Below are 144,179 nucleotides of genomic sequence, written 5' to 3' on the forward strand. Positions count from 1 at the left end.
CAGTGAGTAGTCGCAGAGGATGTTGACGATCATCAGTGTTGGATAAATATCCTTGTCAACCAATAAACTAGTCTTTAACTATGACCAGGAGCTGTACACACATGAAGTCCAAGGTAGCAAGCAAATTTTATATAGAAGTTCCATACATGCACACTAGGCAGATGTACAACCATTGATACATTGAAAGTACAAAGCATTTTCACTCAATTTTTACAAGTAAACTTTAAACATTTTGTCATTGTCTCCACTTGTCTAAGTTTTGTATATCTACGCATCCATTGAAGTAGATAGGGTTCGTGGCGCCTGGGGGCAAGATGAGAGGATGGTGCCATGTCACCAACTTTAACCACCCCCCCCCCCAATAAACCTTAGAACAAAAAAATAAACACAACAAACTATGTGGCACATTTCCTCACCCCTTGCCCCCACCCCCTAGCTACATCAGTGTCTGCATGTAACACATGTTAAGGAAAGGCAAACATGACAACGTTCCAGTCATATGAATCATGTGACATGATTTTTTGCTGGTACCCTTAATTTGGTAAGCATAATTTCATTGTTCTAAGTACTTTTGCATGCTGAAGGCAGATCAATGAAATTTGAACAATTTGGAAAAAATAAAAAAGGTTAAAACACTTCAAAATTTAATATCTACTATTACTTTTCTTTTCTCCAGTAGGATGCTGATTAAGCAAAACATCTGATGCTAGAACAAAATATCTAGCAACAGTACTTAAACAGGTTAGAATTCCAAAGTGTGTTCAAGCTAATTTTGTTTGCTCGTTTCTATTTTCACTTTTTTTTAAAGAGGGCACTCTTCCCTACAGTTTAAATGGAAATAGTTGTGACAATTTACAATCAAATCATCTCAGCATTCAAGTTCACCACTTGCTTATAACATTGGATTTTGACCCACATTCTTTGACTCAGCCATCAGAACTTGAATCAGAGAATGTGGGTCAAGATCCATAGTCATAGTTAAGCATGTGGTGAATTTTAATGCTTCAAAGAATTAATTTAAAACGGTCAAGTTTTCTTGGCTCAAATTCTAATGGCTAAATTGTAGAATGCGGGTTGAGATCCATAGTCATAGTTAAGCCTGTGGTGAACTTTAATCTTAATAGAAGCGTTAATTGTAAATGATGTGAATCTTGACCCACATTCTAAGATTCGGCCATCAGAACTTGAGCCAAGATGACCATTTACGCTTCTATTAACATTAAAGTTTACCACAGGCTTAACTATGACTATGGATCTTGACCAACGTTCTATGATTCCACCATCAGAACTTGAGCCAAGATAACTTGACCATTTACAATCAACCCTTCTAGGCATTAAAGTTCACTACAGTCTTAACTATGACTATGGATCTTGACCCACATTCTATGACCCACATTCAGCCATTAGAATCTGTGAGCTAAGATAACTTGTTTATTTACAATCAGCACTTCTAAACATCAAAGTTCACCACAGGCTTAACCTTTCTATATCTGAATCTGCAATCAGAACTTGAGCCTGCATGGATAACTTAGACATGTAAAATGAAGATTATCTACAATTAAAACTTTCAAGACAGGAAGTTGCACTCCAACCTCCTCAACCAACCTTATCCATCTCAAAATCTAAAAAATTACTGATAAAAACTACGGAAACACCACTTGCCAAACTTCATAAAGCTGCTTAAGCATTAAAATACTGATTAACACATTTATAGGAAGGGCAACAATGACAGCATACCAGTGACATGGTCAAAGTGACATGCATGTAACGGCTACTGACCTTAGTCTGGTAAGCACCATTTCATTGTGCTTAGCTACTTGAGAACAAAATGCCGCTAAACATTATCTATTTTGTATTTTTCTATGACCAACACACCAGTCAGAGATGGTTCATGTGATATGTTTGCGTACTGACAGCAGATCAATTAAATTCGAACAGTTTAAAAAGTTACAAAGTTAAAAACGTTAAAAAGGTTAACAATATTTAAAAAGTTAAAATTTACTACTCCAGTAGGATGCTAATTAAAAAAGCAAAATATCTGATGCTAGAACAAAAGAAACAGTGTGTGTTCAGGCTAATGTGTGTTCCGCTAAATTATGTTTGCTTGTTTTACTTTTTTCTAGATCTGTATAGTTTAGCATTTTGAGAACTTGATTGTAAATGGTCAAGTTTTTTTGCCTCAAATTCTGATGGCTGAATCGTAGAATGCAGGTCAAGATCCAAAGTCATAGTCAAGCCTGTGATGAACTTTAATGTTGATATAGAAGCGTTCATTGTAAATGTTGTGAATCTTGACCCACATTCTAAGATTCGGCCATCAGAACTTGAGCCAAGATGACCATTTACAATCAACGCTTCTATTAACATTAACGTTCACCACAGGTCTAACTATGACTATGGATCTTGACCAACGTTCTATGATTCAGCCATCAGAATTTGAGGCAAGAAAACTTCACCGTTAACAATCAACACTTCTAAGCATTAAAGATTACCACAGGTTTAATTTTCACTAGGGATCTTGACCCACATTCTCTCTAGGAGTTGCACAAGTTGTAGCACACATGGTTTCAAAAGTTAAAAAGTGGTTGCTCATTATTGCTCTTGTACATATTACAGTCCTCCCTCAGTATCAAACATGACATCATGAAATAAACAAATGATGCTGGTGTCATTTATGCAATTCTTGCGTCTATACTTGAGTCTGGAGTCTCCACTTATACATGTATCCCTTAACTATTTCACCATCAACACTTATTATTATCTTGGTTGCTCGTTATTGCTCTTGAGCTACATTAGATATGACAGTCCTCCATCAGTATCAAACATGACATACAGACCACTCTGTGACTGAACTTCATGAAATAAACAATTGATGTCGGTGTCATTTATGCAGTTCTTGCATCTATACTTCAGTCTGGAGTCTCCACTATACATGTTTCCCTTAACTATTTCACCCCCAACACTTATTGTTATTTTGGTTGCTCATTATTGCTCTTGAGCTACAATAGATATTACAGTCCTCCATCAGTATCAAACATGACATACAGACCACTCTGTGACTGGACTTCATGAAATACTAACAATCGACACTGGTGGCAAATATGCAGTTCTTGAATCTATAATTTTCCTTGACTATTTCACCATCAACACTAATTGGTATCCTTGTTGCTCTGAAACTACATTAGATATGACAGTCCTCCATCAGTATCAAACATGACATACAGACCACTCTGTGACTGGACTTCATGAAATAAACAATCGACAATGGTGGCAAATATGCAGTTCTTGCATCTAAACTTCAGTCTGGAGTCCCTTGACCATTTCACCATTAACTTTTATTGTTATCCTGGTTGCTCATTGTTGCTCTTGAACTACATTAGATATGACAGTCCTCCATCAGTATCAAACATGACATACAGACCACTCTGTGACTGGACTTCATGAAATAAACAATCGACAATGGTGGCAAATATGCAGTTCTTGCATCTATAACTTTCCTTGACTATTTCACCATCAACATTGGTATCCTTGTGGCTCTTAAACCACAGTAGATATGACAGTCCTCCATCAGTATCAAACATGACATACAATCCACTCTGTGACTGGACTTCATGAAATAAACAACCAATGTTGGTATCAATTATGAAGTTCTTGCTTCTATGCTCGAGTCTGGAGTCTCAAACTACTTGTGTTTCCAATGGTTATTTCACCATCAACATTTACTGGTTGCTCCTTGCTGTTCTTATTAGATATGACAGTCCTCCATCAATATCAAACATGACATACAATCCACTCTGTGACTGGACTTCATGAAATAAACAACCGATGTTGGTGGCAATTTTGTGCAGTTCTTGCATCTACTTCCATCTGGAGTCTCCACTTATTGGATGCATTGTGATTAGCATCCTGTCATACCAAAGATACAACTTTTGAGAACAGATAACTTCTGGAATGTCTTCACATGATATGAAGTAGCTTCAAACAAATGCCCTCTACTGATGATGGCAGCATCTTCTGGCTATCTATGATTAAGATGTAGATACTGATGCCTCAGTAGTTCAAGCAGGTTTGATTACAATGAAGATGAGACAGTTCCCAGGGTATGATAGACTGTGTTTGAAATCTGATTGCTTTCATCTGGCTGAGATTCCTGATGTAACATACAATGAGGGCAAAAGCTCGCATGCCATTTTGTTACATTTCCTTGAATGTTTCTCAGGTTATAAACACTTTCATCAGTCCTTGTCTTGCAGAGATATCTTCCATTTACCTGAACATCCTGAAGAAGATGGAGAAGATGTCCAGATGCCTTGTCTGACATAAAATGGTCTTATTGACGGTTAAATGCAGCAAAAGATATTGCAGTATCAAGATATGCAGATTTCTTAAACATTTTCATTAACATAACATGGAATAGCACCGTTAACTTTGTTAAGCAGAAAAAGTGTCATGCTTAACTAACACCATAGATCTGGACCCATATTCTATGACTCTGCCATCAGAAATTGGGCCAAGATATTTATTAGCCATTTACAATGAAAATTGTCTACAATTAAAACTTTTAAGACAGGAAGTTTAATTATTCATGTAACAATCTTTAAAATTTCTGATAAAAACTACAAAAACACAAATGGAAGTTCAGCTTACCAGTCACATGGTCCACGTGACATGAATGTTTTTGCTGGCACCCTTATACTGGTAAGCATAATTGAATTGTGCTGAAGTACTTTTGCGTGCTAAAGGCAGATCAATGAAATTTGAACACACGTTTAAAAATAAAAAATGAAAATTAACATGCGTTAAAAAATTTAAAATTTAAAAAAGTTAAAAGCGTTTAAAAATTTAAAAAAGTTAAAAACATTTAAACATTTAAAATAAACTACTATTTCTCTTTTCTCCAGTGAGATGCTGATTAAGCAAAATATCTGATGCAAGAACAAAATATCTAGAAAGTACCTGTACTTAAAAAAGTTGGAAATTCCCAAATTGTGTTCAGGCTAATTTTGTTTGTTTGTTTTCACTGCTTCCAACTTTTTGTAAATAGTTTAAACTTTAAACTTGTTTGTAATAGTGTGAGGTCCTTTGCAAACCTTTCTCCGTTAATGCAATCCCGTAAGACATTGCATCACACACGCGCATCTGAGGCACACCCAACGATTAGCTATACTTCCAGCTCTAAAGCTGGAAGATAATTTGAAAACTTACAATCAACGTTTCTAAGCATTCAAGTTTACCTATCGCTTATAACATTGGATTTTTACTCACATTCTATGACTTCAGCCATCAGAACTTGAGCCAGAGAATGTGGGTCAAGATCCATAGTCACAGTTAAGCATTGGGTGAACTTTAAGAATAGAAGCATTGATTGTAAATGGTCAAGGTTTCTTGGATAAAGTTCTGATGGTTGAATCATATCATGCGGGTCAAGATCCAAAGTCATTGTTAAGCCTGTGTTAAACATAATTCTTAACAGAAGCGTTCATTGTAAATGGTTTGAATCTTGACCCACATTCTAAGATTCGGCCATCAGAACTTGAGCCAAGATGACCATTTACAATCAACGCTTCTATTAACATTAAAGTTCACCACAGGCATAACTATAACTATGGATATTGACCCACACTCTACGACTCTACCATCAGAAATTGTGTTGAGATAACTTGACCCTTTGCAATTAACGCTTCTAAGCATTAAAGTTCACCACAGGCTAAACTTTGACTATGGATCTTGACCCACATGCACTATAGTCTATGCACTACAGCACGCTAACTTTTTGAAAGAGCTGCAGGATTTCAATTTCATAAAAATTCTTAAGAAGAAAAGTGTGCTTTTGGCACAAATTAGTAGGAAACCAGTCAAAAACAGTACATGAGGAATGGTACTTTGGCTGGTTACTCTAGTATATAAATAGTTTTTGCTAAGCTGCTTTTTGTTTAAGCTGCTCTTTGTTTAAAAGCATTTCATTAAATCATTGGTTGCTGCAGAAACACGCTGTGAAATCTGTTTTGTTCATTTCAATATTTGACAACTGAAGTTCTGTCAAATGACACGTTTGTTTGCAAAGTTATGGTCTCAAAAACACATTTCCATAAACCAATGTCTCACATTCCCTCCATTACTTTGCAACGTAACAAGCACAATAATTAAATAAAAATGTGTCGCTGAACAATTTCACCAAATGCTAAACAAAAGGTATCAGTCGCTACTCATCAAAAATCATCATTTGATACCCAATAACAGTTTTTAGATGAAATCGCTCCCTGATATTAGTTTCACATTACCTTTGGTAATATTGTTAAAGATTCCCCCTTGGTGATCCCATCGTTTTGCATAAAATTAAAAATCTGTGAACAATTGTTTCTGATGTTTAATACTATAAATCCATAGCTCGTTACCAAGTAAGTTTTGATATTAACAATTAATTTAAGTAATAACCAATAGTTTCCAATGACTTTAAGGAGTCAAATTTTAAAGTCTGATAATTTATGTTTTTTTTAAATATTGATACAGCACCCAGTATATTATGTACAAAGTATTCAGTTCTCCAAATAAACAAAGTCAACATTTGCTACATGCCATTCACACAGTCACATTGTTTCCCTCTTCCTTTGGTTTAGTCCAATAAATATTGAAAGTAATCACAATGTAAAAAAAGCATTGCGATTGTTAAAATGATGCCTGCTACACACATGGTAAAATGCTGTTATTTGCCAGACCCGTTGGTCCAGCACGCGATGTCCATATTGAGGGCAAATCTCAAACCAATTCACGCTGGTTTTGGTCGGAGACATGGTCTGACCAATGGCAGTGAAAGTGGGTCCTTATAATAATATGATATCCTGACCCCAGGAGTCATTACATACTTGACTAATGCCGACCTATACGCAAAGGGTTACATGGGAAACGTTTCCTGCAGCGCAATTTGTAACCGTAGCATGTTTCGATTCATGAGCGCATTCATTACGCGAAGCTGCTGCTGCCCGATGCAAAAGTGGTTTAAAGACATCAAAGATTTTCAAGTGTGGGTATAGGGAACACATCCAAATCAAGATACACTGTAAACATTTGTTTAGCAAAGTCAAAAGTTAAAAACCACTACAATTGTTTACTCAGGAATGAATCTTAATTTCCCTAGAGTCAAACCTCATCGAGTAAAGTCTCAATGAGTTTTGCGAGTAGTGCCTCGATGCCTAATTGAGTAATTACTCAATAATTGAGATTGATATGATAGTACAGCCGTCACAAGAAGTCATATTCGGGTATACAAATTACACATTTGCAAAGGGGAACAAAAAATGTTAACAAAAATGTTTAGAAACAAATTGTTCTGTACCTTCACAGAAGAAACTGTGCTTTACTCTTCAGCAATCACTTGAGGTGTCCTGCTCAGTCTTGTTCTTGAAAATGTCCGCCAGTGGCAGGATCCAGGTCCAGGGGGAGCTGTGGTCACTAAGCCCCAACCAGCATCCAAAATCAATCCAAAGTGACACTTTCAAAACTCCTTCTGATTTTCTTCTGCATCATCAACATCAGTGGTTGAAGGCTACTGCCCGTTGATGTAACAACCGTCTCCTTCTCCTGGTTTGTGTGGCTAGTGCAGGGGTGATTTTGTGCTCCAGTGGGGTCACCACAGTTAGTTCAGTGATCCAGCTGAGTTTTCATCTTCCAACACCACGGTGTCCATGTGGGGTTCCATCAAGCACTGCTGCTGCAACTCTATAGAAATAAAAAGCTTTAAAAATCAGATACACAATAATAGTGATTTGTTTTCAAAACAGGTTTAAAAGCAAAAGCAGGCACCATGAAGCCAATGATAGCACAGTTGGTTTCTGTTACTCCAGCAACGTTAACAGTAAATATACATTAGCATGTTTTCTTCATTCAGTTGTAAAAAGGTGAAATGTCACTGAAATTTAGAAAAGTGATTGTAAAATGTGAAAATAGATTTAGCTTTTGGAAACTTTCTCACAGCTAAAGGGATTGGTATAGTGACTGCTTCTGTTGTATATATGTGTTGTGTTGTGTTGTGTTGTCATTAAGCCTTTGAAATATTTCTTTGGAGAACTGGAACTGGAACAGAAAGGTGAGCCTTTGGACTTATACTACTTTGTTTTGGGATAATTACTAATTATGAAAATGGCTTTTTTGTCAAAAGAATGATAAACTTTCACAATGATTTTTTTTAGCTGATAAAAGAAAATAAATACAGTTGTTGGGCCACTATAGGTTTCTAATAAATTGAGCAACATTGGAGGAATTTCATGATTATGAATATTAACTTCCACAAGGATTTTAATCATCAAATTTGCCATGTTTTTTTTTTTTTTAATCTAATAGTTACCTCAAATGTCACTCATATTTTTAATGACATAATTACAGTTATTTGCTAGGTTGGTAAGCTGGCAATGCTCAAAAGGTGCAACCAAAAGAATGGTTAGCACGCAAGTGATAACATTGTTCAATCAACGTTAAAATTTATTTCTAGAAAAGTCTACCCCTGAACATGCAAACATGTATTTTTTATTCCAGAGCAGAAATGAAATGATACATCCACAACTCTGAAAACTTTGTCCTTCAACAACCTAGCTATTTTCTCTAACTTGTTTGCATAAGTTTTGTTAACAAAAGTCTGAAATGGAAGTACACTGTGTTTGTCTTTATGCCTTTGTACAACTTTTTGATTTGGATTCAATAAATTGAATTTTGTTGAAAGCTTTGTACTTCAGGAACCTAGCTATGCATATTTAATACCTTAGAACATTTATAGACAAATTGGGTGGGACTCGAACCCACAACAGTCTGCATGGTTGTGCAGATGTCATACCTTAGACCACCAAGATTGCCTATCAATGCTGAAAGGTATTGCAGTAGCGTTACATAGGGAAGTCGCTGAAGCACAAAATATAAACAACAGAAAAACAATAATGGTTTTTTGACCAAGTCAAAGTATATAGGAAACTTTGGCGTCAGTTGAACCCAGAACCATCTGAGTGTGATCACTGGAAGTACACAATGCAAACAAGTTGCTGGTTTACAAATCTTGCTTTCGTTAAAATACTTTGGCATGACATTTCAATCATTTTAATGTGTTTAAGAAATTTTGTCTATGTGATTTGAGGCATTGCATGGCAAGGTATAGATATATATTTGGTTTGTGGTAACACCATGTGTGTGTGTGTCTACTTGCCAGGTAGATTTTGATCTTTCTCTTTATTCTACTGCCACGGAGTAGATTTTCAGGAGACTTCTCTGTTTGAAAAGAACTGTCTTGCTTTCTAACTAGGCTGATGGTAGAAAATCGGCTGGGACTACTACTTTAGCTTATAGGATCGTTATTAACTTCACTACCATGAAGGGAGTTCTTAACTGGTCTCAATCTTTCGACTATAGCTTGCTATAGCAATCATCAGGAGACTGAAGAGATATGAGAGAAGTTGGCCAATTAAGACCGGTTCAGAGGTTTCAGTTAGTCACTGCTCTGATTGGTTCTATGGGGAGCATAAATTGAACCCAGAATCATCTAGAGTGCATTCAATGGAAGTACATACTGTATATAAGTTGCTGGTGAACAAATTAAGGCTTTTGTGAAAATACTTGGCATGGCATTTCAATTATATTTTTGTTATGTTGTAAATTTTGAACTTCAGCAATCTAGCTCTATGCATATTTAATGCCTTCAAGCACCTATAGGCAAATTGGGTGGGACTCGAACCCACAACAGTCTGCATGGTAGTGCAGATGTCATACCTTACACCAACAAGATTGCATATAAATGCTCAAAGGTATATGCATCTACTTTGCTGAAGCAAAAAACATAAAAACTTCAAAAACATTGTTTTGTTATTATTCAGATTTTTTCAGTAAACATGGGAAACTAAGTCAGAAATTGAACCCAGAACCATCTTATAAGTTGAACCCAGAATGGAAGCACATGTACAAGGCTGGTTTACAAATAGAGCTGTTGTGAAAAAACTTGGTGTGGCGTTCATATAATGTTTAAATGCTTTGATGATTTTGTACTCACTCAACCTAGGGCTATGCCTTAGAGCCATTACATGGCCATTTCCAAGGGTTACGAACGAACAAGGCATGCTGGGTAACAAGTGCGGCTAGATTGATCAGACCTGGGAAGGAGATTGGGGTGGGACTTGAACCCACTACAATCTAAATGGTAGTGCAGATATCTTACATTAGCTTACCAAGATTGTCTGTCAATGATTAAATGAAAAGAGCTTTAAATGTGGGTTGCTGATGCAAAAAGAAAAAGAAAAAAATTGCTGAGAATTTCCCTTCAATTCAATTTATGAAACTATGAGAAGAGTTGAACCCAGAACCATCTCATAAGTTGAACCCGGAATGGTTGCTGATGCACAAAATGTAAAAACTGAAGAACACTTATGTTTTTAAAAGATATTGAGAGTTTTTCCCTTCAATTCAATTTAGGAAACTGTGAGAGGAGTTGAACCTAAAACCAGTCTCATGAACCCAGAATGGAAGCACCACATGTACAAGGCTGGTTTACAAATAGAGCTGTTGTGAAAATACTTGGTGTGGCGTTCAAATATTTGTCAATGCTCTGATGATGTTATACTCACTCAACCTAGCCATATGCCTTCAACAAGTAGGGCTAGATTGATCAGACCTAGGAAGGAGAGGGGTGGGACTTGAACCCACCACAGTCTGAATGGTAGTGCAGATGTCTTACATTAGCTTACTAAGATTGTCTGTCAATGATTAGCTGAATAAAGGCTTCATATGAAGGTTGCTGATGCACAAAAAACAAAAACAAAAGATATTGAGAGTTTTTCCCTTCAATTCAATTTAGGAAACTATGAGACGAGTTGAACCCAGAACAATCACAATGCGCTCAATTTTTTCTTGTACACGTTGCAGGTGTACCAATTAGGGTTTTGTGAAAATATTTGGCGTGGTCGCACAAAATAAATAAATTTGCAAAAACAACAAGCAACTGCCTCTAATTTTTAGACATACACAATATTTACAAGTTGGACAGGGGCTGTCAAGGTTAAAACAAAAGTTAGTATAAAAACTGTAAAAAGATGTGTAAAACCAGACCCCTGCCAACGATATAATATATATATATAATATATACAATATAAAAAATATAAAAAATATATATATATATACAATATAAAAAATATAAAAAATATAAATATATATACAATATAAAAAAGAGATTGCACTGAAACATTTAAAAATCAAACAAAGGAAACATTAAAACACAAGGAAATCCAGCTGGAAGCCCTTGATAAATCTGTAAAATACCCTCAGAAACTTGTCAGAAACAGATTGACACTAGCATAAGTCTGATTTATTTTCCTAAAAATGTCCAGACTCTCTCACACTGGACATTCACACATTCAATTTATCATATCTCACCACTTTTACAAAATTGTAAACTCAAAAGTTGTAGCCATACACTCTAGAATACAACTTGTTAAAACACCTTCTTTTAAGGACAAAAGAAGTTTGTTTCATCAGGTAAATAATATTGTATGTCTGTGAACCTCTTTTCAGTGAAACACTAAACTTAAGTCTTGACATCAAAATAACTTGTTTGAGCATACGTTTTGGGCAAACAATGCCAAATGTGCTAACTTTAGATTTTGTTTTTGTCTCACTTAGGTACTGTACACAACTTGAATATGACAAAAATGTAGATGGTAGATGGAACATGCAGGTGAAGTGAAAGATGGGAGGGGTTGTTACTACAGGCCCGTAGCTTGGGGGACACTATTATTGTTAGAGCTGACTAATGGCTAGTAAGGTTCGAAAATCCCTGCTGGGCCTAAAAAGTGAACCACTGGTGACAGCCTACTCTATTGTGCTACAAAGTGATTGGTGACTTAATTTGAGCAGGCTATGGCAAGCCCCCCCCCCCCTTCTCTGGGACAGGTTGTAACGGGCTACAGATTACCGTTAGCGATGCAAGCTGATATAAGCACCTGACCTGACAAAGTGTGATGAGAAAATGGGCTATAAGTGATTGGTTTTTGATGGAGAGAATTGAGAAGAACAAATATTTTGCAAAACAATTTGTTCTTCCTTTTTCACATTTTTATTAAGAAATTTCCTGAAGAGAGTATAAAGGGGACAGGGGGTGGCCCCCGGGCCCAAGGGCCACCACCTGGATCAACCGCTAAAGATAGTATGTGCCTCATCCCCAGGAAAGTACTCAAACAAATGAGTAAATTATAAGATATCATGTGAATTGAAATGTGAACCAAGATTTTCTTGGGATGTAATTGTAGGAGTAGTGTCGCTACGGGCCTGTTGGACCCAATTTCAAGCTGAAGCTCTAGACTGATCAACCATTGAAATTAACTGTAGAAATGATTGCTTTGTAAGTACAAAGTATGTACAAGACATGTAAAAGTAGACCCAAGTGTCATATGCATCTGACACTTTGGTCTTTTATCTACAAATAAAGCACTGCCACAACCAATGAAATGCATTCATAGGTTCTGTTAACTGTTTTGATATACACATTTTTGCTTCCAATGTGGATTTTTGATTAGTTCTAACTTGCAAAGCACAAGCAGGAACCATTTAGTCAAGTGGATGGACTGTTTATAAATAGTTCCACAGTGTTTTCTTGCTCTGCAAATTATTTTGAAAGAAATTAAAATCAATCTGCTTCACAGCTGTATGAAATTGGGCCCTGCTGTTAGCTTTTGAAGAAACCAGTCCTCACCACCATGATGTTTGGATGGTGGCAACTTTGCTACAATGGGGTGATGTTTTTGTAGCAGGGTGAGGAGGGCCCTCTCTGTGGCAGGTTGTAACGGGCTACAGGTTTACCGTTAGCAGATGCCAGCTAAAATAAGCACCTGACCTGACCTATATGATGTAATGGTGTGCCTTATGCAATAGGAAGTAGCTATATGCCCTACAAATGTAGCCTTAGTATTTCTGGCTAAACATTCGACACCTCAATGCCATCACAATCCCACCACCCCCTCCATAAACTCGTACTCATTACGTTGTACATCTTGTCCTTCGTTTCTGTAAATTTATTGTTTCCGAGTAGACATACCCATGTCCTTAAAAAATGTATTTCAAAATATGACATAATGATCAAAAGCCATTTGAAAAGTATGTATCAGTTTACCAAAAATCTATCCAAAATAAATGTTTCTTTTTTACCAAACAAAAGCCTTGAAGACCACTTTTAAGCAGTAAACTCCAAGAGCTCCAAAATATGCATCAGTAATTTGATGAAACCCATAAGTTGCACTAATGATCGTATAGTCCTGAGCAGATGAAATAATATTTCCAAACAATTAGACCCTGATGAGTATTCAATGAAATGTGCATTCTTGTTCTATTCCATTCCATAATGAGTAAAGCATTGATTGCAAATGGAGGGGTGGTTGAGATTGTTTACCAATAAACACACAAATTGACCAAACTGACTGAAGTCACAGGGCAACCACCATCATAGCTACTTCCTTTTAGAGTACCCACATCACCAGCAATCCTTAACACAGACCAGGAGCATAAATGGCTGCACTACACGCTGCTGCATCACATGCGGTAAATGTCTATGTTTAAACTTATGCACAAAGACATCAGTCATGCCATGAACCATTTAGCCATTTCCAAAGAATTGTTTTAAAGGTTGTTGTTCTTTATTTTGCTCATTCGAAAGAGGTACAAATTTCAATTAGTCTTTAGATTGGCTGGTTCAGGGCTAAACTGATGGCTTATGATGATGTCAATGTATTAAGAAACTTGCCCAGTATTTTCTTCAAGATACTTATTACCCTTAAATGATCCAAAACATTTTTGGTCAACCCAACTTCCTAACACTAACACTTGTCTGCACTTTTTAATGACAAACCCATATTGCTAGGTTGTCATTAAAATTTTGGTTTATAAACAATTCTGTGAACAAGTTTTGATATTTGTTTTTTTAAGCAGCACAAGTTGGTGTCTGCAACAGGTAATCTACATCCCCTGCAACTGGTCATGAAATTTTATCAAAATAAGACGAAACACAAATGTTTTCAAGGAGAATTGCAGCCATTTAGTTGCATGGAAGATTGTTCATTTCAAAAATACTCTTTTTAGCACACAAAAAAGAAGATATGTGAATAATTTTTTAATTTTTTAATTTAGTTCCTCCCAAAGCCAACTTGTGTTTGTATTTCTCTCTCTTGATTTTACAGTAGACCCCAAGGGATTTGCAACAAAAGCATTGGGGTCAAGTATTCACACAGCTAAACAGGCTGAATCAAGTTTCTTAGACACATGACATAAGTGGTCAGCTGCAAGTGTGTTGATGCGCAGGGGTTTTAAGTGTGCAGCACGCATGCAATATGACTATGCACTACTGTGTTATAAGGATTGGTGGTGACAATGCATTATATAGGAGGACAGGTGGTTTGACATCACTAGTTATTTCACTAAGGGGGGAGAGAGAAGTGGTAATGTCAAGGACTTACCCCCCTATTGATGGAATCTTGATGCCTGGGCTCCTGATCAAGACACCAAGGCCCTAGTCAGAGACTTGACCTTCTTGGTGCCCACCTGTACAAGCTGTGAGGTGTGATCATCAGGCATTTCATTGGCACCTGTGAATAATGAACAGAGCAGAAGCCACTGGAATGGCCGAAGTTCCAAGCCCCGTCTGCATGCCATGCCAACCTTGCAGCATCAAGTTAGGCAACTGATAGATAAGAGCTACGGTGATCGTCTGTGCAGCAGCCGGCTCTCTGGCCTCCAGAAAATGTGTTCCTCTGAATGTGTGCTTATCGATGGTTCAGTGGGAAGAATGTATGTAACTAATAATGCCTGTAAGACTGCAATGAACTTCATTACCGGGGCTCCAACGAGCAAGATGTGAGCCTACAGAGTTGAGCTTGGCATCTCCCGAGATCCACACAAGTTTCGCCCAGCTCCCTCGTACTAATTTAACCCATCTAGGTACCATTGACGGATTAAATCAGTAGTTATCATCACCGGACTAACTTGTGCTGGCGCCATGGACCCCGTTCAATGCCAGCCTCAAGTCTGGACTACATATGCACCTTACAAGTCTACACCCTGTAATGAAGCGCCTTACATTCACGATTAGCCACATACATCCTCCTCATAGAACTATCGACAACCACCCAACCAGATTAACACAGATTCAAGAAGCACTTACGAAGACCCGTCTGACAACAGAGGCAACCACAATAACCCCTATTCCATCAGCTGCTATCCTTAACGGTGCAACGTTGGCATACCATACAGCCAGGACCTGATACCCCAGCAAACATCCCAGCGAACTCCCACCCTGCCATTACCCACAGGAACCGCCGAAATGCCCAACAACCACAGGTCACAGCTTGAGGAGGACATCAGGAAAAGCAAGTGTCTGCCCAGGGTCTCAGATCTTGATCAAAAGTCCAAACACCAAGATACCACCAACCAGAAAGCTCCTCCTTGCCAAAACCACTATGTTCTCTCTCGGAAACTCCCTGAAATAACTAGGTGTCTATATGTCCTCATATACAATTGGGGTACCCTAGCTGATGGTGCACACCAAGGACCCCTGGTTTCTTCAAAAGTCTTCCACCTTCACCTGCACCATCTCATGTTTTATGGTAGGCTTGGGCAATTTCTATTGGCCTTGGAATTACCAACATTTAATTGTTATTGCACCCAAGCCTACCTTCCAAGCTACAGTACTTTTAGTGAGACAAAAAAGGCTACAGGTTTTATGTTAATGCACACACACACACATCTCTTCACACATCAGTCTCTCATCAAGTAATACCACACTCTGTTTCTGACATTAGGTTCTGTTGATTACCCACCAATGATCATGATTGTGGTTGTAGTGTTTACACACACCCTCATCAGGTTCATGGTTAGATATTGTCCAGTGTTTTTTTTTACTGCTATCTTTTAAACACAATGCTCCTTTTAGTTATCAAATGTAGGTAACAAATGTACAATTAGAATTTAACTTTGAAGTAAATTTCTTTCAAACAATGGTAGCACCTATATTCATGCATGGTTTAATTTTAAGTATCTACAGAAGATGGCCTCTAGAAAACCACCCCTTGCCTCCACCATGCACTAATAAAGGAAACTGCCTCTACAAAGTGTCACCATTGAAGTTTATGAGAAGTTTGACAGAGATGAGGATAATTGGAATCTACTCTCACTGGTCCAGTCAGCAGGTGAAATTGAAACCTTAATGTTTGGGCCAACTTTAGTGACTTCATTCCCCCGATGAAAAAGGGTGTGACATGGACTGAGATTCTGTCATAAAATTGTAACCATGAGTAACGTACGACCCAACTTCAGAGGGAGAGAATAGGAAGAATTATCAAAAGTCAGTATAAAAAAAGACACTTCTCATGGGGTCTCATTTAGGTTGGAAAGATGAGACCAAACGTACGACCCAACTTCAGAGAGAGAATAACAATAAGTTAATCAAAAATCAATTTTGAAAGTAGGTACAGCTGATGCTCATTGTCCACAAGTGCTACTGTAGACCATAGGCATGCTGCGACCATCTTGGTCATGTTCATCGTACCGAGTAAAATTCATCTGCACCGTGATAAAGGTCTATATCTCAGAGCTACTTGCTTCTCCTCATTGAACGCAAGTCTGGACACTGCTGGGGTTACAACTATTTTTCTTCAGCTGCGCCACAAATGTGGAACTCTCTACCACTTAATCTTAGATCTTGCCTTGCACTAAATCAAATCTCTTCATAAAACTTATCTTATGTCACAAGTTTTCAAGGATTAATTTTGTTGCATCAGTTTTCTTTCTTTTGTTTTTGGTTTTACTGCGCCTAACAAGTCTTTATTATATTATTATTATTATTATTATTATTATTACAGCAAGGGGACTTCGGATTAACTTCACTTCCACCAAGTGAGTTCTAAAAATGGTCTCACTGTTTCGACTAGCTTGCTCTAGTCATCATCAGGAACCGATAACCACTAAAAAGGTTTTTGCCTGTGAATACCTTGCTCAGACTGTTCTTCCACCATGACTTCTTGGATAGCATCCATGATGTTCTCACTTGGGCACGTCATGATTGCACGGTAGGCTGCAATGCGAAGCTCACTGTCAAAGTGCTGGTTCTTGTACATGGCCAATGCATAGGTTTGCTGAAATATTAACAACATTTATAGAGTTTGAAGAACAATGTAAAGCTCACTGTCAAAGTGCTGGTTCTTGTACATGGCCAATGCATAGGTTTGCTGAAATATTAACAACATTTATAGAGTTTGAAGAACAATGTAAAAACAAAGTAAATTTTCTTGCACTTACATGCACTGGACACTTTTGGTTAATGTCAAAGACTAGTATTCTCAGTAGTATATCCCATGATATGGCATATGATTCACAGCTATGAAAGTTTGAAATCAATTGGTCATCAAAGTCAACATGGTCCAACCTTGTGATTAACGTCTCCCTCGCTATTTCTCACTCATGAGTAAGGCTTTTGGCCATCATCTGAAAGCAAACAAAGTTATGCAAAAAAGGTGTTTTTCCTTTCATTATTCTCTTGCAACTTCGATGACCAAACGAGTCCAAATTCTCACAGATTTGTTATTTTATGCATATGTTGGGATACACCAAACGAGAATACTGGTCTTTCACAAGCAAAGGTGTCCAGTGCCTTTGAAATTGGGCTCAGCCTAGCCCCCTCCCTCCTTCTCCCACCCCTACCATTCTAGTGATTTTGTGAACTCACATATTCTGGTTTGCACGGCAGACGTCTGACAAGATCAAGAGCAGCAACTCTGATCTCTGTTCTCTTGTCCTAGTTGTGATTGTCAAAGCACTTGTTGATGATACTGATCTTGCTGTCTGTTGTCAACCTTCGGATGTTGGTCAGTGCCTTTAGAGCCATCAGCATCTAATAATAATAATAATAGTAATAATAATATCTTATTATTAATCTAATCACATCAAGTTTAAGGTTCATCAAAGTTGCTGTAGAAATCATACCTTCAAAGACGAACTTCATCCGTGGGTGTGCAGTCGAAAACAAAAAGCTAAGTTAAGTAAAAGGGAAAGCACTTTTCTTGATGATAACGTAATCTTATCTAATCTATCTAATCTAATCTAATCTAATCATGTTTAAGACCCATCAATTGCCGATTGCTGTAGAAATATTACCTTCAAAGTAGGAACTTCTTCCGTGGGTGTGCAGTCAAATCCAAGGAGTTGTTGGAAGTACTCGATGGCCATGCGGACTTCAGAGTCTTCAAGACATGAGGGGTTCTCTGTGATGCAGTACTTGTTGATCATCGAGGAGATGGGAAGGAAGAAGACGCTCTCGTCCACACTCAAAGACTTAATGATGGGCTGAGGAAGTTGTAAAATAAGGAGAATGTTTTGTTAACCCTCTTGAGCAGCCCCTGGAAAAAATAACATGCTGGACCCACTGGGTAGGATTCTTCCCCTATGCTTCAGCACTGTGTAGGATTCCGGCCCTATGCTTTAGCATTGAGTAGGATTTTGGCCCTATGCTTCAGCACTGTGTAGGATTCTTCCCCTATGCTTCAGCATTGTGTAGGATTCTTCCCCTATATGCTTAAGCACTGTGTAGGATTCTGGCCCTATGCTTTAGCACTGTGTAGGATTCTGGCCCTATGCTTTAGCATTGTGTAGGATTCTGGCCCTATGCTTTAGCACTGTGTAGGATTCTGGCCCTATGCTTCAGCACTGTGTAGGATTCTGGCCCTATGCTTCAGCACTGTGTAGGATTCCGGCCCCATGCTTTAGCATTGAGTAGGATTTTGGCCCTATGCTTCAGCACTGTGTAGGATTCTTCCCCTATGCTTCAGCACTGTGTAGGATTCTTCCCCTATGATTCAACACTGTGTAGGATTCTTCCCCTATGCTTCAGCATTGTGTAGGATTCTGGCCCTATGCTTCAGCACTGTGTAGGATTCCGGCCCTATGCTTTAGCATTGAGTAGGATTTTGGCCCTATGCTTCAGCACTGTGTAGGATTCTTCCCCTATGCTTCAGCACTGTGTAGGATTCTTCCCTTATGATTCAACACTGTGTAGGATTCTTCCCCTATGCTTCAGCACTGTGTATGATTCTTCCACTATGCTTTAGCATTGAGTAGCATTCTCTGACACTTTCGTAATAAAAACTCTGCATGCTATTCTGCAAACACATTATAATGATCCCTGATTAACAAGGCAGAGGGCGCCCTATCTAGCCCTCCGTTGGTTTTAGCAATCATTGGTTTTGTACAGTAGTATATGGTGTAGAGCAAAAAGCACAGAGGTCAATGAGTAGAGTAGAATCCTACACCGCCTGTATGGTAAAATTTTTGGTCGCATATCGTGCAGGGTATACTTTACTTGTAATGGCCAGAAATAGACAGTCATCTCGTTATTTTACGCACGCAGGTACGCATAGTGTTGAAAGGGTACCAGTCTGGTTGCTAGTGTAAACTACGCATGTTCAGAACAATCCATTATCGTTGATAAACACTGCATGTTGTCTTCAAGTTCCGGGGACTTTCGATAAGAATGAGGACAAAATAACGGAGAGGTGGGTTTGAATGTATTTTAAATAAAACAATAAGCCTGGCGGTGTTATTAATTTGTGTGCTGCAAGATAAGTAACATTAACAACGATGCCATGATCATGATGAGCCAAAACTTCCATCCATCCACTCCTATTCCCAGGCGGTAGTCCACAGAACCGTTATATTCCGTAGGCCCCTACATGATTTACACTGCATCCAAATCGTGATAAACATGGAGTGAGATCTAGAAAGATTGTTAAATGATAGGAAAAGTGGACCAATGCAATTTATTGTTAATATTGTTTGTGAGGGCCTTTTTAACGATCATCAATCAACTTCAAAATAGGCTACAAGGAAAAGGATGAGGTGAAAAATGTATTTAAAAAAACTTTAAAAAGTGAGACCATTTTAGAAAGCAGGTCCACTAGGGTTAGGGTTAGGGCTGTGGCCCTGTATTCTATAGTCTATTGAATTATAGAAAAATTAAAAACGGCAATGAAATGAGCAATCATTTCTATTTCTATGTTTTTTTTCATCAAAGCCTAGGAAAAGTTTCCTGCCACCACTTTTTTTCATTATGAAACAAAACAAGCTATTCCTTTTGTTAAAACTAAAAACGAGTGAAAAAGTTGGAGCATGATACAGAAATGTTTCCAAAGCCTATTCATTACAGTACACACTACATGTATTGTAGACTACTCCTAATCCATACACGACTAGTCCTAGTCCTATGTTATGGTTCGTATACTAGCAGAACGAACCTCATCATTGATCTAAAAGGAGTGAGCATAGTCAGACGGGGGACAGGTGTCTGGTGCATTGAATGAAAAGTCAACTAGCAATGGTCCATGAGAGTAACATTAAACTGAATAATGGCATTAAACCAACAAAGTTTCACACTTGATTAAAACACTTTTTGTTATGTCCTTCCACAAACCCTAAAATTGATTTATTGATCACTTTACATATAAATAGATTCTTGTAAAAAGATTTAATGCTCTAAACCTTACCCCCCCCCCCCATGGTTAAACAAATGGTTTTGATTAAAAACAACTCTTTTATCCATAGGAAGGAGGACCATATTATATAGAATTTTGATAATCTTGGGTAGCTGCCGTTGTCGCCATTACGATGTCTTCCATGGAGCTGTACCAAGTTGGAGGTACAGAAAAGATTCGTAACTTGGAGGATGAGCTCGCGAGGGAACTGACGGATCTACAGAATGATATTGAGGAGAATGAGATGGTTGGTGGTCTACATAAAGTAGCCAGGTAGGTGGTTGATTGGTGGTCTACATAAAGTAGCCAGGTAGGTGGTTGATTGGTGGTCTACATAAAGTAGCCAGGTAGGTGGTTGTATTTTAAAGTTGGCAAGGGCGACTCGTGTTGTAGTCACTTTGATTACTTCTTAGTAAATTTTTTTTCACTTACTCCATTAATCGTGCCGCCACGACTACTACAGAATAGTCGCGAAGACTACAAAAATAGTAGTAGAACAAACAATAGTAGTAGAACAAAATAGTAGAACAATTGTAGAAGAACAAACTCTACCTGGCAAGAAGATACACGCATGGTGTTACCACAAACCAAATATACATTGATACCTCACCATGCTACATGTATGCCTCAAATCCTATACTACAAAAATAGTTGCAACCTGTTTGGTAAACCAATTGTATCGCTCACGACTATTCAGGACGACCTAATTTACCCATGAAACACAATCAGACATCAGTGACACAATCCTTCAATCCTTTCAGCTGAGTTTAAATATATTGCACTTACGGCCAACATTATGCAGCAATGTATCTTAAGAATTAAAAATTGGTTGCGACAAGTTGAGTGATGTGTCCATCTGTGCCTTTAAAGGAACGTTACAGAATTGGTAAGAAACAAAAATCGTAAAGATCACAGATTTACATAAAACTTACACGGGGTAATGACGATGATAGTAGAAAACATCCCATGAAATATTTCTGTCTTAAATGTCATATTTGTTGAGAAATAAATAATTTTATTTCTTGATGGAGTTTATCGCTCAGGGAGCAGTTTATTCATTTTTCTTTTTGCATCGATGTCGTGCAAAAATGTGAATCGGTTTTTCACCATTCTCTCGTGACCCAGAGGGCCGATCAATCTCAAACTTCTACAGGTTTGTCAGTTTATATATCTGGTGGATTACATAAAGTGCTTACACTGCCAGCAACTGTTTTTTCCGCAAAACCAATTCTGTAATTTTCCTTCAAGTTAAATAATCCTGAACTATTGTTTTGTTTTGTTTTTGTTTGTTTACAGCTCTGGATCGTTACCCAAAAACATTGATCACTTTCGCAAGCAAAGGGAACTTGTTATCAAGAGAGCTCTAGAGGTTTGTTAATATTAATTATTATTAGAAGATGGAAAGTAGCGTACAAGTACCATGGCATCATGGCTGAGTGGTTACAAGCATCAAGCTCAAGTTCTGGTTATTATCAGAGTGTGAGTTCAAATCCCAGTCAATGCACCTGTGTGGATTCAAATTCCAGTCAACGAACCTGTGTGGGTTCAAATCCCAGTCAACGAACCTGTGTGGGTTCAAATCCCAGTCATCAAACCTGTGTCCTTTAGCAAGATGCTTAATACTGTAGTTGCTTCTCTTCACCCGGGGGTATAAAAATGGGTACCTGCGAGGTAGAGGTTGATATTGTGTATGAAAAAGCCTTTGTAGCGCCACAGTAGCTCAGGCTGTATACTCTCAGGGATCTGATATACGATTACAGGAATGTTAATGGCCAAGTGACCAGCCATCGATTTCACCAAACTCTTCCTATATTAGGACTAGGACTGAGGATGAGTTAAAGGAACACGTTGCATTGGATCGGATGAGTTGGTCTATAAAAAGCGTTTGTAACCGGTTTTTTTATAAAATGCATATGGTTGGAAAGATGTTTTAAAAGTAGAATACAATGATCCACACAAGTTTGCCTCGCAATTGCGTGGTTTTCCTTTTACTCTGCGAACTAACACGGTAAAAAATTTGACTCCCATAAATGGCCAACCGTGTTAGTCGACGAGGTAAAAGGAAAACCGTGCAATTTCCAGGCATGTTTGTGTGGATCATTGTATTCTACTTTTACATCATCTTTCTACCCATATGCATTTTATAAAAAACGGTTACAAACACTTTTCAATGACCAACTCGACCAATCCAAGGCAACATGTTCCTTTAAGTTCCAGATCCATAGGCGTATGACACATTGAACCCATTCTAAGTTGGGACAAGTTACTCGTTCTAGCTAGAGAGACTGATCGGATTAATCCTATTGTTCCATGAGATCAGCTGCACTGCGCTATTGTAAAGTTAACGTTATTGTAAACCACGCTTTTCTCAGAAGTACTTATTGTTGTTGTTGTTGTTTAGGTATGTGAACCTCTACCCCTGGTCATCCAGGCTGATGTTATGAAAGAAGAGATGGAGATAAGTCTTCAAAGGGAATACACTGATGAAAGCCTTCCCCTCATTCTGCATCAGGTGGGTCTCAAGCTATTCATCTTAATCCAAGTTTCCAACCTCATCATCGGCATGTGAAAATGGCAAAGAGCATGGCCCAATTTCATAGAGCTACTTAGGTTTATTTTGCCATTAAGTTTACACAGTCATTACCAAACGTATACACCATACACTATGTACTTTTTAATCAACTGGTTCACAGAAAAATATGATATCGCAATTAATACAAGCGCCCTCTTAAAATTGCTGCCATGAATGTGAAAAACATAAACCGACCTGACTAAAAAAACATCTTATGCCGTAAACATAGACAAATGCAACGTGGCTGCTTTGCAAACCAATCGAGGTTATGTGGTGGGCGGTGCGATAGGTTCCATTATAAATTTGGGTCAACAAAGAAAACTTGAACGCAACCTCCAGATTGACCTGCTGATGCTCTACCACCTCAGCCTAATACCATCAAGCTGTTAAGCAGAAAATACTGCTTGGCAAAGTTCTTTGCTTTGCAAAAAGTTAGTCGAGCTACCAGCCACAACAATACAATTTTTTTGGGGGCAGGTAACCTGTTGCTGCTGAGCAGTACTATTCTGTGCTTAGCAAGTGTTTGTACGTACAGGTTTCGAATTGGGCCCTGAGCTAGTCCCCACTGATGATTGTAATGATATTCTCTTTGCAGCATTTCACTGATCGTATACAGCAGTTGGTTCAGTGTAAACACATGCATATGTTGAGATGGAAAAGGTTCTGTGAACACACCAGTGCTTTGGAAGCCCTTTACTCGCCCTACCAGAAAAGACTTGCGTAAGTTAAGATGCTACACTGGTTCTTTATAAAAATTATTAATTAATTAATTCTGGTATTAGATGAGGTTGGCTGTAACACCATGTGTAAATCTCTTTGCGCAGGTGTTGGTTCAGAAAATAGTTGTCAACAACCAGTTCTTTTTAGAACCGGCATTGTTCAAAAGAGATTTACACACGGTGCTACCGTCTCTTTTGAGTATTGTTGGTTCTGAAAAGAACCAGTGGAATTGTAAACCACCGGTTCGTTTCAGAGCCAACACTACTCAATGAGATATACACATGGTACATGTACTACCATAAACCCCACCCAACTTATAATCCCACCATGCAATGTTTCAGATCTGGCTTAATTCTGGCTTCTCAGAAAAGCAAACTTAATCATAGCCACGAACCCCATTCAGAGTAGACATGGAAGGAAGTTTCAGTTTTAGATGTTGGAGGGAAAAGTCAAGATAATTATTCCAGGGAAAAAACACGCAGTCAGGTAGGGACTGAAAAACCCAATCCACATATCAACCCCAGTGGGAATTGAACCAGGGTCCTAGAGGTGGAAGGCAAGAAAAGATACCACTACCCAAATGCCCCACGAGTTTGATATCATTCAAATGTTATGGTAGTGTCGTGGTCGAGCGGTTAAGATCACCGAATTCAAACTCTGGTGTTTCTGATCAGCAGAGCCGTGTCATTGCTTCGCCCTTCGGATGGGACGTAAAGCCGTTGGTCCCATGTGTTGTGTAACGCATGTAAAAGAACCCAGTGCACTTATCGAAAAGAGAAGGGGTTCGCCCCGGTGTTCTTTGCTGTGGCTGCTTAATGCGCCGTAGCACCTTGTAAACCCTTATAAGGTGCTAACTAATTGGGTCTCAAAATTCATCACTGCAATAACCTATCTTTCTGAAAGTTTGTATCTACTCAGCGCCTTGAGTACCTTGTTTGGTAGATACGTGCGCTATATAAGACTTCGATATTATTACTTTTCTAAATGTCCAAAATAATTTCACCAGATGGGATGTAAAGTCGCTGGTCCTGTTTGTTGTGTAACACACGTCAAAGAACCACGTGCACTTATCGAAAAAGAGAAGGAGCTCGCCCCGGCGTTCCTGGTTTGATTGGCAGCATATTGCACCACAGCACCTTGTAAACCATTACATGGTGCTATGTAAAAGGAGTAGGTCTCATATCTCAAAGCGTAGCTCCACAATACCTTGCAGGAGAATTACTGAATGTTGAAACGCTTTGAGCGTAACTTGGGGACGTAGTATAACAAGCCACTACGGGGACAGGGGTTTTCCACCATAGCACCCATCCAGGCTCTTGAATTCACTTTCTGATAAAAGCTCAGGGAAATACACAACATCTCCCTTTGTCCCTTTTTCAGAAGCAACTGCAGAAACCTGTTTACACTTGCTTTCCCGTTCATATTTTGAGAGATCCCTCTTTTCCATCTTGACCGCAGCCTTTGAATGGTTTTCTATTATTACAGTGCACCTTTTCAAATACTGTGTTATTATTGTTAATAATAATAATAATTATTATAATAATTCTAATAATAATAATAATAATAATAATAATAATAACAATAATAATAATAATAATAATTATAATAATAATAATTATAATAATAATAATTATAATAATAATAATTATAATAATAATAATTTGTTGATGTTCGAGGGTGCATAATAGTAAAAATTTCATAAGAAAATTATACAGAGACAGTTAGGAAAAGTGCACCTGTAAAAATATATAAGCAAAATATAAATCAAAACCTTACAGACCTGTCATCATTTTTATTTTTATTATATTAACGATCTTAGAGAGATAATGGCGGAGTACTCTGACACTGTAGCGAGGGCTCGTCGTCTGTCTGTAGCCCATGAGGCGTACTTGATGGGCAAGGCACCAGCACACAACCTGATAACTGAAGATGACCTCATGACCTACACTCGCTGGCTCACCTGTCATTTTCACTCAGTCAAGAAGATACACGCTTATCTCAAGGTAAGAATTTTGTTTATAAGAAAATAAAAGAGTGGCGATGAGTTCTTAATTGACCGTTTAAGAACGAGTCACTACTCTTTTATTCCCATTCATTAATGCCCTTTTATTAAAAAGCAAAAAAGTTTCAAAATTCTTGACATTCTGTCACGATCGGTTGGGTTGTGTGTATACGCGCGGGTACAAATAGATAACATGCAGGTAAGTAAAATTGGCATAAATGAGCTTGCATGCCCAACATGCGAGGCCAGCTGGTCTTAAACAGCTCCAGCTGTGTCATTATCAACCGATAAACACCCCTACGTGACGCACTCTCCACAGATAGGAATGGTGAAACTGTCTGGGGTATTTATGAATATTCTTTATCCCTGCTACAAATTTCCGAATTTCCAGCTATTATGCTATAATATATAGGAATCAAACTGCCTCTAGCTACCGGGCAATCTTGGTGGTCTAGTTGATAAGACACTGCTCTAGAATTGCAAGGGTCGTGGGTTCTAATCTCACTCGAGTAATATGCCTGTGAAGTTTTTTAAAAGCACGCGTGCAGAGCAGTCACTTTTGGTTAACCAATCAGCATTGATTTTTCAGTGGTTCCCTTCAAGGAGTTAATGACGAGAGGTATCGATACGGAATCACTGCCCATGGTGGCAACGCTGTAAACATACATGTACCCAAAACAAAAGTGTAATGTTACCCTTTTGTTTAAATTGAATCTGACTGCTTTCTCTAGGTCTTAGAGTGGATTCCAGTTTCTCACAAGCACCAGTCCTTACCAGACCCCAAACAGCAGCAAACCCAAGACGCTCAGGAAGATGCAGATGACACGATGATGACAATGACAGCACGGTCACAGCTCGACACCGCTCGCTCCTCCGTGTCCGACCAGGGCAAGGTCATCCAGAGCAAGGGTCGCTGGTCCATCTTCGACGGCCGGATGTCTCTGACGGAGTCAACAGCTGGTAGGGTGTCCATGATCGACCATTTCCGACAGCAGTCACCGCTGTTGGAGCAGTCTGAATCGGACATGGCTAGCGAATGTTCTTCCTCCATCATGTCATCTTCAGTTAACCTTGCAGGCACTAACACTGTTCCTCACACTGCACAGGGTTTAGCAGCCGCTTCTGCTGGAGGTACATTATTAACACTCGGCCAGTTGCACAAAGTTTATTCATCTACTGATATTTTTTTGGTTGAACAAAGATATTCAATTCATTTCAATGTGCCGTTTATTCCATACTCTTTTTGCAAAATAGTTCAATGATAAGTTTGGTAACAAAATCAAAAGCGCATAAAAGCAAAACGCAAAAATTTTTGACGTGGGCGTGACTTGATCCTGCGACCTCCAGACTAACGTGTCAATGCTCCACACACTAAAGCTATCTATCTAGCTTTAATGTTGGCGGTCTCCCTATTTTGTCAATATCTTTGTCCCAGGTTGTATTTTAAACTTGGGTGATCCCTGGTTGTATGGCAGTACAGGTTGAATGGCGTCTGACTGGCACCCCCCCCCCCCCCCAACAAAGATATTGACAAAAAGGGAGATCAGCAACATTAGGGCTAGATAGCTCAGTTGGAGCACCAGTACGTTAAGCCAGCGGTCGCATCATGTGCAAGTCCCACATCAGTCAGTTTCGTTGCTTGGTGTTTTTCTAAAGCAAAACAGGTGACTGTTACACCAAGTTACACGTATAGAAATTATAGGATATGCACAGAAATAAACTTGTGAAGAGAGACGCAAAATTTATTTGAATGTCTGCTGTTTCCATTGCCAAATAAGTGATGGTAGCAAAATGTGAAAAAATATTATCACCGGTAAAAAATGTGACTTTTGGTATGTTTTTATTACACCAAAATCCATACAGTGAGTTTCAAGCTGATATAATTAACAGTAGAATCAAAGTGTCGGTTATTTGGATACTGTGTTGTTCAAGATTTGGTCAACTCCTTTGCAAGAACTATTTTATCTGTCTGATAACAGCTATGAAACTTTGTGCAACTGGCTTCAACATACTCATTTTCGCATTAAAAATATTAATAGCCATTTCTCAGGTTTTATTGACATGTAGGTATGATCCCTACATGGCCATACATGCCATCAGCGCAGGATATGGTTGTATGTCCTTTCACTGGTGTCCTGAACAAAGATATAATATAGTTTTTGTTTTTGGCGACGGATGGTTCTGCGACGATAATGATGACATTTGGCGTCATATGCGCATACGCCGGATTTGAGGACGGTCATCCCTCAATTTCTACGACAGTACTTGGAATGAATTTGCGTTGTGCTGAAAACAACAACGCTTGGCTGTAAGCTACTAATACCGTCGCAGAACCATCCGTCGGTGAAAACAAAAATTTCTCTACTGACTAAATAGGCAGTTGATAGAGCACTCGTACATAAACTTGGAGGTAGCAGTTTCAAATCCCGCTCTAGTCGGTTTTTGGTTCACTGGAAACAGAATTAGTATAACTACTACTAATAACAGAATGCTCATAACTTAACCCTTGGTCATTCCACTGTAAGGCTCACCTTTCTTAGAGGGGAAAATGTTTGATGGTTGGAAAAAAGCAATTTAATATACATATTAAACACAAATAAGTTTACAAACTAATGTAGTACGCCTTTTTTAACATGGTGGCAATTACTTTTGGGCATTACCATAGAAATACATCCTGCAGATTTAATTGCTGCGCTTAAAATCCTTCTTGATTTCCAATCTGTATGCCCTCAATGCTATATGGGCAAAATGAAACATCAATACCATGTGAACAAACTCTGGCAAACAGTAACGTGGGATGAATTTTACAAAGTGCTTAAGATGAGTTGCCAGCGTTGCCATTGTTTTTTGGTATTGTGAGGCTATGCTTAGCGATGTTGATTCGTACACATTTTAAAGGCATCCCAGGTCAAAATTCCAGTTGAACCTAGTTAACTGGGGTCAACTGGTTCAACTGGATAGTGATCAAACTCGTCCATTTTCCATATTAACCAACTGGTTTGGACTAGGTTTAACTGTGTTCAACTAGGTTGAAATTATAAACCAGTTGGTCTCTGTCCATTTTCCATATGAAACCAACTTGTTTTAAATGTGTTTAACTAGTTTATCAACTGGTTTCAACTAGTTCCAGTTAAACCCAGTTTAACTAGGTTCAACTGGAATTTCGACCTGCACGATTGGTAATTACTCAAAATGATTATTACTTACTTGGTAACGAGAAATGGAGAGCCGATGATGATAGTATAACACATTGTGAGAAACTGCTCCCTCTGAAGTAACGTAGTTTTTTTTTTAAAGAGTAAATTTTCTCATTCAATTAATGAAACCCTTAAGCTGATTCTAGGTACATTAAACACTTCATCTATTCATGTTATTATGTTGTAATGGTGTAGCTGGGTACTAATTTTCCTTATTGGTGTATGCAGGGGATCATGACCAATCTTTATTAACACATACCATTAAAAGTTATCGCGCAAGCGCAAGTGGACTATGGAAAAATATAGCGCTTCTGCGTCCCGTATCCAACAAGGCCGAAAGCCGAGTTGGATATGGGATGCAGACGCGCTATATTTGTGCACTTAGAACACACAAGACCTGGGGTTTGATATGGTCTGGGCTATATCACACTCCTCGTTGCCCTGGTAAACCAATCAGAATCAAGGATTCAAGCTCACTTTAAGATAAGTGGGTTTTGAGTTGCTTCAACTTTGAAACATTGCTGAATGCTAAATAATGATGGCTAAAGTCTTTGAGGTCTTGGTCTCGGACTCTTAGGCTTGAAGTTTAAAATCTGGTTGTTAGACCAGGGACACATTTTATAAAGCTGCAAGCACATAAAACTTGCTTGAAAAAAAAATTGTTTAGCAGAAAAAAGGTTGCCAGCCAAAATGCCATATTATTTGTAAAAGCATTTCCTAAAACAATGAATTGTTCCGCTTCTGTTATGGACTCACTGAGTTCATATCAAGCCTTTGAACACATTTCCCCAGTGTGGGATAATGAAGTTCTTATCTTATCTTACATCTCTTAACAAACAGTCTGTTTTTTGACTTCAGGAGGTGGTCCAGCATCAAATGGAGAAACTCTGGGTGTACCCTGCCATATCACAGACTTTGAACAAATCACACCACTGCTGTCATTTCTGATGGGTTGCTACGGAATTCACACTGTAAGTACTGACAGACAGTTCTCCGATAGACACCGACTTTATGGTCAACTTGGGTTAGGCTTGGAGCTTTGGGAAGAATTTTAATTTTGATAGGCCGGCAAGTGGTTCACAGACCAATCGTCCAAGATTAATAGAACTCCTGCATGCCTGCTTGCAATTTTTGAGCAAAATGTGTGGTTGTGGGTTCAAAAAGTGACTGTCATTGGCTGTAAAGATGGCTGACTTTACACTGTGTGATGTCAATTGGGAATTGTCTATATAAAAGATGAATGGATCTATTAAATTGTTGTGGTACCGGCTGCTGAGGATTCGACCTGCAACCAGCCATCAAGCTAGCTCGGTTTAGACATCTGCTCTAGCAATGCGAAGGTTGTGGGTTCAAATCCCGATTGAGTGATTTGCCTGTGGATTTTGTTCACAGAATTTGTGGAATGTACTGGGTATACAGTGCTTCATACACATCAGTGTAGAGGTGAAAACCAAACTATATGTATAAGAGACGTCGAAGGATGGCAAAATTAAAAGAAATCTTGTTTGTTAAAATATCTGTGTATTTTCATTAATAAAAAAAATAGCAAAAGCCTTTAGTACTACAATTATTGTAATTTTTGTTGGGGGTTTTCCAACAGAACCTGGATAAAATCAATGGTCCATCAGACGAGATGGAATTATTGTCTCATGTCAACAGACGATTTAAGACGGTGTTCTCCAAGCAAGAGGAACAGAAGACATGGCCTACATATGACAAGCTAGAGGTAAGACCTTTTGTAGCTATCGTTGATGTCTTGTCTGTATTGTATAGATCACAGAATGTTTAAGAAAGTTTTATAAATGTTTATTGTTTGATGCCTACTTCTCGAGTCATAGATCAGATTGATGTAGTTTTTCCAGCGCTCAATTTCACAAAGCACAAAGATTCATCTAAAGACGAGTTGTCATTATTGCCATAGTGATTTGTATTGTGACATCACACTTTGCTTGGCAGCTAAGATTAATACACAGTCAAGATTAATCTAAACTCTTTGTGATATCGAGCCCTGAATCTCATTGCCGCTTGTTAAATGGAGCTGCTTATAATCAGTAAATATTTCTTAATAGATGTCTGTTAAGAAAAAAGGAATGACCAGGATACCTGGCAGCTCTATGAAATTAGGCCCTGTTGAATACCTGTTCCCTATTTTTCAATGTTAATGTGTGAATATTCATGTTATGTTTAGATGGGTAACGAATCCTGGGGAGCTGATACATCAAACCATGCCCTGATCAAGGAATCCAATTGGCTGCCGTACATCAAAATCAAGTAAGAAATCAATCACATTTACATATGTATTACTTGTGAACATGCTACTCTCATAACCGGAAAATACTGAAAGTTGAAGCGCCTTTAATAGTAAAGCGTCAATGAGTGACGGATATAAGCGCTATATGAGAAGCCAATATTAACAATTATTATATTTTTTTCCAGGCAAAACGGCCCAACTCCTTTACTCTCAGATTTAATTACTGCCATACATTATTATTATTATGACAAAGTTGCCCTGAAAACTCACCTGTTCAAGATGTATTTCTTAAATGCATAGTTTTGTTGCTTTTCATTGTAAATTTTTGTATCTTTTCCCTAATTGTTACTTTTCTTTTTTGATATTTCATATTATGTTTTAGTGTGTGTCCGGTATCGCTCGGCTTGGCCTGCACGTTCTTGTCATAGAGAGACCGGCTTTGTCGGCACTTTCTTTGGCTTAATGCTGCAGGTCTGGTCGTGGTATCCCTCCTGGTTCTGATTTCTTCCCATTGTTGTTTTTAAATGGTGTTATTATTATTGTTTGTTTAGCATTCACTGGATATGTGAATGTATTGTTGTGTTTACATTGTCTCTGCTGCGCCTTGAACATCTGTAAAGATTGATTTGGCGCGATACAAATACTACTATTATTATTATTATTATGATTATGACATGTATGATATATTCAATGTTTTTTTGCAGAGCTAAGAAAGATCCATTGCAAGAGAAGACAATGACGAGTCTGTATCACGCTAACAATGTAGATGAGCTTCTTAGAGCCCAAAGTAGGTTCTTCTCAGTCAGTGACATAAATGTAAGTCAAATTAAAGACCCAATTTCATTGCTCTGCTTACCGCCAAATTCTGCGCTTTCGATCACCATTCTCCCCTTGCAGGGCATGCGCTGAATTTCTGCCCTAGATGTAATGTGGAGTACGCATGCGCACCAGCCAATTTCCCCGCTAACCTGTGAAATACCCTTGACGTACTGTAAGTGCGGAATTCCCTGTTTCCGCAAGTGCTGATTGCTAAAAGTAAGCAGAGTCATGAAATTGGGCCTTATCTTCTTCATGCTGAGTGGCCTATAAGCAGAGGTGCCGACTTTCCCCAATTCTGCATGAACAAGTTTTAAAATATCCCTGATTTTTGGAAGTGTCGTGGCTGAGTGGTCAAGAGCACCAAATTCAAACTCTGGTGTTTCTGATCAGCAGAGTGTGGGTTCGAATCCCCGTGACACTTGTGTCCTTAAGCAAGACACATAACCATTGCTTCATCCTTCGGATGGAACGTAAAGCCGTTGGTCCCATGTGTTGTGTAAACGCATGTAAAAGAACCCAGTGCAAAGAGAAGGGGTTCGCCCCAGTGTTCCTGGCTGGATTGGCAGCATATTGCGCCACAGCACCTTGTAAACCATTACATGGTGCTTAAGGATTAGGTCTTATATCTTAAAATTCGCCCCACTCCTTGCAGTAATAATACGTGGCGCTTTGTATCTTTTGGGAAAAAAGGCGCTTATAAATACGGTTATTGTTATGGAAATTTTGTCTTATTATTTTGAATGGAATTCTAAATTTATCTCTGATTGTTGTCCAAAATTTCCTGTTTTATGTCTACAAAGTGAGCAAGAGATATTCATGCATGATACTTGGTTTTATTTTGAGCAGAAGGTTCAGGATGCGATGAAGGAGCATGCCATCGCTGTGCGTGACCCGCCCCCAGTTCAGTCAGTGTCGGTAACTTCACACAGGACAACACTGGACACCAAGAATATCTGGCGTCAGATATACTCCAGTCCAGATCTGTTCAACACGTGAGTTTCTTACCACAGGCTTTTTTCGAAACCCTGGCATGGACTCCAGCTCTGGGCGTTGTTATGATTGCTTTGCTTTGTTTGTTTTCACAGTTCTTGTTTATATATTTTTCGTAAGGATTTCATATTATAAATGCTATGATGATGCCTCTTTTGGAATAGCGCTATATAAGCACTTACTATTATTATTACTCTGTTTGATTTTGGAAACACTGTGCAAAGTTTACACTGCTTCAAAATTGACATTTGAGCACAAACCAGAGCCAAGCCAATGTATGTAAAACGGCCCCAAATGCTCATTCTAGTTGGACATGTAGTTCCTGCCTGTTCCAAGATCAAGACGGGTCTCACTGAGAGACTTTTATGTAAATTGAGACCTTTACACAAGCTTGATGTGGAACATTCCTCTTCTTAAATAAAAAAAAAATTATAAGACTAGCTTTTCAGCTAAACAATTGCAGCTACATTTTCCAGTCATGTTTTGATTTCTTTCCTCTAAGCAGTTCAAGCGCAGAAGACGACATTGCTGTCACTGACTTTGAGGAGAAAGATACCGACAATGTAACCCTGGGTACTAGCTCGAGGGCGAGCAGCGCCCTTGCTTCCTCAAGACGTCGTAAGAAAGATGAAGAAGAGGAGTATACGTACACCAACGCGATGCAGATGCTGGGTCTTGAAGATGATGACAGCAGTCAACAAGACCCTACGATGATCCAAGGAGGTTATCTTTCTTACCTTCATCTGAGACATCTAAGAATCAGAGACTTGCAGAGAACAGTGAGTACTTTGAAATTGGTTTTAAAGTTGTCAGTGATGAAATAAGTTGTCAGTGATGAAATCTATCATACACGTAGATGTATATTCCACAAAAGTTTTGTTCCCATCGAACCTTTTCTTCTGCTGCCACGCAGAAATTTACTGTGACTGGTGTTGGTGTAATTCTACAGTGTATTCCGACTTGGCTTGCATAGCATTTCACAGCGCGGAGCTGTTCCCATTGGACTTTTTAACAGCCCTGTACAGTTACCATGGCTACGGTAAAGCTACCTTTCTTTTAAATAACCTACATTACCATATAATTTACATCATGTTCGGCTCATGACAAGATCAACTTCTGAAACCAAGACGCTCCAGAGTCATTTAGAACAACCACATCAGTTGATTTTTTAGACTTTCAGCGTGGCCAGTGGCTCCTAACTGTTTCAGACGTTGAAATTTCCATGTACTTATTTCAATAAATTTGGTTGGCACAATTCTGGAGTGTCTATCTGAAACGGGTGTTAGAATCAAAGACTTGAAGAGTACAGTTGTCAATCTAGCCAGGAGCATTATTCATAATTTTGCTTTAAAGGGAAGGTACACGTTTGGGAATTGTCAAAGACCAGTCTTCTCACTTGGTGTAACCCCTCATAAGCATAAAATAACAAGCCTGTGAAAATTTGGGCTCAATCAGTCATCGAAGTTGCGAGAAAATGATGAAAGAAAAAACACCCTTGTTGGACGAATTTGTGTGCTTTCAGATAAGAATAAAAGACTTCTTGCTAGAAGTCTTTTATTATTTTAGTGAGAAATTACCTCTTTCTCAAAAACTACGTTACTTCAGAGGGAGTCGTTTCCCACAATGTTTAACACTATCAACAGCTCTCCAATGCTCGTTACCAAGTCAGTTTTTAAGTTTTATATTTGTTTTGAGTAACTACCAAACGTGTACCTTCCCTTTAAATGCAACTAATCTATAGTAGAGTTTAACCATTATGATCAGTATCCATGTAAATTGTATTTTATTCTTCGAGTGAGACTTCTTCTTACTTCCCATCAGTGTCTGAGTGTCTTGAACTACTTCCGATCTGTGGAACGATCTCTGACAATCAATGACGGTGGACTGTCTCTAGAAGGAAAACAGCAGAAGCGTGTCAGGTAATGACCTCTCAATCCAATAGAATAGACCCTATGCAATGTACAGCGTCAGTCAAAATGAAGTTGACTGAGATTTATGATTTCAAAACAAAACAATAACTGACACTCAAAACCCCAGTGAAGCACATATTTAAAACAATCATTCTCTCCTGCTTATCTTAACAAAAAAATGAAACAAATTGATAGTTTCTTAGAGAAGTTTAGCCTGTTTTACAGAAAGCTTTCATGTTTGTAGCTGTCATGGAATGTTAATGCTAGACTGAATCTAAACATCTTAGTAATAAGTAGCAAAGGGCATAAAATGCTTACTTTTGTTTTGTCAAGTAACATATCTACTTCAGAAACCATAGCTTTTGAACTTTGGTTGTCTTTGAAGCCGAGTTCTTGCATCAGGTGTGTCATCATTGACAGACATAGCACACTAGAAGTATTCAATATTATTATTATTATTGTTACTCACCATACTCACCATGTTTTGGTTTTTACATTGAAAGCAGTAAGCAGAATCATAAGCAGGGACTCAACGATGGTGGGCTCGGAGGAGGAGGCGGTCTTGGTAGCCATGGTTACCTTCACTATACACCAGCTGAATTCAAGTAAGTACTCCAAACTGCTCAAAGCCTCAAGCGGGGCCCAATTTCAAAGTGCTGCTAAAGCAGGAAATATTGCGTAAAGACTTTCTGCTAAGCAGAAATCAGCAGGATACCAGTCACAAATTGTACATGTGACATGGTGGTTTGGCTGGTAACCTTATTCTGGTAAGCAAAATTTTGTTCCGCTTGGTAACTTGTTCTGCTTAAGCAGCTCTATGAAATTGAGCCAATAATAGATAATACATTAAGTTGACTTATAAGTAGTAAAGAAATTCTCAGTGTTTTTTTTTTACAAAACCTGCCTTTATAAACAAAATAACTTTTTTGTTTTCAGAATCAGTGAGTCTGATTTTATGGAGTTCTCTGAAGTTGAGAATCATGATGATTTCTACTCTGTTGATGAAGGGAGAGTACACGTTCAGGATCAGCGTGGGTACTACGTCATCTACCAAGCAGCATTAGATGATTTCAAGTAAGTACTACCCTCGCCCCTCTTGAACCCACCCAATTGTGATTTTTAAAAAGAGACACAAAAAATGAATGGTTTGATGTATCAAAAGCCCCTCTAAATTATGTCTTTGGTCTCGCCCCCCCTCCCCCCACCCCCCAAAAAGGAAATGTTTAGTTGCCAAAGTACATTTTGATAAAATAGAATTAGCTATAGACCGTATTGAAGAACCCCTTTTTGCTATGAAAAGTCGCCTTCTTGTAGGTCAAACCGTCTGCGCGTCCAAACGCGTACATCATCGAAGCCACAGCATGCAACATTCCGGTTTGATTTCTTTGGCACATGCACGCACATCACGCACGCACACGCACGCACACGCACAGACGCCATCTTGTAGGTGAGATATTTGAGCTGCGTGATGTCATATTCAATACGGTCTATTGCAAACAACTTACCAACCACAAGGATTGATCTATGGTATAAAGTTGTGTTGTCATAATTAGCCTTGGAGAAAGACTTGAAACGTCATGCCATTAAAGGGAAGGTACACGTTTGGTAATTGTCGAAGACCAGTCTTCTCACTTGGTGTATCCCATCATAACCATAAAATAACAAGCCTGTGAAAATTTGGGCTCAATTGGTCATCGAAGTTGCGACAAGATGATGAAAGAAAAAACACCCTTGTTGGACGAATCTGTGTGCTTTCAGATAAGAATAAAAGACTTCTAGCTAGAAGTCTTTTATTATTTTAGTGAGAAATTACCTCTTTCTCAAAAACTACGTTACTTCAGAGGGATTCGATTCCCACAATGGTTTATACTATCAACAGCTCTCCAATGTTCGTTACCATGTCAGTTTTTAAGTTTATATTTGTTATGAGTAATTACCAATCGTGTACCTTCCCTCTAACTATTTTTTGCAATGTACATTTTGATACATTCTTTCCATTGGGTTTGAAGTAGTATCGTTATTAAGTTCACTTATTTGAGAGCCCTTCACAACCAGAATAAAGAAAATGAAAAATGAAAGTTGAATGTTTCATATGACCAAGTGATTACAACGTCAATAAAGGAAGGGACAAGTTGAGGTCAGATATTTCGGGTCATCACTAATTGAATTGATGTTAATTCATTTCTTTCAGGAAATTGGAAAAGGACCTGTTATTGGTGGCCACCACTTACATTGAGAAAGACAGAGAAAATAGAAGCCGTAAAACAGGATTAGGGAAAAGCAGCTCACAAGGGCGTAAGAGACAGGTACTTTAGTTAATTTATAGCACTACAAACAGGTGCAACAGCCTAGAAGCCATTTTGGTGTTTGTTATTGTGCATTATTGAATATGTTGGAAATTATATAAATTTAGGGTACAATTATGACCTGTATTTTTTGGGTTGCCATTGTTAAAACGAATAAACATCTAAAGACAGTGGACACTATTGGTAATTACTCAAAATAATTGTTAGCATAAAACCTTACTTGGTTACAAGTAATGGGGAGAGGTTGATAGTATAAATCATTGTGAGAAACGGCTCCCTCTGAAGTAACATAGTTTTCGAGAAAGAAGTAATTTTCCACAAATTTGATTTCAAGACCTCAGAATTAAATTTTGAGATCTCGAAATCAACCATCTAAAAGCACACAACTTCGTGTGACAAGGGTGTTTTTTTCTTTTATTATTATCTCGCAACTTCGACCACCAATTGAGCTCAAATTTTCATAGGTTTGTTATTTTATGCATATGTTGAGATACACCAAGTGAGAAGATTGGTCTTTGACAATTATCAATAGTGTCCACTGCCTTTAAACAACAGGAGGAAGTTGGAGTTAGATGAAACATGATTGAGTGTATCTCTAAAGAACAACTGCTTGTCATAATTAGAGTAATGTGATTTATAATTTGTGTATGACTGCTGCATGTGGAACTCCCATCCAATTCAATTAAATGGAATGGTACATGAAAGGATTAATCCAGATCACTTTGTATTAATGTTTCAGAGCCAGGCAGCAGGAGATGTTGACTTACCTAGCTATGGTCATCAGCAGGTGGATCGATTTGCCGTCCTTTTAGACTTATGGGCCAATGAGACGGCATTCCTAGAGAGTAAACGACAGGTTTGTAGTAAATTTCCTTTTTTTTGCCGTTTTTCTTTAAATATTGTTCTAAAAGGAGTTGGTTTTACAAATAGTTTGTGCAGTTTGGTATATCAATGAAGTTTGACTAAAATTCCTCCTCCATAAGAAAAAGGGAAAGAAAAAAGGTTGGTAGTAATTCATTTATTTGAGCCGCATCCAACATGAAGGGTATGGTCATAGATTGGTTGTTGCCTTTGATTTGTGGAACAAGCTGTCGTGTGCCATCAGGGAAGTGGTGTATACTGTGCCACCTTCATCTAACTCAAAACTCACCTATTTTCCAGCTTATGAACTGTTTGTTTTAATTCATTTTCCTCTATTTCTTTTGTTTAATTCTCTTGTTGATTGGGAGGTGCTGTGTTTCTTTTAGTGTGCTATAAGGACCCATATTGTTGTATAAAATGAAAATGATCTAGTGGGTGTGATATCATCATGTTGTCCGCAGCCGGGATCCTTGGCAGTGTCTCCAATCTTCCCTGTCCTTTATGCAGGCAGCCAACTCTGTTAGTGGTCTCTGCCCCAGCATCTCTCATCAAGACACTGACATAGCTCAACCTCTGTCTTCCCCTTAGCTTCACCCCATGAGTCGGTTCCTACAGCACCAGTCGGCTTGCAGGCAGCTCGGGGTGCCTGTCTTCCCTTTCCTCTATGCAGGCAGCCAACTCTGTTAGTGGTCTCTGCCCCAGCATCTCTCATCAAGACACTGACATAGCTCAACCTCTGTCTTCCCCTTAGCTTCACCCCATGAGTCGGTTCCCACAGCACCAGTCGGCTTGCAGGCAGCTCGGGGTGCCTGTCTTCCCTGTCCTTTATGCAGGCAGCCAACTATGTTAGTGGTCTCTGCCCCAGCATCTCTCATCAAGACACTGACATAGCTCAACCTCTGTCTTCCCCTTAGCTTCACCCCATGAGTCGGTTCCCACAGCACCAGTCGGCTTGCAGGCAGCTCGGGGTGCCTGTCTTCCCTTTCCTCTATGCAGGCAGCCAACTCTGTTAGTGGTCTCTGCCCCAGCATCTCTCATCAAGACACTGACATAGCTCAACCTCTGTCTTCCCCTTAGCTTCACCCCATGAGTCGGTTCCCACAGCACCAGTCGGCTTGCAGGCAGCTCGGGGTGCCTGTCTTCCCTGTCCTTTATGCAGGCAGCCAACTCTGTTTAGTGGTCTCTGCCCCAGCATCTCTCATCAAGACACTGACATAGCTCAACCTCTGTCTTCCCCTTAGCTTCACCCCATGAGTCGGTTCCCACAGCACCAGTCGGCTTGCAGGCAGCTCGGGGTGCCTGTCTTCCCTTTCCTCTATGCAGGCAGCCAACTCTGTTAGTGGTCTCTGCCCCAGCATCTCTTATCAAGACACTGACATAGCTCAACCTCTGTCTTCCCCTTAGCTTCACCCCATGAGTCGGTTCCCACAGCACCAGTCGGCTTGCAGGCAGCTCAGGGTGCCTGTCTTCCCTTGCCTCTATGCAGGCAGCCAACTCTGTTATGGTCTCTGCCCCACCATCTCTCCTCAGGACACCGACATAGCTCAACCTCTGTCTTCCAGATATAGACCTTTATCATGCTGTCACCATCTTGGTCATGTTCCATGTTTCCAATAACCGTAATGAATACTAACATTCATTGTGTATGGCACCAGATTATTATTTCGCCCAGCCTCAGTTTGGTTACAATGAGTTGGAATGAGGTAAAATCAAGAAGACCACACCGTGATAAAGGTCTAATAAACTAACTGATGACATTTTCTTTCATTATCTTTCAGTTGTTTGACGTCTACTTAGAGGCCTATCAACACGTTTTTGACATGCATGAGAAACGCTCCCTGGCTCAGGTCATTACTAACGTAGCTTATCAACGACCCCGGTTTGACCTGAAGGCAGACTACTTTGTGCGTACGTATCGGGCGGAGTGCCGCTGCTTACGTCTTCACTGCAGCTTGGTCAAGTCGGTGCTAGACCAACAGGTAAAGAAATCAATCTTTAAAATTCTGAGGTTTTGTAGGGCTAGGAGCTAATTTTTTGTCTGTCACCCCTGAACAAAGAAATTGAAAAAAAATCAACTGCCTACATTAGGGCTAAATAGATCCAGAAGTTGTCAGATTCAAGTCCCGCTCTAGCATTTTATTTCATTTATTAGCAAGGGCAAATCGAGTCCAAACTTTTATGGGGTGGCTCAAATCTGTCCGTGATGGAGCTTGCTGGCCCTTGTTGCCCTCCCCCCTGCTACATAATAATAATAATAATAATAATAATAATAATAATAATAATAATAATAATAATAATAATAATAATAACTTCGTAAGATTTGGCAGGTAAAAGTAGTCCCCGTGGTGGTTGGAGCACTTGGCACCATTCCCAAAGCACTGGGGAAACATCTAGATGAAATAGGGACAAATGTGAGGGTAGATCTATTACAGAAGGCAGCGCTTTTGGGAACAGCGAGGATCCTGAGAAAGACCCTTGAGATCTAAGGCTACGGGACGTAGCCCGGCTCGAGGAGTTACCGGCACAAAGGAAAATGAGATCTTTCTTTTGCATGCTGTGATAAAATGAAATAATAATAATAATAATAATAATAATAATAATAATAATAATAATAATAATAATAATAATAATAATAATAATAATAATAATAATATGAATAATAATAATAATAAACCGTTCTTATAAAGCGCATTACACACAGAGTCCCAATGCGCTGTACAAAGTCAAAAAAGAAAAACAAACAAAATTATATAGACTTTAACAAGTGAGTTTTGAGAAGGCTCTTGAATAAATCCAGAGTTTGTGCGTCTTTGATGTGACGGGGGAGTTTGTTCCAAAGAGTAAGGGAAGACGTAGAAAATGCACGTTTGCCGTAAGACTTAGTTGAGGCAGATGAACAGGCAAGTAGAGATTGTGATTGGGAGCGGAGATTTATAGAAGGCTGTTATTTGTAAATAAGTTCTGACAAATAAGTAGGTGCGTTGCCATGGATAGAGCTACATGATATACACTGTGCTTTCTATGATGTAAAATCTTCTGTTGGATCAGAAGTATTATTAATAATACTACATTTGTAGGGCGCATTATGAATCACAGATTCCTCAATGGGTCTAAAATGAAAATGAACCCTTCTAACCGTTTTAAATCAAATCAACCGCAAACATATGTTGAAATGATATCAAATGAAGTTGTTTTCATTATTAGAATTTCAGACCTTTAATGTCTTCGTGGTGAAAACAAAAGTTGTATTTTTTCTCAACATATAAAGATCTGTTTCTCTAGCATTAAGGAGTCTGTTCCCAAAAGCCCCTTAAAATATATAACTCCAGGGGTTTCTAGAGGGTGGAAAGGCCATCATGTCAACATACATACTAGATTGTAGATCCTATTATTAGACCTTTAAGCCAGCAATGACTCTCACCCCTGATTATATTTCCACACCTGTTTTTTTCTTTTTAATAGATCAGTGATCAGAGAGAGTATATTCAGAAGGTCTGTCGAGATGGCAGTGACCATCAAGTTGGGATGCCGTTTAAGATCATCCCTAAACAGCCAGTCTCCATCAACCTCAGCAGGTAATGCATCCTGATTGCATTGCAACCGCTTCTTTCAAAAATTTCACATAAAGTGTATCAAACACATTTTTACACCATTTTAAACTTGGGTTTAGAGATCTGATTTTGTCCCCATTTTGGCAGGATTCTATCTCTAGCTCCCTGGCACAACATGCAGTGCACTCACATGCACCTATATCCTGTCCGCTTTTTTTGGAAGTCAAAATTTTGCACAAACATGCACAATAGATTTGACTCCCAAAAGGATGGAAATTGTAGATGTCATCATTGTTCGGAGGAGTGTTCCGTGTTGTGTACAGGGTCTATACAACTCGATAGAGAAAATCAATAAAAAGAAACGCTACAGGTATGCAGATGTCAGATGTCAGATGTAACGCACACGTTTTCGTCCAATGATCTGCCTCCGTTTGGTCTCAGGGATAGCGCTTTTTGCGAGTGTGAGGTCTAGTGGAAAATGATAACATCACAAACTGCATTTGATTTTTTGAGCCCCTCTGTAAGCATTATTGTTGATTGAGAGAGGCTCAGGTTGGAAAGAATGAACATTGATCAACATTTACTTAATTCGACTCTTTATTTTGTTGTTGTGTGATTCGTAGGTCAGCTTTGCAGTATGTCTATTTGTTGGAGTTTCATCCCAGTCTAGCCCTGGCTAGTAGAATACCACAGGCTCTAACACATGTATTCAATGTAAGTAATGATAATGATAATAATAATGACATTTTATATAGCTCATGAACATGCTGCTGGGTGCTTAACAATTTCAGAAAAAAACTATAACAATCCATACAGTTTTAAAACCTTAGAGAAAATACAGTCAATATAATAATAATAATAATAATAATAATAATAATAATAATAATAATAATAATAATAATAATAATAATAATAATAATAATAATAATAATAATAATAATAATAATAATAATAATAATAATAATAATAATAATAATAATAATAATAATAATAATAATAATAATAATAAGACATTTGTAAAGCGCCTAATGCAAAAAGCCTCTAAGTGCATAAAGAAAACAATAAAATAAACAATGAGAGAAAGATACAAAATACAAATAAGCAAATTACAAAAAGCAGCTTCAAACAAATGAGTTTTCAACAGGGACTTGCCTGGCGAATATGCACAGGAAGACAATTGAAAAAGATCTGTGGCCATAAAAAATGGAAGAAGCTCTAGTAGTTGAAAGCAACGACTGCTGAGATGACCGTAAAGTCCAAGTAGGGGAATAATGATGAACAAGTTCAGATAAATAAGCAGGAGATTGACATATTTGAGTCTTGAAAGTTAACAGAAGAATTTTGTAAATAGGATATTGTAGTAGAACTCCTTCTCTTTATTTTACAGTGAGAGTATCAAACATTATTTAAACCTTTACTTATTGTGTTGAAGTGTGTAAGGTTAAGGTCAGATATTACTTTGGTGTGATAAAGTTTATTTGAATGATTTTAGGAATTAGTGCAGGTCCGTCAAGCCTGCATTGTTACAGAGAGTAGTCGCAACTGAAAGTGTGTAAAAAAAGGTTTAGGTCGGGTATTTCTTCGTTGTGATAGAGTTCTTTCTATTTTTCAGGAATTAGTGCAGGTCCATCAACCCTGCAATGTTACAGAGAGTAGTTAGAACTGAAAGTCTTTAAGGTTTAGGTGAGGCTTGACATCGTTGTGATAGAGTTCTTTCCTATTTTCAGGAATTAGTGCAGGTCCATCAGCCCCGCAATGTTACAGAGACTATTTTGATAGAGAAGAAGATCTTGGAGATTGCTCAGAGGGAGTGGGATCATCTTCAGCCGATTGGTAGCACCTTCTCCAATCAGATACAGAGAGATGTAAGTATATCTAAATTGCTTCAAATCGACAATTAAAGACACTGGACACTATTGCTAATTGTCAAAGACCAGTCTTCTTACTTAGTGAATCTCAACATATGCATAAAATAACAAACCTGTGAAAATTTGAGCTCCATTGGTCGTCGGAGTTGCGAGATGACTATGAAAGATCGGTCAAGTTGGTCTTTGAAAAGCGTTTGTAACTGTTTGTTATAAAATGCATATAGTTAGAAAGATGTTGTAAAAGTAGAATACAATGATCCACACACATTTGCCATGATATTGTGTGGTTTTCCTTTTACTTGTCGAACTAACACGGTCGGCCATTTGTGGGAGTCAAAATTTGACTCCCACAAATGGCCGACTGTGTTTGTCGACGAGGTAAAAGGAAAACCATGCAATTTCAAAGGATACTTGTGTGGATCATTATATTCTACTTTTTAAATATCTTTCTAATCATATGCATTTTATAACAAACGGTTACAAACGCTTTTCAAAGACCAACTCGACCGATCCAAGGCAACGTGTTCCTTTAAGGTGTATGCCTACATTTTGTATAGGATTAAAACATGTATGTTCCCTTTAAAGACAGTGGACACTATTAGTTATTGTCAAAGACTAGCCTTCACACTCGGTGTATCTCAACATATGCATAAAATAACAAACCTGTGAAAATTTGAGCTCAATCGGTCATCGAACTTGCGAGATAATAATGAAAAAAAACCACTCTTGTCACACGAAGTTGTGTGCGTTTTCGATGGTTGATTTCGAGACCTCATGTTCTAAATCTGAGGTCTTGAAATCAAATTTGGTGAAAATTACTTCTTTCTCGAAAACTATGGCACTTCAGAGGGAGCCGTTTCTCATAATGTTTTATACTTTCCACCTCTTCCCATTACTCGTTACCAAGTAAGGTTTGATGCTAATAATTATTTTGAGTAATTACCAATAGTGTCCACTGCCTTTAAGAGTACAATACCCAGAGCCTGACTAATACTCACATTGCCAATAATCATTATTCTGTTACTTCAGTTGTTTGCAGATGTTTTTGCGGAGGATCCTTCCTTCATATGTGACATCGGCCAATCACAGATGACCTCTCTGGATGCTGCAGCTGGACGGAGGACCCCTAAGGAACGAAAAGCCGACTTACTCAAGATATGGTCAAGACTTCTTGAGGTAACTTTGAATGATGCTGCCATTTCATCCGTGGACATATTGCTAATGCAAAGCTTTAAAAAAAAACAAGCTGTATCGGGATATGTTAATAACTAGTTCTTATACCATGTATATATAGTGCATCTCACAATCTCAATGCAGAAGACCGATCCATTAAGCTCCGCCCCATTGCGTATTGACCAATCACAACGCAGCGAAGGTCCGACAAATAAAGTTTGACATGCATGCGTGTATGCTTGGCGCGCGCGGCAGAGTTGTGCAAAAAGGCACTGGAGAGGCTCACGTGTTCTTGCTCACATGTGCGTCGTGGGCGGAGCCTAATGGATCGGTCTGTTTCAGTGTCTCAATGCGCTTTACATTCGTGCCCTGGTCATTTGGCCAATAACATTCCATGAATCTTTCTCAGCTCCCTGGGGAGTATACAGCTCTGAGCTGCCTGGAGCTCTGGATACCTTGGGAGGTACCCATTTATACCCCTGGGCGAGTTGCTCAAGGACACAAGTATCACAAATCCTACTTAAAGGCAGTGGACACCTCAAAATAATAATCAGCATAAAACCTCACTTGGTAACGAGTAATAGTGACGTAGTTTTCAAGAAAGAAGTAATTTTCCACGAATTTGACTTCGAGACCTCAGATTTAGAATCTAGAGGTCTCGAAGTCAAGCATCTGAAATCGCACAACTTCATGTGACATAGTTATCTTGCAACTCCGACGACCAATCAAGCTCAAATTTTCACAGGTTTGTTATTTTATGCATATGTTGAGATACACCAAGTGAGAAGACTGGTCTTTGACAACTACCAATAGTGTCCAGTGTCTTTAACTACACTGTCTTTTGATTTGATTATTTTTACCTGCAGACCGTAACTCTAAGACATCGGCTCGTTGAAACCGCTGGTGAAACAGAACTTCTCTCAAAGGTATGTTTACATGTTATAAATTAGCAACGTTAACTACACCATTTTACACAGATGTTGAGGTTGTTCTGAATGTTGAATCATAAATAATTAGATAATAATTAGGTACTGGACAAATAATTGAGCATCAAGGAGCAAGATTGGGTGACGACTTCTTATATAATTTTTAATTTAAATTACGCATGTATGGTCTTTTTGCCTGCAAGAGTGTGGCGGGGACCCCAGGAATGCTTCCCCATTATGATCTGAGGAGAAGACGACCACCGACGAAAGTCGATTGATGATGATGATGATGTAGTGAAAGCCACTAGCTTTAAAGGAACATATGCCTTGGATCGGTTGAGTTGGTCTTTGAAAAGTGTTTGTAACCGTTTGTTATAAAATGCATATGATGAGAAAGATGTTTTAAAAGTAGAATATAATGATCTACACAAGTATCACTCGAAATTGCGTGGTTTTCCTTTTACCTCGTCGAATAACACGGTCGGCCATTTATGGGCCGACCGTGTTAGTTCGCAAAGTTCGAGACAAATTTGTGTGGATCATTGTATTCTACTGTTAAATCATCTTTATAGCCGTGTGCATTTTATAACAAACGGTTACAAACGCTTTTCAAAGACCAACTCGACCAATCCAAGGCAACGTTTAATTCAATGCTCATTTGTATTATTCTCTCTTACAGCTGTACAGAGATCAAGCGGGTGAGATGGGATTTGATGCGTGTCATCTATTCCTGAGATGCGTTCAATTTGAGTTTGCATCTCACAAGGAGAACGCTGACCAACCACCTCCTCTATTTATCACTGCGCTCCATGAGGATGATACCAACGTGGACCGGTAATAATAATAATCATAAATAAGGGAATCAATGTGTGGTGAAGAGGTTTTCAACTAACGGTTTAATCCCAACGAGGCCTGGTTCTTGATAATTTTACCGAGACGAAGTAGAGGTAAACTATTCAGAACCAGATAAAGGCCCTCCGCCGCCCTCGGGTAAACAACTCCTTATAAGGGAATGCTGTGCGCGTCGCGCGTATCGCATGATGTGGCACAACTGTCCCGGCCGTTGCTCTCAACCAATAGGAATGAAGAAACTGTCTTATAAGAACAGGTGCAAGCTCGCGTGTCACGCCCCTGTTTCAACACTTTTTACCGGTCATAAACAAAGGTTTATACACACCCACGTGACGCGCTCTCAACCAATAGGAATAGCGAAACTGTCCGAGGTATTTATAAATAGAGATTTGTCATGCGCGATGTCCACAAAAATGATCAACCGCGCATTACATCAAGAAGTATTACAAACAAAAGATAAAAAAGTACTGACAAATACTACGTAAGAAATTTACTCACAGGCACAATTCATTAAAAGCAAGATTTGAAAGAATAGTCTTTAATGGAGTGAGAGTGTTGAATGGCAGATGGCAGTTCATTCCAGGTAGTAAATTTTACTGACTAAATCAAATTTTGGGGGATAAAAAATCTTTTTACATTTCAAAATGTGTTTCTATACAATAAAATTTACATGTGAAGGTTTCATTTTAAAAGGTGATAGTGTGTTTGAGGTATCGCCAACAATCCGGAGTGAATATGTTGACACACAAAGAAGAATTCCTATTAGGGATACACACATTGTGTTTGCTAAGCAGGGATCCTAAAAGGAGTAATATTGTTTTGCTTATCTTGATTTCAAGTTTAATGCTATTAAAGAATAGTTGTAGAAATCTTCCTGACTTGTTACTTCTTTGGTTTTGTATTTTAGATATGTGCCGTCCAGTTTATTTCTGTCTATTCATGAATTGGATGAGAAGCATGTTGGACAGTTCAGCTTCAGGAGTAAAGATGGGTTTCTTAAGGTAAGAGTGGCTTGCAGTTTAACGTGTTGGCCCTTTACCAGCACGTTAATCTGAAGGGTTGTTCGTCAAATCCCTTTCTAGTTTACTTGTCTTTGTTCAACCAAATATCATTTAAAATTTACCCATTAAGTTTTACCTTGTTTTGTTTTTTCGTTATTTGATACCTTTAAACCTTACAGACACTGGACACCTTTGATAATTGTCAAAGACCAGTCATCTCACTCGGTGTATCTCAACATACGTGTATGCATAAAATAACAAACCTGTGAAAATTTGAACTCAATTGGTCATCAAAGTTGCGAGAGAATAATGGAAGAAAAAACACCCTTGTCACACAAGTTGTGTGCTTTCTGATGCTTGAATTTGAGACCTCAGCTGAGGTCTCGAATTCAATTCAAACATTTTAGTGAGAAACTACTTCTTTCTCATTTCATTTTTTAGTTTCCCAGGTAAAAATGCAAAGTACAGAAAATAAGAACGGTAAAGAAAACATATACATACAAATAGAAGAGCGAACAAACCAAAAAGTAGCACACCTGATGGGTTTTTAAAAAGTAAACTAAATTACTATCGAAAAAAACTTCTCCAAAACTATGTTACTTCAGAGGGAGCCGTTTCTCACAATGTTTTATATTATCAACAGCTCTCTATTGTTCGTTATCAAGTAAGTTTTTATGCTAACAATTATTTTGAGTAGTTACCAATAGTGTCCAGTGGCTGTCAGTGAAATATTTTCATAATTAGTTGTTGTGTCTGTTTCTAGATGATGAAAGGAACTGCTCTAGATAACCTACAAGTGATTCTAATGGCCCAGGTCATCCATAAGAATGCCTTGCTTGCTGCTGTACAACAGAGTAGTGTCTGCTCCTTCTTTAAGGAAGATGGGCAAGACGACGGCCCGAAAGCAAGGTATGTAGAGAAGATGCTGGCTCAGTAGTAATAATAATGTTACATAGCTTTTCACAGAATAGTGTCTGCTCCTTCTTTAAGGAAGATGGTCAAGATGCTGGCTCAATAACAATTATAATAATATTAGTATTATTATTATTATTATTATTATTATTTCATTTGCCATAACAGTACAAAACATAATACATTGACATTATACCCCAAGATGGGCAAGGGACAACAAAAGCAAATACATACTATGATCCGTAGATCTGTTGCCGCACATCTGGGGTACACAATACAATTAATATAGATTTAACGTAATATACATGTAGTACACAAAGCATTAAAAAACAGATAAATATACAACCAATAGCAAATAATAAATAATAAGAATACAAAATAAATTAAAATAAATAAGTAGAAATAACGATAAGGTAAGGATAAACAATAAAAGAATATGAAGTTCCTACTCTCAAAATTGTCCTGGGGCCTTTTTCAAACGGGGGCTTGGACTCTTATCTCCGGCTTGGGCTCCGCGCGCTGTGATTCACAGTGAAAATGCACCAAGTAAGAACAGGCCTTCAGGCCTGTACATTTTTGGAGCAGCATGAACAGTGCACGAGGTGGTGGTTTGAACATCAGAGGGCGCCTGGAGTCGGAGCCCAAGCCGAGGTCAACATACTTCAAAGCACTATTGCAGGACTTTTTTAACTTTACCCGAATATTAATATCTTCCTTTATCTGGACAGCGGGAGGAAGTCCCCAACGACGGACTCTCGCAGCGAGAGGAGTTCGGTACTTACTACCCAGAGTGCTAACCCAATGGCAACCACTGCCTCCGTTATCTTTGCTGCTAAGCTCAAGTCATCCATGGAGAGCCACAAGAGATCACCAGAATCGTTTGTTTCTCTGCAGCTAGAAAAGGTACCTCATCATATGGTTTAAATCATTGGTACTGATTGGCAGCAAATTGCACAACAGCACCTTGTAAACCATAACATGGTGCTATGTAAAAGGATTAGGTCTCATAATTCAAATGTAGTCCCACATACCTTGCAGGAAAATACTGTATGTAAAAGCGCCTTGAGCGTCATTGAGTGATGAATATGCACGCTATATAGTATTAAAGCCACTATTAGTATTACCTCGCCATTTGTGTTTAAAAGGTTGTGTTACCTTTTTGTACAGGACAAAACACAAGCGTCCACATGTTAACACTAAACTTAATGTACATAGCTTAAAGATTATGATAGTAGAAAGCTTCTCTTAAAATATTACTTGCTTGGTGCAGAAATTTTAGAAATTAGTAAAACGATTTCATTACAATAATTTGTGTCTCGTATTGTAGCATGTACAACAGATGTAGGCCTCTCTCCTGAATACATTTCTCTGTGATTTTCACGAATTCATTTATAATAATAACAAATTCTTATATACATGTAGCGCATTTCACAATAAACCGTATGAATGCGCTTTACATTAGTCCCCTGGTCACTGGGCCAATAACATCCCTTTAATCTTTTTCAGCTCCCATTAGGGAGTATACAGCCCCGAGCTGTCGTGGCGCTCCGAAAGCTTTTCATTCACAATATCAACCTCTACCCTCGCAGGTACCCATTTATCAGTTTATACCCCTGGGTGAATAGAAGCAATTGTAGTAAAGTATCTTGCTCAAGGACACAAGTGTAACGACCGGGATTCGAACCCACACTCCGGTGACTTAGCACCGGAACTTGAATTCGATGCTCTTAACCACTCGGCCGCAACACTCTTTCATGGCAATTAGAGGGAGGAAGCACAAATTGTCCACGAAGCAGCTCTATGGGATTAGGTCCTGGTCATAGTTTGTCTAATGCGGTATTAATTTGTTTTCCCATTGTAGACGCCATCACGGGATGTGATGCTGAATGCTTACTTGACTAAGAAAGCTGGTCTAGGTACAATCATGAAGAATCCAGAAGAGGTCGAGAAACTCAAACGGTAAATAGCTCATTGTTAATGTTAGTGGTCTCTGGGAACCCATTGACGGAATTAGGGATAAGGGCAGGAGAAGAACTTCATTCGTAGACCAGCTGAAGAAGGACGCAACACAACAGGAAACATCTGAGCTTAGGACGCTGATGGACTGGGAAGCGTGGAAGACGACCATCAGAGTTTCCCGAAAAGGCGTCGGCTGAAGACATCCTCTCGCTCAACTGGTTTTCATCAAATAAAGATCCATGTTGTGTTGACATAAGTTATCAACCATCCTGGCGATGACTATAGTAGCAAGCTAGTCAAAACATTGAGACCAAAAAAGAACTCACTCCATGTTTGTGAAGTTAATAGTTACTTAGAGCTAAAGTAGTAGTCCTTGCTTATTTTCTATCTCTCCTCCCAAGGTAGTAGATAACAAAGCAGGACAGTTTCTTTCAGAACTGAGAAGTCTCTGCGGTAGTAGAATATAAAGGCAAGACAGTTATCTGAAGAACAAAATCTACCTGGCAAGTTTCAGCGTGGACATAACTACTTTAGTAATTAGGATTGGAAACTTTGCATGGTGGAAATACGATATGGAAAGGTTTGCGGTAACACCATGTAATGACTATCTCTAATGAGTTGGGGTGGTGCTGCATTACCAATCCACCTCCACAGTACTTAAGCAGCATGCAGTATCAGAGTCCAGCTTTCTCCAGAAGACGATCAGAGCATACTGATCGAAACGTTGAGTTGAAACCAACGTTTTTTTTTAGAACCACCCCAACTCATTAGATATAGTCATTACATGGTGTTACCGCAAACCTTTCTATACTTCAGTAATGTCTCAAAAGCACCAGCAATGAAATTTTCACAGGATAGATAGATTTATTGTATGTATACATTTATATAGAATAAGAATCAAATGGTTCTAAAAACCAGAGATTCATGTACACTTTGTAAATTACTTACTAGTGTAAATTATATGGACTTTTGTCTTGGACTTTGTAATTTTAAGACACATACATGTATACATTGGATATATCCAAATTTGTATGGACTGTGTCCAGTCTGCGACTTTTTATGTAGTTTGTATTGTTTGTAATTTGCTGTAACTGTTATGGAATTTTTGTGCCATCTCCATCCGAGGATGTTCGAAGGCGCAAAAGAAATGCAATAAATTGTGTATAATTTGTTTTTAAAGTTCGTAATAATGTACATCCAATTGATGTATTTTTTATGCGTTCAATTGTTTATAATTGCTAATTTACATATCTGCTTTCTCATTTTGTCAAATAATCTTAATATTTTTAAATAATTGTATATTGAATAATGTTTTTATATGGAGCTGGCCAACTGTTGTACTTACCTTTTGAGGATGATTAAAGTGTTTTTAACTGTATTGAATTGAATTAAATTATTATAATTTAATCTTTATGTATTGTCAATCCACAGGAATCTTATCGCTGATTTTTGTCGTCGTTTTATGCGTCGGATGACCCAGTACTCTTTGCGAGGTCAGATCATCGCTTACTTGAACAATATGATGACACTTCTAGAGAACTTCCCTACTATACGCAATGGTAACTTTGTCATTGGTTTAGCCAACGAGAAGAAAACACCAATGGATGACAAGAAAGGATTAGAAACAAATCCAAGGTAAAAGAAATAAGCAAAATTAGATCTGGCAATGCCTTTTGTTGTTGTTGATGTTTTTTTTTATGCAAAAGTTTTTTCTCGAACAAAACAAAAAAACACAAATTTTGTACAAGAAGGGTTTTTTCCTTCTTTAGTTATTCTCTTGCAACTTCGATGACTAATTGAGTCCAAATTTTCACAGAGTTTTCACTCATGGGGTGACAGGTCTTTTTCTTCAGCCGTGCCACGCATCTGGAACTCTCTACCGCTTAATCTTAGATCTTGTCTTTGTACCGCAAAATTCAAATCACTTCTCAAAACTTATCTTATGTCGCAGGTTTTCAAGGACTACTTTTGTTGTGTCTGTTTTTCTTTCTTTTTGTTTTGTTTTGGTTTTAATGCGCCTTGAACACCCTGAAAGGTGGATATGTGCGCATTACAAGTCTTATTATTATTATTATTATTGTTATTATTGTTAATATTATTATTATTATTAGAGTTGTTATTTTATAATGTTGGGAAACACCAAGTGCAAGTGTTACTGGTCTTTGACAAATTACCAAAGGTGTCCAGTGCCTTCATGTCACATAATTAACAAGTCTTCTTCTAACTGCTTTTCAATAAGTACTGTAGCCAAATCAAACCTGCTGAGTTTGGTGTTTTCAATGACTAAGGGTACTATAGCCAAATCAAACCTGCTGAGTTTGGTGTTTCCAATCTGAAAATTTCTTTAGGATTCTAGAAGATTCAGATCAGAGCCCATTTTCATAGAGATGCTTAAGCGCAATAAGTAGCTAAGCACAACAAAATTATGCTTACCAGAATGAGGGTACCACTCAAACTTACCATGTCAAATGTACAATTTGTGACTGGTATCCTGCTCGATTCTGCTTAGCAGAAAATTGTTAAGCAATATTTTCTGCTGAAGCAGCTCTATGCAATTGGGCCCAGAGTAGTCACAGTGTACATTGAGCTTCGATGACAGGTTAACCATAAGCCAACTTCTTATTTATGATCCACAGAGACCTTAAGAAACGTCCAAGACGTCTTCTATCGCCGGACGGTACTACGTTCCTCAACCTGTGGTTCCTGCCCCATCACACCGAGGTACTCCACATGTTCAAGACCCTGGACGAAGACACCTGTGTAAGGGCGCTAACCCAGTGCTTGCGAATCATCGGCTCACTTCATGATATGCTGCAGTATCTCTGTGCACACTCCAAGCTGGGCTGCTCGCATGCAAGGTCTGTTCAAAGTTTCTTTTTTTGATGAAGGATTTTCTGTCGGCTTTATCTCAAAAGTTACAATTCTTAATTTCCGATAGACTGTGCCAGAGCTGTGCATTGAGAGCAAATGCGATATGTGGAAGTGTCGTGGTCGAGCGGTTAAGAGCACCAAATTCAAACTCTGGTGTTTCTGATCAGAAGAGTGTGGGTTTGAATCCCCAGCCGTGACACTTGTGTCCTTAAGCAAGACACTTAGCCATTGCTTCGTCAGTTGGATGGGACGTAAAGCTGTTGGTCCCATGTGTTGTGTAACGCATGTAAAAGAACCCAATGCACTTTTCGAAAAGAGAAGTGTATCGCGTCAGTGTTCCTGGCTGTGGCTGCTGTATGCGCCGTAGAACCTTGTAAACCCTTATAAGGTGCTAAATAATTGGGTCTCAAAATTCATCGCTGCAATAACCCTTCTTTCTGAAAGTTTGTATATACTATATATATATTTTGTGTTTTCTTTGACTAGACTCGGGACTCGCAAAATGGAATATGTGACGGCAGACTGGGGAGGCACTGAAGGGATCGCTGCTGAGCTTAGAGAGATCCAGAAGCAGATTAACCACTTGGATAATCCCACCAATCCTCAACAGGTAGGAGGGGGGAAAAAAACCTTTAAAACACTGCCCTGCAAGGTGATCAACAGGGCTCAGTTTCATAGAGCTGCTTAAACAGACAACATTGCTTAACAAATTTCTGCTTAGCAGAAATGAGCAGGATACCAGACACACACTACACAAGTGACATGTTATTTTGGCTGATAACCTTATTCTGGTAAGCATAATTTTGTTGTGCTTAGCTTACTTTTGAAATTTAATCAGCTGTATGAATTTGGACATGGTTGGTTAAGTTCGTGTCGCTACTCTTTCATTCTTGGTACTGCAAAGGGTCAAAATTGCATGAACACTCACTGGCTGTACGCACGTGCTGATTGCTTTTTACATTGAGTACCGGTATGTGTTGATTATGTAAATGCATAATTTAGTGCCATATGTAAGTTTAAACACTCCCCCAATCAGAATGGATAAACTGTACAGGGTATTTATGAAACTAAATCAGGATGTCATTTAATATATTATTGAAAATAAAAATGGGCATTTATCATGCGCTGGTACCCATCTTAAGACGCTCATGGCGCAGTGACTCATTACAAAAAGGGAAAGTTATGCAATACTCATTGGGTGAATCTTGAGGGAAGTTTTGAACAAAGATAGTGATGGAGAAAGTTGGTTCCGGTAAGTCGTTCCATAATGAAGGGGCAGCAGAAGTAAACGATCTTTAACCCCCCATGATGGAAGGCCAGGGGTTTCCTCAAAAGATGTTTCCTCAAAAGATGTTTCCTCATAAAATGTTTGTTATTGGAGCACATAGTCTGGCAGTTTGAAAGATGAGGTCGGAGTCCTTTTGAAAGATAAGAGCCTTCAAAAAATTCTTCTTTTGTTTGAATCTTCCTAAATCAGGTTGCTGACTTCCTGTGTCTAAGACGAGACGTCTTATTCCTAGAGTACGATTCGACGATGAGACACTCATTGAGAGAGACGTTCCTCTCCATGGGGAACCTAGCTGCCTATCACAGCAGCTCAGATAGTATTATATTCTCCCTTACTGGGTTGAGTAACGTCCAGACCCCGAGCCTCTTCAATGCTTACCTGCCGGTACCGGAACCACTACAGCCCAGAGACTGGAAGGCTAGTGAGATCTTCCCATGGAGGGCACATCTTGGGAGGTGAGTCCTAAGGGTCATGTCACAGGAGGCAATTTTTAGGCAACCAGTTAAAGGAACACGTTGCCATGGATCGGAAGAGTTAGTCTATACAAAGTATTTGTAACCATTTGTTATAAAATGCATATGGTTAGAAAGAGGTTTTTAAAAGTAGAATACAATGATCCACACATACATGCTTCGAAATTGGGTGGTTTTCCTTTTACCTCGTCGACAAACACGGTCGGCCACTTTTTGGGAGTCAAAGTTTTTGATAAATGGCCGACCGTGTTAGTTTTCAAAGTAAAACGAAAACCACGCAATTTCGAGGCAAATTTGTGTAGATCATTGTATTCTACTTTTACAATATCTTTTTAACCATATGCATTTTATAACAAATGGTTGCAAACACTTCTCAAAGACCAACTCGTCCGATCCAAGGCAACGTGTTCCTAAAGGCAAGAAGAGAATCCATTCATATTTGAATGTTCTCATAACTTTCTTCGGAATTGTAAGACATTGTTTGATAAGTTACTCATGTGCACTGCAGTTAGCTACCTCCAAGTTGCCTGTAAAAGTTGCCCTGTGTGACACACGTGGCAATTTACAGTCAATTGAGGCCTTAAAAATGGATGGAGGGTGCAATGAATTTGCCAAACAGTTCGTTAAGAAATGAATTACGCTGTTTTGAAAAAACTAACATAAAGTGTGAGAGGGTATTACTGTTTATCTTTATTCACTTAGTTTTGGTCTTAAATTTTGTTGAGGGTAGGATTGAAAGCGTCTTAAAAAGTTTTAAGCTTTACTTTTTTGCAGTGTGCAGATACACTGTAAGGGAGCAATGAATAGTACTAGTAGATAAACGCCAGTGTATATTCATTTGTCGACTACAATGTTGCGCTTTTTATCTCTCGTTTCAAACTGTATCCATCCATTTTTCTTTCTTTTTTTATCACATAGACGAGGGCCGTTTCCACATCGATTCTTGCGCTGGCAGCAGATTGAAGACAACATGCAGCTCAGCATGTCTGCACTGAGAGATGTAGACAGGTAAGGATCAGAAGTAAAATAACTTCACTCCCACCTCAGTCCACAAGGACCATCAGACAAGTAGACACTCTCTTGAACTTTAAACCAAACTGAAAACTCACTTGTTCACTCAAATACAGCTTTAGTATCATCATTATTAGTAGAGTCCTTTTTTCTCTGCGCCAGGAGTGTCTTTCTGACAGATTTGGCACTTTACAAATATCCATTAATATTATTATTATTATTATTATTATTAAATCAATCAATCAATCAATCGACCGCAGAGACAGCAAGGGTCCGTCGCGCCGATCTCCTGTGTCCACGTCCTACAGCCTCATGCCACATGTGGTCGATTTCGCTAGGCCGGCCAAGTTGTTGGGCCCAGGATGGTCGAGGGCGGCCTCTGGGTGCTAGGCCTGCCCTTGAGTTGATTTATTTATTTATTTATTTCCTTTTTTTACCCAGGGTGAGCCAAATCAGTAAAAAAAACTGGTTTCCATTTGGGCCCTGCGAACAAACTAACATGTTAAAAGTAAACATAAAATCACATGATAAAATTACGATATAAAAATTACGTAAAATATTTAAGAATGTTACGGGAAATTAATAGCAATATAAACAAAACAAAAGAGTAAAAAATAATACAAGAGTAAATTTGATAAAACTGTCACTTGCGATACTTAGAGCTTTTTTAGCTGGGATATTATTAATGACGTTAGGCAAAACCAACAAGTGTTACAAGAATAAGGTTACCCGCCAAAATGCAATTCTCGTAGAGAAGACTAGTATACATAACACAGGGATGAGATTGTTCAGACTTTTGGCTTATTTCAGACCTTTTATGTCGGCCTGGTGAAGAAAATCGGACAATATTTATTTCCACAAATAAATAAATCCTGCTCATTGGTCTACTTCTCCGGTGCTTTGGATACTGTTCCCAAAAGCTCCTTGGAATCTATAACCCCAGGGGTTACCAAACGGTAAAAATTGCATCATTTCAACATACCTTTGAATTTGTGTCCAAGTTTAAGACTTTTTTGTTAGTAATGACTCTCGCCCCTTATAACATGTCTCAAAAACCCAGCGCAAGTGCTTTGAGATAACATGCTACTTTAGAACTGATTATTATTTATATCATTCTAGTGCAATCATACTCCATGTATTCAGCATGAATTGACTTGAGTATACACTGCTTACACATATCTGTGTAAAGGTAAAATCAAAAGTAACATTCTTTATCGCAGATGCAAATTTATTATCTATTATATCGTTGCGGTACCCGCTGCTATAGGATTCGAACTGCCTCTAGCTAGCCGGCAATCTCGGTGGTCTAGTTTGTAAGACACTGTTCTATAATTGCAAGGGTCGTGGGTTCGAATCCCACCGAGTAAAATGCCTCTGATTTCTTTCACAGGACTCTGGAAAGTACTGAGTATACAGTGCTAATAGTAATAATAATAATAATACAAGGGATTTATAAAACGCTCTAACTAACGGGGGAAAGTACCACAGCGCTGTCAAACAAAATAAACAAAGAGCAAAGAATAAATAAAAGCAAGCAAATCAGTTGAACAGGTGGGTTTTGAGAGATTTCTTGAAGGCTGCTAGTGAGCTAGAGTAGCGGATGCTGTGAGGTAAATCATTCCAGAGTTTGGGGGCAGCAGCGTGGAAGGGTAAAACCAAAGTTAACACTCTTATCCCGATGCAAATTTAACATCTATTATGAATTGACGTGTTTTTCCCTCTAGACATGTTGCTCATGGTGAGATCTTGGGAGTCTCTCTACTCATGGAAGACGTCTTACAGAGCGGTCAGCAAGATATCAGTATGGTACCAGACGATAGCGATGACGAAGGAGAGAATCCTAAAGTGGCTGGTCAAGGCAAGAGCCCCATGAGGTCCAGACCTCGCAGTGCTGCTAGCATCAAGTCAGTCTCGTCACGACCAGGCAGTGGTGTCGGAGGGAAGGAATCGGGGAAAGATGGTAGGTCTTCTGGTCCATTGTGATCTTGTAATAAACAGGGTCAAATTTCATAGAGCTGCAAAAAAGCCACAGTGAATCTTCCGACAGGCAAAACTTTAATGGAACTCACAAAAAAGAAAACATAAAACCCCCACATTTTGTAGGAATTGCAGGTGTGGACTAGTCTAGGCCAATGTCAAAACTTGTTCGGCTAGTTTACAGGCCTAACAGTCTAACACAAAGTCTAGCCATACTGTGATTTACCAATTTCATGATTAATTGGACCCTGAAACCTTGTTTTGCATAAAACTGTTTTGCACATACCAACGATGAGACGGGCAATGAAGAGATGTAGAGCTGCTCAAGCAGAAAATACTGCTTAAAAAATCATTGCCTAGCAATAATGAGCAGGATACAAGTCACAAATTGACATGGTATTTTGGGCTGCTAACCTGACTCTGGTTAACGTAGTTTTGTTTTGCTTACATGTAGCTTTTTTTGGTGCTTAAAGGCAGTGGACACTATTGGTAATTACTCAAAATAGTTATCATCGAAAAACCTTTCTTGATTGCAAGTAATGGGGAGCTGTTGATAGTATAAAACATTGTGAGAAAAACAGCTCCCTCTGTAGTACAAAGTTTTCGAGAAAGAAGTAATTTTCCACGGATTCGATTTCGAGACCTCAAGTTTAGAATTTGAGGTCTTGAAATCAAACATCAGAAAGCACACAACTTCAGGTGATAAGTGTTTTTTCTTTCATTATTATCTCGCAACTTCGATGACCGATTGAGATCAAACTTTCACAGGTTTGTTATTTTATGCATATGTTGAGATACACCAAGTGTGAAGACTAATCCTTGACAGTTACCAATAGTGTCCAGTGTCTTTAAACAGCTCTATGAAATTGGGCATTTTTGTCACTAAAAATTGTGTCCTAGAAACATCTGGTCGCCGGTGATTCTGTCTCCCATAAGGGAAATTATCATTGGCTGATGGAAGTCAAATCAACAAAGAATGCCAACAGTAGAAGTTAGTCCACAGTTCAACTCGTGGGAAGACAGAATCTCCTACCACACCGGCACGTTAATCTTGAGATCACAGGTTCGAATCCTGCTCTTGTAAATTTTCTTTATTAAAGCCATTATACACTTTCGGAACAGAAAACAAAATAAAAGTTCACAGATTTACAAATAACTTACAGGGTTTACATAAGGTAATGGTGAAAGACTTCTCTTGAAATATTATTCCATGAAATGCTTTACTTTTTGAGAAAACATTTAAACAATTATCAATTCTCGATTTAAACACATGTCATAACACGGCGAAACGTGCGGAAACATGGGTGGGTTTCCTCGTTATTTTCTCCCGACTCCGATGACTGATTGAGCCTAAATTTTCACAGGTTTGTTATTTTATATACTAGTTGTGATACACGAAGTGTGGGCCTTCGGACAATACTGTTTACCGAAAGTGTCCAATGGCTTTAAACCCCAAATAATTGTAAAATTTCTCAATATTTTCAGCCATTGTGAAGAAGTCGCTGTCAAGGACGACAGAGTCAGTCAAAGCGTACTCATTGCTGAAAGATTTCCTGTTGCTATGGAAACGACTTGAAGTCTTCAAAGCAGAATGGGGTCAACGCAAGCTTGGTGTGGAAGAAATAGCCACACCCACTCTCTACAAGAAGTTTTGGTAAGTCAAGTATAGTTCTTGTCGTCATTTAATTTGTACAAACTTTTTTTCTTTTTCTTACTAAGACATACTAGAATGTCCATACCAATGTAAATTATGATGTATATGTAATGATAATAGCAATAATAATAATCCGTTTTTATTTTCAGTGAATATTTGATAACCCTTAGGGCCATGTCACACGAGGCAAATTACAGGCAACCAGTTCCAGGCAATCTCCAAGAAGATAAGGCATTCCCATTTAAATGTTAAAATGTTTCTTTTGGGGATCGTTAGACAATGTTTTAAAATTGACTTGTGTGCTACTGAAGTGGTCCTGTAGCATGCACTGCAGTTGGTTGCCTCGGGTGACAAGTCCCTTACACCCCCAGTCGAAGTGTTTTGAAGTTTATACTTTTTTTGCCTTTTCTTTTTTTAGCAAACTGTACAAGACGGATATCCTGTACCCAGTCATCAAGATTATTGCCAAGAGATATGGAGAGGTAAGTTATTCTGGATTTAGGAATATTATAAATAACCAGTGTCTATTAAAGGCAGTGGACACTATTGGTAATTACTCAAAATAATTTTTAGCATAAAACATTACTTGGTAACGAGTAATGGGGAGAGGTTGATAGTATAAAACATTGTGAGAAACAGCTCCCTCTGAAGTAATATTGTTTTCGAGAAAGAAGTAATTTTCCACAAATTTGATTTTGAGACCTCTTGCAACTTCAATGACCGATTGAGCTGAAATTTTCACAGGTTTGTTATTTTGTGCATATGTTGAGATTCACCAAGTGATAGGACTGGTCTTTGACAATTACCAATAGTGTCCAGTGTCTATAAAGGAACATTACAGAATTGGTTTTTGCTGACAAAACAGTTGCTGGCAGTGTAGCACTTTATGTTCATCACCATATACATAAACTGACAAACCTGTAAAAGTTTGAGATCGATTGGCAACTGGGTCACGAGAAAGTAGTTGAAAAAACGATTACATATTTTGCATGATTTAGATTCAAAGCGAAAGAGAATAAAATGCTCACTTCGAAAGCGAAGTTGGTTTTATTTATTTCTCATCAAATATGACATTTCAGACAGAAACATTTCAAGGGATGTTTTCTACTATCATCATCATAAAACAAAAAGTTTTATGTAAATCTGTAATCTTAAAAAAAAAAAATGCTTGCCAATTCTGTAATGATCTTTTAATTCTTTGATTGTGTGATGACCAGGTTGATCGCTATGAAGGTATGGTATCGGACTCGGAGCCCATCGTAGCCCCCAAGGGTGCCTCCGAGATGGAGATCAGAGCCAAGCAGTTGGTCAAACTCCTAGACAGCCTAGAGAATTACATGATCTATGAGCTGAGACGCAAAGTAGCTCGGGAACATTCCTTGGTATTAGCGGAGAGATCCAGGGAAGAAGGGAATCTTCCTACGGACCTATGGAAGAAACCGGTGAGTATTATAGGTCAATAGTTTCTATCCAAGTACGATTGTTTTATTGAATGAATAATAGTCAGGGGTGAGAGTCATTGCTGAAAAAAAAAGTTGCAACTAGGATACACATTCTAGGGTATGTTGAAATGATGGCATGTCTACCTTTTATTAGCCTCAGCGGCCGATTTCACAAAACGCTAGGATTAATCCTAACTCGAGTTAGGACGAGTAACCCGTCCTAACTTAGGATGGGTTCAATTCGTCCTACGTATTTGGATACGGAACTGAACCCGTCCTAAGTCCTAAGATGATTCCTAAGTTAGGAAGAGTTTGGTGAAATCGACGGCTATATGTGGACAAAATAACGTCTGAATGTCTTCACCAGGCAAACATGAAAAGTCTGAATTCAGACAAAAGCCTGAATAGATCGATGGCAGTACGCGTTATCGACCGCCATCTTTGATGTATTGACAAGGGAAAAGTGCACGCATGTACGCGCTGCGCGTGCACTTTTCCTCTGTTAATACATCAAAGATGGCCGCCTGATGCGTGTTGCAATCCATCTGTAGTGTTTTTCTTTGGGGACTGCTACTTTTCTACAGACCTTTTGTTATGTAGGCGCTTATTCTCTATTGTTATTGTGTAGCCTACATGTGGTTTAGTGCATATTTTGGTTTTGTATTTTAAACATTTTTAGACTCGCTGAACCAAAGCCAATCTTCCTCTTCCAATATTGGTTTAACATCTATGATTGTGAATTGCACAAATCAAGAAACTGTGATTCAGTAACTAGTCGACAATTTCTTATTCTAGGTGCTGTGAAATCAGTGGTTAGATTGGTAGGATTCGAACCAACAACCTTACTCTCAAACAAAAACAACAAATTTTGTATTGGTTTTTAAAAATTATTTTTCCGAATACCAGGTGATAACTAGACGACAATGCTTATATTAGTCATTGTGAAATCAGCAGTTAGCTTGGTACGTGTAGGATTTGAACGCACAAACTTACTAACAAACAAACATAAACAATTTTAATAGATGGAATATTTTTTTTTTTTTTTTTTTCTCTTCCAAATATCAGGTGATCAATGAGCGATTCACAATCGCCAAGCCTCAGATCGCTGAGGATTTTGCCTGGTACCTGATGGAAGTTGGTGACCATCAGGATCAGGATAAGACGCTGACGCTTACTTATGAGCAGCTGAACGTAGCGTTGTCCACGCTGGCCACTACAATCATGACAAGGGAGAGGAGTAACTATGAAAATTACTCTATGTTTTATGAGAATCTTCTGAGACAACACCATCAGTTACTGTATCAGAGAGAACAGGTTCGTACATGTACAATTTTTTTGTTTTGTTTTTATGCAAGTCGCCTGGTACACAAGGCCTGAAGGCCATCTCAAGGTGTGGGCTACAATAAACTATTTTTCCGGGGGCCGTTGTCATCTACTTCTGTGGCTGAAACAGGGTTACCCCCTTTACAGTCCATATGGATGTAGGCTTGGGTATTGTCCATCAGAAGCCTGGCTGGTAGAGCAGAAAGCACTACCTCCCAAACTTTCATCATGGTCAAGTGTCTTGCTTAAGGACACAAGTGTCACGACCCGGACCTGAACCCACACTCTGCTGATCAAACACCAGAGCTTGAATCCGGTGCTCTAAACTGCTAGGCAACGACACGCCACATTGACAACAAATGTGATGCGATCAAGCAAAAGGAGTTGTTTATCGACCTAGGTCATTTTTAATTTTTGAATATATTGGAAAAGCTATAGCATAATCTATGGTTTAATGCTGTTTAGACCCTTCTTTGGTTCAAAATGTGTAAAAGTAGAAGCACCAAGAGATACGGGTGATAGATCTATAGGTACATATTCTTTCAATGTTATTTTTAACCCCTTTTTATGTTTGTTTTTTCAGGAAAGAAGTTGCCAATTTAAAATAAATATTTTTTTATTATTATTTAGATTTACAAAACAAATATTTTTGAAAATTTCCATAACCAGAAATTTTATAATTATAATATGCAGCATCTTGCATCTACCTCATACATGTAATAATAATAATTATACTAAATATTACAGGAGATTCAGCATCTGAAGAAGGCTTGTAAAGATGCGACTGCTTCAGCGTTAGTAGACGTCCAATGCCAACTAGCTGATAGAAGCCATGAGCTGATCCTAGGTAATGATTGGTCTCGCTGTTTTCATAGTAGAGGATCTGGAGAAAATAGTATTAGAACTGGAAAGTGTAGCAAGGCAGAAAATAGAATGAGCTGTAACTTACTTTTTGAAATTCACATGTTGTAAACACTTATAGGAGTCTTCAGATGTTAAAGACAGTGGACACCTTTGGTAATAATTGTCAAAGACCAGTCTTCTCAGTTTGTGTATCCAACATATGCATAAAAATAACAAACCTGTGAAAATGTGGGCTCAATTGGTCATCAAATTTGCAAAGAATAATGAAAGAAAAGACATCATTGTTGCCCTACTTTGTGTGCTGTTACATCCATAATAAAAGGCTTCAGATGAAGTCTTTTATTATTTGAGTGAGAAATTACCTCTTTCTCAAAACTATGTTTCTTCAGAGGGAGCCTTTTCTCACTATCAGCAGCTCTCCATTGCTCATTACCAAGTTAGTTTGTATGCTAATAGTGTCCAGTGGCAATAAAGAAACCAACAACATTGGAAAAAGAAAACTTCTAAAGGTGACGGCAGATAAGTTGTCCATTTAATTATATTTCTAGTATTATTTAGGATCAGCACGTATTCCCAGCCAATGACGTAACATTTCTATTTCTTATTTCACATCAGAAATAACTGCTCTGCGAGCCAAAATTGCAGAAATGAGAGAGATGTCACTGACTCAAGAGAGAGACATCAGGGAGAGGTTGAAGGAGGGCTACGACTCCCTCGTCCAAAAACTCTTTGAGGGCGCGTTTGCAATGAAGCATAACTTTGATGAGTTTGGGTAAGTTTGAAAATGTTATCCTTTAACGCTGAATCTGATTTGATGACTTCAGCTACGACTATTGCTAAGGGCGTTGCTAAGAATGTATTATATTTCAATGTATGGTGATGTGGGGATTTAGCCTTAGCTGTACCGATAGCCACCTAGTATCTCTAACAGTTAGTAAATATTCTGTTAAATTGATATGTACTTGGGGTTTGGAAGCTGGAAACTTTTTATCAATTTTTGTGCATTTATGCCTACAGCTTTTCTCACCTTCTCCTTTTTAACTCAGTGTTTTGTTGCTTTTTGGTAATTTTTAACAATAATGAATTTAAACTTCTGCCGTGTATTTTTGTGATATTTTTAATAAACCTCATTGAATTGAATTGATTTGAATTGAATGGAATTGATATACTTTGAAGTAGAGGGATTGACGCAATTCATTTCATTGCATTGATTGAGGCCGTGTGACTGGCAGCTACAGCTTACATGTTTGTTATATTTCTCTGCTTTTTAAGCTCTTTCTTTTGTGTGACTCTTTTGTTCTTGACAGGGTTTACCTTTTGTCATTCCTAAAAGCAGTTGTATTTGCTGTACTTGCATAATGTGTCAATTTGGTCTGTTATTTCATTTTGTTTACATTGTATTGCTTGTCTCAACCTTGTTTAGTCATCTTTGTTTTGTTTAGGCCTATGCAGACTTTGTACAATATTTGTTCATATTTGTGCTTTAAATTAATCAAATTTAACAATATTCGTCTTTTGATCTCCTGACAGAAACATATTAAGATATGTTTTCTTTTAAATATCTGTCTTATTTTCAAAATAGTAGTACTTATTTTAATAACTTGCCATCTTTTTTAAAATTCATGTTTAATTTGTTAGGTGTCAGTTAAATATTTTTTAGGTGTTATTTATATATTGTTTAATTGTACTGGGGTCGATTTCACAAAGAGTTAAGACTAGTCTTATCTTGAGTCAGGACGAGTTACTCGTCCTAACTTAGGAATAGGCTTAAGTTTTTAATATCTCCTAGGACTAGTTATCAGTTAGGACTAGTCCTTACTTCAATACTATAGGCATAACCTTATGGCCAAAGTTTCAAATCATGTTCAGTTATTTCAATGTGTAAGTTTGTGGTCTTCCAAACCTTGTGGTTGGAACTCCATAGTTTGGCAGTTATTTTGATGGGTTATTTGTTATTTTGTAGGGTGCGTCTTTATGACGAAGCATTTGGCATTGTTGGTGAAGTCAGACAAGAAGCTATGGAAGCCATGAAAAAATTCACCCCAAGAACGGCCGAAAAAGGTAAGTAAGTATAACAATGTTGAGCTTATTAGATGTTATACTTGCATGGGGGATAAAGAAAATTCATTTTGGTTTTGCCCATACACACCAATGTATACTCGGTACTTTCCAAAGTTCTGTGAAAACAAATTACTGACAATATTGAGCTGATTGTCAAAGCAAAAGTATATCCAGTTTGCGGTAAGACTTTACATGTATGTATCTATCTACTTTGCCGTGTAGATTTTGTTCTTTGAGAACTTGTCTTGCTACTAATACTTTATTGTCGCGGAGTCGATTTAAGAATTTCGGAGATGACTTAAGCTGTGTTCCCATTGGACTTTTTTTGTTAGAGTACCGCGACTTTATTGTAAAGTGACAAAATTAAATCCAATGGGGACACATGGTAAACTGTCCTCCCTGTCAACTTTCCGCGACCATGATGTAAAACTACACGTCGAAAGAGGTCAGGGAAGACTTCCAGGGAGCCACGGTAACTTATCAGCCGTCGATTCCACCAAACTCTTCCCAACTTAGGATTAATCTTATGACTTATGACTTGTGAAGTTCTGTATCTATAGACATTACGACGCATTGAACCCATCCTAAGTTAGGACGATTTTGAGATAGGATCAATCCTAAGGTTTCATGAAATCGGCTGCTTGTTCGCTAAAAAGTCCAACAGGAACAGCTCCGCTCTGTGTAAACCTACCGTGACCATTACCAAATTAACTACCACCTGGGGATCTAGGAAATCGGTTGGGACTACCACTTTCAATTGAGGGGACAGTTGCTGAGTGAGTCTCTAAAAATTACTACTTTAATGAGATTTCTTTCTTGTCTTTTGTCCATCAGACGAGTCTGGTGTTACACTGAACCAGCGACGTGCTCTCGAGCTTCAAGATTTACGTCACACAAATAACAACATGAACAGACTCTTACTGAAGATGAAGTCACTTACAAACTGGAGACTAACCAATATCAAAGAAACCTACCAAGGAACTGTAAGTCAGTTTGAATTTTTTATGGCAGAAAAATGTAGATAGACAATATTTAGCATTTGATAACAATTTGTTAACTCCCTAGAAAACATCTGTTAATTTCAATCGAATTGGCAATTTTTTAAACAATGCCTCAGGCTTTTTGTTCTTAGGCTTCCCCTTTCCCAGTATGTACTTCTTAGCTTTGTAAGTTTTCTTTTAGGTATTATTTTGAACTAGTTTTGATTCACTCTTATGTACCATACTTTTGATTGTATATAGCCAGGGCGCCCAGGGAGAACATACAAACAACAGAGCATTTGTAAAGCGCCTTTTCAACAAGATCAAAGCGCTGAAAAAGCAAACCAATGGAACTAAGCTACAACATATTACATCTGATACAAACAAGTTTTAAGAGATTTTGTGAAAAATGGCAGAGAGTTACAATTTCTGATGGGTCGGCTGGGAGGTTGTTCCACATTCGGGGAGCAACAAATGAGAAAGTCCGGTTGTGAGCAGATTAGAGTGTTGTGATGGTTGAGTGTTCGGAGAACAGTTCATTAAAAACTGATGGGGCTACCCTGGTTAAAAAAAAACAAATAAATCCATAAATTGTTGCAAGTAAACTGCGTCAACCATGGTATTTGTGATAGTGTCAAAACAGTTTTGTTTCGTAATCAGTTTCTTGAATGTGATGATCCTGATACTCTCGGTCGGCTACTCAGATCGTTCTAAAAATTCTTTTGTTTCATACTTGTTCAATATGGTCTGGGGGTCGTCCGAGAGTGTCAGGGTTATCCTGTTTCTTAATTTGCGTCTTTATTTCCCTTATACTGTGCATTTTATCTTCTCCATTTTTCGAGGTTTTGAGGAAATAAATAAATCAACAAGAATTATAATGCACAGTTTGCTTGTACTTTGTTCTTTTTTTTTCTTCAGATGGATGGCCTTCGTCATGAAGTCGATCGATGCAAGAGGGAGTACCTGACAATTAAGATGATGGCAGAAGAGGAAGTCATCCTACTGAGACAGCAACTTGTATCTCTACGTAAAGCGTTGGCTACGTCTGATAAGGAGCGTGAAACAGTACAGAAACAGCTTGATAAAGAGGTAAGAGGGGGTCTGTGTCAAAACAAGCCAATATTTTGAGAATCTATTATCGTTACTAGATAAAATCATTATTGTGCTTTTTAAATTCTCTATTTTTATGAGGAAAAAGTTCACATTTTATTAAATGTACTTTTAACAATTTGAAGGTACAAATTGGAGTTGAAGGTACAAATTGATATTCCTCTTGAGTGGTCTTGTTTGATGAGAATTACCAAGTTACTTGATAACGGCTCATTGTTTTTGTAATTGTAGATGCGTATCAAGCAGGAGAGACAACACAAGATGGAGCAAGAAGCACGTAGTGCTAGACAGCTAGAGGCAGCAAGGGTATCAAATCTAGAGAGAATGGTAAGCAGAAATCAAAGCTTATATGTTTTTATTTATTTATTTAAAAAAAATTATCCATTATTTATTTTAAAATTTTATTTATTTATATACTTACATTGATTGATTGATTGATTGATTTATTTATTTATTCGTTTATTTGTTTATTTATTTATTTATTTTGGTTTAAAAATACAAAACATGGTCAGTAGTATCACAAAGAAATACTAAAAATGACATGCTTACAAAATCAAACATTTAGTTTCACAATCAAAAACAGAAACCTATGATAGACAGATATATTAAAAACTATGATAACAATTCAAATCTAGAAACCGACGACGGCCTCGCAGTTCACTGTTGAGTAAATAAGAATTCACAATAATAACAGGATTTTTTTTCAAACCCCTCGTTAACTCTAGATGGATGAGATAGATGACAAGGAGCTTCGTCTACGCATCCTAAGCGAAGAATACGACCGTACGATGCGCCTCTACCAGACCACGCAGGAAAAAGCGCGCAAAGACTCCCACCAGGTAAAGAGTCGTCTAGATCATGAACGCTCTCTGAAGTTGGACGCCTTCCAGAGGGTTGATGAGTTACAGACTCAGGTGTATGACTACGAGGTCGCTGTGTCTAGTTTGTCTCGACCTTACACTGCCACGAGTGAGTACACCTCAAAACAAACATTCTTTACTTCTTTTGTCTGTCTTTCTTGTTATTGTTCATTTTAATGAAAATTAATTTGCATCAGGGATTAAGAATATTATTTCTGATGTCATTTCACTGATAATCGAATTACTGGATTGTTGAATTGTTTAGTTGGGAATTGTAGGTCTCGTTTAACCCAGTTGGATTATACAGATCTGAACTGAATTTACCATAACTGAAAACATCGGGTCACAAACAAAAACAAACTAACATTAATGATCGAAATTGCAAACCATATTTTGAGGTTTATTACCTTTGGCTGCATTGATAACATATTTTATTTTATTTTTTTCAAATGCCAAATAACGAGGTTGGGTTGAAGACTAAACAAAATATAAATGTACTCCATATGGTTTGTTTACTGTTCGTCATCATCATAATAATAATAATAGTAATAATAATATTAAGGATTTATGGTGTACATTTCTCCAGAAACCCATCAAGTTTTGTCAAGGTTTTTTCCAAACTAGGCAGCAACGTTGCAGTAAAAATACCGGCATTGATAATTTGTCATTTTCAAAACTGTTTTTAACTTTAAGCCTAATTGAGTTAGGTTAAAACTTAGCTTTTGTAACTTTGAGTGGGTTAGGTTCCCAATTTAGAAAGTTACTATCTCACACTTTATAGGCGTACTTAAAAACTGTATCCCAAATTTATTTCTGTGAAAAAACTGACCTGTTTTCTAAAATTGTATTTCTTTTCTCTCTTGCATGATTTCAAATCTTTCTTTTGTTTTGTGTCATATTTTCGCAATTGTACTCAATGGCCACCATCTTGTCTGCCATTCAACAGGTCTCTTTACACCACGTCAACTGCCTCGTGAGTAAAGCTGATGTATTTTATCACAGTGGACCAAGCATTGCTCCCTGTGGGACCACACTTTTAGGGAGGGTGGAGGGGCAAAACCCATTTTGTAAACTCATTGGTGTAGGCGTCATGCATATTCATGTCTGCTATTTGCATACGTGGGGGGGGGGGTATTGCTTCAGTAAGGTTATGTGATCTTGCAACAAACTTTTCTTTTTAAAGGGTTTTCAGGAGTATCTTACAGTTCCTTTTAGAAAGAAGTTAAGGCTGTCCTTTTTATTGACACTTGTGAATTCCAACATTTCAATAAGATGAGCAGTACTGCTGCATTTGCCTATGAATATTTTTCTCTAACCTGGAGAATCAATACATATCACTTGGACAAGAAAACAAACAAAAAGGTTGTTGATATTTACTTAATAGTCGATCAAAAATCAACTAAGCAGCAAGTTGCATTCGTACCTTTAGAAAGTTGTGGGTCATTTTTTTCCCTTTTTTCTGTTTTCCTTTGGTTTACAACTCAAGCACAGTTCAACACATTGTTTTTTAGTTGATAAAATGATATTGCCTGTCCATTTTCCATTGTGGCCACAAGGGGGCAGTGTTGTGCTGGTGTCACTGAGCCTGATGTTCACGTTTGGCTACACTCTTTTGTACACAGTGCATTTGGGATCAAGTGCATAGTTTCCCGTCACAGTCGACACACTGATAGAAACACACACTCGTAGATCTAATCATTATTTCACTTCAGTTCATCATTTTTAACACGAAAGAGAAGGTATATGTTTGGTAATCATCACCCTTCACGTTGCCTTGGATCGGGTGAGTTTGTCTTTGAAAATCGTTTGAAACCGTTTGTTACAAAATGCATATGGTTAGAAAGACGCTTTGAAAGTAGAATACAATGATCCACACAAATTTGCCTCAAAATTGCGTGATTTTCTTTTTACTTTGCTATTAACTAACACGGTCGGTTTTTGACTCCCATAAATGGTCGACCGTGTTTGTCGGCGAGGTAAAAAGAAAACCATGCGATTTTGAGTGATACTTGTGTGGATCATTATTTTCTACTTTTAAAATATCTTTCTAATCGTATGCATTTTATAACAAACAGTTAAATACGCTTTTCAAAGACCAACTCGACCGATCCAAGGCAGCGTGTTCCTTAAAACATTAACGGTAATAACTAATTTTGGTTAGAATAAGTGTACAGCAGCTTTCAAAAAGTATTTTGAGAACCATTTCACTTCAAAGTGATGTGGTTATATAAAAAATATATAAGTTTTATATGCCCCAAAGTTTGAATCTGAGAAGTGTTACTGTCAGTAACCTTTCTCAGATTGTGTAGTCCTATAACGGATTATTCTTCCTGCGTGGATAATCCTCGCTCAGGATTTTTTCAGCGATTTATTATCTCAAAAAACGCCTTGTATTCTTTGTTTACAATTGCATTTATATAGGATTAAACCAATCGAATAGTTCCAAAAACCCAACGTATACTTTCTCTTTAACATGACTAATAATAATAATCATCATCATCATCATCACATTATTTAACTCATTAATGTACTTAATATTAATCTTTCACTCTGCAGATGGGACTCTCTTATATCTTACTGTTGTCTAAAGTATAAAAAAAAATTGACATACATTTACTCTATGATCTTTTTATTTGAATACTCTTGGTACATTTCGATTAATTTTATTTCCCGGGCGCGAGACCCAAAAAGATCATCCTCGCACATGTAACGTTCTTTGTACGCGCATTTCAGATACACATATGCTTAACTGATTGGGTTCGAGGTGGGTAAAAAAGACGTCTGGGTTCTGCACGCCATGCCGTTTCTTGTAAAACTGGAATGCAAAGTTAAAATCCCACTCTGTTAATTTTTTTTTTTTTTTCAAGATACAGGCCTGGAATTTCATCTTTGAAAGGGCATGGCCATTTCATTTTGCAAAGGGCGCATCCTTTGGAAAACGTTAAGGTCAATGGGAAACTTTTCAAGACCAAGACCAGGGCAGTGGAGGCCTCCGTAGCCTGTGTGTCATTCCAGGCCTAAAGTTACACTTTTTCTTTCTAATGAAAGTGATATCCAAATTGCATGATTACTGTAGAACGGTCATGATCTTAGAGAGGAGTGCACATAAACTTGATCTGATCTGACAGCCCTACTCATCATCTGGCCGATCATAAATTTGTTGGCCTTCAAATTAATTCAAAAAATTATGTGAGAACCTTGGTGCTGAATCATCCTCCATCAATCATATCTTTGTACCAGATAAAATGTTTTTATTTAGGTAATGGTTAATTGAACTGGATGGGAGTTCCACATGCAGCGGTCATACACTAACTACAAATCACATTACTCTAATTACGACAAGCAGTTGTTGTTTAGAGATACACTCAGTCATGTTTCATCTAACTCCAACTTCCTCCTGTTGTTTAAGTCTGTACATCAATCCTGTACCAAGTTGTGGCATGCTCAGGGTCAAATTTAAAGGCACTTCTTACCGTAGAATTTGGCCCCCTGCAGGGACTTGTCACACTTGACAACTTTTACAGGCAACTTACAGGCAACCAACTGCATGCTACAGGATGACTTTGGTTAGCACACATAAAAAATGTTTGCCGAAAACCCATTAAAAGCAGGCTTTATGTACAGATTCTAGAATAGCATATTAAAAACCCATGAAGACGATTTAGTATAACTTACCATCCAGTTTACTAACTTAATACTCACTTTGTAGCATAGTTACTTCCCAGGTTTTTCGTTCACAGCAAAGCTATCAAAGTGGCAGTCGAAAGTTGAAGTGGCACCGGCAAAACTAACGTTTTTTTACCTCATCCCTAACCTGTGCACGGCATGTTTACATAGCTACAAGAAATAAATGGTTTCCTCCCCCGACAAGATTGAAAACATGGTGATAGTGACTGCAAATGACTGGTTCTTTGCAAGTATTTATGGAGAATTTAAGCGTTTGGAGTAATATTAAAGATGGTTAAGACATCATTTTTGTTGGTAACAGAGCAAGGGCATAGACTTGCTCTGTGCTTTACAGCTTTTTTGATAAGTTCATGTGCAAACTGGGAGAGTCCATTACTTTAGAGGTGATTATTCTGAAAGGTTTAAACTTTCATATCACGATCCCTCTGTGGGTTTGTCCACATTTTAAAAAGTTGTGGATGTGTAACTTAACTATACCAGCCTAAATTTCAACTTATTTACCCTGTAGGTTTGTCTTGAGTAGACCCATATGGTTCGACATTCGTCATTGGTATTTTGCTATCAGCAATTCGGTTGTATTTTTTTGTCTTAATGAGACTTCTATCATCATGAAATTAATTATTACTTCATCATTATCTGTACTGGTATACTATCTTATCATAAAAAGGGTGGGAAAAAACAGTGATGATAAGTTACTAGGGTATCGCGTGTTTATGATAATAATAATAATTAGATTTATTAAGCGCCTCACGCTAAAACTAACCCTGAGGCGCTTGATCATTCCACCTACTGTGTCATTTTTAGTTAATCTTTTTGGGTTTTAACTGGTTTCCCTTCAGCAATGAGATCAAAGTCCAGATCGACTACCAGTGAGAAACGTCCAATGAGTCACCGAGTCACAAGTGCTAGTACAGGAATCTGGCCTCCTCATACGGGTATGCCGCCCAACTTCCAGCAGCGCTCTGTCACACCCGATCCCTGGCCACCGATGCCAAACTCGGACAGGTTGGATCGTATCACGCAAAGACCAAAGACAGTGAGTTACAAAAAGATTATTGGATTGCCATTGAAGGAAAAAATGATGAGATATTTTCAGGCGGTGTTTTGTCTATATGTTGGGGTTTTTGTGTGTATGTTTGTTGATAGTCATGCATTGTTGTAGTGTCTGTCCATAGGTACAGGGACTAAAGCCCGGTTCATACCTCCTGCGAATGCGAATGCAAAGCGAATGTTGACGTCATAAATTCGCAACGGATAATTCGCAGCAGTTGAACTCTGCTTGACTCACTTGCGAATATTGCTGCGAAAGGAGGGTTGTGACGTCAAATTCACGTCGAATTCACTTTGCATTCGCATCGCATGAAGTATGAACCGGGCTTCAGGCTTCTGAGTGGGATGGGAGGGGCGTGGCAAGGGTTTTAATGAAGAAGGGGGACCATGGGTTCTAGTTAAGCAATGCAAATAGTGGCCAAGTCAATCTGCTATTCTCAAGGCGGATACAAACATCATGGAAGTAATTTTGTTTTATTAAGTCCAATTATTTTAATACTTTAACAAAGAACCGATTCCTTCCAAAAGTGTCATGAGCTGAGATATTAACTAGGTCTTTGTTTTCTCTGTTAGGTTGGTACGCGACTACGCAACCGTATCGCTGAGCAGCTTCTAACAGATCTGCAACCTAACCATCATGAGACCATAATGCAATTACAGGGTGATGAACAACACAAGTACAAACTCTGAGAATATCAGCAGTCGCAGAAAAAATCTTGACCACATTCTCCAGCTGACTGTGTGTTGATGTGGTCAAACTGAACTACCCTACAAGAATTGCTCCCAATTTTTGTATATTCTCTTATTAAGTTCACAATTCTGTTGGGCATAAAGATTGTCCCCAATAGACGCCATCTTTCCTGGCAAATAGCATTTTGGCTTGCAGAGGCTTCAAGCGCTCAACAACTTCACGCAGTCGCATTCACTAACCATCAGGCAATTAGTTTTGTGAAATGTTGGCGTGCTGCATGGTGTTTTCTTGCAAAACGCATAACTGTGTGTACTAAATTACCAGTAAAGATTCATGTCATGTTGCAATCTTTTGCTGTGTTAAACTTAAGTCAGAAGCTGCAAAATTGTATAGTGGCTTTCAAAACAAGGGTCGTATTGTATTAGTGTAAACAATTGTTTGTAAAAAAAAAAAGACCCAAAAAATTAACAAAACCATGGAATCATGTTTGAGATATTTAAAAGTTTAAAAAATCTGAACAAATTTTCAACAAATTGCACCGAATATGTCTAATGTGTGTTATACCTTGAGCTTTCATATCTTTACCCAGTGTATACATTTTTGATAAAAATATGATTTAAACTTTTACTTGCATGTAACTTTGTACATTTAATGCACTTTCCAGTATTGTTTTCTTTTTGTTAGACATAGTTTACACAACACACATGCATCAATTTGAAAAGAAGAAATTTGTAATGAACAAAGCATTGATCCATATGTTCCCATTGTGGCAGACAATTATGAAACAGTAATTGTCAAAGACCAGTCTTCTCACTTGGTGTATCTCAACATATACATCAAATAACAAACCTCTTAAAATTTGAGCTTAATCGGTCGTCGAAGTTGCGAGATAATAATGAAAGGAAAAAACACCTTTGTCACACAAAGTTGTGTGCTTTCAGATGCTTGATTTCGAGACCTCAAACTCTAAACTTGAGGTCTCGAAATCAAATTCGTGGAAAATTACTTCTTTCTTGAAAACTACGTCACTTCAGAGGGAGCCGTTTATCACAATGTTTTATACTATCAATAGCTCCCCATTACCCGTCACCAAGTAAGGTTTTATGCTAATAATTATTTTGAGTAATTACCAATAGTGTCCACTGCTTTTAAGAGAAAGTTTTCAATCCAGTCTTTTCTGGCATAGCTGTCAGCAGTTGACCTCGGCTTGGGCTCCGGTTAGTAATTACCAATAGTGTCCACTGCCTTTAATAAATAAAGCATGACACTTTTCACAATTGATGTTGAACCTTCATTATGAATATAGTGATAATCTTGTTTTAACACATGTAAGGATTTTAAGCTAAAATATAATATGGAAACTTATATTTTTGTGAATATTCGAGATAAATATTTTTGAGGAATTCATGATCCGTCCACAAAATAATGTGTAATAAAATTACTTACAAATAATAATTTGCAATGTTTTATTACTTGATGTTATCAAGTGCCTGGTAAAGTATGGTGAATATTCGAAGTTATGTTTGAAAATTCATTTTCCGTCCACATACAAATGTGTATTAAATTTATTTACAAATAATAATTTTTTATTGCTTGATGTTATCAGCTGTCCTGGTAAAATATGGTGACTTAATTATTTGTGAATAAAAAATGTGAAGTTATTTTTTTTATAATTCATGATCCGTCCAAATAAAAATGTTAATTAAAATTTATTTACACATATTTGTGATGTTTTATTACTTGATCTTATGAGCTGCCCTGGCTTAATAGAATAACTTGTATTTTTTTTAAAAAGAATAATCGATCGAGAGAATTAGTTTACGAGAAGAGAAACTATGATCCGTCCACATAGAAATTGTTTCACAAAATATTCTGTATTTGCAGTGTCAGGCCTGGTACTACACGGAGTCAACGAAGGCGATTGCCTCCATGCCCCATCGTCACTAAATTGCCTTTGTTAGTACCCTTAAAATGCTCCAGTGGAAATTTACAACTTGCTCAGAGGGTGCCCTTAACCAACGGGAAACTGCATTGTTGCCGTCGCCCTTTCAAAAACAAAGCATACAGTCCAGAGTGTTTTAACCCATGATCTCATCTACTTTTTCAGTAAAATGTTGATTCCCAAATAAAGCTATGCAGTGGAGCTGTACCGCCGGTGTCGCATGCAAATATGTCCTCGATGCAATACTATCCGGAGGACATTATTGCATATGCAATAATGTCCGCCGGACGGTTTTGCATATGCAATCGTGTCCGCCCGGACGCTGCTGCATAATGCAAGTGTGTCCGTCCGGACACATTTGCATATACAGTTGTGTCCGCCCCCGTGCAAAACCGTCCTTGTAGTAAATTAAACGCCCTTGGTCGACGGAACACGTTCACCATGTTTTTTACAAGCTAAGTGCATGTCTTGTCATGAATGACATGGGAAATGTTCGGCCGTTGGGTGTTCGCTGTAATCATAATACGTGAATATTCATGCTGCATTACGTAGGTTCAGTACATGCACGCTCGCTTACGCGCGCACACATTATACAGTCATGTAGATGTCCACCGGACGGTTTTTGCATAGCCAGGACACTATTGCATATGCAAAAGTGTCCGGAGCGGACAGTATTGCATGGCGGACACAATTGCATCTGACACCGGCTGCAAAACCACGCGTTCCTCTTTCGAGTCAATCATCTACTCTTCTAAATATTTGGCCATGATTTGGGCACATCTCACAGCCTGCTCGTTTGCAGCGATCATGTCTTCAAGGCAGCACTGCTCCTCAAGGGCTGGGCATCTTAGAAGGTGTGACACAGATTGGGGTGATGTGCCACAATCGCATTTGTGTTATCATCGTCGGTATACTCCCATTTCGTTATGTTTGTCTTGCATCGTCTTGCATCTACTCCAGAAAAAAACATTTATAAGTGGTACCATCTCGACCCACTTTCACGAGGCACTTTTTCTGTACATCACAATTGCTATCCTCAAACATGTTTCTTGTATTTTGTGTAAGGATACCCCTTTTTTAAATCGATGTAGAAGCACTACGACATGTCAGAAGAAAATGCTTCTGGGAGCCGCATGCCATTCGTGTCATGCGAGACACGCGCTTTTTTGTTTACAGACACAGCAAACAAAATGTTTAGGAAGGAGGTAGCAACGTCTGTTTAAATTTCTGAAAATAAATATTTATGACAAGCATTTTTTTTCTTCGAATGTATGAATCCAACAGGATTGGTATTTTGACTGCGAAAGAAATGTTGGCTAAGCTCCACTTAGAGTTTTGGTTGTTTTAAGTTTGGATAAATAATTTCCTCCGTGGGGAAAAAAATAAAAAAAAATATAATTGCATTTTGCCAACGACTGCTTTGGACTTCAATGCTTGAATAGTGTGTGGAAGACCTGGGCCCAATATCATAGAGCCGCTAAGCACACAAATTTGCTTCGCATGAAATTTCTTCCTTGATAAAAACAGGATTCCCAACCAAATTTCTATTTGTTGCATATTGCTTGTTACTGGTACTCAGCTGTTGTTTGCTTATCCTGAAAATCACGTGTAAATTTGGTTGATATTCCTGTTTTTATCTAGGAAGAAATTTCATGCTAAGCAAATTTTAATGCTAAGCAGCTCTATGAAATTGGGCCCTGGGTGCAATTAAAGCTAAATGTCTTGGCTAACCAGGCAATTTGGAAAAACAGAACTTTGGAGGAACACGAGTCTTCAACATGAATATAGCTTTTGTTGCAGTTACGATGCAGGTTTACAATAACAAACAAGACTAGATTAATAAGATCCATTAAGATTATAATGTTGACCACTTAAATATTATTTGCTTTAATATAAAACGACTTTGTGGCAATCTTAAATAATTCTGAGACAAACGCAGTTTATTCCTATTTCAGAAAATAATTATTTAATTCATTTAAACTTGATCCCAATGAAGAAAAATAATTAATCTTGACAGCAGGAAGGCAAAAACTAAATATTGTAATGAACCCATAAAACACAAAATGCTCTTATTATAGAATCGTTGTGTCCAAAATCACCAATTAAAAATGAAAACATAATTTTATAAAAGTTTTGTTCAAAACTCAAAAAGTGCATCACTGAACAGTGCAAAACTTTAATCAAATGTTGTCGCTGACGTGTATATAACACGAACAGATAAAACTCAAAGATCACCGACTCCAGTTGAATGAGTTAAAGCAATGAAAACCTTAAATTGTCATTGCTTCAAACTTGTCAAAGTCCCCACCCCTTTAACCATCAGTTGATCAATTGATTGGCTTTTCTGTCAGTCATTGGTCATCTGGTGATCGGCAGCTCGCCATGGCAGCTTCGCTGTTCTAGTTAATTTTGTATTACTAATTTATCTTTGAATGTTATTAATGTAAGGCAACAAAACTTAAACAAGCCTGCTCTTTAGTTATTCCCATTTCCCATTTGAGTAAAGCTGTTTAAAATCATAGAAGTCGCATAGTTGAAACCATGGAGGAAGGAAGAGAAGGAGCTCGAACGACCCGCAAAACCGCAAAGTAACAAAAGAATACCGGCCTGACAATGACCCTGTCTGACCAGTGGAAAAAGATAGGAGACCTCCAGCTGGACGGCCAATTAACGAGTAGGATTAAATCTCTTTGTACAGAACGTGTGGTACCGCCAGTCTGCGCTCTTGCCTGAGTGTAAAGTTGAATCATTGGAGACAAGAATTGTGAATATACACGTTTTCATTTACCGTTTGTGGTGTTTCACGGAAACATCATGGCATATTTTTACATTTTTTGTGATTTTCCGGTCACTAGCGGTGGTTCAAAATTTGGGTATTAGCACACGAGGGTGGTTGGTATTCAATTGTGTTTTTCGATTTGGTGAGCACAAGTGTACACAATTTTTATCAGGTCTCAAAAAAGTTGTTTTTCTGTATTATATCCATACGACATACGACACCATAGTTGAGTGAAGAACCAAGTGCTCACGCGCAAACTCACATACGCCAGGTCGCCCATTGTCTGTGTAAGGTATGTGGGTGATTACGAGGTGTCGTTAAACGGTTGCGGTACCACGGGTTCGACTTTTGAAGTCCCTTCGTTCGAGCTCCTTCTCTTCCTTCCTCCATAGTTAAACTAACGGATATTATAAAAATTAGGATCTACTATCTAAATAAAAAGTGAAAAAATTTAGTCTGAAAATCGAGGTCAAGGGTCGAACCGGTTCAGCTTTTTTGTGCAAAGTAAGTGGCGGTGTATATGAAGCTACATGATTGACAGAGTGAGGCGTGGTTATTATCTTATGTTTGAAATATTGGGCGCTTTTCTTTTTATATGCCCTCAAGAAAATACTGCTAAATTTGGTATTCTAAGTTCTGTGGGTAGCTGTGTCTGTAGAGAACTTATCCTATTTATCCTGTGTCTGTAGAGAACTTATCCTATTTAACTGTGGCGTTAAAATTGACACTATGTGGTGTTTTATACGACTAATTAACATAAAAGGGTGTTTAATAAACTATACTTATAATTAGAGTCAATGTTATATGTTTTTCGTTTTTTTTTTGCGGGGGGGTTGGGTTGGGGGGGGGGGTTGACAACATTCACGGTTTCAATTTTAACACCTTAATTTGTGCAGTATTTTGTGTTGATGTAAAATGAGAGTTTGTGTGATTTAATTCCCTGGTGAAATTCATTGTTCTTGGTGCGCATGTTCAGAACTACGTAAACAATGGCAATTCACATTGTGAGTCTGCTGCCAACTAGCGTTCGAGTGTTGATATGAGTGTTTCATTCATGTGATCAGTGGTAGCATATTACACCAAGACTAAGCACATCTAGCACATCTTGATACTTTTACCACATAGGTCACTTGCTGTAGCCACCAAACAACAATCCTCGCTTGTTTGTGTTATATCGTTCGCGGTCGATTCGAAGATTTTCCTTTCCTTCCACTGCACTCCGTTGCGTTCGAATGTGAACTCGATTGGGACAGATTGTTTCTTGGTGTTCTTGTAGAGGGAGATGGTGATCTTCATCCCAGACGGGCAGTCAGAGGGCCACTGAATGCTAGTTTGAGTCGTCTTTGATGTTGTGGAACTAGACGCCTCTGTGCTTGAATGCCCAGCATGTAGGTTGACTTCAACAGAAGCAGCGACGAAACCAACTTCAAGTGACACACTCGATCCCACGTCAATGGAGAAATCAAACGTGGTTTCCATACTAGTAGAAGTCTCCAAGGTTATGCTTTCTGTTGAGCCTATTTTGGCAAAGCTATTGGAAGTCACCTTTGAACCTGAATTCTCCAATGTCAATGAGCTTATGAGGTTCTTAGCAACAACATGCTCCTCCTTCTCGGCGTAGATGACGTCATTTTTTACCACCTTTGTCAGCGCTATGTACATTATCCACCAGGTCACTGAGTCCGTCGTCCACTTGTTGGTCCAGGTTCTGAATGTTGAGATAAATTGTTCTTTGCTTTTCAGGTCTCTCTGGCCAATCTCAATCGTCTCCTCAGAGAATTTACTATTACCAGATTCTCTCCGTTCAACAAGGAAGGCATCTGCAGTGGACGGTCGAGTGGTTTTGTTGACGTAGAGACTAAGGTAGCCGTATCCCCACGTTTTGAGACTTCCACTCCAGATCTGCCCCTCTGCAACCATAATCTTCTGTACCCCATTATACTCCTGCTGTATGCCAAAACCAGCTTTATCTGTATCGTACGTCATGTCGTAATCCTTAATGTCAATTTTGGCTCCTTTGATTTGGTAGTGCTCTTCATTTGGGACGTTCTTAGCAGAGACAACCAACTTCAATTTGCAGTATCTGTCATACGTTTGAAAGCAGATGCCCTCAGTGCCGGCAATCACTTTCCTGTTGTTACCGTTGGCGCTGGATTCACCCCATTTATACTTGGTTGATACTAATTCGTCCCCCTTCCCGGTATGAGAACTGTACGTGTACACCTCATAGTACCCACCGTGGATGTTAAAACCTCCATCATTGCACGATACCATCGTGATAAGAATGGAGGTGATGCAACAAATGAAGAGAATTTGGACCTTCATGGTGGAATGGCACCTGATGATAAAATGGAATGGGGGAAAGGAAGAAAGTGGCTGTAAAATACGTTGGGAAGTAAAGGTTTCGTGGGGCACACCCCGTGTGACAGCCCCTTATGTGGCAGGATATTCTGCCCCCCCCCCCTTCCCGTCGGCGAACTGTTTACAAACTCCCCAAAATGAAAGCTTAAGATAAACGTCACGTGCAAATCATTTGCTCTCGAACAATCTCTGCAGCTTAAATCACTCAGAGCAAATATCGTCGCGAAGAGTTGGGGTGAAAGCCCATGTTGCTGTACAACCATGGTTCTTGTTTTTAAATACATGTTTCCTCAGGCTTGCTTGCAAGTTAGCAGTGATTCATTTCACTGATGAGGCATTATTGGTTTGGGTAAGTATGGTTTCGGTGACACCATATAAGAATTTCTTTTGTGAGTAGTGGTGCCAGAAGAACCGGTTTTCTGCTTGACGTGTTGATCAGTGTGCCCTACTGACACCCGTGTCCGAATTGGCGACTTCGGCTACAGCTACGGCTAGGGCGCGCGCGTCTGCTATTCTTCAACACTGACAGACGCGCTGATACAGCCGTAGCTGTAGCCAAAGTCGCCAATTCGGACACGGCCCCATTCTCCAGAAGATGGTCGAAGCGAGCAGAAAAACTTGTTCCTTTGCCACCACTACTCGCAAGTAAGATTTGTAGATGGCATCACCGAAAACCTTATAGTACTTTCCAACATGCATAGACTGAAGTCTTATCTCATTCCTGGTGTCATTTACAAAATCTTTAATATACTAACTATAAGCAAACTCCACTTACCAGTAAAACGTTTCCTCAAATCAGCCAACGAGCATTCAGTTGAGAGAGGAAGACTTCTGAAGAATGTGGCCAGGGTACACGCCTTATAAACCTATCATCAGCTACATCAAAATCTGCCTGCGCAGGGACCAACTAATTCTTGATTGGTTGAGTTGAAACAATCAAATACATTAGAATGCCCACCGACGTTTATGAAATAACCATATTGAGCATTTTGTTGGTTTATGATCCATGTAAAAACTTGGATCAAACTTTGTTCTAGTGTTTGTGTCATCATAAATTGTTATAACCATACCACACTGTTATGACGTCATGACAAAAACAACAACAACAACAACTGCTACCACATCAGCAACACTCTTTGGTACGTATTTTGTTCGTGTCCATTTTGTGAACAACATGCGGTACGTTCACAAGTCACTATCCACCTCCTTGAAGATCGGTCGCTTTATGCTGCTCCCACAAGGCGAATATGCTTGCGAATATGCTAACGGAAGGACATATTTGACGATCGCTCAAACATTCGCCGTGTCTTCGTAAGCGTTGTTAACAAATTCGTAACGTTCACAAATTATTGCCCACCTCCTTACGAAGATCAGTCAATTTAGAAACCGGTTTCTAAATTCCAGCGAATGTTGCGAATACGTCGATGTTCGTAAGCGTTGGTAAAGCGTTCGTAAAGGTTGGCAACGTTCGTAAAGGCATTGGCAAGCGTTCGTAATCATTCGTAACAATTCATAAGTTATTGGTAATGAAAGGGCCGACCCGAGGACGATCGAGATGAAAATATTCACTATTCCACTGCCATTTTTGACGAATTCAACGCGAAATTCAAATATTTATCTTCGCAAGTACATTCGCCACTGAGGGGCAATACGAAGCGCTTCATAAATTTCAGCGAATGTTGTGAAGACGGCAATTCGCCATCGATTTTCATAAGCCTGGGTAAGCCATTGGTAACGTCGGTAAAGCGTGCGTATTATGCGTGCGTATAACTTTTTGGGCGAATACATCGCTAGTTTCAAATATTCATATTCGCAAAGTGTGAGAGTAGCATTAAGCGGGGAATATGGCGATCGCCAACGCAGAGTACGGCGGCGAGCAATCAGCATCAATCTCGGTTGCAAAGCAAGATTGTCAAGAACTGAGCAGCGGCATCATCCTTATATACACCTTCCCAGCTTTAAAACTGGGTCTCAAACAGGCCGTCAAAGTTTACATTTATGTTTGTGACTTAATACATTTTTTTCAGGGAAGTGGTTTTCGTCATTGTTTGGTTGTAAAACATGAATAAACACACTCATCTTCTCTTACAACTTCCTTATGAAGTAACATAGTTTTACATCACAAGTCATGTAAGCAAGATTTTATTATTTCGTTTATTATCTTTCCCCAATCCGAGGGCTCGGAAACTTTGTCATTGGTTTACTGAAATAGCGATTAATTTCGAGTTCAAAACAATGACTCATCAAAATATGTCAAATGTTTGTCCGAAACTAAGTCAGACTTTTCCTTTTTACCATTAATATGACCAATGATGCCACGCCTTCAACACCAGATTTCAAATAAGTAAACTCGAGCGCCATTTTAAAATAAAATCTGGTAACAAACCTATTTACCTAATTGTTTGAGGGGTGCGGAATCTGAGAATGATGGATACCACGGCTAATGTTTAGCTTTGTCCCTGAAAATCACATTTATTTGATAATATTTACTCTTTATGGTTATATAATACCTGTTTTGAGTGTGCTACTATAATACCTGTTTTGGAGCATTGCATGGTGAGGTATCGATATCTAGCATATTAGGTTTGCGGTAACACCATGTGTGTGTATCTATACTTGCCAGGTAGAGTTTGTTTCTTCAGAAAACTGTCTTTCTGTACTCTACTACCTCGGAGTAGATTTATCGAGTTGTTCGGGAGACTCAGTTATGAAAAGACTGTCCTGCTTTTTAACTATTTCCTGGGCGGAAGGTCTATAACATTGGCTGGGACTACTACTTTAGCTTATAGGATCGTAATTAACCGGTCTCGACGTTTCGATTAGCTCTCTGTGTGTATCATCGTCAGGAGATACATGTTCTTATCAAGACAAAAGTGTGTACTCATTTCAACTGCCTTTGCTCTTATGATTAAACCAACTGAGATATATTTCTTTGACTTTAATATTTGCTCGTTTTTTTTGTAAACGTTTATTTTATAGCCAGATGGGTTCCTAATGACATGTCGGATCCTAAACACCTGTTATTTTAATGCTTTTCAGACACGCATTACCAAAATGAACTTCACTGGATCTGAAAATAAAACAAACTGCCAACAATAATATGGAAACATAAGGGTCAGTTCATCATCTTGTTGATATAGTTTTAATGGATTAATTGTGCAAAACATTATTGGGCTTACGACAGGTCTGCAGTTAGACTTTCTCATAGAATGTGCTGGTTACATGTGCGCGTGCGTACCCTGCAAAAACCCGGGTGTTAAAATTAACACCGTGGGAGTGTCACCAGAGAGAGAGTTTAACGCTATCATCAAAGTGTATAAACTCAACACCATATAAAACCCGGGTGTTAAAATTAACACCGTGGGAGTGTCACCAGAGAGAGAGAGTTTAACGCTCATCAAAGTGTATAAACATAACACCATATACTTGTTTTTTACATAAATGTGTGTTGTTTAAACACCCTAGGTTGTAAATTTGGACACTCGGTTTTTGCAGACCCATACATACACTAGACTTATGGTTGACAATTGCCATGAAGTTATGTACACAGTATACAACCTTATAAATACGCAACGCTTAAAGTACCTGAACCCTTTAAAAGATGAGATTTTGACCCTGATTCTAAGACCAATCTTTGTCCGGCATGACCAGGACTTATGTGTGTTTAAATTACAGCTTATTATCTAAAGAAACAGTGAATAAAAACAAATACATGCCCTCTACTTTTGCAAGTTTGATATATAAGAACTAAGACATCATGCCACGTTTTGTCCCGAAAGACTTCTCAAAATGATTGTGATTGTCTACTGAATATAGGTCAGTGAAATAAAAAAAAAAATTGAAAGTGGTTTACAACAAGCAAATGTGGTATTTGCCGTAATTTGTATTGTAAGTTTTGCAAAAAACACTTGTGTAAAAGTCACTAGACCGATTCTACAGAATACAAACAAAAACCACATATTTACATAAACAACAACACTTATATTTATGCTACCATCGGAGACAGTAACATATGTACTTAATTGTTGTGTTTACCAATAATATAATGACTTGTTTTATGTTTTATTTAATGTACTAAATTTTTATCTGTCATATTGCTAGCTACGTGGAGACAAGTCCCATACGGTGGAGCATTATGATAGCTCCATTTTACATTATTGTTTGCATGTACAACTTTATGGGCTTAGTAATTACTGATGGACGATATTGATATGATTGCACAATTAAATGCACTGCACATTTTTGGGAAATATTGTCGTACCAGTTTTCTCACTTGGTGGATCTGTACAAGATTTGGCTCAATACGTCATAACATTTTTGCCAGAGATAATAAGTGAAAAAACACTCGTGTAATATTACTTTGTGTGCTTTCAGGTGTATATAAAAGGCGTCAGCTGAGGTCTTTTATTATTCCAGTAATCACCCTTTTCTCAAAATGTATGTTACTAATAGAGGGAGCCGTTTTCACAATGTTTTACAAAAATCAACAGCTCTCCATTACTTATAACCAAGTAGGTTTTGATGCTTACAATTCTTTCAAGTAATAACTAATATTGTGCAGTGCCTTTAAATGGACAAACAAATACATTAACGCCTTCTCAACAAGTATATACACTGCGCTACACAGCCCCAGTGTTACCAGGGTATATGCGCACCGTTAACCAAGGAAACATTTGAAAGCAAAGTTACAAAACAATTGACCTTTAGCTCAACGAGAGCGTATTGCCAAATGAATGCAAATAACATAATCTAACACCATGACAAAATAAATTATGGTACTTGGGGGAAATTCTAACAAACGTGAATATTGCGTAGGAACGCCATGCAATCTTTCCGAAACCGTCTGTTTGCAAGTCCATAAATAATGGGGTTACAAAAATTGTTTATGTACAGTATGTAATACGCATGACGCAGTACAGTGAAAACCACTGGGTTAACACTGAAACCATTAATCACAGCAAAAACCATACATATGAAAACACAGTACGGCGTCCAGGTTAGCATTAACACCACACTTGTGATGAACAACATTCTCGTAGTCTTACGCTGTAGAGAATGTGGTCCAGTCGATCTCTCCTTACGCCCTCTGTCGTCGCGGGGCCCTTTATCTGGAACTTCGGATCCCGTAATTGGTAGGACGTGGTTCTCAGTGCTGCCCTCCGAGGCCGCCTCGTTGGCCTCACTAGTCGATGTTGATGCTCCCAGGTAGGTAGAAACAGATATTACTGATATCTTCTGAAGTGACATATTGCCCGACTTGTTAGAATTAGTTAGTAAAGCTGGTTCTAGTTTTAACGGTGCCTTGTGAGCAACTGTGTTTTGTTGTGGTTGGTCCAGCCTCGGAATGTTAAGTTTGGCCGTGTTGGCCGGTAAACCAATTTTGACATGCTTTCGGATGGCCATGAAGACCTTGGTGTAAGAAATGATGATGACCATAAATGAAAATATTAACACAAATAGTTGAAATCCCATCTTTAGTTGGTCCAATGTAGGAGTGGAATAGTTAGAAAGTACCTCGATATTTTGTGGAGTCATTATACACAAAGCGACCAGAACCGAAACGACAGTTGCCATCTTCCCTCTTGTCTTAGTGAAGAATCGCCGTTGCGGACGGCAGACACAGTCATAACGATCCAACGCGATCGCAACGGTGACACCAATCGAAGTAATCAAGCAGGTTGTCTCAAACAATCCGAAAACGTCAAGCAAATGAATGTCTGGACGACCTGATACAACAAGGGCATCGGATGCAATATCCAAGACCTGAAATAAACAGGTTAGGAGATCCGTCAAAGCCAGCGACATGGTGAGAATGTGTGTGCTCGTCTTGACGGTCTTTGACCAGTATACGCGGAGGATGAGATAGTTACCTGGCACACCAAGTATCAGAGTAATAGCAGAGAAAATAATCTTGTACGCGTATAAACCCACGTCAACTTGAGCGTCGCTACCACCGGCGACGTCACTCGGGGTCGGCTGTATTTCAGAAGAAGAGTAATTGCTTACTTGGATGTCCTCCATCTTTAATCGCAGTTAGTTCTCTTAGCTTTGAACTCTCTTTGGTAAAAGATGAGGTTCGAATCCGCAAATTATTGGCGGTAATTTTGACGACAAGCAAAGTACTTAAGAGTTTCTTCCGAACTTGTTATAGACACAAACATGTAGTTTGGTTGCTCTTCAAGCACCCACGTCCACCATACGCATGCACAGGGAGTTTTAAGAATGGTGAAAGACTCAAATTTCTCTGCGGTTTTTATACACTTCAGTGAAGGATACCATTAAATTATTAAATTTATTTCCAATTCCAATCAGCTTTGTCAGAGTCTTAACTCGTGAAATTTAAACCGTTACCCTTTATTAGTCCGCAGCTTGGAGACAAAAAACACAAGAGGGAGAGGGGGATGTTGCACAATGACTTTTGTCTTCATGAACAAAAAAAGGAGCAAAATCTGTCCGTACAGACATGACAGAGATGAATAGTAAGAGTGGTCCGTAGAAAGGAATGTCCGTTTTACATTGAAACAATTTCAATTGCATGGCTGACCATGGGCTGATTAAAGGCTGATTGGCTTTGCCGAAGTATTCTCCGTAATAGGATTATTTGAATGTCGTGCATCTCCTTCGGAGCAAACTGCCCTTAACCTTAAATCTCTTGTGTATATAAGTAGAGTTAATTACTCCCTCTTGGTTTGTTTTGAACAGAATAGGCTTTGTTGGATTAAAAAAATCAATTGAAATTTAAAAAAAAGTCAAAGGTCTAGTGCATTTACTCCGACGGTCAGTGCAGACAATGGAACCCAAAGTAATGGGTTTTCTGTCTTATTCTATAAATTAATTATGGTCTCCCAGGTTTGCCGGGGAAATCGTTTCAGAGCAAAATTAATAGAGGGCGCCCTTTTAGTCACCGCCAGGTATACTGCAAACCTCACTTGGTTGTATTCCCGTTGTACAAAGTTTCAAACCCTAGTTATCCATGTATTACGGCAAACATTACTAGATTGTATATCCATAACGCGAAATTCCTATAGATATGGTGTTACGGCAAACCTAAGTAGATGTTATTAACACAATGCTCAGTTTAAAGTCTTATACTTATACATAAAATTGCTTTAAAGGCAGTGGACACTATTGGTAATTGTCAAAGACTAGTCTTCACAGTTGGTGTATCTCAACATATAATATATAAAATAACAAACCTGTGAAAATTTGAGCTCAATCGGTCGTCGAAGTTGCAAGTTTGATATAAGAACTAAGACATCATTGACAAACTTTTGCAAGTTTGATATAAAAGAACTAAGACATCATGACACGTTTTGTCCCGAAAGACTTCTCAATATGATTGTGATGGTCTACTGAATATAGGTCAGTGACACTTAACAACAAAAATTGAAAGTGGTTTACAACAAGCAAATGTGGTATTTGCCGTAATTTGTATTGTAAGTTTTGCAAAAAACACTTGTGTAAAAGTCACTAGACCGATTCTACAGAATACAAACAAAAACCACATGTTTACATAAACAACAACACTTATATTTATGCTACCATCGGAGACAGTAACATATGTACTTAATTGTTGTGTTTACCAATAATATAATGACTTGTTTTATGTTTTATTTAATGTACTAAATTTTTATCTGTCATATTGCTAGCTACGTGGAGACAAGTCCCATACGGTGGAGCATTATGATAGCTCCATTTTACATTATTGTTTGCATGTACAACTTTATGGGCTTAGTGTTTACTGATGGACGATATGATATGATTGCGCAATTAAATGCACTGCACATTTTTGGGAAATATTGTCGTACCAGTTTTTCTCACTTGGTGGATCTGTAAAAGATTTGGCTCAATACGTCATAACATTTGCCAGAGATAATAAGTGAAAAAACACTCCTGTAATATTACTTTGTGTGCTTTCAGGTGTATATAAAAGGCGTCAGCTGAGGTCTTTTATTATTCCAGTAATCACCCTTTTCTCAAAATGTATGTTACTAATAGAGGGAGCCGTTTTCACAATGTTTTACAAAAATCAACAGCTCTCCATTACTTATAACCATGTAGGTTTTGATGCTTACAATTATTTCAAGTAATTACCAATATTGTGCAGTGCCTTTAAATGGACAAACAAATACATTAACGCCTTCTCAACAAGTATATACACTGCGCTACACAGCCCCAGTGTTACCAGGGTATATGCGCACCGTTAACCAAGGAAACATTTGAAAGCAAAGTTACAAAACAATTGACCTTTAGCTCAACGAGAGCGTATTGCCAAATGAATGCAAATAACATAATCTGACACCATGACAAAATAAATTATGGTACTTGGGGGAAATTCTAACAAACGTGAATATTGCGTAGGAACGCCATGCAATCTTTCCGAAACCGTCTGTTTGCAAGTCCATAAATAATGGGGTTACAAAAATTGTTTATGTACAGCATGTAAAACGCATGACTCAGTACAATGAAAACCACTGGGTTAACACTGAAACCATTCATCACAGCAAAAGACATACATATGAAAACAAAGTACGGCGTCCAGGTTAGCATTAATACCACACTGGTGATGAACAACATTCTCGTAGTCTTACGCTGTAGAGAATGTGGTCCAGTCGATCTCTCCTTACGCCCTCTGTCGTCGCGGGGCCCTTTATCTGGAACTTCGGATCCCGTAATTGGTAGGACGTGGTTCTCAGTGCTGCCCTCCGAGGCCGCCTCGTTGGCCTCACTAGTCGATGTTGATGCTCCCAGGGAGGTAGAAACAGATATTACTGATATCTTCTGAAGTGACATATTGCCCGACTTGTTAGAATTAGTTAGTAAAGCTGGTTCTAGTTTTAACGGTGCCTTGTGAGCAACTGTGTTTTGTTGTGGTTGGTCCAGCCTCGGAATGTTAAGTTTGGCCGTGTTGGCCGGTAAACCAATTTTGACATGCTTTCGGATGGCCATGAAGACCTTGGTGTAAGAAATGATGATGACCATAAATGAAAATATTAACACAAATAGTTGAAATCCCATCTTTAGTTGGTCCAATGTAGGAGTGGAATAGTTAGAAAGTACCTCGATATTTTGTGGAGTCATTATACACAAAGCGACCAGAACCGAAACGACAGTTGCCATAATCCCTCTTGTCTTAGTGAAGAATCGCCGTTGCGGACGGCAGACACAGTCATAACGATCCAACGCGATCGCAACGGTGACACCAATCGAAGTAATCAAGCAGGTTGTCTCAAACAATCCGAAAACGTCAAGCAAATGAATGTCTGGACGACCTGATACAACAAGGGCATCGGATGCAATATCCAAGACCTGAAATAAACAGGTTAGGAGATCCGTCAAAGCCAGCGACATGGTGAGAATGTGTGTGCTCGTCTTGACGGTCTTTGACCAGTATACGCGGAGGATGAGATAGTTACCTGGCACACCAAGTATCAGAATAATAGCAGAGAAAATAATCTTGTACGCGTATAAACTCACGTCAACTTGAGCGTCGCTACCACCGGCGACGTCACTCGGGGTCGGCTGTATTTCAGAAGAAGAGTAATTGCTTACTTGGATGTCCTCCATCTTTAATCGCAGTTAGTTCTCTTAGCTTTGAACTCTCTTTGGTAAAAGATGAGGTTCGAATCCGCAAATTATTGGCGGTAATTTTGACGACAAGCAAAGATACTAAAGAGTTTCTTCCGAACTTGTTATAGACACAAACATGTAGTTTGGTTGCTCTTCAAGCACCCACGTCCACCATACGCATGCACAGGGAGTTTTAAGAATGGTGAAAGACTCAAATTTCTCTGCGGTTTTTATACACTTCAGTGAAGGATACCATTAAATTATTAAATTTATTTCCAATTCCACTAGCTTTGTCAGAGTCTTAACTCGTGAAATTGAAACCGTGACCCTTTATTAGTCCGCAGCTTGGAGACAAAAAACACAAGAGGGAGAGGTGGATGTTGCACTATGACTTTTTTCTTCATGAACAAAAAAAGGAGCAAAATCTGTTCGTACAGACATGACAGAGATGAATAGTAAGAGTGGTCCATAGAAAGGAATGTCCATTTTCAATGAAACAATTTCAATTGCATGGCTCAGAATAGGCTTTGTTGGATTTAAACAAATAAATTGAAATTTTAAAAAGACAAAGGAATCGTGACGTCAGTGGCGGCTATTTGGTGTGGAAATGCCAAAGCTGGAGAACTCTGTTCAAAACCAATAGGGGAAATTCGTCACTGGCGTCCAGGGTCATTATAATAGATAAGCCGTTTTTGACTCTCGGCTGAAAAAGCCGCGCGGCCGGGTGCATTTTTGACTCGAGATATTTATTACTAAATGCAAATTTATGCGATGTCTATTTGGCCATAAAAAGGTAATAGTTGACATATTGACATCATCCTTTATTGGCTCTTTAATAATTATACTATGCTAATAAATATCACTTAGTCTTCCCAGGCACATCATACAGACCCTTTACTGAAACGGAGCACCATACTACCCCCCCGCCCCCTCGTCCCCTGGTGATGCGCCGGTTCCGCTTGGCTACTTAATGGCTAATTAGAGGGCCTTGGGTATATGTTGTTTACATGATTCATTAAATGGTGCACCCTTATAATGGACTATGATATCTAGATAGTCCCCATCATTTTATTGACTTCATAGAACTGCTTTAAAGGCACTGGACACTATTGGTAACTAATCGTAGCATAAAAAAAAACTTAGTGGGTAATGGGCAACGGAGAGCTGTTGATAGTACAAAACATTGTGAGAAACATCCCCTCTGAAGTAACCTAGTTTTTGAGAAAGAAGTAGTTTCTCACTAAAATATTTTAATTGAAGTCGGGACATCAGCTAAGGTCTCGAATTCAAGCAACTGGAAGCACACAACTGTTGCGATAGCGTGTTTTTTCTTCCATTATCCTCTCGCAACTTCGATGACCATACTTTAATTCAAGTTTTTAAAGGTTTGTTAGTTTATGCATATGTTGAGATACATCAAGTGACTCACTGGTCTTTGACAAGTACTCAAGGTGTCCGGTGCCTTATTATTGGTAATACTTATAATTAATTGTTAGCATACTAACTTACTTGGTAACGAGCAATTAAGAGTGTTGATAGCATAAAATTGTTAGACACAAATTTGTTAAATTGTTATATTCTTACTTGTTTTAATATTGTTCCCTCGAAATTGAACATTTATCACTTTTTTTAAAGGACCAACAGAATTGATTCTCTTCATTTAAAAAAGTTCGCAAAATTAAAGAGAAGATATTCGTTTGGTAATTACTCCAAACACATTACCATTAACAAAACCTTAGTAAAGAGCACTCCAGAGCTAATGATATATAATCAAAGTAAAGAACTTAAAGTCATTGGACACTATTGATAATTGTCTAAGACCAGTCTTCTCACTTTGTGGATCTCAACATATGCATAAAATAACAAACCTGTGAAAATTTGAGCTCAATCGGTCGTCGAAGTTGCGAGATAATAATAAAAGAAAAAACAGCCTTGTCACACGAAGTTGTGTGCTTTCAGATGCTTGATTTCGAGACCTCAAATTATAAATATGAGGTTTCGAAATCAAATTCGTTACCAATTAAGGTTTTATGCTAATAACTATTTCGCCTACGAAATCATACATCGAATACATCTTTCTTGGAAATGTATTATTAAAGGTAACTCACAATCCCAATGGCGTCATAAAACACTGCTTATACAAGGCACGCCCTCAATATTAATAATTATTTTATTGATACATTACACATAATAATCAAGTCACGATTCATTCCAAACAAACACAGTTGTACAATAGTGTTTATTCTGAATGTAAACCAGATTGCCTCTGTCCTAAAAGTTAAGAGAATTATAGGCCTATATATACATTCCATCCATTCTAAAAGTACCAAAATCGCTGGATTTAAAGACACCGGACTTGTCAATGACCAGTCTTCTCACTTGGTGTATCTCAACATTATGCATAACAAAAACATGTGAAAATTTGAACTCAATATTGATCAGTGCCTTTCATTAAAATTTCATTTGTTGTTTGACATGACATGCCCTTCACGACCCACGTCCTGGTTGCAAAGTTCTCTCAGGTGTTATTCTTAGAAAGAGTAGACAGACTGCCAAATATCAGAGACAGTGACTCATAAAAGCAGTCAATATTTTGTCACCAGAAAAGGCAATCCTGATAATAAACTCACTGGTAAAAAAAATGTGGTATAAATTATAATATATAGGTATTGCACTGGAGAGGTCTATTATTGCAAATGTTGCTTTGAATCTGGTGTTGTCGGTTGCCTCTGGATATGAAAATCAATAAAATCTCTTAGTCTTAAAACCATTATACACTTTCGGAACAGAAAAAAATAAATAAAAGTTCACAGATTTACAAATAGGTTACAGGGTTTACAGAAGGTAATGGTAAAAGACTTCTCTTGAAATGTTATTCCATGAAATGCTTTACTTTTGGAGGAAACATTAATACAATTATCAATATCGAGAATTACGGATTTATATTTTAAACACATGTCATGACACGGCGAAACGTGCGGAAACAAGGGTGGGTTTTCCCGTTATTTTCTCCCGACTCCGATGACCGAGCCTATATTTTCACAGGTTTGTTACTTTATATATAAGTTGTGATACACGAAACGGGGCCTTTGGACAATACTGTTTACCGAAAGTGTCCAATGGCTTTAATAATGTATTTTCATGTAAAATGACAGATTTATATTAAATAGTTAGCGGGAGTAGGTAGATCAATGCCCGATCACAGGGTTTTTCCCCCGAACCTATACTTGCTAAATTCAAACTCACGTGCACAAAGAAAACATGTAAAAATTTCATTTCACAAGAGGGGTCTCGTTTTGTTTAGAAAACGCCGACATTCAGGGAGTAAGAATCATCCCTAATGGAAAAAGACAATATGAGAGGCGTTTCTGCGGTAACGCTTCTCCAACCCAGACAAACCCATAGGTTGGTTTTGTTATTCGTTTATCATACACGGACTTCAAATGCATATAGTGGGAAAATTATTTAGAGCTGGGTCTCCCTGGGTTTTTTTTTCTCCCCCTCCGAGATATGTCCCTCACAGAGCGCCACTAAACCCGTTGCCTTTGTTTTCCAGTGGGGAGCTTTGTGAGATTATAGTACCTTATAATAAGTGTTTGGTCTATATTCCCACCGGACTTTTTACGGGATATTTTTTTAATGAGCTACCCCTTAGTAGTATAAAAACCATAGCCATACTGCTTCTATTATCAGTTTAATGAATGGTTCTCAATATAGCTATATTCAGTAGGGACTACTCAAGTACTATAGGTTTGTGTATGGTCAACATTAAGAGTTGTTAATATGTGCAAATGCTCACAACCGAAGAGCCGCCCCCGTATCACAAACAAAAAAAGCAGTGAGTGGTAATAATATGGCAGCTATCATATTATTTCTCCAATAAAGAAGCATCCCTTCGGGGAGAGTAAGGTCTGACCGATTGCTAGTCCAATCTCCCCCGTCACCTTCCATTCAGTCGTAGGGTGATGGATAATTGTTACACCGTGTATAGCCGCGTAGGTTCTGGCATACCGCCCAATGATATCTTTCTTTTTCTCTTTTTTTGTTGAATGGCACACGGGGGACAGGAGGAAACTGACAGTTCCTATTTGGGGGGAAAGCCCCGCCCCTATCTGTAATTTTTGCTGCCTTTATTTGTTCCTTGGTTTTCTTCTGCTGTGTTTGATGGCGATATCAAATAAAAAATGATGTATCACATCAGGGTGGATTCATAATGCGATGATGTTAGAATAGTGTGACAGTGAATTGTGTTGCTATTGGCAGTTCTTGTCTTGAGAGATTTCAGAGTCTTTAGAACTACATTTAAAAAATGTTACGAAGTTAGACAAGATGTAGAGGTACATAACAAAACAATGACCGATTAGTAATATATATTAAAAACAAAGAACTTTATTAACTGTTTCGTCTAGAGTATTACTTTTCTGCTGTGTAAATATTTGTATCATAGCATGTCAGGCCACAGCGGGTTGAGAGCACCAGTCGTCCTTAAGCGAGGCACTTACCCCCGATGTTTCGCCCTTCGGATGGGACGTGAAGCCGTTGGTCCCGTGTGTTGTGTAACGCACGTAAAGAGAAGGGGTTCGCCCGGTGTTCCTGGTTTGATTGACCGCATATTGCGCCACGGCACATTGTCAAACAAAACACGATGTCATATCATATGTAAAAGGACTGGGTCTCATAATTCAAACATTCTACATACCTTGCAGGAAATACTGTATGCTAAAGCGCCCTGAGCGTCACTGATAGAATGCCACTATTATTATTATTATTATTATTATTATTATTATTATGAATCGGCAAATATTATGATAATCAAACACACACTATCGTTGAAAGGTACTAAGGTTTATTGGTATAAAGGATCGATGGCCCGGGGACGAATGCACTATTTCAGTTTTTTATTTCAATTAGCGTTGTCGGCTTGTGTCCCCTTTTTGCAATGAAGCAGAAGCCTTTCAGTTAACGTTTCCGACGGCAGCCAAAAAACTATAAATGTCTTTAAAGGCAGTGTAGCTTAAATAACACGTCTGCTTTTGGTAATTGTAAAAGACCAGTATCTTTACTTGGTGTATCCCAATATGTTATGCGTAAACATAGCAAACTTGTGAACATTTGGACTCAATTATTATAGAGTTTGCCAGAAAAAAAAGACAGAAAAAAACACCCTTGTTGTAACAAAATCGTTTGCTATGAGATGCCTGAGAAAGGCTGCATGCCTGACGCCCTCTCTCGGATTCAAATTGGTGCGTAAGAAAATTAATCTTTCTCTAAAACTACAATACTTTCAAGAGTTTCGTTTCTCACAATGTTTACTAGCAGCACTCCGGTGCTCTTTTACCAAGTAAGTTTTTATGCCGACTAATTTGTTCAGTATTTACCAAAAGTGTACCCTCCCTTTAAGGTCACGTGATAGGCCTGTCTGACGTGCTTGAATACTAAAACGGCACATGAAATTTTGAAAGGACTAGCTATAGACTTATTAAATATAATAATGAACCACTGCGGAATGTACAGTGCAGTTAATAATATGACGTATTCTTCACTTAATAAAACGTGGCCTCTTGAATGATCAGATCAACTTGGGAAAATCATAAACTTCCAGCAAGTCTCTCGATTACTAATAATTCCATTAACGAAGATGGATTAGAACAGGAATGTGTAGCAGCGAGGGGAGATATGAACTGACATTTATAAGATGATGCCAGCTTTCATTAGGATATCATTGAATCAAGTACTTTAGACCCTAGAACGTGAAACCGAATAAACTGAACCAAATATCACAAACTTTGTTAAATTATAATAACTACGTATAGTCGGTGTGAGTTTAACCAGATGGGATCTGGGTGTGTTCTGCCGTCGGTTTCACCAAACTATTCCTAACTAAGGATTAATCCTAGGACTTGCACAAGTCTACAAGTCTACAAGTCTATGAATAGGAAATGCTCAAGTCAATAATTTGTGATTCAGTGGGTGCGTTCGTTTAGCTTCCCTGGGTCGACCCCGCAGTGCTCACTCGGGTGAGCCCCTGACAAGAGCTAAACGAATTATCATCTCCCTCTCGGGGCTGACCCGGGTGAGCCCCGTCAAAGCTATTCGAAGGTACCGGGGCAGACCGGGATCGACCCAGGGAAGATAAACGAACGCACCCAGTATAGACGAAAATACTTGTTCTAGTCATTGTCGTCATTGTGTTAGCTTGGGGGATTCGAACCCACACCCATGGTTCTGGAAAAAAAATACCTTTTTCGCACAATTTGTTGTGCTTTCAGACGCCTAATATTTGGATGAGCTGGCCCTTTCTCAGAAAACTACCTTATATATAGAGGGATCCTTTTCTTGAGGGAGCCGTGTCCAAGAAAATGTTGAGGCGTTTTCCCTAATATCAGCAAATTTCTTCCAGATGGTAGCGGGATGGCAACGGTGACCGCAACGGTCGAAATATGACAGTTAGTTAAAATAATCGTTAAAATATATTTCAAATGGAAATGTTAAAGGACAAAACGGTCCTATGTTTTTCGTGGAAACTGAACTGCATTAATTAGGGGGAGCTAAACGCAACCAACGTGGTATCGCCTTGGAAGTACTGGATTATAGGCGTATACAGTCTCAGCAATTGAAATATCAACAAAATAATAATTCTTTGGAGCACACGGCACACTTGCACAAGTCTATTGGTCCATATTGTGAGTTGATACCATCAACGTTTACGCGAATAAAAGGCCCCCAAGCTGCATTCCACTGTGTTTGATGTTCACGATAGACGGTGCATCTCTCGTATACTAGGCTACTCATCCACTATATGGCTACTCGGAAGAAAATAAATCGCCAAAACGGATGCGGTTTGAGGTTTTAGGGTTTTGGAAAGCGCAGCTGGAAGAAGAAACATTGATGCATTATTTGAGTGGATCCATTGCTCATTGATGACACCAGTTTCGGTTTAGGGTAAGAAGACACTTCGATCTGCCACTGCGGCAGACCACAGCTTGTGCAAATCGCCGTCGGACATTAATATTTGGAGTTCTACGAAGGAGGGGGACAGAGGGCGTTTTGAGAGAATCGGACACCGAAACAAACTCCTTTTAGTTGTTGCTGTTTTTTCTTTTATCGAACGCCTCACTCAACAACTCAAGGACAACTCATCACCATTGTATGGCTGTAATTTCAGCACTCGGCTGTATCACTTTGACACCGTCTGAATCGCACAGAATTCCCATTCATCAGTAACTGTTACGCAGTTGGGTGTGAAAGAATAATAATATCTCCCAAAAAGCATCTTTAAAAGTTATTAATCCCGGTGTGTGTGTGGGCCGCAATGGAAGAGAAGCGTCAAGCCATGAAGAACGGGAAGGGAGATGAAAACGGCGGTACCGAGGAGAGATGCTCTGTGCCCCGCATCTACACGATGGCTCAGGGTGTGTTCGTGAGGGTTTTATTCTCCGTGTCTTCTATTCTGGCTGTCTGGAGGGTAGCAACGGTCAAGAATGATCCGACGTGGTGGTTGATGGTCTCCGTTAATGGCTTTCTGTACTTCGAGGCTTACTTGACATTCCGCTACCGTAGATCTGGAGAATGGAAATGGTAATCTTTGAAACTTTTACTTTTAAAACAATTTCGGTAATAAAATAGTTACCACTATTAAGTTGACAACATTTCAAAGCGCGTGTATAGGGGTTAAGTTAGCAATGAAAATTGCATTTCTTAAGGTGGTCACGGTTTTTTTTTGCAGGAAGTGACAACGCAGGAAGACTACTCCGCAATATGCTATTCGTAACGCTTTTTATTATTCGTAACGCTTCTTATTTTCAAATTTTGGGAGATAAAAAAGCTATAGAATGCTTCCATAACCGCAGTACTTCGAAGTCAAGTGTTTCTCAAAATGCATAATAGGCCTGCTGTTAAAAAATACTTCATGCACTTCTTACCGCGTAAGTTTTAATTGGCATTAATTTTCAGAGTCATCACTATAAAACGTCCCGCCACGCTTATAGCTCAATATAAGTATGAGTGAGTTTTTCACACTGGAGAAACTGGGGTGTTAAAATTGACACCACGGGTGTTAAAACAACACACAAATTGTGTTGGCAGAAATGAATTAGAAACATCACCCTAGTGTTGTAAGTGTTTATGATTTTGCGGGGGTATCTACTATCTATATATGACAACACCCAAATGGTGTCAATGATTTTAACACCCAAGTTTCTGCAGTGTACAATGTTCGAGAATGAAATGCCATAAGAATGTTGTTTTCTGTATGAAAGACGACAATAATATGCGACCGTGGTATGAGGCTGTCTATGATCTTCATACGGTACAATATCGCCCCATTGATGGCATCTCCAATTTATCACCGAATACGGTCTTTGGAATCTAAACATTCCAACAAAAAATTGGAGCAGACGGGGGGAAATATTTTGTGAAATGTTCCTTTGATGATAAACACAAGCATGGAATTTGGCGCACAACCAGAGAATGTCACGAGAAAGATATTTGGCCACAGGCAATATAGTCATCAGAGATTTCTATATTGAACAAATACAAAAATTGTAGAACAGTAAGCAACTGTTCAAAATGGCTGCCATTGCTTGTTATAATATACTTGGTGAAGGCACTGCACACTATTGGTAATTACTCAAAACTCAAAACATTAGCATTAAAACTTACTTGATAAAACGAGCAACGGAGAGCTGTTGACAGTATAAAACATTGTTGATAGTATAAACAAGCAATGCAGTTGTTGAGAAAGAGGTAATTTCTCACTCAAATATTTGAATTGATTTTGAGACCTCAGCTGAGGTCTCGATTTCAAGCATCTAAAGGCACACTAAACACAACTTGTGCGAGTTGAAATTTACACAGGATCGTTATTTGGTGCATATGTTGAGATACACCAAGTGAGAAGACTGGTACCAGAGGTATCCAGTGCCTTTAAGGCCAGTTATTACGATGGCCCTATAGCCAAATATATTTCTCATGACACACTCTGTCTGTGCTCGTATCAAAGGTATGATTTCATCACCTACCATCACCTAGTCCAGATCGCTAATAAATTTATTTAAAACAGCATGAACACTCTTTAGAAAAGGTTGAGTCCTCTTTCGCAGGAACCTTAATCCAAATATGTTTCATTCACAGTTATGGACATAATGATACTGACAATTAAAGTTTATGATAATTACTTCACGTTTCATCCTTACAAAAGCTTGTACTTTGAAGAGCCTTTTCGACCCCACATTGTGCTAAAAAATACATGCCGTCGTTACAACTACAAACAAATATACAGTTTCGTATGTATTACTCAGTTAACACTAGTTGTGCCATTCGTTAAAATACATCAATCAACCAATGTTGAAGGCATTAATACAGGATTGATAAGGGTAAAAAACGTCACTGCTTTTAGTTTAAATGCAGTGGTAATTACTCAAAATAACTGTTAGCATAAAAACCTGTCTTCATTACGAGTAATGGGGAGAGGTTGATAGTATAAAACATTGTAAGAAACAGCTCCCTCTGAAGTGACGTAGTTTTCGAGAAAGAAGTATTTTTCCACGAATTTGATTTCGAGACCTTAGATTTAGAACTTGAGGTCTCGAAATCAACCATCTAAACGCACACAACTTCGTGTGACAAGGGTATTTTTTCTTTCATTATTATCTCGCAACTTCGATGACCGATTGAGCTCAAATTTTCACAGGTTTGTTATTTTATGCTTATGTTGAGATACACCAACTGTGAAGGCTAGTCTTTGACAATTACCAAATGTCCACTGCCTTTAATCTGAAAGCTTATTGATTATAAGTTCATATACTCGAGCCATTTCTGTGTTGTGAAATATTTCCCTCTGAAATGAAGTCATATCAAATAAAACCCAATAAAAACATAAAAATAAACCGCAACAGCCTAATTTTTTAATTCGGCTGTTATAACCACATCTAAGGACAATGTGTTTACATGCTAAAGACTGTGCATAATTTTCCCGCTTTTTTTCTCCCGACTCATACAACTTGTTGAGACCAGACTTTCACAGGTTTGCTGTTTCTAGATCACACAAAAACATGAGCACTGCCTGCGACTATTTTCTCAGCTCTACCATAGCACATAGGCCTACCTCGAAACCCAGATAAATTTATCACACGTTTTCTGTGTATGTCTACACAGCAGTGAACCTAACCTGAAACAGCTCCCTCTGAAGTGCCATAGTTTTTAAGTAAGAAGTAATTTTCCACAATGTAATTTCGAGACCTCAGATTTAGAACTTGAGGTCTCGAAATCAACCATCTAAACGCACACATCTTCGTGTGACAAGGGTGTTTTTTTCCTTTCATTATTATCTCTCAAGTTCGACGACCAATTGAGCTCAAATTTGCACAGGTTGGTTATTTTATGCATATGTTGAGATACACCGACTCTGAAGGCTAGTCTTTGACAATTACCAATAGTGTCCACTGCCTTTAAGCTCCTTGCAGTTTCCAGTGGTTTTGTGTTGAAAAGTGCACAGCATGAAAACGTACCCCTATAAACAATATATTATTAAAGAGAGAGATAACTTACACACTAATGTTGCTGAATTTATTTTTACTCTGTTTTAAATTACAGATATGATGGTTTTGACAGATTTCTGTTAATCTATGAAACGGAAGCGCGGGGTATTATTCCTATGTAATGTAGAACCCGGTAGCCTTGACGTACACAACATCAGCAAATACAAAATGTGTCATAATGATCTTATACCTGTCTTAACCTATGGATTATGAACATTTTATTAGTGGTCGCATTACATTGCAAAGTGTCTGATGTAGACCGTCTGTGTACGCAGCATTCTGCAGATAATGCTCGTGTCAAAACAAGAAGGTGGCAAAGCATGGCGCTCATTGTAATGGAACAAAATCTGCAGGACCAGGATGGTTTTAAAGGGGCACCTCGGCCTGTAAGATATCAATTTATAAGGACACTCCACCAGCCTGTATAAAAGCCCGATTTTAGAGGGGTGTCGCATGCAATTATGTCCTCCATGCAATACTATCTGGAGGACATTATTGCATATGCAATATTGTCCGCCGGACGGTTTGCATATGCAGTTGTGTCCGCCTCCGTGCAAAACCGTCCTTGCATGTCATGCATGTCATATATGACATGGGAAATGTTCGGCCGTTGGGTTTCCGCTGCAATCATAAAATACGTGAATATTCATGGTGCATACGTAGGTTCAGTGCATGCACTCTCGCTAACTCGCGCACGTACACGCTAACTCGCGCACGTACACTCATGTACATGTCCACCGGACAGTTTTTGCATAGCCCCGGACACGATTGCATATGCAAAAGTGTCCGGAGCGGCTGACAGGGGCACTCCGGCCTGTAAGACCCCAATTTTTAAGGGGGCACTCCAGCCTTAAGATCCCAATTTAAAGGGGCACTCCAGCCTGTAAGATCCCAATTTTAAAGGGGCACTCCAGCATGTGAGATCACAATTTTAAAGGGGCACTCCAGGCTGAGCCTGTAAAGATCCAAATTTGTTTCATGACACACCTAGCGATGATTATTTGGGGAGAGAAAATGTACATCCTTTACGTCACAGTTCCTGTTTCTACTGAGGGATTAGACAGGTACTTTTTCCATTAGGATTGTTGTGTCACTTTTGCAAGCAGTGGGGTAACCAGCCCTTAGGGGGAGGGGGCACCTAAGCTCAGTACTCTCTTGCCCCCTGCCCAAAATTGGGATTGAAAGAAAATGCACAAAATGGTATCCATATCCAAAAGCCTCTCCCATATTAAGCTTGTCCCTTGGTTGCCCGACCCTAATCACAATGGCCTGTATACGCCACCACTGCGTGAAAGACTTAAAATCTTGCAAAAATGTCTAGCTTTTTTGTTTCTTTATTGCCTTAGTCTGCGACTGAAGCAGAGCTGTCACAGAAGGTGTGCGGCCTATCCCCAAGAGAGTGTTCATGCCGCTATAACTGTAATAGCTTAAACCACGATCGGAAACGTTCTTTTACACCTTTACCGTTCAACCCGAGCCCTCGACCCGTTGAAACATTGCTGCTTTTCCAAATTGAATCACAAGGCGGGATTGCGTTTCATACTAGGCCCCTTTTCGAATCCACGGCTTCGGTTTAGGGATTCGGCTTCAGGCTGCGTTCGCTCATCTGAAGCCCTGAGCGCGCACGCAAAGCACGCGCAATAATTGTCAAAACAACCGCGGGCCAAGCTAGCCCGAGCCGAATCTGAAGCCGAAGCCTTGGTTTCGAAAAGGGCCACAGTCACCTCGGGACTATTAACAGATTCATGGCGTTTCTGGTCCCTCAAATAAAGAAACAAATATATATTTTATACTCAAAAGATTATTTCTCATAGTTCTATTATGCTCCAAGTCTTTGGCCTGAGGTCATCGAGCATCACTAGACATGACACTTAGTACAAGAAAATGAAAACAAATCAGTAAAGTGGTGTTCTATAAAATATTTGTTTGTATTATTATTAATAAGTATGTTTGACTATGAAGGCGGGGTGGCGAAATGATCTAGCGGTAAAGTGAATATGTTTACAGCATACCTTTTTGTAAAGCTTTGTTTACAGAATAGACTTTATGTATAGCTTTGTTACAGCATAGATTTTATGTATAGCAACAATTTATTTGTGAATCATGTTTATTGCACAGATACGATCGCTTGAATCCATGGCGTGCATTCAACATTCGAAATACCGTTCAAAGCGAAACTAATTCTGGAACTAAAAAGTGGGTTAATTCGTTGATCTTGTTCTAATTCTGAGATTATTGTACCTGATTACAAGATACGCCTCTAAGATCTAGTTGATTAAGACGCGTTGCAATGTCCTCTTCATTCAGACAGGAAAAAACAGGAAGTGATTTCATCAGATCTCCTTCCACTGTAATAGCCTGGTTCGGTCATGTCACACAGGGCAATGCAGGCAACGGGCAACTGCATTTGCCCAAATTTTATAGAGCTGCTTATACAGAACATGTTGCTTTACATTTTGTCGCCTAGCAGAAATGTACATAATGACATGGTATAGTTTGGCTGGTAAAACTTATTCTGCTAAGCATCACTTTGTTGTGGTTAGCATTTTTGTGCGTAAGCAGCTCTATGAAATTTGGCCCTGGATGCACATGAAACACTTCGGCAGCACAATACACGTTCCTATGATATCTCACGATCCAAATAAAATAATACTGAAATGCAAACGTGTGGTTTTTTTGTTTAGACTGCTTGACCCGGTTGCGTGTGTGACCGTCATAGGCCCAACTTCACAAGGCTGCTTTTAAGCAGCTTAGCTACAAAAGCACACAAAGTAGCAAAGCACAACAAAATTATGCTTACCAGAATAAGGGGTACCAGCCAAAATACCATGTCAAATTTATGACTGGTATCTTTTTTTTTTTTTTTTTTTTTTTTTTTTTTAAATAATCCCAGGGATTCTCATTTATTTTCCACTGTCTCTTGTCTCAATATTCGTACAAACAGTTCTTACATGACAAATACAATATACAATACCATTAACAATAAAAGCAAGTTAACCTTGGCCTAAGATCAAAAATGAGTCCCATTTCTGATAAAACTTGAAGTTTACTCCATTAATTAAAACATAAATTTTTCCATTGAATAGTACTTTTTCACCTCTCGTTTTAAAACTAAAAGTGATGGGCGTTTCCCGATCATTTTCATTGTATACACATGAAATCTACATATCAACAGGATCAAGTTAACCACATTGCTATTTTTGGTATTACCAAAAAGAAAGACTTCGTTATCCATTGCAAGGGAGAAATTAGTTTGTTCTTTTATCCATGAAAACACTGAGGACCAAAAAGAAATAGTATGGGTGCAGGAACAGAAAAGATGGAAAATGGTCTCTTCTTCTTTTTTGCAGAATGTACAGAGATTAGTGTCAGTCTTATTGATTTTAAACAAAAATGAATTAGTGCCCAGGATCCGATGGATTAATCTAAATTGAAACCATCTTAGTTTAGTGTCCACAGTACATGAGTAGGGAATGTTAAAAATCAAAGACCACCTCGAAGAATCGAGGTTGGTATTAAGTTTGACGTTCCACTTGTCAATACATTTCCTTTTGACCTGTTTAGATAGGACTAAAACATGATAGATTCTTTGGGACCCCCTTTTTGTCCTTTAAAAGGACTTCAAGGTTGAAAGGTAAAAAAGGAAAATTAAGATGCGAGTGTTCTATCAAGATGTCCTTAAAGGACGACTTAATAGCTCTTAACACCCCACTTTACTCCAGGAAGTTAGTGTGGACACTAAATGTGTTCTTGAAATCTTCAAGAGGGAGAAAATCCCCATTCTCGTCAATAAGATCACAAATAAACTTAACTCCTTTGCTTTCCCAATCTTTATAATAAATACACTTCCCACCAACTTTAATTTTATCATTAAACCAAAGCGTGCTCTTTAATACCTCCACTGTAGTTGTGGGTAAGTGGACCCGAGTAAAATTAGACCACGATTTGAACACATCGAGCCAAAAATTATTATAAATTCTTTGCGTACCCACAAATGTTGCTGGTATCTTGCTCATTTCTGCTAAGCAGAGTTCAGCAATATGTTTTGCTTCGGCAGCTCAATGGAATTGGGTCATGGTATTATTGCCTTCTGTTTGAAGCAACTTTGCCAAAACACACGTTTTTTTCTCCACTCAGTTCACGTACTACCTTCAAATCACTCGCGCAGATTTTCATGAATATTGTTAGTGGTTCTGTAATGCAAATTGAAACCAGCCAGTCCGTAAATGCTTTATTTGCAGAACTGTATGGCACCAAAACCAGACTGGTATATTTTAACTGTTCAGCATATGATAGTGAGGGCATGAAATGGCTATACCACTGTGTACTTTGGATGACACTTTATATTGTGTATTCCTTGTGCGTTGTTTCTTGTACTATTTTTATATCTGCCTGTTAATACTTTTTTGTTGTTGGTGCTTTTAAAACTTTTGTGAGCATTGTAATTTCTTCTTTTGGGAGATTAATGTTTTCTTATGCCCATTGATAATTCTTTTACGGCCACAGGTCGCCGTACTTTATTACGTCATATATTACTCCGATTCGCAGTTTATTGAGGTTAACGCAATAGTACGGCAATATAACGAATTACAATACGGCGTCATAACGCATCGATACCATAACGCTTACTTCAATACATCGCAATTTTACCTTGATTTAACGCCGTACAGAAATAATAGTGGTTTTTTTTAAACAGCAATCATGAGCCTCGGTACCAATTCTGACCGGTTCACTTCAGTGCCCAGTTTCATAGGGCTGCTTAAGCAGAAAATGTTGCTTAACGATTGTCTGCTAAGCAAAAGTGAGCAGGATACCAGTCACAAATTGTACATGTGACATGGTAGTATAGCTGGTAGCCTTACTCTGGTGAGCATAATTTTGTGCTTATCTTCTTTTTGTGCTTAAGCAGCTCTATGAATTTGGCCTAGGGCCCAAGTTCATAGAGCTGCTTAAGCAGAAAATATTGTTTGACAAATTGTCTGCTAAGCAAAAGTGAGAAGGATACCAGTCACAAATTGTACTTGTGACACGGTAGTATAGCTGGTAGCCTTACTCTGGTAAGCATACTTTTGTGCTTAGCTGCGTGTTGTGCTTAAGCACACAGCACTATGAAATTGGGTCCTGAAGGGATTGACCACTTCAGTTGTGCCGTTAAATAAACGCATGACCCGGCTTGTACATCCAAAACAAAACTCACACCGCTCCGTTGAAGCGACTCTTTATAAGTTGATCAAGCACGCCTCCTAATTTATACCCTTGAGACAAAAGTAACGCGGGGGAAACGTTCCATCCCCAAGAACACTGCAGGCACTTTACATCCAAATTATTATTACGTCGGTGAAAACTTCCTCCACAAGGTCAAATAGATACAGGACAAGATGACCAATTTTCGTTTTCCCAGCAGAGTAGTTTGTCGAGGAAACTTTGTCTCTTGCAAGGTTGGGTCATATATATATTTTAGTGGGGGCGAAGTGATGGGGAGCCACTTGTGTAACCGTTTGATCCGCCATTATATCTTACCATGTTTTGACTCAAAATAATACCGAAAAATAGTCTTTGTCTGTACGCTTTTTAGCTCAAATTATTCATAGCTCAAATGTCCCTAGGCCTATATGCGCTTTTGTTTGTAGATCAGACTTGTGTTATTTTTCTTCTCTGTGCCATGTTGTTTACTTTTTGTTTGTGGAGGGAAGCATGGGCGTCAATCAGGGGGGGGGGGACAGGGGGACATGTCCCCCCCACCTTTTGGAGGGTGGGGGACACAATATCAAATGTCCCCCACCTTTTTGACCGCACCTTTATCATGAAGCCCTAGTTTTGCACTGTGTAAGACGAAACCCTGTGTCCCTATATGGGCATTAATCCTGTGGGCAAAGGATAACACAATATCCCCTCTCTAAATTGGCCCTAGATTGCATCACAGAGCATCTAAAATGCAAAATTTTCCCGGGCCCTTAATCAGGCCCGCACCCCGAGCCGGAAAGGCTTCTCACACGCATGCTCCATCGTTGACAGATTTGCACCTCCCCCTTGAAAGAGTGGAAGGGACGTGTACCCCACCCCACCCCACCCCTTTTTCGAAGGGTGGGGGACACAGTATCAAATGTTCCCCGTGTCGTATCAAATGTTCCCCGTGTCGTTTGACCACCTTTATTATGAAAATCGTGTTTTGCACTGAGGAACTGTGGAGCACTGGAACACAATATTCACACAACTCATTGTTCTGTTTCGTTTGCCATTTGGCCGCTAAATGGCCTAAAGATTGCACCACAGAGCATCTAAAAATAAAAAATAAATTCCCGGGCCCTTGAGCGGGCCCAAACCCATGCCGTAAAGGTATCACACTCACGTGCTCACTATTCCACAGTATTTTCCCCTAAAACTTGGTTCATATTAGAGCCGCACTTGAAGTTGCTGTCAAACCAAAAGGCTGCTGCTCACATTTTACAGATGTTCTGTTCCCTTCTGTATGACTCTTATTGGCCTAAGATTGCACCAAAGAGCATCTAGAATGCACAATTTTCCCGGGCCCTTAAGCGGGCCCGGACCCATGCCATAAAGGTTTCGCACTCATGAGCTCACTCTTCGACAGAATTACCCCCTAAAACTTGGTTCATGGTCCGCACTTGAAGATGCTGTCAACCCAAAAGGTTATATACTGCTGCTCATATACTGCTGCTCATATTGTACAGATGTTCTGTTCCATTCTGACAGATTTACCCCATAAAACTTGTGTCTTAGGTCTGGTGATGATAGGGATGAAACGCCGTCCGAGCATTAGAATGCAGAAACAATATTGATATAACGAAGCTATAATTGAGTTGCTTTTTAGGTACAATAACCATGATAGCAAGAATAGGTGCATCATAGCTTGAAATATGCATTAAATTCCAACATCTGAGAGGGGGGAACATCACCCCTCAGATTCACTAGATTGCACCAGAGAGCATCTACGGGCTAAAAAAAATTCCGGGCCCTAAAGCGGGCCCCGGACCCCACGCCGTAAATGTTATGTCCCCCCCCCCCCCACACTTCAAGACGGATTGACGCCCCTGGAGGGAAGGAAACTCCATGCTGTTACGCTCCCAAGGGTATACTTCTCGATCTTCAAGTCTTCTGTGTTCCTATTTGTTAATATCCAGAGTGAAGTGGGTTTTAAGCACGCCTCAAACTCAAAATACTAACTTTATAATGAAAATTCTAGTTCCACAATAAATTATATCTGTTGTCTGCACACGTCCTTTTCTACATAGAGGAGAAAAGATACAAATGTCACTGTGTTGCCCTTTTGGTATCAGCCATGGCTGTAGAGTAGGCCTGTGTAGAAAAGACCTGCGGAAGGATTCTCTACCACTGCGTTGCCCTTTTGGTATCAGCCATGGCTGTGAGTAGTAGTAGTAGTAAAGGCCTGCTGAAGATTCTGTACTGAGGCCGGTCAATTGTTCATAGTGTTGCGCAATCCTCAACTAATGTATTTAAAAAATAAGGACCGCGGCAAATAAGTTCAGACTGTCCAGTTACACAATTATAACTAAGCAACTATATAGGATTTGAGGCATTGCATGGTGAGGTATCAATATAAATTTGGTTTGTGGTAACACCATGTGTGTATCTACTTGCCAGGTAGAGTTTGTTCTCAGAAAACTGTCTTGCTTTATTCAAGTAATATACTTAAGATATTTGGTATATGAGTTGTTTCATTCGGGTGTTTGGAAGACGAGTGTAACTTGGATTTATCATGGGTTTATCCATGTCTTGAAACTGCACTAGTATAAAACAGCTTTCGTTGTTACAGCCCAACATGTTTTATGTATAGTTCACGCATGGTTTACACGTTGGATTTGAAACTGTCAACGCCATCTCTTAGCTTCCGTTGAGATGCAGGTGATGAAAACGACTCGGCATGACCATGTTAGGGGCCACTTGCGTTACACTACGGGTCATTGACTAATTGAAACGCTGATGACACCTCGATCATGTAGCAACAACCACGAGTTAGAAAATGATCTTCAGTTTCATTATGGGAGGTTTATTTGAATAGAAAACAAACTGAAGGAAAAACTATACATTGGGAGTCAAGTTTGTGAGGCAACTCCTGCGAGTGGCGATGGACATTTTCGTTTAGGGACAAGCGGGGCCAAAGACAAAGATCATTATTCTGAGCTTATTTTGAATACAATTTGTTGGGGGTAAGAGAGGGGTGGTCCTACCCCTGCCCCCCTCCCCCTTTCCCCTGGTAACGGGCCAAGATAATTCCTTAATTATACTCATTATTTTAACCATGACGTTTTGTATATTCAAGAAAACATTTGCCTTAGCCTCCTAATCGAATTAAAGGGGAGAACCATTTGTCTTTTACCCTTTTTAAACGCACATGAGATACAGCTCATTGGACGTTGGTAGTGTCCCTGTTGTTATTGCCAGAAAGTGTGCGTTATTATATGGTGGAAATTTGCACAGGGGATAAGTAATATTAGTGTATGATCATTGCAGAAGTAAACAGTAACTTGAGTACACACCAAGCCTTTGTTATAACGCTACTTGGCGCGCAATTCACTCACCAGATGGCTTATTTGTCAGAAATAATGTTACCGCCATTGAGCATTCCAATAACATTACTCGATTGTAATTGAATCCCTGGATGTGTTTTTGTTTCACTAAGAAATTTAAACATTTAAACACATTGCCAATAAAACGAGTTTAGCGTAGGCTGAATTTAATTCTGGACGAGCGGCCTTTAAAAGAAGTTGAAACAGTCAGGACCCACTTTCATAGAGCTGCTTCGTCACAAAAAGTGCCCATTTACTTGATCTGCCTGTGCCTACCAGCAAAACATAACTGCTTAAAGGCACTGGACACCTTTGGTAATTGTCAAAGACCAGTATTCTCCATTGGTGTATACCAACATATGCATAAAACAACAAACTGTGAACATTAATTTGGACTCCAGTGGTCACGGAAGTTGCACGAGCATAATGAACTGAAAGAAAACAGACCATCTTGCACAAATTTGTGTGCTTTCAGATGCATAAGAATAAAAGGCTTTGGGCTTGAATTCTTTTAATATTATTTTGAGTAAGAAATTACACCTTTTTTAAAAACTACGTTACTTCAGGGCAAGCCGTTTCTCAGAAAGGTTTATACTTTCAACAGCTTTCCATATTGCTCGTTACTAAGTAAGATTTAAATCCAACAATTATTTTAAGTAATTTTCAATAGTGTCCAGTGCTGAGAACATAAGAAGAATGCAGTGACGGCGGGAGCACGCGGGCAATACTTCAATGCACTTTACACCCTGCGGAGACAGGGAAGAGTGTGAGAGGAAAAGGTTAACCAGTGATAGTGCATTTTAAGACGGCTCCTTAATCGTGTTAGTCCAGTGTGCAAGCATCTGTAACGAGTCGATGTTCTCGTTCACGTAATGTCTTGACTCCTTATAGACCTCCCCTCCTCTTCCTTGGTGAGACCGACGGAGTCAAAATATACTGCTTCATATCACACGGTCAAAATTCTAAATCAATAACTTGTGTATAGAGGAGAAAATATGCACGTGGGAGGGAAAACAGCTGGAGTTTTTTTTCCAGCCCACGATGACTTAGTGATAGGTTTGGTGAACCAGCGATACTCAATAAGCACTGGACCCACTTTTCAATTTAATCTGTTAAGCAGAAATAAGCAGTAAACCAACCACAAATGATACATGTGACATGGTAGTTTGGCTGGTAACCTTATTCTGGTAAGAAAATTTTATTAGGCTTATTAAGCAGCTCTACGAAATTGAGCCCTGGTCAGAAATGTGTTTCATTTGCTCTCTTCCCTTGATGATCAAAGGCACTGGACACTATTGATAGTTAGCCTACTCATAAAAACTTACTCGGTAACGAGCAATGGATGGAGAGCTGTTGATAGTTTAATACATTGACAGAAATGGTTCCCTCTGAAGTAACGTAATTTTGAGAAAGAGGTAATTTCTCACTCAAAGAAGGCCTTGCATTATTCTCTTGCAACTTCGATGACCAATTGAGTCAAAAGTTTCACAGGTTTGTTATTTTATGCATTATGTTGGGATACGCCAAGTGAGAAGACTGGTCTTTGACAATTACCAAAGGTGTCAAGTCTCTTAAATGAGCGGAAATACACCAACAGATAATCGGAGAGGTAGATTTCCCTCATGCTTATAATTATGGTACCCCTATGGAATGTTAAGAGAGGTCGCAATTTTAGAACAAAGCGCAAAGATAGTCGGGTTCATTCCGGTTTTTACCGGCAAGCAATTCATTTACACGATCTATTTTATATCGGGCGTCCAGATTCCAGAGTACTATGAGTTAATAGCAAACTTTCCAGTCATTGCTCTTAATTTTCCAAATTAGACAGGAATGCTTTTCTACACTGAGCTAGCCACACTCTAAAAAGGCTGACCTATAAATTTGTTTAATATAAGCATTTAACTAAGCATTTTGCGTAAGTTCGACCCCCTTTTCGGTTAAAAAGAAGAAGAAAGAAAACAAATCCAGTTCACACTGACCTTGAAATGGGCTCCACGTGTGTTTTTCTTTCATTTACTCTCGCGACTTCAATCAAACGAATCAAACTTACACGGTCTAATGACGATGATAGTAGAAAACATCCCTTGAAATATTTCTGCCTGAAATGTCATATTTGATACGAAACAAAATAATTAAACTTTGCGTGTGTAGTTTATCGCTTTTTGAGCGTTTTATTCATTTTTTTGTGCATAATGTCCAGTAAAATGTGGAATCGGTTTTCACTATTTTCTTGTGATCCAGATGGCCGATTGATCTCAAACTTCTACAGGTCTGTCAGTTTATGTATATCGTGGACTACATGGAGTGCTTACACCCCAGCAACATTTTTTTGTTAGCAAGACCAGTTCTTTTGTTCCTTCAAAGGGAGAACGGCGGATGTGGAGATAAGAAAACTAGATATACTGTCATCTTCCGTTGTTTTTGTCAATTCGTCTCTTATCGAGAGTTGTGAACATTGATCCAAATCTTATAGGCAGTGGACACTATTGGTAATAATTCAAAATAGTTATTAGCATAAAACCTTACTTGGTAACGAGTATTGGGGAGCTGTTGATATTATAAAACATTGTGAGAAACGGCTCCCTCTGAAGTGACGTGGTTTTCGAGAGAGAAGTAATTTTCCACGAATTTGAGGTCTCGAAATCAAGCATCTGAAAGCATACAGCTTCGTGTGACAGTACAGTGGCAATTTTTCTTTCATAGTTATCTCACAACTTCGATGACCAATATTGAGCTCAAATTTTCACAGTTTTTTTATTTTATGCATATGTTGAGACACACAAAGTGTGAAGACTGGTCTTTGACAATTACCAATAGTGTCCAGTGTCTTGAAATCCAGTTCTTCCGGGAGAAGGTTCTATATATCTGAGAGATTTTCTCCCGCTGCATCCAGGTCATGATAAGACGACCTATACAGTATTGTAGATTTTTGTTGTGATTCTTCAGCTGAACGTTTCTAAGAGTTAAACCGGAAATTGCTATACAGATTCACCTGCTATAAAGGTGGTGTGACTTGACGTTTTCATTTGGGAAAAGGTGGGGGGGGGGTGGAAGCAAGGGCAAAACACATAATTGGAGGGGGTGATGCAGGCGAACCTATTTCTTTTTTTCTTTTCGATCTCATTTGTCAGGGCTCCTTCACAAACTTTGCAGAAAGCAGGTAGTCACACCGAAAATTTACGTTTTGGCATTTTTGCTTTGGCACTTGGTTTCTGCATAGCGAATCAATTTTGTGCGTGTGTGCTAAAGATAATTCAATATGCTTTAACCTCAATAGTTGATTGTTTTTTGATTTGTTTTATTAATAATAATTTTTTATTGTCAATTTAATTCTACCTGGAACGTTACTTGTTTGATGATTGAAAACCGAAATGAAATGTAATGACATTGATATAATACACCAAGCAATTGTACGGTTTTACACGCAGTGATATTTTCCACAAAGTTCCGCTTGAATAATAAACAGCCGTTACAAGAAGGTGGCTGTTCACCATGTCAATCTTAAACAAATATATATAACAAATAATAATATCAGGCATACTTCTTGTGAAATAATATTCTGATATTTCATAGTAAGAGAATCCAAAAGATTAAAACTTCTCAGAAAATCGTAAAATTTAACAGTCATCAATAAATATCTCACTTAAATCAATTTGCTAAGCCAGTTTGCCGTCCCCGGCTTCCAGTCAGACGCCTTAAAGGCAGTGGACACTATTGGTAATTACTCAAATAATTATGAGCATGACACCTTACTTGGTTATGAGTAATGTGGAGAGGTTGATAGTATAAAACATTGTAAGAAACGGCTCCCTCTGTTCGAGACCTCAAGTTTAGAATTTGAGGTCTCGAAATCAAGCATCTGAAAGCACACAACTTCGTGTGACAAGGGTGTTCTTTTCTTTCATTATTATCTCGCAACTTCGATGACCAATTGAGCTCAAATTTTCACAGGTTGGTTGTTTTGTGCATATGATGAGATACAGAGAGTGAGAAGACTTGTCTTTGACAATTACCAATAGTGTCCAGTGTCTTTAAATAAGGAAACCTAACGGAAATACCGCACACGACTTTCATGGATGCCTTTATTTGCATCAAATTATACGAACATGGAGAATTTTCTCCTCGCTTATTAAATCTTTGTGAGTTTACGCAAAATATGCACATAAAAAGCAGACGTGAAGTGCTAAGTTTACAAGTAAACACATCAAATGTATATGGTAAATCAATTCATTGGATGGTCGGATTTGAAGAATGCACAAAACTCGCCCATGAATCTGGTAAAGTGACGTAGTCAGTGGTTATACAATTTTTATTTTCAATTCATTTATTATTTCGACTAATAGCACAGAGCTGGATTATAGCCCTATGGAATTTACACATTGTATAATTAAAAAAATAAAAAATAAAACGGAGACAATCAATAGGAATACAAGATGGCAACACATGAAATTAACTAGAATATCTTGAGTTAGAAGCAAATTTGTATTTGTTTAACCGTTCGATTGATTTTGTTCTAATATAAAAGCAGATGTATAATCACACAAAAACAAACTTTGCGTTTTCTAGATATCGCCGAAAATCCGGTAATCCCTAAAAGGAATACACTATCTGAGAAGCGTTACGCAGAAATGTTTCTCAGATTCAAATTTGTGGGCATATTAACTATTATCTTTTTACATAACCGCATTGTGTCTCTCAATATTTGTTTATTATAAATTTAAGAGTAATATCAAACGTATACCTCCCTTTTAAAAGACCCTGGGGAAACTAGTTGTCCTTTTCCGAGGTGGACGATTATCAATATATCCCTCACCCTGTTATAATCTTCCCCAAAAGTACTTTTCTCTGATGGATTGATATTTTCTTAAGCCACATTATTAATAATAACAGGTGGCACTATTTGGTTGCGTTACTAGGTGCAATAAATCATGATAGGCCTAATTAATAAACTTGTCCATCCACTTGTGATTTGGGGTTCTGAAACACGACTTGTTTAAGGCAGACATCTGGTGCTAAAAAAAGAGCAAGCCAACATTAGGCTGAGCTATTTTTTTTTTTCATTTAAAGGCACTGGACAATATTGTCACTTGGTGTATCCTAACATATTTACGTAGCTCAATTGGTCATCGAAGTTGTAAAATATTAAAAGAAGGAACATCATTGTTGCTTAAAATGTGTGTGTTTTCAGATGCGTGTGAAAGCCCCAGGCCTGGTCAAGTCTTAGTCACATTCAAACATTTTAGAGGGAAATTAAATCTTGCTCAAAAACTACGTTCAGAGAGAGCCGTTTCTCGAATGTTTTTATACCATCAACAGCTCTCCTTTGCTCGTTACCGAGTCAGGTTTTTATGCCATTATATGTTTTGGGTAATAGGCCTATTAACCAAACGTCTACAGTGCCTTTAGTATCAAATTAATTTTTCAGACTTTTTATTTGTGTTTGTATCATTAATGCTCAAGAACCTTATGGATTTTCCGAGACATGTAGTGTAACTAATTTTTTGAAATGCCCTTTTACACTGCATGCTATCCGATTATGACCCTTTTCGAATCAATGGCTTCGGCTGCATATTCGACTCCGCGGTTGGCCCCGCGGTTGTTTTGACAATAGTGCGCGTGTTTTGCGTTACACGTGCTCGGGGCTTAAGACGAGAGGACGGAGCCTAAAGAACGAATCCCAAGCCGAAGCCGTGGTTTCGAAAAGGGCATTTTGGTACATAGTGGAATTTCATATTTCGGAACATACGTAACATTGTGGCTTCAATTACCACTTGTCACTTCCGTCTTTCCACATGATCAATCGGTAGTTAGTGCACAATCTGGAAATGTGCTGCATCAAGCCAAGTGAAACCTCACGCAATAACACCACCGTAAAATTAATGAACCTTCAACAATTCAAGAGTGCTTTTGCAACTGGCAGGAATACCAGTTATGTCATCGTATAAAGGGAGATCGCCGCCTCCATTGCTTAATTGTCTATTCGTTTTTATCCACATGGGTGTCATTCATAACTATTTTAACATGCTGTACTGAGGTCAAACAACATGACTCGTAACTGATGTAACCCTGATGACGATTTGATATGTTTGCAAGGCTTGTTTTTTTTTCATTCCCATGTTAATGATACTTGGTTCTTTGTAGTCACAATGATTGATTTTGTATGGAACTATGATAATAATACCAAAACTTGTATTGCGCCCTAATCATGTAAACATGCTCTAGGGCGCTGAACATGGAAAAATAGACAAACTAACACATAAGAAAATACGGAATCAAATAACAACGGGGTAGTAAACATTCTTAAAAACATTCAACAACAAACTTAATCAATAGAAATCCTGAAGTATTAAAAATGCAATTAGGTCTAAAACCTCAAATACAAAACATTGTTACACAACTATAACATAAGTAAACACTTGCTAATTGGTTTTATTTTCAGAGTTAATACAAAATATACACAGGAGCAGACCTTTTAACGATTCTCTAGCTGTTTTTCCCACTGAAAATCAGGACGTTTGTTTATTAGGGGGGTTGTTTTGGGGATGAGTGTTTGCTTGGCTTCTTTTCTGTCCAATAGTTGAGTTCACACTGGTTTGTATTTTTCCAAAGCTGCTCTGCTTCTTACCACGGAAGTGTTTATTGCCCTTAATTTTCAGAGTCATTACCAAATAAAGGACCCTTTAAAATGCCTAATGTATACAAGTCGGACCTAATCTATTTTAAATACAAGCCGCCATGAGTCTGCCTTGGTATATGAGAGCAAGCAAATAGTTAAGATAAAGACAAATAATTAAAACAATTTGTACAGACTGGCCTATGATTGAATTAAATTAGCCATTTATTGAATTGAATTTAATTGAATTGATAGATTGGGTTTAGATTGCATGGAATTTTATCTCATCAAAAACGAATTGGACGTATATCGTGACGTTTGTGCCTCCACACAGTTTAAATAATGCTTCCCAAATCTGAAATTAAATGTGAATACTTAGTTTTGAAACATTTTTGTTTTATGTTTTCATTCAAAGCCATTGGACACTTTCGGAACAGAAACAAAATTAAAAGTTCACAGATTTACAACTAACTTACAGGGTTTACAGAAGGTAATGGTGAAAGACTTCTCTTGAAATATTATTCCATGAAATGCTTTAATTTTTGAGAAAACATTAAAACAATACCAATTCTCGATAGCGAGAATTACGAATTTACTTTGAACACATGTCATGACACGAGGAAACGTGCGGAAAGAAGGGTGGGTTTTCCCGTTATTTTCTCCCGACTCTGATGACCGAATGAGCCTAAATTTTCACAGGTTTGTTATTTTATATATAAGTTGTGATACACGAAGTGTGAGCCTTGGACAATACTGTTTACCGAAAGTGTCCAATTGCTTTAAAGGGACGGTTTATACGTTTTGTAATCACTCTTCAAACTAATGGCAATTAACACTTTTGGTTGGAAGCCCACAACATGTTTTGATTTGTTTTCGAGAAACTTTTCGATTTGAAGTAATGCGCTTTTGTAATAATCAGTGTTGTATGCCCAACTATTTGAATTTGAGAAGCGTTACTGTCAGTAACGTTCCTCAGAATGTTCGATCCTATAGACCATGAGAACTTTGTTTACAATAAGTGTGACCGTGTACATTCTTTGAGTATTCTGGCAGGCACAATACTGCACAGGTTATAATGGGAAAGTTTACATTTTGTGTCATAATTTCCACATAAATCCAAGAATTACGAAAGTAAAAACTGGACACGTTTTGAGGTGTGCCCCTTTCAGTGCAATCTCCTTAAAATATAAGATTTAATGATTTCTGCCATTAGGCTGTGTGCAAATCGTGCCTGCAGGAAGTCCAGGCTCTGTGGCTCTTTTGTAAACATGTGATGTCACAGGTCACACCGTCTGTTACGGATTATTCTTCCCTGCATGCACATAATTCGCTCCGGATTTATCTCCAAAACGCGACCATTGTTTTTTATTGGTTTAAATACAGATTAAAACATAGATCAAACGGTGCAAAAAAAACCAAAGGTATCTTTGCCTTTGAGAAGACACATGGTCAGAAACATAGATGATACTACATGTTATAAATACCACATCATGACTCATGAGTTACTAGATGGCGGGGAATTCTAGCCTCGAGGCAGATGAAAGTGAATCACTGTGCTTTATTGAAAGGAGACTCTAAAACTTACAAACTGTGAGACCCAAACCGTATGGTCCGATTCTAATTGTCTGCTTAAAGGCACCGGACACTATCGGTAATTAATTATAAAATTAGTTGTTAGCCTAAAAACTTAATGAATTATTGTGAGAAACGGCTCCCTTTGAAGTAACATAGTTTTTGAGAAAGAGGTACTTTCTCACTCAAATAATAAAACTTGAACTGGAGCCTTTTTATGTTAGGCATCTGACAGCACAAAAAAATGTGGAACAATGGTGTTTTCTGTCATAATTCTCTTGCAACTTCAATGACCAATATTGAGTCCAAACTTTCACAGAGTTGTTATTTTATGCGTATGTTGGGATACACCCAGTGAGAAAACTGGTCTTTGACATTTACAAAATGTGTCCGGTGCCTTTAATTTGTACGACTGAATAAAGAAACAGATATATAAAAAAGATTGATGAAACTGAGATGAGTTTTCGTTTCCGTGGATCTAATTGAGGTTAACCAGATTTCCAATGAAGAAAACCTCCATCTTAAGTCAGCCTAAAATGTCGTGATGCATCACTGTCAACCTTCATAATAATTGGTCTTTGCATACTTGTTGCATGAGGTGGTTTATTTTAGCCCGAGGTGGGTTTATCAGAAGATATCAACGTTCGTCATTTTATTCATCTATTTCATTCCTATGGTATTATTTTATAATAGAAAAAAATAACTATACATGAACATCATCATAACACACGCTGAGAGATAGATTAAGTAGGACATAAGAAGGGAAGTCAGGAAAGAAAACGAACCATTTTAAAACGACAGTTTATGTTTTAGCTTTATGTAAAAAGATCAATGATATTGTTTTCAGAGTTTGCAAACGCTCTGCGGTTGAACGCTGTTTTTTATGAATTCGTTTTCTTAAGGTAGATTCCTTGCGAAAACGGGAAGAAAATATTAAACTTTTTCGATATACAGTGTAAAGATTTCATTATAACTAACACCCTTCCATCTGCATGTTTCGTGTTTTTCACCACCCTGAAACACCAAAATGAAGTACATTTCAGGTATATGTCAATCTGTACTTTATGTACGGGACATGAGCTCTTTCCTAAATAATAATTATATTCAATCAAAATGGCATTGCATTTGACTTATGATTGGCACTTAACTGAAAAGTTCTTCTTTGGAATTTATAGACACTTTGTTGCTGATATCCAATGACGTCATGTTTCGCTCTAATTGAGTATAACAAAATGACATTTACACCGTTCAACGTGAGAATAGAGACTTGCAATTTTGTCACCACTCATACAGACTTTGAGTTTAGGCCGAATCATAAAAATGAATTAATTAAACAGTTATTGTTATTGCAATATTCAGTCATGTTTAACGGCTCAACATGCTGAAAAGTATGTGGCATCATTGTATTTGCGACTACTTCAATGCATAGTGTCCTCATACAGTCCAACACTTTGTTTGCCCCAAATACGACGTCTGTTTATTGCATCACTGTAGAGAAAAATTATTAAATAATCACAACGCGCAGCGGCGACGCAACATTATAGGCCCACTACTTTAATTTATAAAGGTTAGTGTAAATTTGAGTACATTCGCCAGCCAAGGGAACGAGCCAATATCTGACTGGATCGCTAATTGAAAGATAGAAGCTACTATGGCTTGGGTTTTGTTTGGACTGTACCAGCTTTTCATCAATTTGAGACCTTGAGAGGGACAATTCAGTTCTAATTATTACATGCGTGGCTTGATACACACATGGTAAAATCGTCCCAGGGGATCACTGTGGGATACTTGGGTCAAATCTGACGTTTTGAGACAAAATATATAAAAAATTATGATGATAAAGTCAATTTTAAAAATATTATGGAGGACTGTGAATGAGCGAATAAAACAATTAAAATGTGTATTCAAATCAGCAATAATTATTACAATGCCTATAGCGTGGTCAGGTTTTCTTCTAATTTGGAAATAATTGTTCCCCTTGAAATGCCGCCAGAAAATAATTCAAGGTTGTCATTTAATGTCGGATAATTAAACAAAATTTAAGATCAAATATTTGTGCAGATTAAAATCAACATTATTAGAACCATCCCCGACAAGGACGATAACTATTAATGACAATATGTTTACTGCAGGCTTCGTATCTTTATATCAAGTCACGTTTCCCTTATGGTTTTGATCAAATAGGAATGAAAAGTTCCGCAGCAACAAAAAACACAAGCAAATTTAGTTTGGATTGGGACGAAGATGCTGATTATTTAGAGCATTTGCCAATCATGCCCGTGTTTGTGCGACCGTAACATGGGTTTAATGAGAACATGAACATTATAGTTGGGCATCATTCTTACTATTTTATATATATTTTTTTATTATACTTTTTTTTTTTTCAAATTGGGCCTTTATCCGAAACAGAGGTCAAATCTTGTTCTCATGTTTGTGTTGTTGGTTTGTTAAATTAATGCTACTTTGCCAACTGTTTTAACTTTCCCAAATCTGTTTAGTTTCCAACGCGCAAAACCTGCACTGTCCAATTTGTGAACCTAACATCTGACACATAATTATACTGCGCCCACTAGTTGATTCAATCCTGCATATTTTTTATAGTTTTGTCAGTTCTTTTAAGCTAAATACTCCACTGGTCCCCCACCTCGCCCGGATTTTTATCGAGAACATAGATCAGGTTCAGTCAAGAATCTTCAATTCAATTAAAAATTAATTTCCGAGAGAACCCCAAAAGGCTATAGTCACTAGAGCAGTTATGGTATCCCAACGCAAAAGTGCAGCCCACCTCTATGCTATACGCGGTATTAAAGAATTAGGTTATACTCGGTATTATCAAAAATAGTATTATGTAAAGGGAGATCAGGTATTGATGGATATTGTTCACGCTGAATTCCTTGCAGTGTTTAAGGTGTGACGCGAAAGCTATTATAAATATTTAATTCTTTTGATTCGTAGTTGAGGCATGCTGTTGGGGTAACAATTGTGCTCGATGAATCGTTTATTATTTGACTGCTACAGTTAAACAGGTGTCTCACTCACATGGTTTCATTCTTAGAAACCAATTAAATTCCTAGCTCCCTCCACCCGAATGGACTATTAATCGCGGTGTTGATTTTCTTAAACCAACTAAACATCAGTGGCATAATGGGAGATTTGGGGGCGCTAGGTGGCAGTATAGACTTACCAGGTAAATTTCCGTTGTTTACGTAGTTCTGAGCGTGTGCACATGACCGAGAACAATGGATTTTACCTGGTAAGTCTGCTGCCACCAAGCGTCCCAAAAGTCTCACATTAGTTAGTTTTGAAAGGACACATTCGCCCCGTTTTTAAACAACCACAATAATTTCAGTATCAATCAGTTTGTTTACGATTACAGCTTTTTGTCAGTGGCTTCTCAGATTCAAATTTTTGGGGAGAAGTGATGTTTTTCATAACCGCTGTATGCCTACTTGGAAGAGAACAGTTTCTCAAAATGTATTATACTTTTCGAAGCTGCTTCAGAGTCATTATGAAAAGTAGCAGACCCTTTAAAAAAGCCTATGTTAAAACAATGAGAAATGCACAATTCTTCGTGTCGATAAACATAGGTTGGCGTGCTTAAAGTGACAGGGTGAGGGGGGGGGGGGAGGAGGGGGATAGCACGACAGGGACGGACTGTACAACCCACAAACACCTTCTCCCTGCATCGAAAGCCACCGCTGTGCAAATGAACGAGTTTAAAAGACGGTGTGTTGTATTTTGGGTAGCTTCTGAATCCTGCTCTGATCGTGTACGTACAAGATTTGTATCATATACGTACAAGATATTTATCATATACGTACAAGATATTTATTTACGTACACGATATAAAGGCAGTGGACACTATTGGTAATTGTCAAAGACTAGCCTTCGCAGTTGGTGCATTTCAACATATGCATAAAATAACAAACCTGTGAAAAATTGAGCTCAATCGGTCATCGAACTTGATAGATAATAATAAAATAAAAAAAAAACACCCTTGTCACACGAAGTTGTGTGCGTTGAGATGGTTGATTTTGAGACCTCAAGTTCTAAATATGAGGTCTTGGAATCAAATTCGTGGAAAAGTATCTCGAAAACTAAAGCACTTCAGAGGTTGCCGTTTCTCACAATGTTTTATACCATCAACCTCTCCCCATTATTCATCACCAAGTGAGGTTTTGTACTTATAATTATTTTGAGTAATTACCAATAGTGTCCACTGCCTTTAATGACAATAGAAACTTACTCAAAATAGAACAGCAGCTTTGGATATCAGGCAAAGTATCGTTTTATCAATTACTTTCATGATAATTATCTCGTACGTGCCTTATAGTTTAGGCATGTACTGTACATGAAGACGTCGTTTTATCATGGAGGTGGATGGTTTTATGTACGCTATAAAATCGTGTAAATAAATTCTTGCACAGCATGGTGCTCTGCCTGGAGACGGATGCAGTGCTTGTCTCCTGAAAATGGGCGAACGTTTGGCGACCAATTTTCATCAGTAAAGAGTGTGTCTCTCTTGATTAATTTTAATTTGCTACTCATCCTTGAAAATCAGTTGATGATGAAGTCCAAGGGCGTCTGTTTTGTAAGCCTCCAGGGTTTGGTAACCATCGTGATCTTTCAACTTCAATTATTTGTTTTTATTCCGTCAATACACCAATAAAAGACCAAAGATGAGGGATTTGTGTACAACTCGAGCTGTCCGTTGTGGACCAGTTGAATTTTCCGGACCCTGCCTTGGTGGTACAGTGGGTGAAGTTAATGGGGGAACCCAAGTGCGCCCTCAGTGTTCAACTGTCGAATTCATTGTAAAAACTTTTAACTGTGTTGGGGTCGCGACCTTAGCTTGAGCTTTCCGCACGAGAGAGCACAATTATTTCCACTACGTATTTCTCTATATTTTGGAGGGATTATGGCTTTGGCCATGCTCAAAACATTATTTATAATGGAGGGACAAGCTCCTAGAGTAGTCTGTGAGTATTATCTTGGATGTAAACCCTCATTTTATCCCCGAAATATCGTGATTTGTAGGGCTGCTATAGTATTAGTATAATTTAAAACTTGTATTATGTATTGCCAAGTGACTGATGAGTCTTTGTGCATTGTTGTATATTGTGTTCTTTGGTATTGGAGTATTTAAAGACAGTGGACACTATTGGTAATTGTCTAAGACCAGTCCTCTCACTTGGTGTATCCATATCTCAACATATGCATAAAATACCAAACCTGTGAAAATTTGAGCTCGATTGGTCATCGAAAGTGCGAGATAACTAAGAAAGAAAAAACACCCTTGTCACACATGGTCACACGAAGTTGTGTGCTTTCAGATGCTTGATTTCGATACCTCAAATTCTAAACTTGAGGTCTCAAAATCAAATTCGTGGAAAGTTACTTCTTTCTCAAAAACTACGTCACTTCAGAGGGAGCTGTTTCTCGCAATGTTTTATACTATCAACCTCTCCCCATTACCTATTACCAAGTAAGGTTTTATGCTAATATTTTGAGTAATTACCAATAGTGTCCACTGCCTTTAAACCAGTAGGCTACAGGAGAGAAGGGATAACTTTCCGTACGGAGCCACCACTTTTTCACTAAATTTTACAAAAAGGGATATCTCATTGAGGTAAATTAGATACTATATTATTTCATATCAAATGAAAAAGTGGTGGCGCCATACGGAAACTTTTCCCAAAAATTTTAATAAGGGGATTCTGGTAATTTTGAACCTTTTCTGTGTCCTTTTTAGTCTTTGACACAGTTTCTGTATGTTCTGACCGAGAAATGTGTCAGGCTCCATGGGACCCAATCTTAAGTTTAGAGTGTAGGCCTACCTAGTATTGTTAAGTGTTGCGATACCCGCTGGTACTTGTTGGTTACAGGTTTCGAACCAGCCTCTTGTCCTTCCGTTGTACACTCAGTTAGGACATGCTCTGAATGTGTGGATTGTTGGTTCGAATCCCACCGACTGTGTAGTAGATTTATTGCTGTGCTCGGCAAAAACCCAACTAACAATGCTTAAATCACACAAAGGTGTGGCGTGTTGTGGCGTTAAAAGCTCTGGTGTTTCTGATCAGCTGAGTGTGGGTTCGAGTCCTTTCATGGTATTAGTGTCATAGAACAAGATTCATACCATATTATTTTGTTCTTTGGATAGGACGTTGACCCCAGCGTTTCTGGTTCATAGCACGCACCCTATGTTGACAGGTTTCCTCGGGCTTGCAGTGAATAAACTCATATCAGAGGCATCCTTGTTTATCATTGCCGGTGTCTAATAGGGAAATCTGTCCCCCACAGATTCTCTTTAGGAACTTACATGGGCTAAAGCTGTCAAAAGAGGGTGCTAGTAGTACTAGTAGAAGGAGTTTGTTTGCTAAGACTACTTTGAATTGCAGCTGGGTACTGTCAAAAGGTCACGGGAGATAGACAAATTGCGTTGTCAGCAGTAACGGACATGCGCAGCTGCAATTCCGAATATAGGCTTATTGCATGGGTCAATATTAACACTGCACAGCAGGCAGAGCCCAGTTATAGCCTTGGGCCAGTAAACTCAGGATTGGACTTGACATAAAAGTACAGTGGTCTAGTAGAAGTACGGCCTAGTTTCTTATGGTGCTTGTATTAGGGTGTCATGGCCGAGTGGATAAGAGCACTGAAGTCAAGCTCTGATGCTTCTGTTCAGCAGAGTGTGGGTTTGAATCCTGGTCGTGACACTTGTGTCCCTGAGCAAGACACTTAACTATAATTGCTGCTCTCCACCTAGGGGTAAATGGGTACCTGTGAGGGCAGAGTTGGTTCTTGTGATTGATTTAGCCGAGTTGCACATTTGCACATGCTGCGCATACTCCACACCAGGGAGCTGAAATGGTTTAAGGATGTGAATTAAGACCCAGAGACCAGGGGTAATGATGTGAAGTGCTTTGGGACGCCCTCCGGGTGTGAAAAGCGCTATATAAAAACAGGTTATTATTATTATTATTATTATTATTATTATCATTGTACTAGTAGAAGTTTGTATACCACAGGCCTGGAAGCCAGTGATTTTAGCCTCGGGCCAGTAAACTCAGGGTTGGACAAGCCCGGTGGTCTTGTGTTTTTAATTGTTGATTCATAAATACCCAAGACAGTTTCGCTACTCCTATTGGTGGAGAGTGCGTCACGTGGGGGTGTTTAATCGGTTGATAATGACCAGCTGGAGTTGTTTATAACCGGCTGGCTTCCGCGTGTCGGGCGTGCAAGCTAACGCACGCATATATTATCATGCGGAACGTAATTCATAGCTATAAGTAACAGTGCGTATTCTAAGCGCGTACACACAACCCATGCGCATCAAATAGATTCTTCACAAAGTTTATATTTACCTGGGTGGAATGCAAAGAAAATTGCCTGGGACCACTACTTTAGCTTATAGACTCTTTTATAACTGCACTATCGCGGAGTGAGTTCTTAAATAGTATAGTTAATGGTTGACACCATAAATAATGACTTTTTTACCTGTCCTCATTTTGTTGCAGGTTTTGCCCAAGTGTGTTGATGTACCTAATATCGACAGTGCCTGCCATTTGGATACTTGAACTGCAACTTATGAAGGAGCGTGTGACCGAATCCCAAGCTCTTGGTGATAAGGTGTGTTTGGAATCAGACAACATCAACATGAACACTTCATCACTTGCGGCTTTTCCAGGGGTGAGTTTTTTTTCAATTTCTTACCATCAGTCATCATTAATGTCTTGATAAACACCACTTAAGCCGTATTTGCATTGGACTAAAAATAGTTAACTTACGGCCGCAAATTGTTAACTTGCCGGTATTAAGTCCATGTGCGAACAGCGGGTAACCTACTGGGGTGGAAGGTTACTGCCACGGCGCTGTTACTTCAACAGTTCTATTCGAGTTGCGATGTCTTAACGATTTAGTTACATGACTTCCGTTATCAGGCTTAGGTTCCGAGCGATGTGTACGTGTAGCAGAAACACAGCTCTGTTTTTAACTTTTTAAAGCTTTTTTGGAATAGCGCATATTGCACGCGGTGGTTCAAACATCAGCCTATGGACACAAGCCGATATTTTAAAAGCTCTGACCTAATTTGTCAAACTATGCCTCACCCTGGAAATGTAAGTTTACCAGACCAAAAAGTCCAATGTGAACGCGGCTTTAGAAGTACATGTATAGTTGTTATGACTCGGTAACAAATTGTGAAGTTTGATTGGTCGAGAGCCAATCACGTGATATAACACAAGGACGCATGTTACATGGCTCGGGGATCAGTTAACATGGAAAGTGATGTACATCGGTGTACATCACCTTGATCGTTCCCACTGTTTGTGGATTTCCAGCACTGTGTACGAAACACTTGCAGGTTCGAGGCTAAGAGTGAAGAATTGTTTCTTATTTGAACTGTTGGTCGGCTTATTTAAACTATGCATTCTCCGTCGAGAACATAACTTCAAGAAGTGGTATAACAATGTTACCAAGGTATAACAAAACAATTGTTGCACCCTGTGACTGGGGTCCATGGGTTTTGTACAAAAACTCCATGGATCACAGCGTGCAACATTTGTATAGTGGTAAACGTTTGGGAGGATTGTTGGCTCTCCAAAAGAGATGATAGGCCTACTAAGTAAATGGTCACTTCCAAGAAAGAATCTTGTTTTTAAGCTTTCTTTGTAAAATAGAAACTGGTGATGAACTGGTGTACGGGTCAGGGAATTAGTACACGATTGATAATAACTGTCCTCTGTAATGAGTCGGTTACATTGTACATCATTTTGTTAGAAACATATGAAGGTTGCTGCTGTAAGTGTTGGTAAATTTTTTCAAGACCTTTGTGTAGTTTAATATTTTTTCAAATGTGTATCGGCATGAAAAACATTACTTGGTTTTACCCTTAAGCCGATGTGTGTAAAGCAACTGTATACTCAGTACTGGGACAGTACAGAGTAAAAGAGTGCTTGCACACATCCATGTATGGGTAAAACCAAGAAACAGTCTTGATGTACCTTTTTTTTCATGAAGATGTGCCTTTAACTCCTAAAGACATCATGCTCAACTAAAGTACTATCGTATTGTGTATTGATTTAGCGCCCTCATGTTCTTGTTTTTCCCTAGATAACAATACCACTGTATTTGCCATCGCATCACTGGTCTCTGGCTCTACAGCAGACCCTGCTCTTTGTGCTCATCGTGGGTAGATGGCTTTTACCAAAGGGCTCCCTCTCTCGCGATCAACTGTCTCAACTTCTCCTGGTGTACATTGGCATCGCCGCGGACATATTGGAATTTTCCACGGAGGGTTTGAAGATGGAAGAGGTCCGTTGTGATTACGTCATGGTGTACTGGATCCTGTCCATCTGGACTTGGAGCCTTCTTCAATTCACACTGGGGCTGACAGCCACCAAAGCTAGGAAGCCTCGAATGGCTGGGATAGATGACAATGACAAGCCGAAGGTCACCTTGATGTGCTGTGAGACAGAGGTCTGGGGCTTGATGACCACAATCATCATGCAAGATGGACCATACCTTGCCATGAGGCTCTACATCCTGATCAAGATGAGGGCCATCAATCAGATGATGATCTTCTTCACCTGCAAAAACATGCTGGTCATGCTGCTCCAGTTCTATCGCCTCTTTGTCATCTACATCGAGAAACCTGGTTACCACCCTCAAGTATTGGTGCAGACTATTGTTAGGTATACCTCTCGTCGGGGCGGGAGCATGTCCCCAACCCATCGACCGAGAAAACCTCTCGGCAGACACCTTGATATACCGGACTTGCACGAGACAGCCCCAGGGCAGAGTTTACCCCTGTTGCCAACTCTACGAGAAAAACGACCCACTTCACCATCTGACATCATGGACGTGGAAGCTGGATACTACACCCTGACTGTCCCAGATCCTCCGGTGGCCGCTAAAAATAAGAAAAGCAAAGCGAGACATCGGAAGGAACCACACCACAAAGAGGACGAGCCTGTCAGTCCGCTTTTTGACTCTGCTGCTAATAGCAGTAGCACCGAGCCACTTGTTCGTACATATCCACCTTCGCCTGCTAAGATTATCACCTTTGATGACATGTGACATGTTCTGTTGATGTTTCGTGTGAATCACAAGTGCACTGACAATGTACATATTACAATTATTATTCAAACGTGTGTGTTGATTTAGAACTATTTGTTTAAATAAGCAATATGATATCAGAACAATTTGTAGCTTTCAGCAAAAATAGTGGCACCTGAAGTTCTGGTCTGAGTTTTCAGCTGTCCGAAAAAAGAAAAAAATACTCAAGATTCAAGTATGCAGCATGTTTCATAGTCTACAAGAGGGCAATTGTTTGTTTGTTTGTTGCAATTGATAGATGTTTTTTTGACAAATTACTATGTGGACATTAATCAATGGCACAAAAATGGCCAGCATGGTGGTTGTGGTATTAGGTTGGTTTGGTTGTCTTTCATCAGACAAGGACTAAGACTGACAGGTTTGGAGAAAGATCAAAGTCGTTTTTTGACGAACAGTGTCCGTAAACAAACTAGTCTTAGTCCAAGGCCGACGTCACTTTCTCATAGGCTAGTCATGGGAACATGGCCTAATCATTTTATTGATTTCGTTTTGGTTGACAAGATTCTGGAAATCGCACCAAGAGTAGACTTGCGCAAAGCTAGGGGTGATACGGCCCGAGCCCATGGTAGCAAGAATAGACTTGCACAACGCTAGCAGGTGACGTGATGCACTGCCCATGGTAGCAAGAAAAGCCTTGCACAAAGCAAGCGAGTGAAACGGTGCGCTGCCCAAGGTAGCGCGATTAGACTTGCACAAAGCTTACTGAACATACGCTCGCTGCTGCCCATGCATGGTAGCGAGACCAGGAAATAGTAAATATGTGGGTTGGAACCAAGACTAACAAAAAAACGATTCGACAAAACAGAGAAATCCTATACAAAAACAAAACTGATTATTGATAGTAATATTATACTTTAATGTGCAACTTCAATAACATAAATGTAAAAATGTTTGTGGTAGGTTGGGTAAAGTAAAGATGATTTTTTTTTTCTTTTTTTTTTCTGTTTGATGGAAACCAATTTAACTGTAAGATAACTTTAAATTAGCAATAAACCGTTCACATGATAAGTACAGAAACAGAAAGACTTGCCTCAATATTTGATTTTTGTATTTGATACGATTTGATGTTCATGAAAATCTCAAATTATATATTTTGATGGGAAAATAGTGCGAAATCTTTACACAAGGCTATAGGTACTTTATATAGCCTTGTTGCTTTTAAGCGTAACATTTGTTATCTTTTAGGGCAAATATTGATGCTTTCAAGTGCAAAATTTGATAGGCCCTTGTTGCTTTTTAGGGCAAATTTTGTTGTATTTTAGTGCAAAATTTGATAGGCTGACAAGGCCTTGTTGCTTTTTAGGGCAAATTATGTAAATTTTTAGTGAAAAATTTGATAGGTACACGAGGCTTATATAGAGCCTTGATGCTATTTAGGGCAAATTTTGTCGCTTTTTAAGGCAAACTTTGATGTTTTTTAGTCCAAAATTTGATAGGTTCACAAGGCTGTAGCCGTGTTGCTTTTTAGAGCAAATTTTGATGCTTTTTAGTGCACAATTTGATAGGTATACAAGGCTATAGCCTTGTTGCGTTTAAGGGCAATTTTTTTTGCTTTTAAGGGCAAAATTTAAAAGGTATACAAGGCTATAGTCTTGTTGCTTTTTGGGGAAAATTTTGTTGCTTTTTAGGGAAAATTTTGTTGCTTTTTAGTGCAAAATTTGATAGGCGCACAAGGCATATAGCCTTGCTGCTTTTTAGAGCAAATTTTGATGCTTTTTAGTGCAAAATGTGTTGCTTTTTAGTACAAAATTAAATAGGTATACAAGGCAATAGCCTTGCTGCTTCTTAGGGCAAATTTTGTTGCTTTTTAGTGCAAAATTTAAAAGGTTTACTAGGCTATAGCCTTGTGGTTTTGTAGGGCAAATTTTAGGGCAAATTTTGTTGCTTTTTAGTGCAAAATTTGATAGGTTTACTAGGCTATAGCTTGTTGCTTTTTAGGGCAAATTTTGATGCTTTTGAGTGCAACATCTGATAGGTATACAAGGCTATAGCCTTGTTGCTTTTTAGGGCAAATTTTGATGCTATTAGTGCAAAATTTGATAGGTATACAAGGCTATAGCCTTGTTGCTTTTTAGGGCAAATTTTGTTGCTTTTTAGTGCACAATTTGATAGGTTTACAAGGCTATAGCCTTGTTGCTTTTTTGGGCAAATTTTGTTGCTTTTTAGGGACAATTTTGTTGCTTTTTAGTGCAACATCTGATAGGTATACAAGGCTTTTTAGGGAAAATTTTGTTGCTTTTTAGGGCAAATTTTGTTGCTTTTTAGTGCAAAAATTGTTGCTTTTTTGTGCAAAATTTTATAGGTATACAAGCCTTTCTGCTTCTTAGGGCAAATTTTGTTGCTTTTTAGTGCAAAATTTGATAGGTTTACTAGGCTATAGCTTGTTGCTTTTTAGGGCAAATTTGATGCTTTTTAGTGCAAAATTTGATAGGTATACAAGGCTATAGCCTTGTTGCTTTTTAGGGCAAATTTTGTTACTTTTTAGGGCAAATTTTGTTGCTTTTTAGTGCAAATTTTGTTGCTTTTTAGTGCAAAATTTAAAAGGTTTACTAGGCTATAGCCTTGTGGCTTTGTAGGGCAAATTTTAGGGCAAATTTTGTAGCTTTTTAGTGCAAAATTTGATAGGTTTACTAGGCTATAGCCTTGTTCCTTTTAGGGAAAATTTTGTTTACAAGGCTATAGCCTTGTTACTTTTTAGGGCATATTTTGTTTCTTTTTAGTGCAAAATGTGTTGCTTTTCAGTGCAAAATTTGATAGGTATACAAGGCTTATAGCCTTGCTGCTTCTTAGGGCAAATTTTGTTGCTTTTTAGTGCAAAATTTGATAGGTTTACTAGGCTATAGCCTTGTTGCTTTTTAGGGCAAATTTTGATGCTTTTTAGTGTAAAATTTGAAAATTTGACAAGTACACAAGACTTGTTGCTTTGTAGGGCAAAATTTGACAAGTACACGGGCGAATTATTCGAATATCCGGTTAATGGCGAATAGGTAACTCTTAGGGACTGTGTACTGCAATCTTTGGCTGGTTTCCCGTTGTAAGAGTAGAGACCAGCTAACTCTCATGCAATATGCATTGCAATCTATGGCTGGTTTCCCGTTGTACAGGTAGAGACCAGCTAAACTCTTATGCACTATTTATTGCAATCTTTGGCTGGTTTCTCGCTATAAATTTGTTGCTTTTTTGTGCAAAGTGTAATAAGTACACAAGGCTATAGCCTTGTTGCGTTTTAGGGCAAAATTTGTTGCTTTTTAGTGTAAAATTTGAAAATTTGACAAGTACACAAGACTTGTTGATTTGTAGGGCAAAATTTGACAAGTACACGGGCGAATTATTCGCATATCCGGTTAATGGCGAATAGGTAACTCTTATGGACTGTGTACTGCAATCTTTGGCTGGTTTCCCGTTGTAAGAGTAGAGACCAGCTAAACTCTTACACAATGTATTGCAATCTATGGCTGGTTTCCAGTTGTATAAGTGGAGACCTGGACGAATTTTTCGAATATCCGGTTAATGGCGAATAGGTAACTCTTATGGACTAACAGCTAACTCTTATGGACTGTGTACTGCAATCTGTGGCTGGTTTCCCGTTGTAAGAGTAGAGACCAGCTAACTCTCATGCAATATGCATTGCAATCTATGGCTGGTTTCCCGTTGTACAGGTAGAGACCAGCTAAACTCTTATGCACTATGTATTGCAATCTTTGGCTGGTTTCTCGCTATAAATTTGTTGCTTTTTGGTGCAAAGTGTAATAAGTACTCAAGGCTATAGCCTTGTTGCATTTTAGGGCAAAATTTGTTGCTTTTTAGTGTAAAATTTGAAAATTTGACAAGTACACAAGACTTGTTGCTTTGTAGGGCAAAATTTGACTAGTACACGGGCGAATTATTCAAATATCCGGTTAATGGCGAATAGGTAACTCTTATGGACTGTGTACTGCAATCTTTGGCTGGTTTCCCGTTGTATAAGTGGAGACCTGGACGAATTATTCGAATATCCGGTTAATGGCGAATAGGTAACTCTTATGGACTAACGGCTAACTCTTATGGACTGTGTACTGCAATCTTTGGCTGGTTTCCCGTTGTAAGAGTAGAGACCAGCTAACTCTCATGCAATATGCATTGCAATCTATGGCTGGTTTCCCGTTGTACAGGTAGAGACCAGCTAAACTCTTATGCACTATGTATTGCAATCTTTGGCTGGTTTCTCGCTATAAATTTGTTGCTTTTTGGTGCAAAGTGTAATAAGTACTCAAGGCTATAGCCTTGTTGCATTTTAGGGCAAAATTTGTTGCTTTTTAGTGTAAAATTTGAAAATTTGACAAGTACACAAGACTTGTTGCTTTGTAGGGCAAAATTTGACTAGTACACGGGCGAATTATTCAAATATCCGGTTAATGGCGAATAGGTAACTCTTATGGACTGTGTACTGCAATCTTTGGCTGGTTTCCCGTTGTATAAGTGGAGACCTGGACGAATTATTCGAATATCCGGTTAATGGCGAATAGGTAACTCTTATGGACTAACAGCTAACTCTTATGGACTGTGTACTGCAATCTTTGGCTGGTTTCCCGTTGTAAGAGTAGAGACCAGCTAACTCTCATGCAATATGCATTGCAATCTATGGCTGGTTTCCCGTTGTACAGGTAGAGACCAGCTAAACTCTTCTGCACTATGTATTGCAATCTTTGGCTGGTTTCTCGCTATATATTTGTTGCATTTTTGTGCAAAGTGTAATAAGTACACAAGGCTATAGCCTTGTTGCGTTTTAGGGCAAAATTTGTTGCTTTTTAGTGTAAAATGTGAAAATTTGACAAGTACACAAGACTTGTTGCTTTGTAGGGCAAAATTTGACAAGTACACGGGCGAATTATTCGAATATCCGGTTACTGGCGAATAGGTAACTCTTATGGACTGTGTACTGCAATCTTTGGCTGGTTTCCCGTTGTAAGAGTAGAGACCTGGACGAATTATTCGAATATCCGGTTAATGGCGAATAGGTAACTCTTATGGACTAACAGCTAACTCTTATGGACTGTGTACTGCAATCTTTGGCTGGTTTCCCGTTGTAAGAGTAGAGACCAGCTAACTCTCATGCAATATGCATTGCAATCTATGGCTGGTTTCCCGTTGTACAGGTAGAGACCAGCTAAACTCTTATGCACTATGTATTGCAATCTTTGGCTGGTTTCTCGCTATAAATTTGTTGCTTTTTGGTGCAAAGTGTAATAAGTACACAAGGCTATAGCCTTGTTGCATTTTAGGGCAAAATTTGTTGCTTTTTAGTGTAAAATTTGAAAATTTGACAAGTACACAAGACTTGTTGCTTTGTAGGGCAAAGTTTGACAAGTACACGGGCGAATTATTCGAATATCCGGTTAATGGCGAATAGGTAACTCTTATGGACTGTTTACTGCAATCTTTGGCTGGTTTCCCGTTGTAAGAGTAGAGACCAGCTAACTCTCATGCAATATGCATTGCAATCTATGGCTGGTTTCCCGTTGTACAGGTAGAGACCAGCTAAACTCTTATGCACTATGTATTGCAATCTTTGGCTGGTTTCCCGTTGTTAGAGTAGAGACCAGCTAAACTCTTACACAATGTATTGCAATCTATGGCTGGTTTCCCGTTGTATAAGTGGAGACCTGGGCGAATTATTCGAATATCCGGTTAATGGCAAATAGGTAACTCTTATGGACTGTTCACTGCAATCTTTGGCTGGTTTCCCGTTGTAAGAGTAGAGACCAGCTAACTCTCATGCAATATGCATTGCAATCTATGGCTGGTTTCCCGTTGTACAGGTAGAGACCAGCTAAACTCTTATGCACTATGTATTGCAATCTTTGGCTGGTTTATCGCTATAAATTTGTTGCTTTTTTGTGCAAAGTGTAATAAGTACACAAGGCTATAGCCTTGTTGCATTTTAGGGCAAAATTTGTTGCTTTTTAGTGTAAAATTTGAAAATTTGACAAGTACACAAGACTTGTTGCTTTGTAGGGCAAAATTTGACTAGTACACGGGCGAATTATTCGAATATCCGGTTAATGGCGAATAGGTAACTCTTATGGACTGTGTACTGCAATCTTTGGCTGGTTTCCCGTTGTTAGAGTAGAGACCAGCTAAACTCTTACACAATGTATTGCAATCTATGGCTGGTTTCCCGTTGTATAAGTGGAGACCTGGGCGAATTATTCGAATATCCGGTTAATGGCGAATAGGTAACTGTATGTAAACAGATGAACTTGATGTGCAACTGGGATAAGAACAGCCCCAAGAAAACCGCGGATTTCCAGTTGACCTTCCCTCAGTTGACCGAGTACCCGGCCCTGTGCAAGATGAAGCTCCGCTTCGGCAGTGAGATCCAAGAGGCAATCCAGTCGCGTGAAGCCGCGTTCTTGTGGGGTGAGCTGACCGATGATGAGATGATCAGCGTTGCGCTGACGACAGAGAGGAACCAGGTCAGGATTGTCCTGATCCATCCAATGAACCTGGAGCCTCTCCCCAAGGAGATCCGAGTCGTCCTCAGGCAAAATGACGAACTATCAGACATGGCTACTTTTGACGTGAGTCCTTTGCTTTGATGTCATATGTATTATTATTACCTGGGGCCGATTTTACAAAGAGCTAAGATTGATCTTAACTGCAAATCAATTGTAGTTGCTTAGTAAAGTGTGATGTCACAATGAAAATCACCATGGTAATGCTGACAGGTTGTCTTACGATGGATGCTTTTTGAAATCGACCCTAGGGATTTCTCTGTAATTCGGATTGCATGATGCCAATAATTGGATCTGTGCTGGATGATGTCTAGATTAAAAAATGATCTCCCGCACCTGAGTTTCTCACCATTGTATACCACACAGGGTCATTGACCCCCAAAATGCAACCAAGAGTATCTGTATGATGCTGCCAGCCCAATTTCTTCCCGTTGAAAACCGTTAGTTGTAAAATGCATATGGTTGGAAAGATGTTATAAAAGTAGAATAGAATGATTCACACAATAATGCCTCGAAATTGGCCGACCTTGTTAGTTCGCAAAATAAAAGGAAAACCACGCAATTTCGAGGCATATTTGTGTGGATCAATATATTCTACTTTTAAAACATCTTTCTCACAAAATGCCTTTCAAAACAAACGGTTTCAAGCGTTTTTCATAGACCAAATTTCCTGATCCACGGCAATGTGTCCCTGTATGTAGCTTTAAACAAAAACAAAAAAAATCTTTTTTTTTCTCTCTTTTTTTTTTTTTTTTTTTTTTTCTCCAGAAGACGATCAGAGCATACTGATCGAAACGTAGAGTTTCAACCAAAGGTTCTTTCAGAACCACCCCAACTCATTAGAGATAATCATTACATGGTGTTACCGCAAACCTTTCTATATTTACAATAGTGCCCAGTTTGTAAGAACATTGTACTGCTTCTTTATATAATTTATTGTTTTTTTTTTGTGTGTCAGATCAATGTCATGGACAACATGGATGAATCTATCATGATGCTCGCAGGATCATACTCTCTCATTAACTCCAGACAGAATAACCGTCGTGCTACGCTTACTTTCTCCAGGCGCAACCATCAGGTAAGTCACGAAGAAAATGTGTTAACAACTTTGTTTTATAGATGTTTTAAAGACACTGGACACTATTGGTTATTGTCAAAGACCAGTCTTCTCACTTGGTGTATCTCAACATATGCATATGCAAACCTGTGAAAATTTCAGCGCGATTGGTCGTCAGAGGTAAGAGATAACTATAAAAGAAAAAAACACCCTTGTCACACGAACTTGTGTGCTTTCAGATGCTTGATTTCGAGACCTCAAATTCTAAACTTGAGGTCTCAAAATTAAAGTCGTGGAAAATTACTTCCTTCTCGAAAACTACGTCACTTCAGAGGGAGCCGTTTCTCACAATGTTTTATACTATCAACCTCTCCCCATTACTCGTTACCAAGTAAGGTTTTATACTGATAATTATTTTGAGTAATTACCAATAGTGTCCACTGCCTTAAACATAATTAAATGGTCTCTATGTTTGTCACACTGTTCTTCTATCTGTGTGTCTCAAACTCAATCTCATCACAGGCCTGTATGCTTCGTTTTTGAAAGGGCAAGGGCATCAAGGTATTTTTCTCCTTGGTAAGGGGCATCCTATGAGGAAATTGTAAATTTTTAGGGTAGAAATTAATGGAGATGATGGCTTTGTTGCCTCTGTTAAGTATCTGGGGCCGATTTTACAAAGAGCTAAGATTGATCTTAACTGCAAATCAATTGTAGTTGCTTAGTAAAGTGTGATGTCACAATGAAAATAACCATGGTAATGCTGACAGGTTGTCTTACGATGGATGCTTTTTGAAATCGACCCTAGGGATTTCTCTGTAATTCGGATTGCATGATGCCAATAATTGGATCTGTGCTGGATGATGTCTAGATTAAAAAATGATCTCCCGCACCTGAGTTTCTCACCATTGTATACCACACAGGGTCATTGACCCCCAAAATGCAACCAAGAGTATCTGTATGATGCTGCCAGCCCAATTTCTTCCCGTTGAAAACCGTTAGTCGTAAAATGCATATGGTTGGAAAGATGTTATAAAAGTAGAATAGAATGATTCACACAATAATGCCTCGAAATTGGCCGACCTTGTTAGTTCGCAAAATAAAAGGAAAACCACGCAATTTCGAGGCATATTTGTGTGGATCAATATATTCTACTTTTAAAACATCTTTCTCACAAAATGCCTTTCAAAACAAACGGTTTCAAGCGTTTTTCATAGACCAACTTTCCTGATCCACGGCAATGTGTCCCTGTATGTAGCTTTAAACAAAAACAAAAAAAATCTTTTTTTTTCTCTCTTTTTTTTTTTTCTTTTTTTTTTTTCTCCAGAAGACGATCAGAGCATACTGATCGAAACGTAGAGTTTCAACCAAAGGTTCTTTCAGAACCACCCCAACTCATTAGAGATAATCATTACATGGTGTTACCGCAAACCTTTCTATATTTACAATAGTGCCCAGTTTGTAAGAACATTGTACTGCTTCTTTATATAATTTATTGTTTTTTTTTGTGTGTCAGATCAATGTCATGGACAACATGGATGAATCTATCATGATGCTCGCAGGATCATACTCTCTCATTAACTCCAGACAGAATAACCGTCGTGCTACGCTTACTTTCTCCAGGCGCAACCATCAGGTAAGTCACGAAGAAAATGTGTTAACAACTTTGTTTTATAGATGTTTTAAAGACACTGGACACTATTGGTTATTGTCAAAGACCAGTCTTCTCACTTGGTGTATCTCAACATATGCATATGCAAACCTGTGAAAATTTCAGCTCGATTGGTCGTCAGAGGTAAGAGATAACTATAAAAGAAAAAAACACCCTTGTCACACGAACTTGTGTGCTTTCAGATGCTTGATTTCGAGACCTCAAATTCTAAACTTGAGGTCTCAAAATTAAAGTCGTGGAAAATTACTTCCTTCTCGAAAACTACGTCACTTCAGAGGGAGCCGTTTCTCACAATGTTTTATACTATCAACCTCTCCCCATTACTCGTTACCAAGTAAGGTTTTATACTGATAATTATTTTGAGTAATTACCAATAGTGTCCACTGCCTTAAACATAATTAAATGGTCTCTATGTTTGTCACACTGTTCTTCTATCTGTGTGTCTCAAACTCAATCTCATCACAGGCCTGTATGCTTCGTTTTTGAAAGGGCAAGGGCATCAAGGTATTTTTCTCCTTGGTAAGGGGCATCCTATGAGGAAATTGTAAATTTTTAGGGTAGAAATTAATGGAGATGATGGCTTTGTTGCCTCTGTTAAGTATCTGGGGTCGATTTCACAAAGAGTTAGGACTAGTCCTAGGAGATATCAACGTATGGCTAGTCCTAGGTTAGAATGAGTAACTCGTTCTAAGTCACTCCACAAACTACTCATTTAGCTTGATCGCATCACAAAATGTTGTTTTGCAGGACATCCAAGCTACATTGGACGCAGCCGTCCAACTTGAAAACACCATCTTCAGTACCAGTCTGGTTGTAAAATACAGCGAGGACGAACAGAAGTTGGTGGAAGCCATGCTGCAAATCCAGAATACAAGTTCATCAGAGAGTGTCGGATATGATCTGGATGTGTCTGTACGTCATCCCATTACCGGACTGGACATGTCCACTGCCTTGTAAGTTTATTAATAAGAATCATAAACATATTATTAATAATGGCTTCTTACAAACTGCTCAGTGGCGCTCAAGGCGCTTGTGAACAAACATGTACAAACCGTTGGTTTCGATATGTGATATCATCAAATCTTTTTCTATGTTGGCAAAAAGTGTTTCCTTTTTGGTATTACAACAAAATATTGGAGTGCTCTTAATCTGATCCTTCTTTTGTGTCGATTCCATACCTATAAAATGAAAATGAGTGAGAATAGACCCTCCCTTGCACTATTAAAACTGGATTTAAAGCTTTATTTTACTTTGGATAAATACATCTCCATCACCAATGATTCCACTGTTAATTTTCACAAGAAAATGGGACTCTTTCAAACTATTGGTTCAAGGTTAACATTGTATTGTGTACATGTATTTTGTTTATTTTATTTGTTGCTGTTAATGTTACGTATTTTCAGCGTGCTTGTAATTATGAGGAGTGGTCTTAAGTGTGAATAAGAAAAATTCCTCCTTAAGTGTTTCAATGACAGTGGCATTTCACACCATTAGGACCTGTGCTCGTTATTTTATTTCAAAGCACAAAAATCCTGTTGTGTAAGGCATGTAAAAGAACCAAGTGCACCTATCGAAGAGAGAAGGGGTTCACCCCTGTGTTCGTGGTTTGATTGGCTGCTTAATGTGCCACAGCACCTTGTAAACCATTACATGGTGCTTTAAAGGAATACTTAAACACGTAGCTCCACATACCTTGCAGGACGAAATATTTGGCCCTCTCCATACGCCCCTTAGAGGCGTGTTAAAGCGCTATTTAAGAATCTAGTACTATTATTGTGATTTGTTTGGGGATGCTCGGTTATTTTGATTAGAGGCTATATCAATGACTGATTCAACTTTGCCTACTCTTCCTCCCTTCTCCGACCTCCAACAGTAACTTCCTGAACAACAACAAGGCCATTGTTCTGGGTATGGAAGGAGAAGCCCTTCTCGCTGAAGACGTCCAACCTTACACCTTTGAGATTAAGTGGGACAAAGTGTTGAAGAAATACTCCATCACTGTAAGTAGAGCAATATTGACCAGATCACCAAAAAATGATAAAAATGATTCCCCCAAATCGTGAGATGTTCTGAAATCTATTGTAATTTGTTTGTGCTCTCTCGCTACAGTCCAACAATCCAATGCATGAGATGCTCCTCACCGGTCAGTTTGAAGACCGCTCCTACGCCGAGCATCAGATCTACAGGGTGACTATGGTCAACAGTCTGGATGGAAAAGACATGAGGTCTATGGTTGACTTCAACAGCCAATCAAAGGAGATCTCTTACATTGCCCATATCAACCCAGGTCAGTTTACGATAACCCTCCTACTGTCTGACCATTCCTGATAGACACCGTTTAGTCTGTGGACATAGTATTTGTTTAAGTTTCCTACTGAAAGAAATACATCACCTAGAAGAAAAATGTTTTTGATTTTGGGTTTAACAAAGATAAATTTACTAAAAGTGGAACCTCCAGATTAAGGAGCCGGTGATCTTTATTTGAGCTGTTCAGCCCTATGTTGCCAGTCTATATGTAGTTGGGTCATTGGTCCCACTTTAATAAATCTTTCTTTGTCCAGTCCCCCAAATCATTTAACAATTTTTTATCCAGTCAGTTTCCATTGTTGTTGATTATATTTTAATATTTTGTTTCTTTCTCACTAATCCATTATTTGAAGAAAAAAAAAGTTGTATACATTTCACCAATTAAATCAGCTTTCCTTGTGATTTATAGTATGTTTGCCTTGCTTTTTTGAACTTGTTATCAGACCAACCTGCAGACTTTATGCGTTTCCAAGCCGGCTACATGAACGAGACCGCTCTCTTTGTGCTCTTGGACTCTGAGATTGAAGGGAAGTACACCGTCGATGCAAGACTCGTTGAATCTCTTCAGACCTCTAAGATCCTCCGAACTCAGCTTGAGTGGAGGCCGGAGTGGGCGGAGTTTGTCCATGTAAGTATTACCTCATTTTCTTTCTTTTTATTTCAAAAAAATATGTCGATTGTGAGTCCTTTACTGTTGCTCCATGGGTTGTGCATTAGGCCCTGGGGTCGATTTCACAAAGCAATGAAATCCATCGCAAGACAAATTGTCAGTATCACCATAGTGCTATCACACTTACATAGTGACATCACACTTAACATTGTGACATTACACTTTACTAAGCAACTACGATTGATTTGAAGTTACGATCAATCTTGGCTCTGTGTGAAATCAGCCCCTGGGCAACTAGTGGAATTAACTACTCGACTAGTTGCACCTTAAATAGTCGCAACTACAATGCTGGTCGCGACAATTTTTTTTATTCCTGAGATGCGTTGTGGAAAATATGCCTCTGGCACAATGTAGTAAAACTCACGCTGAAGGATTGAAGGAGCGTTCACTGATGTCTGATTATGTTTCTTAAGTAAGTTATGTTTATGTGAATTGTCGTTTGGTGACACAATTGGTTCACCTAACAGGTTGTTGCCACTGTGTTTGTAGTGAACCTTACCACTGTGACTCGAATGCCTATTAATCCAATATAAATTATTATTATCAATGATTGTATTCTCTTCATGAACTCGTAGTGGAAAGCAGCTCAGGTCTTGCACGACATCCGTGTAGGTATCGAGAGGAATGGCAACCTGATGCTGGAGCGCCGAGAGGCCATGTCTGCACTCCTCCAAACCTCCAGGGATGACTTCATCCAGAGCAACGCCGACTACAACGCCATCGTGGCCGATATAAAGCAACGTTTTGGTGTCAAGATTGAGGATCTTAAGACCTACTGGAGCGCCGTGAGAGAACACTCTAATGTGAGTTTTATTAAATTTTATTTAGTTTCACTGACCTCCACTGAGTTTCAATGAGCTTCCCTGAGTTTCACTGAGCTTTACCGAGCTTCACTGAGCTTCACTGAGGTTCCACTGAGTTTCACTGAGCTTCACTGAGTTGCAGTTAGTTTTATTGTCAACAGAATCCCGGTTAAGGCACTTGTGCCCTTGTGCCCTTGTGCAAGATGCTTTTCTATAATTGTTTTTCTACCCCGGAGTACATGTAAATGGGTAGAGGTTGATTTTATGTGCGAAAATTATTTTTCACTATGTAGCTCTGTATGGCAGCTCAGGGCTGTATAAAATTATTAATATTGTTTTATAAAAAGACAACTGCAGTAAAAAAATACTGAATTATGGTCTCCAAGTGGTATTAAATAAAATAAAATTCCTTCTGTTTTAAATTACCAGACCAAGTGGGCCGAGTATTGGGAGCAGTTCAGGATTGACTCATCGGAAACCACCGAGGAGCTGAGAAGCACGCTGGACCGTCTGAGGGAGAGATTCTCAACATTAGCAGAAAGCTTGAAGTTTGATGGCAGTGAATATGTTGACGTAAGAATAATTTCCCTCAATTTTTTTTTATGTTGATAATTTGATTTTTTGTTGCTTTCGTTTGAAATACTCTTCACATTGTAAAGGTAGTGGCTCTATTGGTAATTACTCAAAATAATTACTGGCGTAAAACCTTACTCTTGGTGACGAGTAATGGGGAGAGGTTGTGAGAAAATGGCTCCCTCTGAAGTAGTTAACGAGAAGAAAGTATTTTTCCAAAAATTTCGAGATCTAGACTCGTACATCAATGCACCATGCAGCATTCCCCTCATTGATTTCAATGGCTTACGCCATAGATATACAATGTATAAGTATGGGCACACGTACACACAGGCACATGCACACGCTCGCAGACGCCATGTTGTTGGGCAGATATTTGAATGGTGACGTCATATTCAGTAGGGTCTATTGTCGGTCTAACAGCCCTAAACTGAAGCAATACCCAAACTAAGAACTGTTAATTTCACTTAATATCCCCCAAAACAATATGTACATTTCGTTCAATCAAATCCAATATTTTTATTTTATTTTATGTTCATACTATGTTTCTCCTGTCGACACAGGCCACAAACCAACGTGTAAGATCCTTCTACAAGAATAACATCACACCATTGATCAAGGAACTGAAGGATTTATTCAAGAGCCTGATTGAGAAACACAACAGCCAGATGGATTTGCTTTTCCCGATCCGCCACCCCTACGGAGACGACTTCCTCATCCCTGAGCTCGAGGCAGAACCTGAGGTGTATGAACCCAAATATAATACAGAGGTTAGTGTTTGGGAGTGTCTTGGCCGCAGGGGTTAAGTGCATCGAGTTCAAACTCTGGTGTTTCTGATCAGCAGAGTGTGGATTTGTGTCCCAGTTGTGACATTTGCATCGGAGGGGTTAAGAGCACCGAATTCAACCTCTGTGTGGATTCCATGTTGTGATATTTGTGTGGCCGAGTGTCTGGTGTTTGATCAGCAGAGTGTGGGTTCAAGTCCCCAGTGGGGACATTTGTGTTCTTAAGCAAGACCATTGTGTGCCTTCAGACAGGACTTAAAGCTGCTGGTCCTGTGTGTTGTGTAACGCATGTAAAAGCACCCAGTGCACTTATCAAAAAGAAAAGCTGTTCCTGGCTGAATCGACAGCATATTGTGCCATTGTACATAGTGCTAAGGATTAGGTCTCCTAATTCAAATGTAGTCCCACATCTTGCAGGAAATACTGTATGTTAAAACGCCTTGTATGTTAAAATGCCCTTTCGTTATGTCGCATCCACTTCTTTATCCTGTGTACTTAATCTACTGTCATTTCAGGGAGAGGATCCTATCGCAGAGAAAAACATTTTCCTGACGTCTATCAAGGATGTTCGAGGTGAAACCGTCCTCTCTGAGGACTCATTGCTCTCCACAATGACCAGGGAAAGACTGAGGAGATTAGAGCTGGTGCAGAGCATTGAGACACTCTGGACTGCAACAAAAGGTGCAATAGATTTTCCCCTAGGTTTCTTCAAAAAACTTCTAGATTTATAGAGCGTATTGAATTTGACATTATCATTCAAATACCAGCCCTACAACATAGCTGTGGGCGTGCGTGTTCATTAGAAGTCAATGTGCGCGTTCAATTCCAATGAGGACCATTTGATTATTCGCTTATCCAATGTTATGTGCCCTTGCACTCGATGAATATCACGCCTGGCTTTTGTGGACAACACACTCGCCTCTCACCACTACGACACTAGTTCAATTCCCCAGCTACTGCCATATGTAAGTAGAATAGTACATTGGTTCTCTCCAGTGCCACAAGGGTTTTTCTCTAAGGCCTCTAAGCTTTTCTGCCAAAAAGTCAAAGACTTTTGTTCGCTGGCCGAGGTCATTGTGGCTCTATGTTGCAGGCTGCTAACTGCCTTGGTAGAGAGCCGTCACGTTAATCCGGAGGTCGTTGGTTCATGTCTAGCTTCACTCTATTTTTCTTTGTTTCAAACCCCAACTATATTATTTATTGTTGGATTAATTGCAGAGGAGGTCGACGCCATGGTTGCCAAGATTGAGGCTAGCTTCAAGGGGTCAGCATTCTACGCAGACTTGACCGAGCAGTGGGAGGAGCTAAAGGAACGCTTCCCGGTAGGGGAATGGCGTCAGGAGGCGGAGGCCAAGTTTGAGGAGATCCGAGAGTCAGAAGATGTCCAGAGGCTGATCGCTGTCTTCAATGAGATCAAGGGAGAGGTTTGTGGTCAAGCTATCAATCAACTAAATACTGCAGGGAACCGTTTTAATCAAAATATATATATTTATTACAAAAAAATGTAGTACTTACTCAAAATAATTGTTGTTATAAAAACTTACTTGGTAGTGAGCAATGGAGAGGTCTGTTAATAGTATAACACATTGTGAGAAACGGCTCCCTCTAAAGTTCATGTAGCAGATGAGCAAAAAGAGAGGGCTGTTAAAAGTATAAAACATTGTGAGAAACGGCTCCTTCTACAGTTAATGTAACATAGTTTTTGAGAAAGAGGCCATTTCTCACTCTAATATTAAAAGGCGTTGGGCCTGAAGCCTTTGCTAGGCATCTGAAAGCACATATTTTGTGCATTAAAGGTGTGTTTTCTACTTTTGTTCTCTTGCAACTTTGATGACCAATTGAGTCTGAATTCTTACAGATTTGTAATTTTATGCATTTGTTGGGATACACAACGTGATAATTCTGCTCCTTGACAATTGGGATTATGTGTCCAGTGCCTAAAGGGAGAATGCTGATTACATGCCGATATCTAATGGTTCATAAATCGTTTAATTGCATTCAGATTGAGCTGGCTCAGTGAAGCCAACAATGAAAACATTCT

General features: G+C 38.7%; 4 protein-coding genes and 1 long non-coding RNA gene across 9 annotated transcripts in view; 3 read left to right on the plus strand and 2 right to left on the minus strand.

Annotated features, from left to right (window-relative positions):
• Nucleotides 1–17,033: 17,033 nt before the first annotated feature.
• LOC117307450 lies at nt 17,034–18,291 on the minus strand. Of its 2 annotated transcripts, none has more exons than XR_004521094.1 (3): nt 18,160–18,291; nt 17,732–17,896; nt 17,034–17,141 (listed from the first exon to the last, which is right to left on the minus strand). It is a non-coding gene; the product is annotated as an uncharacterized LOC117307450 (long non-coding RNA). The 2 variants fall into 2 exon arrangements; XR_004521095.1 differs by lacking the exon at nt 17,034–17,141 and adding an exon at nt 17,186–17,234.
• A 1,175-nt stretch (nt 18,292–19,466) lies between these two features.
• Nucleotides 19,467–74,596, plus strand: LOC117306826. Of its 4 annotated transcripts, none has more exons than XM_033791358.1 (49): nt 19,467–19,553; nt 20,599–20,801; nt 21,825–21,897; nt 22,930–23,040; nt 23,696–23,820; nt 25,640–25,823; nt 26,554–26,953; nt 29,878–29,990; nt 30,620–30,745; nt 31,208–31,290; nt 31,975–32,086; nt 32,936–33,081; nt 33,585–33,858; nt 34,901–34,998; nt 35,493–35,594; nt 35,926–36,063; nt 37,181–37,295; nt 38,035–38,151; nt 39,935–40,135; nt 41,619–41,731; nt 42,331–42,421; nt 43,435–43,572; nt 44,605–44,751; nt 45,615–45,674; nt 46,354–46,508; nt 47,434–47,527; nt 48,291–48,436; nt 49,168–49,342; nt 50,301–50,398; nt 51,830–52,033; nt 53,035–53,256; nt 53,756–53,879; nt 54,747–55,012; nt 55,949–56,038; nt 57,766–58,001; nt 59,504–59,672; nt 60,091–60,154; nt 60,890–61,114; nt 62,180–62,428; nt 63,185–63,284; nt 63,917–64,073; nt 65,265–65,362; nt 66,197–66,345; nt 67,261–67,431; nt 67,684–67,779; nt 68,178–68,421; nt 69,259–69,285; nt 72,839–73,035; nt 73,623–74,596. In XM_033791358.1, exons 2-49 carry the CDS (start codon nt 20,662–20,664, stop codon nt 73,737–73,739), a joined length of 7,080 nt encoding a protein of 2,359 aa, XP_033647249.1. In that variant the 5' UTR covers nt 19,467–19,553; nt 20,599–20,661; the 3' UTR covers nt 73,740–74,596. The 4 variants fall into 4 exon arrangements, with proteins under 4 accessions (XP_033647249.1, XP_033647250.1, XP_033647252.1 ...); XM_033791359.1 differs by having other exon boundaries at nt 35,496–35,594; XM_033791361.1 differs by having other exon boundaries at nt 26,554–26,782.
• A 4,183-nt stretch (nt 74,597–78,779) lies between these two features.
• LOC117303029 lies at nt 78,780–81,646 on the minus strand. Its single transcript, XM_033787067.1, has 2 exons — nt 81,598–81,646; nt 78,780–80,799 (listed from the first exon to the last, which is right to left on the minus strand). Exon 2 carries the CDS (start codon nt 80,784–80,786, stop codon nt 79,557–79,559), a length of 1,230 nt encoding a protein of 409 aa, XP_033642958.1. The 5' UTR covers nt 80,787–80,799; nt 81,598–81,646; the 3' UTR covers nt 78,780–79,556.
• Nucleotides 81,647–97,704: 16,058 nt separating this feature from the next.
• LOC117303165 (transmembrane protein 26-like) lies at nt 97,705–128,797 on the plus strand. The gene is made up of 3 exons (XM_033787291.1): nt 97,705–97,970; nt 125,182–125,353; nt 126,776–128,797. The coding sequence occupies exons 1-3, from the start codon at nt 97,705–97,707 to the stop codon at nt 127,739–127,741; spliced, it is 1,404 nt and encodes a 467-aa protein (XP_033643182.1). The 3' UTR covers nt 127,742–128,797.
• Nucleotides 128,798–134,013: 5,216 nt separating this feature from the next.
• LOC117303192 overlaps nt 134,014–144,179 on the plus strand; it is a 20,385-nt gene continuing 10,219 nt past the window's right edge. The window contains exons 1-13 of the mRNA XM_033787328.1: nt 134,014–134,340; nt 135,233–135,352; nt 137,748–137,953; nt 138,874–139,000; nt 139,110–139,287; nt 139,751–139,935; nt 140,553–140,780; nt 141,210–141,353; nt 141,917–142,123; nt 142,654–142,819; nt 143,357–143,562; nt 143,824–143,828; nt 144,141–144,179. The exon at nt 144,141–144,179 is cut by the window's right edge and continues 446 nt beyond it. Of these exons, the coding sequence (XP_033643219.1) occupies nt 134,014–134,340; nt 135,233–135,352; nt 137,748–137,953; nt 138,874–139,000; nt 139,110–139,287; nt 139,751–139,935; nt 140,553–140,780; nt 141,210–141,353; nt 141,917–142,123; nt 142,654–142,819; nt 143,357–143,562; nt 143,824–143,828; nt 144,141–144,179 (2,138 nt within the window). The remainder of the gene's footprint in view (nt 134,341–135,232; nt 135,353–137,747; nt 137,954–138,873; nt 139,001–139,109; nt 139,288–139,750; nt 139,936–140,552; nt 140,781–141,209; nt 141,354–141,916; nt 142,124–142,653; nt 142,820–143,356; nt 143,563–143,823; nt 143,829–144,140) is intronic.

This window comes from Asterias rubens, chromosome 2 (assembly GCF_902459465.1).
Source record: "Asterias rubens chromosome 2, eAstRub1.3, whole genome shotgun sequence".
NCBI lineage: Eukaryota > Metazoa > Echinodermata > Asteroidea > Forcipulatida > Asteriidae > Asterias > Asterias rubens.

Coding starts and splice junctions, on each gene's coding strand:
- LOC117306826 (XM_033791358.1), top strand. CDS start 20,662: ATGTCTTCCATGGAGCTGTACCAAGTTGGAGGTACAGAAAAGATTCGT. Junction 53,257..53,755: donor CTGGGCTGCTCGCATGCAAG/GTCTGTTCAAAG, acceptor TTCTTTGACTAG/ACTCGGGACTCGCAAAATGG. Junction 60,155..60,889: donor TTGCCAAGAGATATGGAGAG/GTAAGTTATTCT, acceptor TGTGATGACCAG/GTTGATCGCTATGAAGGTAT.
- LOC117303029 (XM_033787067.1), bottom strand. CDS start 80,786: ATGAAGGTCCAAATTCTCTTCATTTGTTGCATCACCTCCATTCTTATC.
- LOC117303165 (XM_033787291.1), top strand. CDS start 97,705: ATGGAAGAGAAGCGTCAAGCCATGAAGAACGGGAAGGGAGATGAAAAC. Junction 97,971..125,181: donor AGATCTGGAGAATGGAAATG/GTAATCTTTGAA, acceptor ATTTTGTTGCAG/GTTTTGCCCAAGTGTGTTGA. Junction 125,354..126,775: donor CACTTGCGGCTTTTCCAGGG/GTGAGTTTTTTT, acceptor GTTTTTCCCTAG/ATAACAATACCACTGTATTT.